Genomic DNA, 120,739 nt, shown 5'->3' with positions numbered 1-120,739 from the left:
CCTTGGGCGTTTTGGAACTCTATCTTGAAGTGAGGGACTGTGCCTGTCTTGGGCCCCTCTTTAACCCCAGTTGACACATTGTAGGTGATCTCAATAAATATTTGAGGAGTCAGTGAGTGAGCATCATAGTCTGTTTCTTTTTAAACAGTGCTTCTGAAAGGCTGTAGGTTAATCATTTTGAATCCATCTTTTTCTCTTTCTGAGGACTTAGGGTGAAATTATCACTCACCCTTTCTCCCCATTTCAGAATGCTTTTCACTTGGCATTAATCTCATTAAAAGAATCTGTTTTTCAGTGATCTTTCTTCTGCTCTGGAAATACACGCTTTAATAATTGGAGGAGATAGGCTAAAAGGCAAAGGCTTCTATTCAAAGAAATGCTTACTGCAAAATCATTTTATTAAAGCAAGACTCGACGTGTGAAAAATTGACCCTTGTATTTTTTGTCTAGTAATGTTAGATTTTTACCTGTTACAACTTCATAAAAGATATACACTGATATTTCCTTTGGGCACTCAGTAAATGTACTTGAAACATTTTCCTAAAAGAGGGAAAAACATGTATTTAGAGAAATTCCATTTTAGTTTCTCTCTTATTCTAAGCAAAAAAATCTGCATTTGCTACAGCTATACTTGACACTTTCCATTCATTATTTAACTAAAAATTCATTGGAAAATCTACCTTAAAATCCATCCATAGAAAAGAGGAAAGGATTTAATATTTCAGTGAAGCTGGGGACAGGGAATGGAAAGAATGTATAATGGGTTTGAATTCTTCGACTGCTTTTTTCCTGGGGGTGGGAGTTTGCGGGGGTGGGAGGCTTTTCTCTAAGAGTTATTGTGATAGGATCGTCTAACAAAGGCAGCTCTTTTCTACTGTTTTTCAGATGCCTTATGGGTTGGGATAAGGACTTATGGGGATGGAACCATAGAGACTAAACACATGAGCTGGGATTTTTTTATATTTCAAAGAAATTTCTGAAGAACATGAGATTCTTTAGCTTTGTGAAATGGTCTGAAAAACACTTTTCTAACTCTGTTTAGAAAATTTAGCAGTTTCTATCTTATTCCGGCCCTTAAAACAAGATTCTCTGTGTACTTAAGAATTACATTGGAGTTTGTAAAGAGTACACATTCAGTGGGTGTAGGGCTGAGCACAGGGAACGCATGTCTACCAGCAGGTTATGAAATTCTTATGAACAATAAACTATGCTTCAAGAAACACAATTTTTTTTTTTTTTTTTCCGGTACGCGGGCCTCTCACTGTTGTAGCCTCTCCCGTTGCGGAGCACAGGCTCCGGACGCGCAGGCTCAGCGGCCATGGCTCACGGGCCCAGCCGCTCCGCGGCATGTGGGATCTTCCCGGACCGGGGCACGAACCTGTGTCCCCTGCATCGGCAGGCGGACTCCCAACCACTGCGCCACCAGGGAAGCCCAAGAAACACAATTTTAAGATAAAAGTGGGCAACTGAGTTTCAACTGGGTTTCAACTCCACTTTTCCTGTTTTTCCTTCTCCATTTCCAATCAGACAGGGTCTCAGATTACCTTCCCACAGGTTCTCCATCTGCTTCTCATCAGGATCAGCCTACCAGGGAAGGTCCAGGATAGGATGTAGTCCCCAACTCCCAATCCATGTCCTCACCCCTCAGTCCCATGTTGCACTTCTTTTTGGAGCCCACTTGCTTATGATGGTCTCAGCATGGTTTTCTATCCCACTTCATTCCCTTGTGTTCACAGACTCACCATTAATATTTATCCAGGCATTTCGTTCTGGATCTCTATGAACCACAGTGATTACCTAAGAATGAATCAAGAGTGAGGTAACCATGGAAACCACAACCAGGAAGAACAATAATAGGAACTGGGGTGTTAAGCTTAGAGATTTAGATGTAATTTGATAGCTATCACTGAGGGAATGGTTGTCTTACAGAAGTTAGCTTAGACTCATACTGTGGAGTTCCACAGTCCTAAGTAAAAGTCCACTGAGTAAAAGTTACACAAGAGTAGATTTTTGGCTAAGCATAAAGAAAAACTTCCTAACAAAATTGTAGTCTTGCAAAGTTATAAAATTCCAGTCACTAGGAGTGTTCAATTTCGTAAAGGAAAATATTCTCTTATTTTCAGGTTCAGGATTTATTCATTTGTAGATGGTACCCCAAACAGAGGGGGTACAAAGAAAAAGACATGTTTTATGTTTTGGAGGAGCTCAAAGTCCAGCAGAGAATTGGACATGTGAGCAAATACACTGAAGAAGATCGTGTTGAGTGCAACAAGAGAAGAGTAGACAGTTGCAGCCCACAGCTGGCATCAATTACAGGCAGGTGAGTGAGCAAGCTTCAGAGATTCTAGATCTCGGACTTTGAGCTGACACCCCAGCTGACACTAAGAGGAGCAGTAACAAGCTTCCCCCAACCCTCAAGCTCTGTCCAAGCTACAGATTACATATATACACATATAGGTTGGTTTAAGCACTAAGTTTTAAGGTGATTTGTTATGAAGCAACAGATAACTAGAACAGGGATGAAATTAATCTGTATAAAGAACATAGAAAAAATGCCTAGCACATAGTAATTACTCAATAAATTCGAGTACTATGATTATTATTTTATTATCATTGTTATAAAAGTGATGTTATTTAAAAACCATTGGGGCCTTCTCTGGTGGCACAGTGGTTAAGAATCCGCCTGCCAATGCAGGGGACACGCGTTTGATCCCTGGTCCGGGAAGATCCCACATGCCGTGGAGCAACTAAACCCATGCGCCACAACTACTGAGCCTGTGCTCTAGAACCCGCAAGCCACAACTACTGAGCCCACGTGCCACAACTACTGAAACCCACGTGCCTAGAGCCTGAGCTCTGAAACAAGAGAAGCCACTGCAATGAGAAGCCGTGCACCACAACGAAGAGAAACCCCCGCTCACCGCAACTAGAGAAAGCCTGCGCAGCAACGAAGACCCAACAATGAAGACCCAACACAACCAAAAATAAATAACTAAATAAATTTATAGAAAATAAAAAGCATTGTATATCACGATCTAAGCCCATTTATTCAGCTTTATTGCTCCATGAACCATCTGCTCACATTGCCTGCCTTTTCCACATGCTTTTCCTCTTTCCCCATTGTCTTCCCCCACCGCATTGTCTGCATTGCTCATGGCCACGTGGAGCATGCCTGCAAGGAGCTAAGTATTTCACATTTGCAATATGCTCTTCCTCCCCTGGACTCTTGCAGTACTCTCCCTCCTGATCTAGCCACTTTCACATTGTTCCTTCTGATCCATTCTTTCATGCAGCGGCCAGAGAGATTTTTTTTAATTCAAATCTGACCATATCACTCTTCTATTTAAAATCGTTTGATGGTACCCCACTGTCCCTAGGACACAGCTTCCAGCTCTGTGACTGCAAGCCCTGTAGGTCTGCCCTCTTTTCACCGCCCCGGTTTTACCTCCTTAGCTCACTGTGCTCCAACTAGTCTGACCTGCCTGTACCTAGCCTCCTTTGGTCCTGGAACACACTGTTCACTCTGGCCCTTAGGCTCTTTAAAGAGCCTTTTTAATTGGTTTAGCTGCTCCCTGTCCTTGAGGGCAGACCTCAAGGTGATGCATCGCCTTAAGTTTTGCTTTCTCAGGGAAGACCCTATGCTCCATAGTTCTTCTTAATGTTAAATAAATGATAGTTTGCATAATTATTTGTTTGATGTCTGCCTCCACGAAGGCAGGGATGAATATTTCTTCAAAGATATATCTATCTTTATATATGTATATACACATATATATGTGTGTGTGTGTGTGTGTGTATATATATAGAGAGAGAGAGAGAGAGAGAGTTCCCATATATCGCCCTACCCCACACATGCATAGTTTCCCGAGCTACATTCCGGAGTGGTGCATTTGTCACAATTGATGAACCTACCGTGACACATCATAATCACTCAAATTCCATAGTTTGCATTAAGATCATTCTTGGTGTTATACATTCTGTGGGGTTCGACAAATATGTAAGGACATGTAATGATCATACATTATGCACTAGGGTAGTTTCACTGCCCTAAATATCCTCTGTGCTCTGCCTAGCCATGCCTCCCTCCTCTCAAACCCCTGGCAACCCCTGATCATTTTCCTGTCTCCATAGTTTTGCCTTTCTCAGAATGTTATACAGTTGGAATCATACAGTATATCAGGCTCCTAGTTTTAACTAACACTTATCTCCTCCTGGGACTTTATGCCAATTAACGTTTTTCAATGCTAAAAACACCATCCTTGCCTTCAAAGGATTCATCATTAAGTAGTGCGGGATTCAGAAGCAAAATAATAATAATAATAAGAGACAAAAAGTATGATAAGCACTCTGACAGAGTGCTTCAGCAAGGTAAAGTGTAGGTCAATCAAGAAATCCTCCCTTAGGGCTTCCCTGGTGGCGCAGTGGTTGAGAGTCCGCCTGCCGATGAAGGGGACACGGATTCGTGCCCCGGTCCGGGAAGGTCCCACATGTCGCGGAGCGGCTGGGCCCGTGAGCCATGGCCGCTGAGCCTGCGCGTCCGGAGCCTGTGCTCCGCAACGGGAGAGGCCACAACCGTGAGAGGCCCGCGTACCGCAGATTTATACAGTTGGTGATGTCTAGGGAAGATTTTCCAAACAAAAAAAACAACACAAGCAATTAAATGGATAGTAAAGAAAAATAAAAGATAATTTTTTTTAAAAAAAACCAGGAAACGCTGCATAGATTTTATTGCATTTAACTCTCACAAAATCTTGGCAGGAAGGTACTTTTAACTGAGGCACAGAGAAGTCACTACGCTCCTAAGGAGCAAGCTGGGATTTGAACCCAGTGACTCCAGGAGAGATGTGCTTGGCTTCTGCTCTATGAGCAGAACCTTTGGATTCTGCAGTAATCAGATAATGGCGGCTCGCCCTAGGACGTTGGTGATGGGTTAAGAGAAGTGAACAGATTTAAGCACCATTGAAGAAATAGGAGTAAAAGGACTTTGTGATTGACTGAAAGAGGTGAGAAAGAAGGAAAAAGGAGAGTACTAGTCAGGGTGCTTTGAGCCCAAGGAACAGAGGACTCAACTAAAAGTGATGTAAACCAATGGCAAGGCGGCTGGGGGAAGGTTTGGGGCTCCAAGGTATCACTGAGGACCATCCTCAGAAGGCACCTCCTCCAGTAATTGCCCTATTTTTCTCTTTTTCCAGAACAGCCAGACTTATCGTTGTCTACTTTTCTCTCTACATTTCTTTATTTCTCTTTCCATCTACTCTAGTCTGGCTTCTGTCATCATTCAACCTTAATGGCTGATGTCGCAAAATTCGATGTGCACATTTCAGCTTTTGAAAGAACAGCTTTAGCTCAAATACTCCTCCTCAGAGAGACTCATATCCAAAAACTTACTCACATGTCTATTTGGATATTCCATTGTTGCCCCAAACTCAGTATGTCCCAAACAGAACTCATCGTTCTCCATTTTGAGGAACTACCAATAATTACTCAGACGAGAAACACGAGGCAATGTCCTTTTATTTTTAAAACAGCTTTATTGAGGTATACTAGACATACTTCAATAAACTGAAAAGTGACAAAGCGAGAGAGAGGCATGGACATATATACACTACCAAACGTAAGGTAGATAGCTAGTGGGAAGCAGCCGCGTAGCACAGGGAGATCAGCTCGGTGCTTTGTGACCACCTAGAGGGGTGGGATAGAGAGGGTGGGAAGGAGGGAGACGCAAGAGGGAAGAGATATGGGAACCTATGTATATGTATAACTGATTCACTTTGTTATAAAGCAGAAACCAGCACACCATTGTAAAGCAATTATACTCCAATAAAGATGTAAAAAAAAAAAAATAAAAATAAACTGAAAATACCTACCTGCTTTTCTATCACTATAGTTTGCAATTTTTAGAATTTTGTATAAATAGAATCTTATAGCATGTACTCTTCTTTTACTCAGTGTAATTATTTTGAGATTCATTCATTCATTAAATACTTACTAAGCACCCACTCTATGTCAGGTGCTGTTCAAGGCACTGGACATACAGAAGTAAACAAATCAGGCATGGTCCCTGGCCTCAAGAAGCTTCTAGCCTACTACAGTGTGCTCCTTTACCCTCTATGGAGAATCCATACCTGCCTCCCTCCTTTAGCTTACCCAACATTGTTCTCTCTTCCAATTTGATTTGTTGTTAAACAATATTACATCATAAAAGGAATTTTTAAAGAAAAACATTTCGTCTAAAATAGCAAGGTCTACAGGAATTCCCTGGCAGTTCAGTGGTTAGGACTCCATGCTTTCATCACTGCCGTGGGCCTGTGTTCAATCCCTGGTTGGGGAGCTAAGGTCCTGCAAGCCGCATGGGGTGGCCAAAAGAAAATTTTTTTTAAATAGCTAGATCTTCTCATAATTATTTTGATTTTTCCATATGCTTTTCTAGTGTATGTTCATATATAAAAATTAGAAGCAATCTGAATGTCCATTTAATGGAGTCATTAAATTCATACAACCATTAAAAATGATGAAGTAGATCTGTAAATGTGTGCATAGCATAAGTGTATACTCAAAATTTGTTTAAGTCTTCTCAAACTTTAGCAGGCATCAGAACGACCTGCAGGGCTCTGCATAGTAATAAGAGTGGGAGAAAATCTGAGCTCTGATGGAAAGTAGGAGAGAGGAAAAAAGAGGTAGGGAAAAAACAGCTAGAGAGAAATGGCCAAAGGGACTTTGGAAATGACTAAAATATTCAATTTTAAGTTAAGTTTTTAATTTTTTTTTTTTTTTTTGCGGTATGTGGGCCTCTCACTGTTGTGGCCTCTCCCGTTGCGGAGCACAGGCTCCGGACGCGCAGGCTCAGCGGCCATGGCTCACGGGCCCAGCCGCTCCAAGGCATGTGGGACCTTCCCGGACCGGGGCACAAACCCTTGTCCCCTGCATCGGCAGGCGGACTCTCAACCACTGCGCCACCAGGGAAGCCCCAAGTTTTTAATTTTTTAAGTTAAAATTTAATTTTAAGTTTTGCTCTCCTGGGCTGCATTTGTCTCTAAACATTTTGATATTTGCTTTGGTCAACAGTATTTTGGGGAGCGGAGGGATCACATGTGTCCAGTATGGGGTGATGTGGCGTGGAAAAGGTACGGCACTTGCAGGAGGCAGGAACCAGGGCGAGGCTTGAGAACTCAGCAAAAGCAGGATTTCAGAATCAGAAGTAACTAGGAGAAATGGAAGTCCAAGAGTCTCTGGGGAGAAGGAGGGATGAAACGGTGCTCAGAGTCATTTTTAATTAAATATTATGAAGCGGTGTGCCCATAATGCTGGAGGACTTGGTGATACCATCAGCTGGGGAGTGATATTGAGCATAGACAACAAGGCCAGGTGTGACACTTGTATGTTTCAAATAATGGGGGCAGGGTCATGACTGTAGCAGAGGGTTGAGACAGAATATAATTAAGAGAATATACTTACTCTTAGAATAGCCTCCGCACCCCCCCCAAAAAAAAAAACTGTGGTAAGTTTAAGTTGTAAAATAGATTAAGTAGAAAATAACTCCCTCAATACCAGCAAGGATTTCTTACTCAGTAAATGTCTAATTCCATACAGTAAGGAACGTTAACCTTAGGTTGCAATCTGTACCTTAATGCCACATGGCATCAGTGGTGGCTAAACAGAACAGCAGTAAGGTAAGAAGTACCTATGGTAACAGTGTTCTTTCTTTGTGATAATAAATTAACACGGGCTCCAAAGTCAACAACCATTTAACATTCTGAAAAAGTATTGCTTCGTGATGTATAAAATTTACTTTTCCACCAGCAATACAATGACTTAGCCTTGTGTGGAAGAAAGAGTGTACGGAGTACCCCGCCAATGCCTCCTGCAGGGCTAGGTACTTGCACATGTGCTCCCAGGGCCCCCTGTGCTTAATTCAGTCACAGCATTTATTATATTTTAATGTCTGATTGTTTGTCTATTCTCTCCAGTAGACCATGAGCAGCTTAGTCACAGCTCAGGGACTGTGTCTTGCATTAGGCCCTAGCATGTTATACATGCTCCTTAAAGGAACTGTTTTTGTAATAAGTGCATCAAGGGTTGTATGTGTCTTATACCAGCCAAAGAAAACAACACTAGGTCACAAAGTCCTTCTCTATAAAATGACAGAATTAAAATGCACCCTTGACAAAATCTCCTCATGTTGAGGGCATCATTTTTCTCAGATACTTGATGTGTTGAAGTGATTTAGAACTTCCTGGAGTTTTCCCCCAAATCCACCCACTGTTGATTCAAGCATTTGATTCAAGCATTTCTTTAACAGAGGACAGAATCTGAAATCCTAGAGATCAGAGTCTCCCTTAAGCATTGGAAAATTCCAAGCATATCAGAGATGATGGGATGATGAGATGGTGATTCTTTGGGGATCTGCAGTTTCCTCTTCAATTATAAGTCACTGTAAGTGAAAGGAGCCAGCACAAAAGGTCACATATTATGTGATTCCATTTATTTAAAATATCCAGAATAGGTAAATCTATAGAGACAGAAACAGTTTAGCGGTTGCCGGGGGCTGTGGCGAAAGGTGAATAACTGCTAATGGGTATGGGCCTCCTTTGGGGGTGATAAAATGGTTTGTAACTAGATGGAAGTGATTCTTGCACAGAATTGTGACTGCATTAAATGCCACTGAATTGCACACTTTAAAATAGTTAATTTTATATTCTGTGAATTTCACTTCAATAAAAAGAATACGAGTCACTGATAACCTTGAGCTAGCTCAAGATATATATCTGGGCTTTCCTGGTGGCGCAGTGGTTGAGAGTCCGCCTGCCGATGCAGGGGACACGGGTTCGTGCCCTAGTCCGGGAAGATCCCACATGCCGCGGAGCAGCTGGGCCCGTGAGCCATGGCCGCTGAGCCTGCGCGTCCGGAGCCTGTGCTCCACAACAGGAGAGGCCACAACAGTGAGAGGCCTGCGTACCGCAAAAACAAAACAAAACAAAACAAAAAGATATACATCAAACTTCATTCTCTGAAGTTACAAAGAACATGGTGTTATCTAACTGCAGAAACTTAATGAGGGTCTACTTAAGTATCTTATTTATACTGGGTCTATAGTTCCAAAAAATCTCTTTGCCAATGGTCTTTAAAAATGATGATTCTAATAACTATAGGAGCTAACATTTATTGTGTGCTTTCTATGTTCTAGGTACTCTTCTAACCTCTCTGAGGACGTTAACTCATCTAATTCTCACAGTAACCCTATAAGATGGGTACTGTGATTATCCCAATTTTACACTTACCTGAATTTGGCCACCAGAGCAGTAAGTGGCAAAGCTGGACTCAAAACTCTGACCTGTCCCATTCAAAACCTATACCTGTTGTTAATGTCTCTGTACACAATTGATACAGCACACAGTGGTACATGCAACTGATCTAAAGAGACCTTGTGTGATAACCAAGCACCAAGCTCTCTATATGTTTTTCTAATAGCAAAAATATACCTGTCTAGTTTTCAAGTGAATGGATGCAATAATGGGGTCTAGTTGGTGAGCAACCCCCTTGAAAGAAGAGATGGCGAACAGACTTGACCCAATTAAAGGGGACAAAGCCAGAATGGGCCTTGTAAGTTCCCAGTCTCTCGGGAAATACCTTGAGAATTCTGCTGATGCCTTTTTCAGTCAGACTTTCTAATGGCACAGATGCTGTGCACCCAGGTCCCTGTGTTCCTTCCCAGAAGTCTTCATCTCTAGAAAGGACAGGTGATACACTCTCCACACAGATGTTCTCGGCCAGATCAGCTGTGTGAACACTGTCATGTTGAAGAACTCCTGGCTTATTCAGTAATTCTGGCAAAAAGAATACCTCATGAGAAAACATTGTGGGCCAAGTCTTTATTGATTCTTAAAACGTTGTGGCTGGGGCTTCCCTGGTGGCGCAGTGGTTGAGAGTCCGCTTGCCGATGCAGGGGACGCGGGTTCTTGCCCGGTCTGGGAAGATCCCACATGGCGCGGAGCGGCTAGGCCCGTGAGCCATGGCTGCTGAGCCTGCGCGTCCGGAGCCTGTGCTCCGCAATGGGAGAGGCCACAACAGTGAGAGGCCCGCGTACCGCAAAAAAAAAAAAAAAAAAATGTTGTGGCTGAGAAAAATCTTCCATGTTTGGATGCGTGGTTATTTATTAATTCTGTTAAATACTCTGAAGTACCCTGAGGCATATATCCTCAGCCTTCTAACTATGATGCAATCCTTGGACTTCAGTGTTCTGTAAATAATCTAGATCAACTGATGACAGGTGATGTGACCCTATGGCATAAGTTCTGGGCTTCCATCCAGCAGCATTTGAATAGTATGTGCTTTCAAGGTGGCCTTTCCACATCCATAATCCACGCTCCACAGCTTTAACTCTGTGACTCACCGCATCCTCTAAAAGTAGTTAATATGCCTGAAAATGATCTGCACACATTATGGAACATGCATTTCTTGTGTTCAGCTACTTCTATTGGCCAGAGTTTCTGCTTTATTTAAGGAGAGTATTTAAAGGAGCACAGTGTCTCACTAGTTGAGGCCCTTTGGAAATGTCAAATAGTAATTGCTCAAGGGGCACTATTGGAGGATTTGATGGTGAACACCATAAGCCTTAACATCTCAGTTAATACTCCCTTACATGTAGCATTGAGACAGAGAACAAATGTTTGCAAGATGGAGTGCAGTGCCCTTGTAGGAGGTGAATTCCATTTTTGAAATTCAAATCTCTATTGAATAACAGTGGTGGTAAGAAAAGTGTCTTAGTCAACATCACAGTAGATATCACCCCTCAATGTGCTCCAGACTTGCTTTACAACTACCTACTTGGCATGTCTACTTGATGTCTTAGGCAATCTCAAACTTAATATGTGCAAAACTGAACACTTCGTTTACTATCTTCCTCCCAGACTTTTCCAATCTTAGTAAATGGCTCCATTATTCACCCATGGTTCAGGCTGCAAAGCTAGAGGTGAACTTGAATCTTCCCTTTCCCTCACAACCCACATCCAAATCCTTCAGATCCTCTTATTTCTGTCTACAAAATATATCTCACACCCAAGAGCCCTCATCCTCTTACACTGGCTACTGTAAGAACCTTTCAACTTGCTCCCCTGCTTCCACCCCTACTCACCAATGTCCATTGTTTAACCAGAGGCCAGAGTGATCTTTCTAAACAAGTCAGATCTTCTCACTATCCTACTCAAATTCTTCCAGTGATTTCTCATCCCATTTACAATCCAGTCAAAGCTATTTATTATAGCCCAGCAGGCTCTGCAAACCTCTGTGACAGTGCTTCTTTCCTCCGGGGTCCATTCTAATCTAACTGGTTTTCTTGCCCTTCTTCAAGCTCACCAAGCTCATTTCCATCTCACGGCCATTGCATTTGCTGTTCTTTCTGTGTAGAATGTTCTTCCCCAGATGTTTCCATGGCTCATCCCCTTAATCCTTTCAGGGCTTTGCTTAAATGTCACTTTTTCAGTGAGGCCTTCCCTGACCATGCTATCTAAAATAGCCCTTCTACATTTTCTATTCCTTTACCAAACTTTAATTTTATTTATAGCATGTAGCACTTCTGACATATTTAAATATACATTGAATGCATGAATGAATGGTGTAGCACTCTTACCAAGAGTGCTAGGGAGTGAATTTTACCACCTAACATTGTCCAACTTTCTACAATATATAACGGCTATGAATGTTTTCCTCTGAATATAGTGCATATATTTCTCTCAGAACACATTTTCCTCTGGCAGTAGAAAGAATACCTTCATCCTTTCAAACCTATACCTTAATGCTTTTGAAACTGAGTCCAAACTAACCATACTAACATAAAATTTCAAGAACATAAAGGCACAAAAACACCAACCTAGATATCAGAAGGAATAAGAATTAATAGCACTGCGTCACAGATTCCCACTGCATGCAAACATCTTTCCCCTGCAGCAGTGGAATCGCAAGATGTTACACGAGACATACTTCGAAGGATGCCACAGGGTCATGGGTGGAGTAGGCAAAGAGTCAGGACTGAGTTACACCTTTGAAAGTGCTGCAATGCTATCAACTTCTAACCCACAGGCCCTGGCTTCAGTGAGCATAGGGATACTGGATGCTTTGGACTTAACGTGTCTCACTCAGTTCATTTCTGGGTCTAGCAACGTAGTAATGAGTCACACTCCAGAGCCAGGGCTGGCAGCTGTTTTAGGGCTGCATGCTTCCGAGTAGAGCATTTACAGGGTAAGAAAATAGGCAGAGAAGAAAAAACTAAAGGATGGAGAGCAGGGAAAGGGAGTGGCAGAATGGGAAAGAAGAGCAGGAGAGAAAGAGAGACTTGGTGAGCTGGGGTGGAGACGGGGGAAGGGTAGGTGTGTGTGGGATTCCATCAGACTCCCCTGGACCCCATTCAGGCTTGAGTTCTCAGGAAGCATCTCACTATAAGGAAAGTGTGGTCTCCTTAGATTCCTTTGCTTGCTGTATTCAAATTCAAGTTCTGCCACTTTCTAACTATACTGGATCTCATGTAAGCTACTTTATTTACTTATTTATTTTTTAAATATCTGTGTAGTGGCTTTTATATTATTTTATTTTTTGGCCCTGCAGCATGCGGGGTCTCAGTTCCCCGAGCAGGGATCAAACCCATGCCCCCTGCAGTGGAAGCACAGAGTCCTAACCACTGGACCACCAGGGAAGTCCCTCATGTAAGCTAATTTAGATATATATCTCAGTTTCCCCTCCTGAAAAAAAAAAAAAAAGACAATAATCCCTCCCTCAAGGATTGTTGTGACAATTAAATGAGATGCTTTCTGGAAGGGGCTCAGCACTGTTTCTGGCACGATCAACTTAAGCTATTGTTATTATTACTACTGAGCAAGGGGTCACTATGAACAGCCTTTGCAGACCTTTATTCTTGACTGCCAGGGACTGCGGTTCCTATTGTTTCTCTAAGCCTGTGAAATGCAGCTTGTTAGGGCTCTGCACAGCTGGGAATCTAGAGACTCCAAGGTCTCTAGATGAAAGAGAGGTGAAAGGCGGTGAAAGGCTGGCCTGTTACAAGTCAACATGAAGAAACAGGGCAGACAGCCAGAAGCAACAAGCCCAGGATTGCTACAGTTGTCTTCCTTAAGAGTTCTGCCATCTCAGGTTGTGGAAGGACTGGAGAAGGAGGCTGGGGTTTTATAAGCAGGTGAGACAACAAAAAAACACCTTGCCTGTGTAGTTTCTTGTTGACTCTGGTGTTGAGTCTTTGGGGATGAAATCACTACAGGGAAGTATTTCCTGTATCTCCAACACAATTTTGGAATTTTACATTGTTACCTTTTTTCTTCTCAGCCTTTATGGAATACCACCTTCTACCCACAGGCCAAGCTAATACAGGACCTAGACGGTCTGGCAAGGGAGTATTGATTTGATGTAATTGTCAACATGGAGATTTGGTTAAAGGGATAGAAATGATATTGGAGATCTTGTGGAGAAACCCTGTTGTGTTCTAGGGTCAGTGACAGGTGTCTGGACCTCCTGGGTCATGCCTCAGGCTGAGTGAAGCATACTCTGGGATCAGTCATGGGCCTCATCTCTCAGATTCCCCCAGTCTGCTTCTGGTTCCTCCCAAGCTCCCAGATCTCATTTATACAGGCCCCAGGGGAGGCGGGGCGGCGCAGTTATTTCTTCCTACCTCATTTCTAGAGAGTGGGCCAACATTCCATTGTACAATAGTCCTGAGAGCCTCTAGGTTACATGAATTAAAACTATGTCATATAGATGTCTATGCATGTAGATGCACGGAGACTAGAGAAAAAATCCTTCATCTGTTAAAAAGGTGAGGTGCTGAGTGATCTTTTTCTTTTTCATTTTGCTCTTATTGCTACGATATTATTTATGTGAAAACATTTAAAACTCAAGAAAAGGAAACACAAACAAATTCTCTCCTCCATAACATGTATTTCTTTTGATGGTATGTGGAGTGGGATTTTTTTCAGAGGCTTTATCTCTGCCAGCTTTAGTTATTTAACTAGCACTTCTTATTTTCCCTTCCAAGATTGGTGATACATGTCTTACTCAGTCAAGTTGGTGGAAGCCTTAGGAAAACTTGGTAACATACCAAGGTGAACAAGAGTTATGCATTCACAGATTGAGCTTCATAAATTCCTGTCTCCAAAAATCAAGCCCTGCTGATAAGGTGAGCTCCTGCTTGTTCAGAAAGGACATTCCAGAAAGAACCTAGGTTTGGGGAGCTGAGGATATGAGTCACTGATTTGAAAAACCTAGATAGCTTGTTAACAAAGGTTTTTAAAGTCAGGGGAAAAAACTCCACGTTGGGTTGAAGGAGATTTTTCAATTTCAGATTACACAGCACTTCCAAATGAAGGGGAAATGTCAGAGATTTATTGTTTTCACTATCATAAGAGAACATCCTCTAAAAAGATTGAGATTTGGAATAGTTCATGAACATAATCTGAAGGACATCATAATAAACCTGGGAGGTTATTTCCTGTTTTAACTGGCTTGGCTTGAAGACCTCACCACCATAAAAATGAATGTCATGTCTGATTTTTATTTGGCTCTCCGAGTCCCTTTCTGCAATAAATTCATTCCTTTTCAACTCGCTCTTACCTAAACTATTCATAAGGCAGTTTATAGTTGTTGCTCTTTCGCATGGTTGACCTTACCATCCACAAATTATTTTTGGGTGCTATCATCTTCTGTTTCTATTTTACTCACATGCAACCTGTATTTTTGCAAGAGCTAGGCGGGGTGGGGTGGGGGGCTGCCATTTAAACCTACCATTTAATTACCTCTCTTCCTTCTTTTGGTGAATGTCTGAGTCAGCTACAAAAGTAAGTTTATTCATTCATTCAACAAACATTGCTGAGTAACACTGTTTTCAAGGAGTGTACACTCAGAAAGGAAATAATTACATAAAAAATTATACACAGTACGCAGACAATTTAAGGCAGGATGTGGCACAACCAGCTAGAGGAATTTTGAGGAGGATCTTTTTCATCCAGGAAATGGAGGAAATGAGTGTCAAGATGGGAAGGGCATACAGAGTAGGAAGAACCACATGAGCAAAGTCAGGGAGGTAGGAAAGCACAGAATACATTCGGAGTGGGCAATGAGCCATTACTGAAGTTTTTAGGTTGGGTAAGGTGCAGGCTCAGAGGATGCATTTGGAATAGCAACGGTAAATATATACTGAGGGCTTCTACATTTTTAAGCACTGGGACTACCCAGCAGTGGACAAACCAAACAAACAAAATCCCTGACCTCATGGAGCTTATATTCTAGTAGAAAATGATAATCAATAAACAAACAAAACAAATAAAGTATGTAGCATTTTAGGTAGTGATAAGTACTATGGAAAAAGCTAGAAGGGGAAAGAGATTGTGTGCATGCCTGATATTGTAAAGAGGGTGATCAGGGAAGGCCTCAGTCGAAGCCTTTTAGCCTTCCAGCTAAGGCCTGAAGTGAGAGCTTGATCCCTGTGGGATAACTGGGACAAGAGTGGCAGCAGCAAAAACAAAGGCTCCCAGGTGGGAATATGTTTGGAATGTTAGGGGAACTGCAAGGTGCCCGTGTGCCTGGGGCTGGGTGAGTGAGGGTGAAGAGGAGGAAATGAGGTCAGAGGTGGGGCCTGATCATGGGGCCTCAGTCACCACTTTAAGGACTTTGAGATGGGAAGGTCCACTGCAGGGTTTAAAGAGTCGAGTGTCATGATCTGACTTAAGATCTTACAGCCACTGTGGGTGACTGGAATATTATTTGCTCGAGAGTCTAACTTCATTGGTTTAAGGAAGGGCCTGAGCATCTTCGTTTTAAAAGTGTCCCAGGTTGAGAACCACTCCTCTAGAGCTTGCAATATGTTCTCTCATTCATTCTCTTAACTTGAGTCTCTCAACAACTCTGTGCAATGTGTACATGAGGAAACTGAGGCTCAGATAGGCTTACGTGACTTTCAAGGACACATGGCCTGGAAGGGGTATAGCTAAGATTTAAACCCAAGTTGTTGACTCTTAGTCTAGCAGCGATCTTTCCAGCACACACTGATATTGTCAATGGGACCTTTTTTTCCTATCAGTTTGCCACTAATATTTAGGAATTTTGGTGGATTTATCTTATATGCTAAAAATATGCAGGTATTACCTCTAGTAATTTTTGGTTAATACTATCTTTATGCAGCTATGATTCCATGGTCTGTCACCTTAACTACCCTCTTGCCATTAGGTCATGTTACTCTCCTGCAAAAAAGTGAGATATACACTCAACTTCAGCTATGTTCTAGCCTTGTTATTTGGCCAAAATGTCAAATTCCCATTGGTGCAGCCACTATGGAAAACAGTATAAGGGTTCCTCAAAAAATTAAAAATAGAACTACCACACGATCCAGCAATCCCACTTCTGGGTATTTATTCGAAGGAAACAAAATCACTATCACAGAAAAGATAGCTATACCCCCGTTTGTTGCAGCATTATTTACAATAGACAAGATGTGGAAACAACCTAAGTGTTAATTGACAGATGAATGAATAAAGATGTGATATACATATATAGGAATATTATTCATTAAGAAAAGGTAATTCTGCCATTTGTGACAACATGGGTGGACCTTGAGGGCATTATGCTGAGTGAAATAAGTCAGTCAGATAAAGACAAATATAGTATGATCTCACTTATAAGTGGAATCTGAAAAAACGCCAACCTCATAGATACAGAGAACAGATTGGTGGTTGCCAGAGAAGGGAAGAGGAGGGTAGGCAAAATGGGTGAAGGTGGTGAAAAGGTACAAACTTCCAGGTATATGATTAAGTCTTTGGGATGTAATATACAGCATGTGACTACAGTTAACAATGCTGTGCTGTATATTTGAAAGTTGCTAAGAAAATAGATTTTAAAAGTTCTCATCACAAGAAAAAAAAATTATAACTCTGTGGTGATGGATGTTAACTGAACTTACCGTGGTAATCATTTTGTACGATATATCAATACATATATCGATCATTATGTTGTACACTTTTTTTTTTTTTGGCTGCATTGAGTCTTCATTGCAGTGCGCAGCCTTCTCATTGCGGTGGCTTCTCCTCTTGTGGCACGCAGGTCCTAGAGCATGCAGGCTTCAGTAGTTGCAGCACTGGGGCTCAGTAGTTGTGGCTTTCGGGCTGTAGAGCACAGGCTCAGTACTTGTGGTGCACGGGCTTAGTTGCTCTGTGCCATGTGGGGTCTTCCTGGACCAGGGATCGAACCCATGTCCCGGGCATTGGCAGGCAGATTCTTAACCACTGCACCACAAGGGAATTCCCTGTATACCTTAAACTAATAACATGTTATAGTAACATTCATCTCTACATGAAATTATCTTCTTTTCTTTTTTTAAAAAAATATGCTTATTGTCTGTCGCCCAGACTAAATAGTAAATTCCATGAGAGCAGGAACTTTGTCTTGTTCACTGTTGTATCCTTACTACCTAGACTAGTGCTTGGCACAGAACAGGTGCTCAAAAAATATTTGTTAAATAAATGAACATGTAAAATGATATTCATGCTGTTTGTTTTGACTGGGTCCCCAAAGGACAGTAGATAGATGCCAAATACCTGTATATCTAAAGTCAGATGTTGGTCCACCATGTAAGATATGCCAAGAAATGGTGGCTCAGTATTATTTGTCACTCATCTCCAGCACATAGAGGGGGTGTGAGTGAGGGGACTGATGACTCATGCAGAGTACTGCTTTGAAGATACTTGAAACCTACCCACACCTCCCACAGGGAAAAAAAGAGATGCTTCCCCTTACCTCAAGCTATGTGAGAGGAGCTTTCAGGGAAGCACTTGGAGAACTTGATATATGTTGTCTGGAGTCTGGGGGAGTACAGGGAACTGGGATCTGATACTTTCCTGAGAAAACCAAAGGCGATTAGAGACAGAGAATGCTGCAAACCAGCTGCACGTTCACCAACTGTGGATACGTGTGAGTCTTTCCCAGGAGAAAGTGTACTTATGTCAGCAACTTACTTTGTTATGCACCAAAAACAAGATGGATTAATGGGATGCTAGAGGGATGGATGGATGGATGGATGGATGTGTGATAAATCAAGTGCAGCAAAATGTTCCCAGGATTGGTGATAGAAGCCATTTTACCAGACTTTTTTTTTTTTTTTTTACGCGGGCCTCTCACTGTTGTAGCCTCTCCCGTTGCGGAGCACAGGCTCCGGACGCGCAGGCTCAGCGGCCACGGCTCACGGGCCCAGCCGCTCCGCGGTATGTGGGATCCTCCCAGACCGGGGCACGAACCCGTGTCTCCTGCCTCAGCAGGCGGACTCTCAACCACTGTACCACCAGGAAAGCCCTAGAAGCCATTTTAAAAGAGAGTCCAGCAAGAAGGCTGCTTGGCTGAGCGCCCAGAGGATCCAGCTGAGGGTTGAAACCTCAGAAACCCAAGGGCTGAAAGCTAGGATCATTAGTGACTGTCCGGAACTGACCATGCATGGCATACATCTGAGACATCTGAGAAGCTCTGTCACCTTCCCCTTCACAACCCAAACCTGGAGGAATCTAAAAGCTTGACCAGCAAGTAGTTAAGGAGGAGGAGGTGGAGATGTAAACATAGAAAACAAAATAAAAGTAGTCTGTGCCACTACCCCCATTGCAGGTTTCCAGCCTGAAGCAGGACTGAGCTTGGGGAAAGGAAAAGCTTTAACCGGGAATGAAGTTTGTTTGACCTTCATGAGATTTCATCCAGGGCAGAAAAAGAAGCAGCCCTCAGAGGATTTGCAAAGACAGTGAAGTAAAAAATAACAGAATTTTGTGCTCACACATTACTGAATCCTGATCATGTAATAAAACGCACAAGCCTAACAAAACCCAACCCTGGATGAAAGAATACTGATTTAATTAATATCATATCACATGTTCACTTATTCAACAAATATTTATTGAGCACCTGCTACGTGCCAGGCATTGATTTAGGTAGTGAGGATACAACAGTGAATAAGACAATCATTTGATATAAGTAGAGAAGATTTATTTGTTTATTTAATTTCTTTAAAAAAATTGAAGTACAGTTGATTTATAATATTGTATTAGTTTCAGGTATACAACATAGTAATTCAATACTTTATACATTATATTCCATTTAAACCTATTATGAAATTATGGCTACATTTCCCTGTGCTGTACAATATATCCTTGTTACTTGTTTATTTATTTTTATTTGTGTATGTATGTACGTATTTATTTATTTTTGGCTGAGTTGGGTCTTCATTGCTGCGAGCAGGCTTTCTCTAGTTATGGCGAGCAGGGGCTACTCTTCTTTGGGGTCCACGGGCTTCTCATTGCAGCGTCTTCGCTTGTTGCGGAGCACGGGCTCTAGGCACGTGGGCTTCAGTAGTTGTGGTGCGTGGGCTCAGTAGTTGTGGCTCGTGAGCTCTAGAGCGCAGGCTCAGTAGTTGTGGCACACAGGCTTAGTTGCTCGGCAGCATGTGGGAACTTCCCAGACCAGGGCTCCAACCCATGTCCCCTGCATTGGCAGGTGGATTCTTAACCACTGTGCCACCAGGGAAGGCCCTATTTATTTTATATGTAATAGTTTGTGTCTCCTAATCCTATACCCCTATCTTGCCCCTCCCCCTTCCCTCTCCCCACTGGTAAACACTACTTTGTTCTCATACCCATGAGTCTGTTTCTGTTTTGTTATACACATTCATTTGCTTTATTTTTTAGATTCCACATATAAGTGATAACATAAGAGTATTTGTCTTCTTCCTCTGTCTGACTTACTTCAGTAGGCATAATACTCTCTAGGTCCATCCGTGTTGTTGCAAATGGCAGAATTTCATTCTTTTTAATGGCTGAGTAATATTCCATTGTATATATGTACCACATCTTCTTTATCCATTCATCTGTTGATGGGTACTTGGGTTGCTTCCAAGTCTTGGCTATTGTAAATAACGCTGCTATGAACATTGGGGTGCATGTATCTTTTTGAATTAGTGTTTTTGGTTTTTTTGGATATATACCCAGCAGTGGCATTGTTGGATCATATGGTAGTTCTATCTTTTGTTTTTTGAGGAAACTCCATACTGTTTTCATAGTGGCTCCACCAATTTACATTCCCACTAACAGTTTACAGGGTTTCGTTTTTCCACATCCTCGCCAACATGTGTTATTTGTAGGCTTTTTGATGATAGTCATTCTGACAAGTGTGAAGTGACATCTCATTGTGGTTTTGATTTACATTTCTCTAATAATTAGTGATGTTGATAATCCTTTCATGTGCCTGCTACCCATCTGTATGTCTTCTTTGAAAAAAATGTCTATTCAGGTTCTTCTGCCCATTTTAAAAATCAGGTTGTTTGTTTTTTTTATATATAGTTATATGAGCCGTTTATATATGTTGGATATTAACTCCTTATTGACTATATCATTTGCAAATATTTTCTCCCATTCCGTAGGCTGTCTTTTCATTTTGTTGATTGTTTCCTTTACTGTACAAAAGCTTGTAAGTTTAATTAGATTGCAATTGTTTATTTTTGCTTTTATTTCTTTTGCTTTAGGAGACAGATCAAAAAAATATTGCTATGATTTATGTCAGAGTGTTCTGCTTATGTCCTCTTCTAGGAGTTTTATGTTTTCAGTTCTTACATTTAGGTCCATTTTGAGTTTATTTCTGTATATGGTATGAGGAAACGTTCTAATCTCATTCTTTAATATTTAGTTTTCCAGTTTCCCCAACAAAACTTATTGAACAGATTTTCTCTTCTCCATTGCATATTCTTGCCTCCATTGTCATAGATTAATTGACCATAACTGTGTGGGTTTATTTCTGGGCTCTCTATTCTGTTCCATTGATCTATATGTGTGTGTTTGTGCCAGTACCATGCTGTTTTGCTTACTGTAGCTTTGTAGTATAATCTGAAGTCAGGGAGCATGACATCTCCAGCTTTGTTCTTTTTTTTTTTTTTTTCATTTTTCCCGTGCCGTGTGGCTTGTGAGATTTTAGTTCACCAACCAGGGATTGAACTCAGGCCCTCAGCAGTGAGAGTGCAGAGTCCTAACCACAGGACTACCAGGGAATTCCCTCCAGCTTTGTTCTTTTTTTTAATTAAAAAAATTTTTTTTCATCTTTATTGGAGTATAATTGCTTTACAGTGTTGTGTTAGTTTCTGATGTACAACAAAGTGAATCAGCTATATGTATACATATATCCCCATATCTGCTCCCTCTTGAGCCTCCCTCCCACCCTCCCTATCCCATCCCTCTAGTGGTCACAAATCATCGGGCTGATCTCCCTGTGCTATGCAGCAGCTTCCCACTAGCCACCCATTTTACATTTGGTAGTTTATATATGTCAATGCTCCTCTCTCACTTCGTCCCAGCTTTCCCTTCCCCCTGTATCCTCAAGTCCGTTCTCTATGTCTGCATCTTTATTCCTGCCCTGCCACTAGGTTCATCGGTACCTTTTTCCTAGATTCCACATATATGTGTTAGCATACAGTATTTATTTTTCTCTTTCTGACTTACTTCACTCTGTATGACAGACTCTAGGTCCATCTACCTCATTACAAATAACTCACTTTTGTTCCCTTTTATGGCTGAGTAATATTCCATTGTATATATGTGTCACATCTTTTTTGTTTTGTTTTTGTTTTTTGCGGTACGCGGGCCTCTCACTGTTGTGGCCTCTCCCATTGTGGAGCACAGGCTCTGGACGTGCAGGCTCAGCGGCCATGGCTCACGGGCCCAGCTGCTCCAAGGCATGTGGGATCTTCCCGGACCAGGGCACGAACCCATGTCCCCTGCATCGGCAGGCGGACTCTCAACCACTGCACCACCAGGGAAGCCCGCCACATCTTCTTTATCCATCCATCTGTCGATGGACATTTAGGTTCTTCCATGTCCTCCAGCTTTGTTCTTTAACCTCAGGATTGCTTTGGCAATTCAGGGCCTTTTGTGGTTCTGTATAAATTTTAGGATTATTTGTTCTAGTTCTGTGAAAAAAGTCGTGGGTATTTTGATAGGGATTGCATTAAATCTTTAGATTGCTTAGGGTAGTATGGACAATTTAAAAATATTAATTCTTCCAATCCAAGAACATGGGATATCTTTCCACTTCTTTGTATAATTTTCAAATTCCTTCATTAATGATTTATAGTTTTGAGAGTATAGGTCTTTCACGTCCTTGGTTAAGTTTATTCCTAGGTACTTCATTCTTTCTGATGTGAATGTAAATGGGATTGTTTCCTTAACTTCTCTTCCTGATAGTTCAGTATTCGTGTATAGAAAAGCAACAGATTTCTGTATATTAATCTTGTATCCTGCACCTTTACTAAATTCATTTATTACTTCTAATAGTCTTTTGGTAGAGACTTTAGGGTTTTCTATATATAATATCATGTCATCTGTAAATAGTCACAGCTTTTCTTCTTTCCTTCCAATTTGGATGCCTTTTATTTCTTTTTCTTGTCTGATGTGGCTGATGTGGCTAGGAAAGTAGAGAAGTTTTAAAAGTCATTGAGTGTAATGGCAACCTTCTATATCTTGATAGAGATTTGGGTTACATAGGTACATGCATTTGTTAAAACTAGAGCTCAGTATTTATTTATAGTTTCTTTTCATGCAAAATTTACACATAATAACGTGCACAAGTCTAAATGGCTTGCTGAGTTTTGACAAGTGCATGATCATCACAGCTCTGCTTCCCCCCTCTGTCAGCAGATAACCTGCCTGCCATTTCAGTGAGAAAACAGAAGCCATTTGACAGGAATTCCCTCAACTTATAAATGTAGCTGTATCTATCCTTTCTTCCTTTCCTTTTGTCATTGTAAACAACATATCCCTACTCCCATCTGAGGTCAATTTCTTCCCCCGGTTTTTGCATCCTATCCCTCCCAATCTTCTCAGAGGCCTTGCTCTACTGAATTAACCCTCTCCTCCAGAACTCTCATTTCAAGGAGAGAGCTTGTTTAACTATTAATGCTGGATTCTCTCTATTACCTCAGAGTCCTCACACATGCCATTTCCTTTCCTTGGAACAACTTTCCTACTTCTTCCCCCTCACTTATCATAACCCCTACTCACCCTTCAGGTGTTTGCTTTGATGCTATTTACTTAGATATGACTTCCCTGACCTTCCATCCCACACTATGGTAGAACCTATTGAGCTTCCTGTTTCATGACACTCAGCTCACCTGTATTTACTTGTTCTATGTATGTCTTGCCCTCAAGACAAACATGGTCTCTGCCCTCAGTGTCTTATTAACTGCTGTACTTCCAGTACTTAGCATAGCACCTGGCACATTAAATATTTGTTGCTGAATGAAAGCATTAATTAAAATTCGATCACATCATCTGTAAATGTAATGTTTTAAAATGTCTTCTTTTTCTTCATAGGTTTAAATTTTTATTCTAATAGCTATTGCAATCTTTCCCAGGATTGTGTTAAGTTAGAAGGGCATTGTGACATTTTTGTTCTTATAATTGTGTTCTGAAAATTTAAATCAATGTCTTGTACATAGAAGATTCTCAGCAAGAACTATTTCATAGTCATAAAAATCCTACAGTGTGGAATGATCCTTAGAGATCCTATATTTCAATTTCCTCACAGGAATTCCCTGGTGGTCCAGTGGTTAGGACTCTGCACTTCCACTGCTGGGGGCACGGGTTCTATCCCTGGTCCGGGAACTAAGAACCCGCATGCAAGCAGCACAGCCAAAAAAAAAAAAAAAAGAAGAAGAAGAAAAAATTTCCTCAGGTCATCCTTTAAGGAAGAAAATCAAAGTACTATGGTATTTTTATGACTGTATTATTACTGCATTATTATTATCTTTTTACTCAGATGGGGGTATCTTATGGCTAGAGACCATAGGGGAACATCCTGAAAATTCAGAGTTCTTTTTATCTTTCAGTTGTGAAGGAGTATGATAATCTGTTAGTTTATAATTTGTATGTGTTTATTTATTTTTGGTTGCATGGCATGCGGGATCTTATATATATACACACACATGCACACATACAGGTAAAATTTGAGGAGGCAGCAGAGTTAAACCTAAATAAATGAGAGAGCTCTACATACAAATATAAATGTTTCTCCTTAGAAATGGTTTCCGCTGCCAGCCTTGATGTAAGTCTTATTAACCTACTATAGTTCCTTTCACCAGGTCAAAATATAGTATCAACTTAAGTACAGTTAGGGGCTCAACAGACCACCTCTTCTTGGAGTCCTAGTCAAATAAAACCAGACTACCGAGTCAGCCTAACTGAAAAGGCAATGCAAGTTTTTACTGATGTCTCTTGAAGCATAACAAAGCAAACTTCTTAAAATTCTTTCCCAGCTGTGAATCTCCGCACCACTCTCCCACACAGGAGCCACCTCTACTCTCTCCCTTCACTTAGTGTGAGTTAGCTTATGTAGCTTTTTATTTTTCTTCCTCACCCTGGAACTGACCAGCAAGCAATAACTTTCAGGGTTTGTGTTGGAGGGTGTGTTCGAGGAGATGCCCAGAGGCAATCCGCTATGCTTACCAAGTGTCCAATTTCATGGCAGTCTCTCTCCTCAAGGAACAGTTAATAGGCACACTGGAAAAAGCAACATACCAGAGTTGGGTATGTTACCTGTTGGGTGGTGGGATACAGACTCCGGGTAAAAATGAGGGGTTCTGACATAGGGCAAATCAGCCTGAAGGTGAGCCTAGAAGTGGACCTGGACCTTGACAGTGAATTACCAAATCAGTATTTGTGGAGCCTCCTGTCTCCATTTCTCAGTGGTGGCCGTTCTGGGGTGTTTTCCTTTACAGTCAAGACTCCCTTTAGCCGGATAACATAAGAAAGGATCACATGCACAGGCAGCTAAAAGCTCTTCCAGTATCACTAAGAGGTAGTTTGAGATAAGTAAGTGGTCTCTGAGGTCCCTGAAGCCTAAAAACCGGGTGTCCTGAGTCCCAAATGGTCCCACGCTCCTCTAGTTTAGCAGTCCAGAGGGGCAGTTAAGTCCCGCGTAAAGTGCAGAGTGGTTATGGGCACTTGCTCCTGAGAATCTCCACCTGGCCTCAGCATCCAAATCAGCCAGCTCTGGCTCGTTTACTGCCAGCTCACGCCGCCTGCGGTCACTCCGCCCACTGCCCCCCTCGGTCTCCTCCCCCTTCTTTCCCTTTTGCGCACCGCCATTTCCGCCTACGGCGTTCTCCTATTTGGGCCCTCCTCGGCTTCCGTTCCAGATGATCCCTCCGCGAGGCTGCCGCCGCCTCCTCCTCCCGAAGCTGGAGCCACCTCCTCGGCCAGTGGCGTAGCCGGACTCTGTGTCGGGGCCAGATAGATAGGGGCGGAGGTCTGGAGCCCGGTCTCGACCCGAGCGGGGGGCCATGGAGAAAGCGGCCCGAGGCGCTCTCGACACCGACTAACGCGGGCCCGTTGCGGCTGCAGGCGCCATGGACCGAGCCCCCGCAGACCAGGTACGCGGGTTTGGGCCGGGCTGGCCGGGCCGGGAGCTGGGGGTCGCTGCTTCCTCCCGGGCGGGCCCTGGTCTCCGAGCGTGGGCCCGAACGGCCGAAGCCTTCGGGTTTTTGCTGGCGCAGACCTCCTTTCCCCGGGAGCCTGGCGGCGCCCCACTCTCCTGCATTGTTCCAGCTGCTGTCTCGAGCTTGGGGGCTTTTCCAGCCCCGTTCCCCCCGGGCTGGGGACTCGCTTTTGCTCTTCCTCCCTGGCTTGGTGAAAGGGGCCAGAAGACTCCCAAGTTGTCCGTGCTCTCCCGAGAGAGGGTTTATAACTTCCAGAGAATACCACCTCCCCCCCTTCCCTTCCCTTCAGTTCTGGAATGTGTTTTCAAGGTGGAAAGGCTTTTGAAGGTTTCTCACTTAGAAAAACTGTCAGAGAATGTGTGATAACTACAGACGAAGGCGGGGGGAGGTTTATGGGCTTTTTTAAGATCTACGTTTCCTCGAGCGAAGCATTGTTTTTGCAGTGGTTTTAGGGAGGTCTTCCCTTTTAGATATGAAATACTACGGTTTCCCTTTGCCCTTCTAGCCAACTATTTCGCAAAAATAAGTGTTTTTAAAAAGTCGATGTTATATTTTAAAGGTGTAGGACCGAAGCGCGAATTCATTTCCGAGCCCGTTTTCATATTCACAAAGCAGTCCCATTAGTGTTTTCAGTTGCATCAAATTATTGATTATCGAAGCCAGTAGGTGCTGGGAGGCTGGGATGGTAGTAGTGTTAAAAAAATAATTTAAAATAATAGTTTTCTTCCCCCACAGAAGTTTCGGTATTTTCCATCCCGAGACCTGTGTGAAACGATTTAATTCGATGAAATCTAAGTTTACTCACTCTCCATTCCCCTCTTCAGTTGAAGGCCTTGCCCAGTGATGAACTAGGCAAATAGATGAAGGAAAAAGAGAGACTAGGGATTTGCCTAATTACTTTACAAATGGATAATTAACACCTGAATAATGAGACAAGATTTCCCAAATTCCTGTATCTGTAGCTAGTGAGAGCCAGTTCTGATTTTAAATCGGGCTCTTTTAGCAGGCAAAGAGCAGCCTCCTGGTTGTGTGTGTGTGTGTATTTTTATTTTTACAAAATCTTTATTTAAAAAAAAGCTTTATGTGAATATGCCTCTGAAAACACAAATGAGTTTTATGAAACAATGTGTATTTACCGAAGCAAAATTGATTGGGGCCCCTTGGCAAATACATACAGGCTTTCCTGTGACCCCGGGTATTTTATATACACCCTATATCCAATTTAATGAAAAACAATTTTTCAAGGTATCTATCAAAAGTGTCTGAGATTTGAAAGCCTGACAAGTGAATAGGAAATTTTCTTGATTTTTTTGTATGTGTGTCACTAATGAAAGGGTTAAACATTTTGGTCGTTCTCTGTGATGACAGAACTGTAACTAGTAATGCTGCCATATGTATACTTATGGTTCCCTTCATCCCAGAGGAAATGTAATGAACTATTTAGATGGTAACCCTTAGCATAGTTATTTGTGTGTGATTATCTTAACAGCAAGTGCTATGAGCAAATTATTTAGAGAGCCTCTTCATCTTTCATCCTGTATCTTTCCAAAGTCCACAACCTATTAAAATCTTGTAGAAATTTAAGGTTCAGAGAAAAATCATAAATGTAGGTTTTCCGTTGAAGAGTTTTTCTTTTTTTTTCCCTCCAATACCTCTTGCCTCTTCCCTTAGCCTAACCTTAAATGAGAGAATAATTTGAATCAATCCCCCTTTCCCCCCACATGCTCACAGGAAGCTGAGACCCCAGGAAGTGATGCCTGGTTCGTGCTGTAGGCAGTTAATTCAGGGATCCATGGATGACCTGGAAGGAGTCTTCTTCGTTTTAATTAGCACTTTTCTGGGGCAAGACTCCATTATTTTCATCATATGCTCATATTCATCATTGAAAAAAGGCACAGAATCATTCATTTCATGATAGATTAGGGGCTAGAACTGAGATTTGTCCACTTTGTGGGTGGAGTTCTTGATTGTTTTCACTATACCACTGAGTAATGCCATGGCTTTTCCAAGTTATTTGGAATGTACTTTTATATTTTTAATAACGAAGTGAATTTAATAGGTAAAAGTCATTAAAAACAGATGCCATATGTGCTGAATTCCCATTTTTTCTCACAAAACATTTTTTTTTTCATTTTAAACCATTGTTGGTTTATATTTAGAATTTCTGGGAATGTCTACAGCATTAAAACTTATTATATTGTAGTGGTTAGCAATTCACAGAAGTTTGATTTTTAAAAAATAGTACTAATACACACTTTCTGCATTTTGTCTTAATCTAAGCGAAATCCTTGTAGTATTGCACAAGTGTAACTTAAGAAAAAACTCGGCATGTTTTGCCTGAAGGCATTCATGTTGCTGTTGTTGAATTACCCCTTTTTAAAAAAAAATATAAAATCTTTGTATAAAAGGATAAATTGTGTGTGCGTTGATCGAGATTTTAAAAAATAAGTTACTGGGAATACATGCTAGCTGATAGTCTTAATTGTAGTAATGACTATTTGAAAGCATGTTATAACCAGAAGGGAGTCTCAGGAGTATTCTCTTTTACCAAGACTATATTAAATCAAAACAAGTAGCTTAATTTTAATTGCCAGAGTTAGTTCTAAGAACTACTTGGTATTGTGCCTTTTTGTTGTTTTTGTTCTTAAGGGAAAAAAAGCTGGTATAAAGGGATGTGAAGCATAAATCATGGAGTTCATTTTGTTTATAAAGTCTTAGTGTTTCTATTTTTAGTAAATTTAGGACAGTGTTTTGAGATTTTTTTTTTAATAAACAATAACCTTAGAAGTAACAGAACACTTCAGGTTTACTATCTCATTTGTATTATCAAATAATTTAAACATTGGCTTGATATTTAGTACATTAACGTTAGATAAGTTCTTTTAAAATAATTTACAAAATTATTGATCACTGATGTCTTTAATTCTTAGAAAAGCAAATGTGTAATAAATGCATATGGCTTCATGCAAAGTGCTGATTACCAATAAAGATATAAAATTATTCGGTTTATAATTTTTTTCTTTAAATAATTTATAAACTTCAAATAATATCAGCACTGCAAACTGAATATATTCTAGATAAGTTACTCTAAAATGTTTATTATTCAGCAGTACTTACAGTTAGCTTTTATAGATCTAAGTAAATGTCTTAACAAATTTTAAAAATAATATTTTTGTAATTAAAAAGAAGGTAAATAATGCTCATTTACTGAAAATACCATTTGGAAATTTTAAAAGGCATTTTTCCCTAAGCTTTTAAGTCAAAGAGGAAATATAAAGTAGAATTTTAGATTTTTGAAAAAGTAATAAAATATTACACATGACAATGTATGGGATGTGGCTGAAGCTTACTCTGAGGCAAATGCATAGTCATAAATGTTTTCATTATTCAACATTTTAAAAGGAAATTAAAAATTAAGCATCCAAGGCAAGAAGTTTGGGGGTAAACCCTTCAAAGAAAGAGAGTAAAAAAAAGGAAAAGCAGGAATTAATTAATTAGATATTCCAAAAACTAGTATTAAATTTAGAAAGTTGGATGTTAGAAAAGTACCACCAGACTTTAACAGGATTAAATGTGGTCTATTTTAAAAAAAGGGGGAAAATGTATGGATAGGAAGGCAAATGGTCAGAGTCTAAGGTAAACGGTTTTTTTGTTTTTTCACTATTTTCTAAAGTCTTGGCAGAACTCATATGTATAACTACTGTGATTTGTTTTGGCAAGTGGTTTACTTTCAGTATAAAACATTCCAACCAGAAAACAATAAAGCCAGCAGGTATCTCTGAAGCATTTTTTCCTTCAGAAGACATTTTATCTTTGGCCATGATATGTAAAATAATGTTTGATATATCATATTTACCTTAACATAGGAAGAATGTGGAGGGTTTCCATGGTCATATTTTTTCTCTAGGTGTGTAGTACATACTGACATTTCACTGTGGGAGCGTGCTGTATTATGTTCTACTTCAGTTTTGATTTCAAGTGAGTGTCTTTTTTCTGTTGCTTAATTTGGGAAAATTATTCGCACTCTTCTGAATGTTCTGTCTCAGAGGAGTTTAGTATGCATTTTCTGTTGATGTGTGCTTTGTAGTAATGTTTGCTCATTTTCCCTAAACCAGCCTCGTGTGGTTCTCTCTTCAGAACATGAACTCAATGCATGTTTGTTGAATTATATATAGGCTCTCAGTGATCTGAATGCGTTTGTTCAATAAACTTTTAAATAAGGTTTTTATAGTTTTTTGTTCTGATAAATTCTTGGGTTTTCTAGATTATTCACATCAAAGAAATTTTATTGATGTTTGTTTTACTATATGCAGAATTTTAAATGAATGTGAAACAGCTTGTTTTGTTTTTTCAAATACAGGTTTCTGGGATTATGATTTTTCATTAATTTGGAAAATTCTGAAATAATTTCTGAAAGAGAAAGATAATTTTATTGTGTAGTTTTTTTTGAACAGAGAAGTACAGGAATAGATTTTGTTCTGTGTTTAGACTTCTTTCATATTTATATTTTATTTAAGGAGACAAAAATTTGCTATAAAATTTTTGATTTCTAAAAACCAGATCATGGCAAAAGTAGAGAGACTAAACAGAAATTCAGACTGAGGCATATCATTGTATGAAGTAACTAGTCTAATTTTTCCATAACATTTTGTTGTCCACTATGTTAAAACATTTTTTCCTTTGATCTCTATGCTAATATAATTGAAATATTGCCAGAATTTGTTGCTTGCTTAACATATTGTCTCTATGGGCTTTATTATATGGAATTTAAAAAATAGTTTGGGATCTTTACATTACTTTTCAGGCCTGAGAACAACTGAGGCTGCATTTTGATGTATGACACTGAAGGCCCCAAAGTCACAATAAACAACTTATAAAACCATACGGAGTTGTAACTATAGGAGAAAGTTTGCCAGTCTGTTCCTACTAGTGACATCTTCTGTTTGTGCAGCTGTTGACTACAGCAGCTTCTCTTTTTTGCTAAAAACAAAGGATCGTTTCAGTGTTTGTGAGTTTTATTGTTGAATGCCAATATCTAGAATTGCACTTAGAATAGAAACCAATACAGACTTTAATTTTTAAGGACATATACTGTGTATATGTGCAGATATTAGTTATAAATTATGCATGACACTTTGAATAGTGGGTTGCCTAAATTCATAAAACATATAGAGTACAAATGAGACTAGGCATAAAAAATTTGTGGCACTCTCTCCCCTCCCCTCCGCGCCACCTGGCTTGCGGGATCTTTGTTCCCTGACCAGGGATGGAACCTGTGCCCCCTGCAGTGGAAGTGGAGTCCTAACCATTGGACTGCCAGGGAATTCCCTGCACCTTTTGACTTGGGCAAGAATTTGAATTTGTTGTTACCAAAGTAATTTATGAGTTGGTATTACTTGGGGGGATCAGGAAAAGTTATTTTTAAATTATTTCTTTATATTAGTATTATTCCTTTTTTTCATATTGGGCTGAGAATTTAATATAACTGCATACCTTGCATTAAAAAAAAATCCTGGTGTCTTCTAGTCCAGATTTATAAAACTGTTCAGGTTCTCATATGTTCAAAGGTTGATATTTTATACCTTATGTAAATAAGTTTTGAATCATGTTGACTATCACAGTGACAATCACTGACTTACACTGTTAACATTTGTTTTTGCCTCTTGTGTTGAAATTCAAGAAACCAACTCCAGTTCACAGATATTTGTGAGTTCAATGACGTTATCAACTTCAGATTTGGTTAGTAGTACAGAAGTAGGCTTCAAAGTTAAATCAGGTGGGGAGGAAGGATATTGAATTGATACTGCTATATAGTTCAGATTTCTTCCCCCAGACACATATTACTGAATATTTACAGTGGACTCTTTGGAGAACAGTTTTTCTGAAAAAGGCTCTATATTTAGCATATCAAGTCTTTTCTTTAGATTTTCTTGGATTTGCTACTGATTACTTTTGTGAGAAACATGCATGAAATTTATTCTGAGAAATATGCCTTGATGGGAGTTTCTACTGAATGCCACTCTGGTGGGGAAAAAGTTCTGGTTAGGGCTATTGCTTTCAGGTAGTTGATTTGAGTTGTTGAAAAATTGGATTGCATTCCACTTACTGGTTTTGCTAAGAAGTGTTTAATATCTTTTTAGATTGTAATGTTTGTGGTTTTTAACATTCTGCTTTTACAGAATGTGCCTATAGATTATTTCTTTGTATAATTAAATTTTAAAAATTTGTTGTTAAATATAACAAATATAGAAAGAAAACTGCATAAAACCAGTGTACAGCTAAATGAATTATTGGATGAATACCTCGTATCACCCAAGTTAGGATATAGAACTTTGCCAGGTACCCCAGAAACCGTACAGGTGCCTCTTCCCAATCACAGCTTCCTCTTTCCTAAGAGTAATTCCTATCCTAATTTTCATGGCTCTTATTTACTTTTCTTTATAGTTTTGTCACCAACTTGTGCATCCTTAGTATTGTAGTTTATTATGTCTGTTAAACCTCTATAGATTTATAAGGAGAGATACAAAATAAACTAAAATGGAGTACGTAGACTGGATTACTTTAGTTTACTCGGCTTGTCTTCTGGGAAGCTGAAGTACTCATTTTTTCCCCAGTTTAACTGTGAGGCAAAAGTTTTTCTCCCTTATTTTTTTTTTCATTTATTGTAGACATTTTCCTTCCTTTTAATTTAACCATACTAATCTAATTTCCTGAAGTGGACAGAAATAGACTATTTTTTAGACTATTCAAACAAATATAAAGTATCCTTCAGAACTCTGTTGAGTAATTTTTTTTCCCCTAACAAAATTAGTTAAAAACACATTGTTTTGTCTGAAGAGCTAGTTTGTTTTTTTTACTACCAGCTTTATTTTTGGACTGTGAGGTACAATTTCCTTGTATTCTTGATTGTTTTAACAGCTTTGGTTATGTAAGGAATGACTTCATTGAAATCTAGTAACCTTTGATAACTTTTCTCCTATTTGATGGCTTTGTTTAAATAACGTAATCATATTTAATTATTTTAATTTGACCTTGCTATTCCTTTGAATATCTTGTGACATTAGAGACCTAATTACTGTTTGTAAAGACTGTCTCTTTTATTGTTAAATTGTGAATTTGTATTATTTAAATTTTTGTTCGTTTGTTAGTAATGTGTTTCACTTTCTCTTTGAAGAATGTCAAGCTGTCAGCTGAGGTAGAACCATTTATTCCCCAGAAGAAGAATCCTGATACATTTATGATCCCTATGGCACTCCCAAATGATAACGGCAGTGTTTCTGGTGTAGAACCAACTCCAATTCCCAGCTACCTGATTACTTGTTATCCATTTGTTCAGGAAAACCAGTCCAATAGGTAATTTGTTTACTATTATTTTCTTTTGGTGGGGGAAGAAAGGGGTAGGGAAATATAGAAGTTGGCAAAGGATACTTCTTAATTTTTTCTTTTGTAACTTTTAAACATTAACCATTTCTCTGTTTTCTAAGAGGAGTAAATAAAACCAAATGATGTAGAAATTTAAAAATTGTTAACATGGATTATTGTTATTTTCTCATTCTTTCTAAGAGAAAATGGAGTTCTTTGTATGTGTCTCCTATGATAAGTCATTGAAATTTGTTTGAAATAAATTGACTCAAAGGGAGAAATGAATTATTCAGAAAGAGGGGTGAACAAAAATCCTTTTTTGAGGATAGGCATCTAATCATAATTGCCAAGACAGTCTGGCATAAGAAGAATATATCAAGGGGTAGCCCTTAACTTTGAAGCTTTTGTGTCTAGGTAGCATATATGTGTTTAGACTCTGATTGTAGTTTAAATTTAGCTTCTGTGCTGTAGTCACAGGGTGATGTAGCAAAATGCTTACAGTTTAGATAATGTGTGACCTAGTGTTTAGGGTGTACCTTGTGATAGTCATGATAGCCTTTCTAACCCTGCTTAGACTGTCTGAATGATTAGCATTTCATTGGTGTCGTTCATTTTATTGCTGTATAAAAGTACTTTCAGCCTCTTTCAAGTTATATCACACAAAAAATTGTACTTCTCCAGCACTCTGGGATAAATGGATGAGGGGACTAGGCTCTAGCCTTTGCCCAGCCACCCCTGAGGGCTAAGGCAATCAATATTTCTACACGTCTATAACCATTGTGGCACACTAGTGTGCCCAGGCACATTCTTTGAGAAATTCTGGTTGTATGAGATAACGGATCACTAAATTACTGTCTCAGATATTAAATATTCAAGTTAATAGTCTAAAACTCTTAATAGTTTTGGGCATTAGGCAAACAGTAGAAGCTAAAGGAGTCTTCTCAATTGAGTCAAGTTAACATTATATTAAAAATCTTTGACCTGTATTGGATTATGTTTGAAGTGATTTGTAAACTAGATTAAAAATACTATTCTGTATTTGACAAAGTGGCCAAGTGTACAGTATGATAAATTTAATTTTTCTTACCTTACCAAATAATCTTTGAGAATTCATGAGTAAGCCAGCCATCAGATTATTTGAAAATATTTTTAGAATTGTGGCAGGGAGTATTTTTCCCTTTTGCTTTGTCATGGAATAGTGAGGAAAAGCTCTGTACTCCAGCCCCCTATGACCCCTCATTTGTCAACAGCAACTGCCTGCAAGGAGAATTGCTGAGACAGGAAGGACTGGTGCTTTATAGGAAGGGATTGCACTAGGAGAACTCTAATGCTGGAGATAGATGGTAGTGAACAAGCTTGCCTTTTTCTTCTCTTCTTTCCCTTGGACCTGGTGCCTGCTTCCATTGCCAAGGAGGGGAGCCAGGGAAAGAGCTGGACTTGGCCAGGTGGTTAGGGGAGTATGGTAGAGGAGTAGGAGGCTGTGGGCCTGAGCTAAAGAATGGGAGGTGGAAGAATCAAACACCCGTTGTAAAGATCACCTTACACAATGATCACCTTACCCTGCTTTTTGCAGAAGACTGTCACAGTTGTTACCTTTGGATGGGAACTTTGGACTGCCTTTAGTGGCAGATTCAGCAACTAGGTGTTTTAACTTTTAAGCAGAAATACCTTGAGGAGGTTGAGGGGAGAGTTACAAATGAGAAAGGTCCGTACCAAAATTTTTAAATTTTGGAATGCAGTAAGCTATCAGGTTGAATTCCTTTTTACTGTCAATTAAATTGTTATTACATGTACATAAAAATCTCTAGTTATAGCAAGGAAATTTATAAAACGGTAATTTTATCTCTTTCAGAATTACTATGAGGCTACTATTTTGTACTGTTTTTTCTTTTATTAAAACACGTTGAGATTTTGTTTTAGCATTACTTTTAGACATACATGTCAATAGATTTTTTTCTTTTTTGATTTGATTTTACAGACAGTTTCCATTATATAACAATGATATACGATGGCAACAGCCTAATCCAAACCCTGCTGGACCATACCTTGCTTACCCCATTATATCTGCTCAGCCACCTGTTTCTACAGAGTATACATATTATCAGCTGATGCCAGCACCATGTGCCCAAGTTATGGGTTTCTATCATCCTTTTCCTGCACCTTACTCCAACACTTTTCAGGCTGCAAATACTGTCAATACTATAACTGCAGAATGCACTGAGCGTCCAAATCAGCTTGGACAGGTCTTCCCGTTATCTGGTCATCGAAACAGAAACAGTAATAGAGGACCAGTGGTACCAAAAGTAAGTGACTGAATTTGATTGGCTTTTGTGTTTGATATTTCTCTTGTTAGTAATAGTATAAGTAATTTGCTACTTGTATTGATTAGCCTTTAATCCTGAATTTACCTTTTAGAAAACAGTCAATGGTGTTAGCATTTATAAAATAATCTTTTTTCCATTAGTTTTGGTCCTCATTCTTAAATGGTGATATGATTTACAGTCATCTTCCACTTCCTTCAGAGAGTTTACATAAGCATAATGCACAGATATTTCCAAAGTATTTTAATTTAGTGATAAAAATTGCATAGTGACACCAGTTTTAATAAGTGATTAGTTTGGGTCCTTTGCTAGCAGTGTTGAGTGGATAATGCACATCAAGACATTTCAGTCTTCAGAAATAAGCAGGAGATATTATGGAAAAGAACATTTGTCTCTTCAACTTCATTGTTTCTGTTCTGTCAATTTTTAGTGGGAATAGCACTTTGTTATTCAAGGGATGCTTTATTATGTGAATACAAGGTCTCCCAGGGCTAAAGAAAATTAAAGATAAATGTGGGAAATGACCTTTTGTCAGCACCAGCCTTTGACTAAATTAAAAAAAAAAGACACAAAGGCCTTGAAATCACAGGAGGATTAATCTAGGTGACTGTTTCTTAACTAAAAGGTTACTTTTCTATTGAGGCCATGATATCAAAGCACATAAGAAGAAAAACCATGTTTCTTTTCAGCACTTTTGAGCTAATAGAAGGCAGAGGGATTAGATGCATTTTATGACTGTTATTGTCAAGGAGTTGATGCTTTCCTAGATTCCATTAGCCTAGCCTCTTTGGTGAAAAGTCTTTGCTATCTTCTGGCATACTTTTAACAGATTAAAATACAAACAAGCATTAGAAGTTGCTTTGAAAAGCATTTTAGTCTTTGTTCATGGAAACATTCTGGATCAAGGGAAATCCTTTTGGGACCTCTGAGAATGAAAAGAAGACAATAGTATATAACTTTCAGAGTTTGAAGTAACATGATTTCTCAGAGTGCATTTCCAGCACTTGAATCTAAGAAGTTAAATTTGGAATTGTATAAATTACTATTAAGTGATGAATACCCATATTTTTAAAAATGAAGGAAAGGATCAGCTTTTTAATATTTTCTTTTTAAACTCTCAAGCAGAAATTTCTTTTGTAATTCATTGCTAAAATTTCTCTTTTGGATAAATTACCATCCTTTTTATTACCCTTTTAAATAAAAATTTGCAACCCCTAATTTGACATGATTATACTCTTATTGTTTATTAGATATTGATTGAGAAAACTAAAAATGCAAATGACAAAATGAATTTATATTTTATTATAGTAATATTAATGGTTATTTGAAAGTAGTATATAAATGTGTGTATGATACATTATTTACCCTGTTATCATTGGCTGCAGATAATTTCATGAAATCCTAACACAGTAACCCTGTTTCCTCATGGGTTGGGAGTCACTAATTTGTAGCCTACATTTAAGTATCTTTTATAAAGGTTGTGTATTTTATAATGTTTAGTACATTGAATAAGATCTTAAGTTTTGTTTTTTTTTTTTTTACTTCAATCAGCAACAGCTTTTACAACAGCACATAAAAAGCAAAAGGCCACTGGTGAAAAATGTAGCTACTCAGAAAGAGACAAATGCAGCAGGTCCTGATAACCGATCAAAAATTGTGCTACTGGTAGACGCTTCACAACAAACTGGTAAGGCAAGATTTCTTACATATATACGTTATAGGTTTTAAAAAAAATTATTTTATTGAGGGAATTCCCTGGTGGTCCAGTGGTTAGGGTTCCACGCTTCCACTTCAGGGGGCATGGGTTTGATCCCTGGTTGGGGATCCCGCATGCTACATGGCAAGGCCAAAAAAAAAAAAAAATTATTTTACTGAAGTATAGTTGATTTACAATGTTGTGTTAATTTCTGCTGTGCAGCAAAGTGATTCAGTTATATATACATATACATCCTTTTTTGTTTTCTTTTCCATTATGGTTTATCGCAGGATACTGAATATAGTTTCTTGTGCTGTACAGTAGGACCTTGTTGTTTATCCATTCTATATATAATAGCTTGCATCTGCTAATCCCAAACTCTCCCCATCCATCCCTCCTGCATCCCCCTTTCCCCTTGGCAACCACAAGTCTGTTCTCTATGTCTGTATACATCACTGATTTTCATCTGTTGTCATGCATTGACTTTATAATTGTGGACTCTACCACTTTTTTTTTTTTGTATTTCGGCCATGCTGCAAAGCAAGCAGGATGGTTCCCCCACCAGGGATCGAACCCGGGCCTCCACAGTGAAAGCTCCAAATCCTAACCAGTAGGCCACAAGGGAACTCCATGGACTCTGCCACTTCTTAGGATTCTAGGCTTTCATCCGTTTATCCTGCCACTTTGTGAAATTCTCACAGTCCATGTCCTTAATGTTCTTTCAACTTGCATGCTGGCTTATATACAATTTTGGGCAGGGTTCGATGTTTCCTTATCCCCTTACAGTAGTGGAGCAGTTCAGAAGTCAGAGATGGAATTTTGTAGATATTATAGAAATTTGAGGGACTCATTTTGGTAGAAATCAGAATTGTACGTGTTTTATAACTAGATTAAAATCCTTTTTAGAACATCCTAACATCCTATAATATCTTTATAGAAGAAGTTTTCTGCACCGTATTTTAGTGTAGATCTGAACCACATGTATGAGTGATACCTATATATATCCTCAAATAAGTAAATATTTTGGACTAGTTGGATATCATTTTGTCAAAAGTGTTTTAGAGGACTGTATAAGCATTAAATTAAAAAGCTTTACCCTGGTAATAGATAGGAATTAATAAATAGTCTTAAAATATTCTTGCTATTTTCCAGTTTATATTGTGAAATTTCATTTTGTATCTCAGGTCTCAGCCTAATAGCTGTAGAGTAGATGGCCGTCTTCTACTCTACACCCATTGTGATTAAGGAAATCCTTATTAATGATCCAAGGCTAGGAATTAGATCTGTTCAAAGGCATATTTGCTTTTTACCCCCTATAGTTTTCACAAAAATGCTGTCTGGCTTAAAATGAATTAGGTGGCACATACATTCTTTCATTTGGACTGTACCTTTTCTGTTGGACGTCTATTCAGTTTCCTTTTACAATTGCTTAGGTCTGTTGGGGCAAGAAAGGATTTGGGAATCAGTTAAAAAACAATCTTGCTGATAGTGCAGTCATTGTGTGATTTGTAGGGCATAAAGCGATGAGATTAACAGACTGACAAATGGTTGGAGTGGCTATGGAAAAGAGTCACAAGGTAATATATGACAAAATTTTCTATGTTTTGGTTGTTCCTAGACATAGTGACCCATTTCTACATGCTTTGAACCCTGGAACTGCTTTAAAAATTTACCCTAACATCTTTGGTTTGCTCATTAAGTGTCCACAAAGACAGCCTTCTGAAGCACAAGAATTAGAAAGTGAAAAGATGAAGATATAATTTGAGTAGAAGATTATACCTTCTATCAGTATTCTTATTCTTTAGTTTGTTTTTAAGTTATCAGGATTAATTGGTATCAACTATAGGTAGAATGAAAATTTTAAAGGAATTTGTAACAATTTTTTACTCTTGAACACAAGCTCATATTATTTAAGAGTTTAGTAACATGGCTAGATATAAGATAATATACAAAAATTAATTCCATTTCAGTGTGCTGCCAACAAACAAAATTTAAGAAAAGATATTATTTACAGTAGCAACAAAAATACAGTTTCTGGCATAAACCTGACGAAAGATAATAAGACATTGTTGCAGAAAACTGTAACTTTATTATAGGACATTTAAAAAAATAAATAGCATGCTCATTCAGGACAATTTGATGTTGCAAATGGCATTTTTCCCCTAAGTTAGTCTATAGATTCAATGCAGTTCTAATCAAAATTCCTATGGTGGGCTTCCCTGCTGGTGCAGTGGTTAAGAATCCGCCTGCCAATGCAGGGGACACAGGTTCAAGCCCTGGTCCAGGAAGATCCCACATGCCACGGAGCAACTAAGCCCGTGTGCCACAACTACTGAGCCTGCGCTGTAGAGCCCGTGAGCCGCAACTACTGAGCCCTCGCGCCGCAACTGCTGAAGCCAGCGCGCCTAGGGCCCATGCTCTGCAATGAGAGAAGTCACCGCTGTGAGAAGCCCGTGCACTACAACGAAGAGCAGCCCCTGCTCACCACAACTAGAGAAAGCCTACACACAACAATGAAGACCCAATGCAGCCAAAAATAAAATAAATAAATTTACTAAAAAAAAAAAATTCCAGTGGGGAGTTTTTTGGAACTTGGCAAACTAATTCTAAAATAAAGGAGCACTGGCCAAGACATCCCTGGAAAATAACTTTTCCTCTAGATATCAAGACCTATTAAGCCATTTTATTTTTTATAGGCTTATACAAAAATATAGTAAAACTCAGTATGTGAAAATCAAACAGAACAGAGAGCCCAGAAACACATATAAGGAAAATGACAAAGATAGCATCACAGACCCCTAACATATACATCATGCAAATCTATTCCAGATGGATTAAGGGCTTAAATGGGAAAACCACATGTAGTAGAAAATATAGCACATATCTTTATGATTGCATGGAGAGAACTATTTCTAAAATTAAGAATTTCTGTTTATCAAGCGTGAGTGAAAGAACAAGGCACAATCTTGGAAAAGATTTTCACCATGCATGTAACTGACAAAGGATTAGTGTGAGGACATATAAAGAATTCATAGGAATCAATGAGAAAATGATCCCACCTTGTGCTCAGGGCCCCTGGAATGCAGTGCTGCCAAGGGGCTGAAACAGTTTGGTAGAGCTATAGGAATATTTGGACCCAGTTGTCCTACTCAGGTGAATGTATCCAAGTGGAATCTCCCCCTAGAAAGAAAAGGAACTGTTTGATTAAAGGTGTGTACACTGCAGCAGCACCAAAAAAAAAAACCACTGAAAACTTCTCAATGTCCAGTAACGGGCAACAAGTCAAAAGAAGTCTCCAGGACATCCACTCAGTGGAGTAATTTGGGGCCTTCATATATTATAATTAATGAAGAACATAATATTAAACAGTGCAACTCAAAAATTATATTGGTTCTGTATAAAAATTATATATGGAAAAAATTGTGTATGTGAAAAAAGTCTTGTGGAAAAAGGAATATTTGTGATAGGTTAGGAGATTGTAAGAGGTTTTTTAACGTCTTGTAATTACAATTTGTGAAATACAAAAATGAGAAACAGGCAACTTAGAAAAATAGGCAGAAGTCAAACAAACCAAAAGTAAAATTAACACGTATTTTACAGAAAGGAAAATGTGAGTGGCTAAAACCATGAGAAAAGATTCTCAATCTCGTTATTAAGCAGAAAAATGCAAATTAAAACCCACAATGAGCCATCTTTTTATACCCAACAATTGGCAAAAATTATAGCCTAGAGGACAGTGTCAAGTATTTGGTGAATATGTGCATCAGTGGGGATATATATATCCTGCTGTTAGAGTGTAAACTGTTTTAACCACCTTCGAAAATGATTTGGCATTACCAAGCAAAGTTGAATATTATGTGTATCCCCTAAGGCCTAGCAGTAATAATCTTAGAGAAACTTCACGTGCACACACACACACTTATATGTCTGTATAAGAATGTTTACAGCAGTATTGTTGTTAATAGCAAAACCCCAAAACAACCCAGGTGTCCCATCAGTGGTACAAAGGATAAATGCATTTTGGTATATTCATACACAGACAATTTAGATTCCAGTGACCTTAATGAATTACAGCCACATGCATCAGAATCTCAAAACCAGTCACTGTTTGGAGGAGGAGGTAGCAGCAGGGAGAAGCAAGTCATAGAAGAATATGGACAGTATGATTTCATTTTAATAAAGCTAAAACTGCAGAAGTATATGATTTATGTTTTTGGAATACAAAAATCCTTGGTAAATCTAGTTTAAAAAGTGAAGGAATGGTAAACACAATTCAGAATAGTGGCGACCTCTGAGGGAGAAAGAGAATGCAGTGGTGGAGCAGGCATGCAGTGGACTTCAAAGGATTGGCGATGTTCTATTTCTTAAAATAGGTAATGGTGGTTTGTTTTAATTATTCTGTAATATTAATTATGCAAATATTTTAGTTATACAAATATTCTCTTTTCATACTAAACACATTTTATAAACCAACTTCTCAGGAACAGCTTACCTTTTGATGATCTTTTCAAAAGTTTTCACCTGTTTTCTCTGTTTACGAAGTTAGGTATCTTTGTTTTCTTACAATTTTAATGATAACAAGAATTGATCAACTTGTCCTCAAAAAGAGTTGTCACACTTTCCTTGCCTTACAGATTTCCCATCAGACATCGCTAACAAATCTCTCTCAGAGAGCTCTGCCACGATGCTCTGGAAGGCCAAAGGCAGGAGGAGAAGAGCATCCCACCCTACTGCTGAATCCTCTAGTGAGCAGGGGGCTAGTGAAGCTGACATTGACAGTGATAGTGGCTACTGCAGTCCCAAACACAGCAACAACCAACCTGCAGCTGGGGCTTTGAGAAATCCTGATTCTAGCACCATCAGTGTATGTGGCATTACTTTGATTTCCTCATCAGTCATCTGTGTCAGTATTATCTTTGTGTCCTCTGCTAAAGCTGAAGTATCTATTTTCATGAACAATTCCTATAATAATAGGATGGTTAAAAATGTATTTTGTATGTTTTATTATTAATATAAGAATACTCATTTATGCAGAAGTATTTTTTCGAAGATTATAATAAGCATGCTTCACACTAGATGGAATTATGAAATGTTTTGCAAGGTATATGGTGTTTACTCTTAAGCGGAAAATAATTGTCTTTTTTGTTTCTATTTTTAGCATGTGGAATCATCTATATGTGCAGGTACTTACTTTCTGCATAGTGTTTTTGCTATACTTTCTTCTTTGTCCATGTCACAGCTTTGTTTTTAAGCATGAAGCTTGCTGATGCTGCAGAAAATTAGAAATCTTCCAAGGAAATTCAAGTTAATTTGAAAGTATAGTTTTGTTGATGAAATTGAGAAAATTCTAGCTAGAGGTATTCTGAAAGATGACAACTTGTATTACTAAGAACTGGAATACCACTTAAAGTTTATGGAAAAATTTTCAGTATTACATTTATAGTGACTGAGTTTCAGTATGTGAAGTTAGGGGGCCCTTTAGGTTTTGACATCTTTATATTTTAAAATCTCATTTATTACAGGTGGTGTAAATTGGTCCAGTGTAACTTGCCAGGCAACTCAGAAAAAACCTTGGATGGAAAAAAATCAGACATTTTCTAGAGGTGGAAGGCAGGCTGAACAAAGAAATAATTCACAGGTAATTTGGATTAGGTTGGAGAAATTTGAGTAGTGTGAGATGCATTATTATAAATGGTATAGTGGTTTTGAAGGGCAGTGTCCTTAATTTTTGGTGATACATATTGTGGTGTTTAAAATAACATGATATCTGTAACTTTTAAATGGCTTAGCCAATAAAATTATTATTTAAATAATGAAACAAAATGGCAAGATGTTGAATGTAGGTGGGATGTATATTGTACCATTTTCTACTTTTCTATATTTAAGAAATATATTTGTATATTTTATAATTTTAAAAAAGAATATTCTCCAGTCCTGCTTCATTTTCTGTGACTGTTTCTTATCCATATAAAAAATTTAAAGCATTTTAATACCTTAAATACTGATTCTTTGAACTTTAGGACTGTAGCCTTGTCCACGTGTCTTCAGTTGACTATAAACACCACAAGCCATACTCGGTGCTTGTTGCAGTACCATAGTGATGGCTGCCTCTGCCATAATGTGGCCAGACGGGGCAGCTTCCTGGTCTTGGGGAGCAAGACCTAGCTGCAGTACAGCAGAGCGAGTTATATACTGCTACGAACTTCCAATAATTGTCTTCCTGTGTTGGTTGTCTGTGAAATCAGGGAGGTGTTGATTGGTCAGTATTTTTCCTTTTTAATTTTTAGATAGAGTTCCTGGATTCCTTAAATCTAGTTAAGGAATTAAAGTTACCATATGAATAGATCTGGATGAACTGAAGTAAGAGTAAGTGACTAATGGATTGAGGAAACCGAATACTTGCTGGTATGCCTTTGCTTCCCTGAAATGAAGTACTTCAGACGTACCCTAATGTTAATTAGGCTGTCGGGAAAGCAAGTAGAATAATGCCCTCTTCCCTAGGGTTATTGCAAAAATGAGTCATTGTTGTTTGTGGCAGGCTTGTGAGGCAGTCTAGCTTTATTTGATTAAAAACAAAAGAGCTAAAACAAGACTTGTTCGTATAGATTAGATAAACAAAATCTACGGAATGTTTGGTTAAGGACTGAAATTTTATATTGAAATCGTAACTGCTAGACCTGCCAAGTTTGCAGTCTCATTATTGGTACTTTTGGTATCAGTAGCCCACTAGAGAGGAAATAATACTGATACAGAAAAACATTTTATCTCTGCCTCAAAACTGATGCGGAATGGTGAAAAAACACAAAACTTTCAATTATAGAAACGCATAAACGTTTGTTTATTTTGTCTCCTTTCATTCCAAAAGAACTGGAGCCAGATGTTGAACAATGTATGTGTTTTCTTTTCTACTTCTGAGGCTTTGTTATACTTTTCTTAAGTGTGTAGCTTGATTTTTGATATGCAGAACCTTTTTTTTCTTTTAAGTCAAAATATTTTCCCCCTTTGCAATTTCTGATTGTTTTTAGGCTTAAAAAGTCTTTTAGAAATCTAGTAAATATTCACTTGTATTTTCTGCTTCTTTTTTATAGGGTAATGTTTTCAAAACTTTTTTATCTGAGGTTTTTTTTTGATGCATGGTACAACATAATGAGGTCGATTTTCACAGTAAACCAGTTGTCTTAACATTGTAATCCATTATTTTTTCTGATTTGTGCTGCCCTTTTAGTCATTTGCTAATTTCTTATGTCTTGGGTCCTGTTTCTGGGCTTTTTTGTTCCATTTTTCAGATTTTTGCACCTGTACCATGCTGCTTTAACTACTGTACAATGCAGTGATTTTAATGTTTTTACCAGTGTTTCAACATTTGAAACAGCAGATTTTTTCTATACTGTGATGTACCCTTAATTGTAAATGAGGGACAGAATGTAAAAACGGCTTTATTTTGTGAATAGGTTGAAAAATAAAGTATATGAAAAAGGTTATACAATGAACAATCTCATTTTTACCGTCTCCACTTGTCTTCTTCTCTTCCCTATATCTGTGTATTTTCCCAGAGTTTTTTTTTTTTAACAACTCCTAATGTTGTATGGATATATCCTTGTTAATTTCTGAAGTCCTGTCGTTGGACACTTGAATTATTTGTAAACTACTGCTGTTAATAGATGTGCTGCAGTATTAATTAGAAATCTGTGTGTATAGCAATAGAATAAATTCCTAGATAAGGTATTGCTGAGTGAAAAGATAAAGTCATTTCTGTTATTTGGTAAATAACACCAGATTGTACCATTTTGCATTCTCACCGATAATGTGGAGGGTGCTTATTTCCAAGTAGCCTCAGTAATCATGTGTTTTCAAGATTTTGGATTTGTGCCAGTGAGGGAGGAATAGTGTATTAAAGTAGTTGAGTATCTTTCCATATGTTTAAGGGCCGTCTGTACTTTTCTGTGAACTTGTCATACTCTTTGACCATGTTTAGTATCTTGATCTATTTCTCTGTTTTTGTACATTAAAAAATTTTTTTTAATTTAGAAATTTTTATTTTTCTTGGGCCGTGTGCCTTGTGGGAGTCTCGTTCCCTGACCAGGAATTGAAGACAAGCCCCCTGCAGTGGAAGTGCGAGTCCTAACCACTGGGCCGCCAGAGAATTCCCTGTGTACATTTTTAAATCAATTTGATCAAGCTCTTATCAAATTTTTTTAATTTCTGGGAGCCGGTAGTCTGTAATATGAGTTGAAAATATTTTGCTAGATTTTCATTTTTGACTTTGCTTATTATTATTGCCATATACAAGTTTCTTTTAAATAGCATTAAGAAGTTTATTTTTATAAAGGATTTTGCCTGTTTTCCTCCAATGTGTTTATGCTCTTGTGTTTTTTTTACATTTAAATCTTTATTCCATTTAGAGTTTGTCTTGGTGGGTGTTGTGAGATATGGGTCCTATTTTGTATTTTTCAAGTGGCTACCTAAATCTCCCAGCACCATCTATTGACAAGTCCATTACTTCACCTATTTGAGATAACTACCGTTATCACCTATTAAATTTCCATATATATTGAAATCTGTTTCCAGATTTTCTGTTTTGTTCCATTGGTTTTTAAACTAATCTATCAACTTAGGGAGAATGGATTGCCTTTATGATATGGCATCTTTCTAGAAAAAAAAAGTCTTCCTGCTTTTTTTTTTTTTCTTTAATTTTTTGGCCGTGCAGTGCGTCATGCAGGATCTTAGTTCCCAGACCAGGGATTGAACCCAGGGCCCTTGCATTGGAAGCGAGGAGTCTTAACCACTGGACCGCCAGGGAAGTCCCCTGTCTTCTTATTTTTGAGTTACCTTTTTGTGTTCTTCAGAAGTATTGTATAATTTTCTGAAAATAAATTTGTACATATTCCTCATTTGTCAGTTCCTAGTATTTTTCTTTTTTGTTATGTAAGTGGAATATAAACACCTGAATCTTTAGATACTGATTTTGTGCTAGTCATTTAAGAATCTTAATATGTAGTTGTAGCTGTAGTTTCTGCTTTGTTCCCTGTGCCCACTTTCTAGCAACAAAACTCTTTTTTCTTAGAAGAATTTTTTTTAAAAGGGGGAGTTATTAGTTCATTCCAGGAGGTAATTGAAATACTTGCATATTTGGTCCTCATGAACTTTGTTGGGACCATTAGCTTGGGGGTTTTAACTTAATCCTGGAACTTTATGTGTCCAAGTACAAGAATCAAGTTGCATTTATTTTTTTAAAAAATTGTTTTTATGTTTGTAACAACATTAATGCATATATACTAAGGCTGGTTTACAACAGGGCTTACATTTTTTTCTTTTCTTTTCTTTTTTTTTTTTTTTTTGCGGTACGCGGGCCTCTCACTGTTGTGGCCTCTCCCGTTGCGGAGCACAGGCTCCGGACGCGCAGGCCCAGCGGCCATGGCCCACGGTCCCAGCCGCTCCGCAGCATGCGGGACCCTCCCGGACCGGGGCACAAACCCGTGTCCCCTGCATCGGCAGGCGGACTCCCAACCACTGCGCCACCAGGGAAGCCCAGGGCTTACATTTTGATATAATTATAATGCTGTTTGGAGGGCAGGTTTACATTTACTTGTTCGTGATAGTGACTGTACAAAGAAATGAAGAGTTCTACTCAAGAATTATTCTCTTGCTTCTATTCATCCCAATATTGGGGCTTGATTATTGGTTTTCATTTCAGTGTTAATAATTTATGTGAATTCAGTTGTTTCTTTAGTACCTAGACATTGTAAATTGCATTTGTTTTAGCATCCTTGTATGAGCTGCTTTTTATGAGCCAATTTAAAAAATATTTTATTATGAAAAATTTTAAACAGACCTTAAAGTTGAAGCAATTTTATAGAGACCATTCATATAGCTACTAGCTTGATGCTATCGAAGATTTTACAGAAATTTGCTTCATCACATATGTATTCCTCTGTCTCTCTCTCTATCCATGTTCATGCGTTTATTTTAAAATGAGGTAAATATTTAAAACCACGGAACTGTTGGGTACCTGACAAATTATCAAGTTTCTTAACAGATACTTATAGGTTATAGGAAGTAGCCCCATTGTGCATATTCTAAGGAAGATTACATTTGCTATATGACTATCTTCTGGCCTATAGTTCTGCCATACAGCCTACTTCCCAAGAAAGTATAAAAATTCTGTTTCTTAAAAAAAAAATTATGTTTCTTATCAGCAAGTCTTTTTAGACCAGTTGCTTAGCATGGGAATTGCTAGGTGCTTCTAGGTCTTTGTGTGCATATTTTTGATTTAATAATCCAAAGTCTATACAACAGCACCTTCAGTCCAGGTCTGCTTCAAGTTCTGTATATTGTTAGAATTCTTGGGTAACTGGTAAAGAGGATCATACTTTTCACATCTTATCTAGGTGTCGTGGTTCAGAGGCATTTCACCTAAGTTGCGTTAGGTACTTAAGAGAGGGAACTTGATTGTCTTAAGATTCTTAAAGTGCTTAATGTGTTTTTTTCTTGCTTTTATGACAGTTGAACATTTTGCAAATGGGTCAATAGAATAATAATAATTTATGTGATTGAATGACAATTTTATTCTTTTAAATCTGTTTTCTTATAAACAAGATTTAAAATGTTTAATATTTCCTAGGAATTAAAAAACAATAAAACTACAGATATTAAAAGACCTACGATAGTTTTATAAAAAGGTAATACTCAGTTTCTCCCAATGGTAATAACATCTTGCAACTATAGTGCAGTATCACAACCCTGATATTGACATCAATATAGTCGATTCAAAACAGATCCATTACTGCAAGGATCCCTCATGTTGCCCTTTTATAGCCAAACTCCCCCTTCCCTTCCCCACCAGCCTCTCCTTAACCCCTAGAATCCACTAATCTGTTCCCCCTTTTTATGGTTTTGTCATTTCAAGAATGTTGTATAAATGAACTCATACAGTCTTTTCAGGATTGGCTTTTTTTCACTTGCATCGTTTTCTGGAGATTCATACAGATTATTGGGTATTTCAGTAGTTTGTTCCTTTTCGTGACTGACTGCTGTTTTATAGGATGCATATACTACAGTGAGTTTACTCTACCAATGAAGGATATCTGGGTTTCCAGTTTTTGGCGTTACAAATAAAGTTGATATAAACGTTCATGCACAAGGGAAAAAAGTAACATGCACTAATTATCACATTTTTATATTTTCATTATAATGAGCTTATTTGTCAAAAGTTTTAACCTTTTGTAATAAGGTATGCACTTTATGAAAATTCATTGTGCTGTATACTTTGGGGTACATTTCTGTATGTCATACTTCAATAAAACATTTTACTTAAAAGTAACATATTCCCCCCCGCCCCGGGGTTTATTTAGGTTGGATTCAGATGCCGAGGACATAGTACTTCCTCAGAAAGAAGACAGAATTTGCAAAAGAGACAAGATAATAAGCAGTTAAACCCCAGTCAATGTCATAGAGGCGACCCAAATTCCGAGTCTTTATATTTTGAGGTATTTTTTCAAACTGTATATTGGTATAGTACAATTATTGCCATTAAGAAATTAATTAATTTTTCTTACATTATGATAAGTACTTTTTATGTCTTAACATGTGACTGCAAGTAGATTGTAAGTTACTTAGATGTATTTGTCTTATCATTTTTGTCTTGGTTATATATAGTTAGTCTAACATTAACTTTATTAATGTTTATTTTCATAAATTTTTGTCGTGAGTATTCATTTTGAGGTAACATATGGAGGTAGAACTTAGTTTTATGTGGACTTCACCTAGTTTGAAACTTTCTTCCTAACTTTTATTATGTTTGTTGAATCTATTTGTTAAGTTTTCAAATTTGAACAGTTCAATCTAGTCAATTTGTGCTGCTAGCCGGGGGAGTCTTGAAGAAGGAAGATAAAAGGCTATTTTACTTTTTCTAATAGACAGTTTATATTCTAATTGCAATGTTTCTATTATTCATCTAACTGGTGCTCATTGGAGGCCTGTTGTATGTTTAAAGTAAGGTGCTCTGCATGATACATTAAGGTGAATAAACACACTACCCTTAGGGAGGATGCTGTGTAATAGAGGAATGTAGACATGTACACACCTGATACTTCTTGGGTGTGGTTGAAGTTGAAAGGAGAAATAAGTCCCTTTGGGTTTGAGGCAGGATAGGGATAACATTTGGAATAGGTTTTAAAGAATGAGTAGAATTTGATTGCGTCAAGATGGTGAACAAACATCCCAGGCAACTCATTTTTGTTATATAGTTTCTATAAAATGAGTTAATAGATGGAGTTTAAATATGCTTGAGGCCAGAGGCTTCAGATGAATAATATGTTAGATAAGCTTAGTAATTGACCTAAAGGACTTGAGGCTTCAGTTCAAGTAGTGTATCAAGAACAGTACATGTGGCAGATTTTTTCTTTGCACTTAATCATATGATTGGTTCCATACTTATATTTAGTTAAAAATAATAGATATAAATTTCAGTGTAAAGGAGGATATTGGTTAAGAAATTACTTTGAATAGGGAATTTATTTTTTCACTTTTAATGTTATTGACTGGTGTATGTAGTAATGGGACAGGGAATATATTAATGAAATTCATACTAAGCCATTTGTTTAAAATCTTCTCAAAATTATGTGAAATGTGATAAAATCCTTTTTGAATTTCTTTTCATTTACTTACCCACCTTAGGGTAGAATTATTAATAAAAATGGAATAGTAGATGCAGAAATCTAAAGGATGGACACGTGTGGATGTATCCCCATCCTTGAATAATTAAATTAGCTATGTTTTAGCATGTGAGAAATGAGATTTCCTTTTTAAGACTGACTTTAAATAGTTTAATATTGAGTTAAAAAATTACTTCCCTGTCATTTCATTACTCTTAAGCATTATAAATGTTGTTCTTAAGAGTTTATTGCTTTGAACTCTGTTTTTACTTAAAACGTGGAACTATTTCAGGATGAAGATGGATTTCGAGAACTAAATGAGAATGGAAGTGCTAAAGATGAGAATATTCAACAGAAACTTTCTTCAAAAGTAGTAAGTGACTCTTTTAAAAAAAATAAGCAAAATATTTGAACATCTTTTGAGCTATGGCAATGTTGAAAAGAAATATTACAGCTAAGTATAAAGACTTGTAGGGCAGCATGGTATAGAAGAAGCGCTGTATTTAGTACTGATCTTTAGTATTTCTTCTCAGCATAGCCAGAACAGAGACACTGTCCTTTGAAATCCATAGTTCCATTACAGACAAGGAAATACCATTAATTAAATGACATCATAAACCATATAGTCCATGCTAAAATTTCCCCAGTTGTTGCAAAACTTTACCTTGGAGTTATTTTGCTTTCAGTCCAGGATCCAGTCAGTTATCACCTGTTGCATTTTGCTGTTTTGTCTCTATTATTTTCCAGTCTGCCTGTCTAGAATGATCCCACCATCTCACTCTGTTCTTTATGTAATTGAATCTTCCGAAGAGTCTAGTCCAGTTATACTGTAGAACATCTCACATTCTAGATTGTCTTTCCTTATGATTAGACTTTTATGGAATCACTGACAAATGTTTTTCTCTGGTTATCGTAGTTGGATGATTTACCTGAGAACTCACCAATCAATATAGTTCAGACACCAATTCCCATTACAACCTCAGTTCCTAAACGTGCAAAAAGTCAAAAGAAGAAAGCTTTAGCAGCAGCCCTTGCCACAGCTCAAGAATATTCAGAAATAAGTATGGAGCAAAAAAAACTACAGGTATGTATTCATTTTTATGAACAAATATGATAGTTTATTTGGTAGGTTTTGGGGGATGGATGGAAGACTGACAAATATAATTATCTTAAATTGTCACATTTTCATACTAAAATGAAAAATGTTTTCATGTTTACCTTGCAGGAAGCTTTATCAAAGGCAGCTGGGAAAAAGAATAAAACACCTGTACAACTAGATTTGGGGGACATGTTAGCAGCTCTGGAAAAACAACAGCAAGCCATGAAAGCACGGCAAATTACTAATACCAGACCTCTGTCATATACAGGTGATATCATTAATCCTGGCAATTTGCTATTTGGCTTTTGGAAACTGTTAATCTTAATTATATATACCTACAAAAATCCAGAGTCTGATTACTCAGCAGCTTCTCTCCTGCCACTAGTAGCCTCCTAACTACTACCTACCTTTCATTCCCCCAACCCCCAGTCTGTCTTAAAAGGAGCGCTCTTTTTCAAATATAAGTTCAAAATCCTCTAGTAGCTCGTCATCTCACTTGGAGCGAAGCCAGGGTCCTAAGTCATATCTTAGCTGCTCCTGTTAACCTTTCTGCCCTCATCACCATTCTCCCCGGCACTCACTGCTCTAGCCACGTTAGCCCCCTTGCTGTTCCACAGACACATCCAACGTGCTCCAAGCTCAGTGTCCTTGTGCTTGCTCTTTCCTTTACCTGGAACTCTCTTTCCTCAGGCATCAGTATAGTTTGTTCCATCAGGTCCTCCAGGTCTCTGTTCAAATGTCGGTTGGTATATGTTATGAACCAACCAAATTTTTCTTCTTCAAAGGCGTCAATAAGAATCACAAGTAATTTGGCTCTATAACTGTTAAATTATCCAATTTAAAACCAAATGGAAAACATAGGAGTGTTAATCAGATTTTGTGTGTATGTGTGAGAGAGAGAGAGAGAGAAAGGGAGACAGGGAGGGAGAGAGAGGGAGAGAAGTGGGGGGAGGGAGGACGAGGAGGGGAGGGAGGGAGAGAGAAAATGAGCTGGCTTTCTGCTGAAACAGTAATTTATATTTTAACAAACCTCGTCAGAGTTACAGCTCAGCACCTTTGACATGCTCCCTCATTTCTTTTCATAGTCTTTGTATTTAGAGGATGAGGAATAAGATAAAGGAAAGGGAAAGGCACCAACAAAAAGCACTGATGTTGAGGGGAAGAATGGAATTTTCTTTCCTCGGTTCCTATGTAAAGGGTCTACTGTTTTTAAACAAAAATATAAGTAACAGTTTATAACTTTAATCGTGTGTGCAAAATGTTTAAACCTATAGCTAGTTACCATCCGGTATGAACCTTAGCTTTGAGTAACTGTTAGTAAAAATAATACTGAGTGCATACTGAGCTTTAGAGTTGCATGCTGTTGAGATGAGGGACGTGGCAGTAACATCTCACTAAGAGTAAAGGACTCTAGGGGATGGAACTGAGTTAGTGTTCCAGAGGCAGTGTGGTCTAGTGGCTGCATGCAGGGGCTTTGGAGTTGAGCTGTGTCTTGAATCCTGTTCTTCCATGTTTTTCCTTGGCAAGTTATTTAATCTTCCTGTGCTTCACTTTCCTTACATTAAAATGGAGATAATACAGTACCTGCTTCCGGATTGTTTTGAGGATTGAATGAGATGATACATGTAAAGTGCTTAGAAGAGCGTCTGGGTTATAATCATTCAATAAAGTTTAGCCAGTTATTTTGGGAAAGAGATTGTTAGGCTGTGATAACTTCAAGTGGCTTATTATTACAACTTTGGTTTGTTTAGCACATTAATGTATACAAATGTAGGTATCTACATGCAAAGTGTGGTGTCAAGAACTGTGGAATTACAGATAGGATTAAGATATACCTGTGGTCAAGGAGTTTATAATCTAGTCTGAGAGAAAGACGTACCCACATAACTAATAAAAAGCAGTGCCTTAGGAAAGATACCAGCAAAGTTTTATGAACTTATAGAAGAAAGAGTGATTTATGTCAACAGGGATGTATGTTACAAATGCCTTCATATATGATAGCATTTGGACTGGGCTTTAAAGGGGGAGTAAGATTCTTGACAGATGGAAGTGAGATTAATCTCTAATCTATCACCAGTGTTTAAATTGGGAAGTGCTGATTACAAAGAAAGCAGCTTTCTTGGGAAGTCCAAAAGAAGGACGGGACTATGGCAGAGATGTAAAAGGATTTTAATGAACTAATAGGGTTTTTTAATTGATGGAATGTGGAAACAGGTCAAAGATGACTCCAAACTCTCTGACTTGGAGGACTGTGGTGGGGGTTAGGTATATGACGATACGAAACAGGATAAGGATCACGGAAGAAGAATTTTCTTGGGAAGAACAGACTCTGGCCCTGTTGTATTTGAAATGCTGGTTAGGGAGGTCCTGGTGGTTCCTATTTAACTTATAGTTAGGTATGTGCAGTTCAGGTTAGAAGTCAGTGAATTTCAAATAGAGATGATTGTTGTAGCTGTGGAAATATATAAGATTGTCAGGGGAAAGAAAAATTAGGAAAAAGATGTTCAGGGATAAAGCCTTGTAGAATGCTCAGAGTTAAAAGACAGAAGGAAGAAGAACCAGAAAAACAGGTTTGAGAAAGAGTGAGAAAAATAGAATGTAATGTCACAAAAGGTGAGGATAGAATTTTGAGGAAGAGGATGTGGTCTTTGGTAACAAATGCTGCTTTGCTCTAGAATAGAGCAAAGAATCAGAGTTAGATTTGGCAGTTGCAAGGTTTTATGTGATCTTGGCAATAGCAGTTTCAAGAGAGTGGGTAGGGCGGAGGCCAGATTATAATGATTTGGGAAGTAATGAGGAAGAAAGGGGAGTGATGGTATCTTAGAAGCCTGTTAGTGGAGAGGTTTTGTTAGTTTGCCTGTTTTTTCTTCCTTTTATATAGAGGAGATTTTTAACTTCTTTTGGGGAGTTAGGGAAAAGAGTCAGGGGTCAAGTCAAGGAGAAACTTGAAAGATGCAAGGGGAAAGTAATAGAGCAAAATCCTTGAGGAATTAATCTTGAGATGGAATTATGAGAAGAGGTGGTTGGTAAGCCTTCGGTGGGAGTAAGGATGCCTGCTGCCTCCTCTCAGGTGGCCTAGAAGTTTATATTGGAAAGCATCTTAGGGAAGTAGCAGGAAAGCTTTTCTGCTAGAGTGAGAGAATTGAGATTAGAGGCTAGGTCTGCTGAAGGATGGGTGGTATCCACGGGAGAATGAGGGTAACAATCAATGAGGCGTAAAGGAATTGCTGAATAGTACTGAGAGTGCAGCTAAGAGGGGAAAATCATCATTCTTTACTGACAGGCTGAAATGAGGAGAGGAGTGATAGACTACTTATCTTATGTAAGGGTCATTGTTAGATTCATTAGGAATAAGGAGAGGTACAGAGTTTTGAAATTTCAGAGGTAGAATGGTTCTTTGGAGCTGTATCTGAGGGATACTGCACGGCCATATACTGCTCCTGCTGTTATGATGTCTGTTTTCCACAAGAAGAGGATGTTGTTGTTCTTATAGGTTTATTATTAGAAATTTTGAAAATATGTGGAGTTGGCCATAATAGTAAAACTAATGCTCTTGTTTGTTTTTAGTGGTCACTGCAGCTTCTTTTCACACTAAAGACTCTACTAACAGAAAACCCTTAACCAAAGGTCAGCCCTGTTTGACATCCTTTAATTCTTTGGACATTACTTCCTCTAAAGCGAAAAAAGGAAAAGAAAAGGAAATTGCAAAACTAAAACGGCCCACAGCACTTAAAAAGGTAAAACAAAACCTGGGGTTATTTATTTTACAGTATAAAAAAGGGTTTAAATCGTTTTGCAAAAGTAGTTGTGGCGTTTTGGCCAACTGATTATTGTGAAAAGTTCTTAGACATGCATCTTTATGATGACTAATTAATTTAAGGTTGGGGATCTCAGCATCATGACTATCTTTCTGTGTTGACCAAGGCCCTGGGGAACGAGTTCTGTCTATAAGTTTAAAAGAAAAAGTTAAACATTTAGGTATCCAAAAACTTGAGACCCTAGGTATCAGAAGCCTGGGATTCTAGTACTAACTTCAGTACTTATTGTGTAGTTTTAGCAAACCTTTCTTATCCTCATCTTCTTTATCTATAAGTTGGGTATAATATCTGCTCTGTTTAACTCAGTACTGTTATTAGGAGGAGTGAATGAGACGATCTATGACCAAGTAAATCTAACGTAACTATGTGACCTGGTTTCCAAAGGTTTTATTTTATCCATTTTGGGGGAAACCCTAGTTTGTCTACTAGGATTTAAAGAATGAAGCAAATGTAGTTTGATAGCTGTAGTATTATATTGCCTTCCTTTATTTTGGATATAGTACTTCCTTCAACTGCAGTGCCTAAAATTACATTTACCTTTTTGCCAGTCAGTTTCTACATAGCCAACCAAAATCCTTACATCCATTTTTTAAGTGAACACTACTATTCCTGTGTAATAGTGACCATTTTAATCATTCAGTACATACTTAAAGAGTAATTAGTAATTAAAGACTGGTAATGACTTTTAGGTTATTTTGAAAGAAAGAGAGGAAAAGAAGGGCCGTTTAACTGTGGACCACAATCTTTTGGGATCTGAGGAACCAATAGAAATGCACTTAGATTTTATTGATGATTTGCCGCAGGAGATTGTTTCCCAAGAAGGTAAGATCACCTCTTTCCCCCTTCTTCTTATAAAATGGTCTGAAGTATTTTAATTAGTAGGTAACAACATATCACTAGTTATTCTCCTAAATATGCTCCATATTTTATCTAAATTTTTTAATCTTTGAGAGTGGTTTCTTTTGAAGATGCTTCTATAGGGAGATACTTAAAGGGCAGGGAGGCAGGTGTTACATAGTAGGTCTATGGCATTTTTGAAGCTTAAATCCTGAATTTGTTGTAAACCCTCATAACTATGATCTTACTAATGCATCCTCTGTAACTGTCACAGTTTCTTTCATCTTGCCTTCTTTTATATCTAGAACACAATTGACTTTCTTTGCAGGACTACAGTTGACCCTTGAACAACGCAGGTTTGAACTGCACAGGTACACTTGTACACAGATGTTTTTCAATAGTAAATACTGCAGTACTACTCAGCCATGATTGGTTGAATCCACAGATGATAGAGGAACTATGATACAGAGGGCGGACTATAAATTATATGAGGTTTAAATCCCCGTATTGTACAAGGGTCACCTGTATATTTTATTGAATTGCTTTTGTTGATTTTCTTCCTTGCTTTTGTGAAATTAATACATATGCCACAATGAGTAGAGAATTGCAAAGCTTGTTGTAGTGTAGAGTCCAGTTGGTCAGTAAGATTCAGTCCCATACAATGGGTAGCCAGCACATGATTTCAGATGGGACCTCAGCAAAACTGCAGATGCCTTCTAAAATTTATACTACTGTGGAAGAAAGATTTTAAGAGAAACCTGACTAGGTCCCTATTTCTCCTGGTATTTATTCTTCAACTTTTGGCAAAACATTTAAATCTGATTTACATATAGATTTAGTAGCAGTGTTCCCTTGTGTTTAGAAAATAAGTTTACTACTTCTAAGAATTGTTCGGTTAGGGTTCTCCTTTACTCTCAATTAAGTATCATTGCCTTTGTATTCAGGTGTATCTGTTTATGCATTCCTTTAACAAATGTGTGTTGAACATCTATCATATGTACTTCAGTAAGTGGGGTAGGGATGGGAAGGTCAGGAAATGTCATAAAGATATATAGTGGACTGGCCCTGTTACAGAAAGTTTACAATCCAGTAGAGAGATAAGATATATGTGTAACTTTGCAGATTAATGGACTGGACAAATACTAACTCATTTCCTGAGTTTTAGAGCTGTTTAGAAAAGAAGCAGTAACTAAAGGTGGCAGTTGAGTCAAGAGGTGGCATCTGCAAACGTGGCTGCCTGAGCACAGGAGCAAAGACCAAATGAAAGAGAAACTGGGGTGGTGCCTGGAGAACTGGGAGTGGTGTGGGGAGAATGAGTGAGGTAGAATTCATCATTGCCGGCAGCAATGGGAATTTTTAGACAGTTAAAAAAAATTATTTCTAAGAAATAGATAGAAAACTAGAGATGAAGGAGATGGGTAATATGATCTGGAAAGAGTGCAGGAGCGGATACATACGTCTTTTGTTCTTCAATTTAGATCCCCTGGGAATACATGTTTTAGATAACTTGGCCTTCTTGCATCTCTTCTGTGGAGACTTGTAGGATATGCTTGATGTTTTTCAGAGTATATTTTAAGACATAATAGGAAAATTTGATTTTTGTAGTATATGAGAAATGTTTGTGATACGAACAATGCCCAACTTGGTAGCTTCTGGAGAATTTGGAAGTGATAACAAAAGGTAACTGCCATTCTAAATTATGTTGAAGAGTATAGAGCTTTTCAGCATTCAGAATTTCTAAATTCTTTCCCCTCACCCCACGTCTCCACAGATGCTGGACTGAGCATGCCCAGTGATGCATCCCTCTCTCCAGCAAGTCAGAACTCTCCGTACTGTATGACACCTGTGTCACAAGGCTCTCCGGCTAGTTCTGGGATAGGCAGTCCAATGGCATCTTCGACAATAACCAAAATCCACAGCAAAAGATTTAGAGAGTAAGTTTTAGTCTCATTATTGAGGTTGAATAGCTTAGGTATCTTGACTGTAGTTCTGAATATAATACTGTCATTCTTTCTTGGTGGGTTGAACAGATAGAATACCAAAGATCTTTAAGTTCTTTCAGATTCTGTTTAACAACGGGTTTTATTATATGGAAAGTATTTGCCTTCCGTCAGCTGTCAGTGTTCACGTAAAAGTGATTTGACAGTAAATACATTCTTTTTATATCAGCTAGTGTTTATACCCATGAAATTTTACCTCTTACAGCTTATGTATTATATAAAATGTCATACTGTGACATTTTTCCTCTCCAAATGCTTTTGCTTTTTTGTTTATATTATTGGCCCTTCAAAAAAAACCTCTCTAACCAATTAATAACAAGTTTCTAAGATCCTCCTACATGTAGGGAACCTGTTACATAAACCTATTTGTTTTTGTTGTTGTTCTTTTTTTTTTTTTTCTTTTTTGCGGTACGCGGGCCTCTCACTGTTGTGGCCTCTCCCGTTGCGGAGCACAGGCTCCGGACACGCAGGCTCAGTGGCCATGGCTCACGGGCCCAGCTGCTCCGTGGCATGTGGGATCTTCCCAGACTGGGACATGAACCCATGTCCCCTGCATCGGCAGGCGGACTCTCAACCACTGCGCCACCAGGGAAGCCCTAAACCTATTTGTTTTTAAGCATATATTTCTAAGTTTGAAAATGCCCATCTTTGAAATTAAGTTTACCTATGAAAGAATCCCAGGGTGAAGGTAAAATGTGTGTGAATCCAAACCACATTGGTTTGTTCTGTTCCTTTATTGTTTTTGAGCAAATACTTATTGCCTAGGTTTGGGAAGTTAATTAAATATCACAGATGTGTGACAAAGGAAATACTTGGAGAATAAAATCTTACATATGTGTGAAATAAACAGCTTGGAAGAAAAGCAGAGTGAAGAAAATTGCGTTTTTGATGTTTTATTCTTCAATTGCATTCTTTAATTTTGTATACTTTATGATAAGCTTTCCTCAGCCTGTCCAGTTATATCTTCTGTTCTGAAGTAATGTCATACTTGCATTTATTTAAACACTTTTCACATAAACATTAACAAAATTTCCAAAGCAGAACATTTTTTTTCACTAAAGAAAGGCAGACCTAGATTTTCCCACCATATAATGTATCAGTAATTTAGAACTGGTAATTTGCTGGCCCGGAATTCCTAGATTAGAAATTTTACCAATTTTCCTTGTTAAGTACCTGCTTATGGTAGAGATAGATTATGGATGAAAACTAGCAAAGTGGAATAGGTAAGTTTACTTAAACTAGAATGAATGACTTCCTTATCCTTGAAATTAAGTACTATAGTGGCCTCACACTACTTGCTTTCTGGTTTTTGCATTGTAGCCATATATGATCTCACAAAGAGCCTCATTCAGTTACTTTGCCTGATATAAAGCCATATGACTTTTACCTCAAGACCTCTTTGGTTTTGGCTTCAGTTTAACTACTGAATTCATCCGCTGTAACCATAGATTTTCAGAGGTAGAGGGACGATTGAGACTGTCATCCGTAACTCCTTATTTTTATGGTTGAGGAAGCCAGTGCTGGAGACTGATTTATCCAAGTGTGGAGGATGAATGGTTGGTATTAGGGCATTCAATTAGCATTTATGAAATTAATTTGTTTCTTATTAGAAGCATCTTTAGTATTCATTGGAATGAAATAACTTTATACATTATCTCCTTACCAAAAACATTATACCTGTTTATCTAATAGCAAGTTAACATTTGATTTATATCTTTAGGAATTTAATAATTGGGTGTTTGATTAGTACTTCCCCGAGGTTAATCTATCCTTTGCATAAAAGCTGATCTGTTGTAATTCAGGAAAACTCTTCTGTTTCTCTAATTGACTGAAGGATTTAGGAGATTTTTCAAGACTTGATTTTTTAATGAAAAACTTCACTGGATGTATTTTTTTCCTAAAATAATTTTATAATTACCTACTTTTGGGTTCCTTTACAGGTACTGTAATCAGGTTCTTTGTAAAGAGATTGATGAATGTGTGACTCTTCTTCTTCAAGAGCTTGTCAGCTTCCAGGAACGCATCTACCAAAAGGATCCTGTAAGAGCAAAAGCGAGGAGACGGCTGGTCATGGGTCTAAGAGAGGTTACGAAACATATGAAGTTAAACAAGATCAAATGTGTTATAATTTCTCCAAATTGTGAAAAAATCCAGTCCAAAGGTATGAACATTTTACTTTCGAAGTGTTTTGATATTTATGTAGTATAATTGTAGAATATGCAGTGAATTTTAAAGTGGAAGCCATATGTCTTCTTTAGCAGAGTTTAGGTATAAAACATAATACTGAACATGAAGAAAGAAAATGAAATGTTTCAGCACTGGAGGTAGAGTAATAAAATTGAGATCAGATTGTAAAGAAGATCCCCATTTATGAACATTAGTGAAGGATTTAGTTGGGGCCAACCAAGTGTCCGCTGTCTTGTGATCAGAGTGGGAACTACTAAGTAGGCATTTCTTTACCTCCGCAAATATATTCTACTTTATTTTTTTTAACATCTTTATTGGAGTATAATTGCTTTACAATGATGTGTTAGTTTCTGCTTTATAACAGAGTGAATCAGCTATACATATATATATATCCCCATATCTCCTCCCTCTTTTGTCTCCCTCCCACCCCTCTAGGTGGTCACAAAGCACTGAGCTGATCTCCCTGTGCTGTGCGGCTGCTTCCCACTAGCTATCTGTTTTATATTTGGTAGTATATATAAGTCCATGCCACTCTCCCACTTCGTCCCAGCTTACCCTTCCCCATCCCCATGTCCTCAAGTCCATTCTCTACGTCTGCGTCTTTATTCCTCTCCTGCCCCTGTTCTTCATAAAAATTTTTTGTTTTTTTGTTTTTTTTTTTTTGGATTCCATACATATATGTGGTAGCATACAGTATTTGTTTTTGTCTTTCTGACTTACTTCACTCTGTATGACAGACTCTAGGGCCATCCACCTCACTACAAATAACTCAATTTCGTTTCTTTTTATGGCTGAGTAATATTCCGTTGTATATATGAGCCACATCTTCATTGTCCATTCATCTGTCGACGGACACTTAGGTTGCTTCCATGCTGACTATTGTAAATAGAGCTGCAGTGAACATTGTGGTACATGACTCTTTTTGAATTATGGTTTTCTCAGGGTATATGCCCAGAAGTGGGAAAGCAGGGTTGTATGGTAGTTCTATTTTTAGTTTTTTAAGGCCTCCATACTGTTCTGCATAATGGCTGTATCAATTTACATTCCCACCAACAGTGCAAGAGGGTTCCCTTTTCTCCACACCCTCTCCAGCGTTTATTGTTTGTAGATTTTTTGATGATGGCCATTCTGACTGGTATGACGTGATACCTCATTGTAGTTTTGATTTGCATTTCTCTAATGATTAGTGATGTTGAGCATCCTTTCATGTGTTTGTTGGCAACCTGTATATCTTTGGAGAAATGTCTATTTAGGTCTTCTGCCCATTTTTGTATTGAGTTGTTTGTTTTTTTGATATTGAGCTGCATGAGCTGCTTGTAATTTTGGAGATTAATCCTTTGTCAGTTGCTTCGTTTGCAAATATTTTCTCCCATTCTGAGGGTTGTCTTTTCATCTTGTTTATGGTTTCCTTTGCTGTGCAAAAGCTTTGAAGTTTCATTAGGTCCCATTTGTTTATTTTTGTTTTTACTTCCATTACTCTAGATGGTGGGTCAAAAAGGATCTTACTGTGATGTATATCATAGAGTGTTCTGCCTATGTTTTCCTCTAAGAGTTTTATAGTGTCTGACCTTACATTTAGGTCTTTAATCCATTTGGAGTTTATTTTTGTGTATGGTGTTAGGGAATGTTCTAATTTCTTTCTTTTACGTGTAGCTAGCTGTCCAGTTTTCCCAGCACCACTTATTGAAGAGGCTGTCGTTTCTCCATTGTATATTCTTGCCTCCTTTATCAAAGATAAAGTGACCATATGTGCATGGGTTTATCGCTGGGCTTTCTGTCCTGTTCCATTGATCTATCTTTCTGTTTTTGTGCCAGTACAATACTGTCTTGATTACTGTAGCTTTGTAGTGTAGTCTGAAGTCAGGGAGCCTGATTCCTCCAGCTCCGTTTTTCTATCTCAAGATTGCTTTGGCTATTTGAGGTCTTTTGTGTTTCCATACAAATTGTGAAATTTTTTCTTCTAGCTCTGTGAAAAATGCCAGTGGTAGTTTGATAGGGATTGCACTGAATCCGTAGATTGCTTTCGGTCGTATAGTCATTTTGACAGTGTTGATTCTTCCAATCCGAGAATGTGGCATATCTCTCCATCTGTTTGTGTCATCTTTAATTTCTTTCATCAGTGTTTTATAGTTTTCTGCATACAGGTCTTTTGTCTCCTTAGGTAGGTTTATTCCTAGGTGTTTTATTCTTTTTGTTGCAGTGGTAAATGGGAGTGTTTCCTTAATTTCTCTCTCAGATTTTTCATCATTAGTGTATGGGAATGCAAGAGATTTCTCTGCATTAATTTTGTATCCTGCTACTTTACCAAATTCATTGATTAGCTCTAGTTGTTTTCTGGTAGTATCTTTAGGATTCTCTATGTATAGTATCATGTCATCTGCAGACAGTGACAGTTTTACTTCTTTTTCAATTTGGATACCTTTTATTTCTTTTTCTTCTCTGATTGTTGTGGTTAAAACTTCCAAAACTCTGTTGAATAATAATGGTGATAGTGGGCAACCTTGTCTTGTTCCTGGACTTTGAGGAAATGGTTTCAGTTTTTCACCATTGAGAGTGATGTTGGCCTTGGGTTTGTCATATATGTTGAGGTAAGTTTCCTCTATGCCTACTTTCTGGAGGGTTTTTATCATAAATGGTTGTTGAATTTTGTCAGAAGCTTTTTCTGCATCTATTGAGATGATCATATGGTTTTTCTCCTTCAATTTGTTAATATGGTGTATCACATTAATTGATTTGCATATACTGAAGAATCCTTGCATTCCTGGGATAAACCCCACATGATTGTGATGTATGATCCTTTTAATGTGCTGTTGGATTCTGTTTGCTAGTATTTTGTTGAGGATTTTTTCATCTATATTTATGGGTGGTATTGGCCTGTAATTTTCTTTCTTTGTGACATCTTTGTCTGGTTTTGGTATCAGGTTGATGGTGGCCTTGTAGAATGAGTTTGGGAGTGTTCCTCCCTCTGCTATATTTTGGAAGACTTGGAGAAGCATAGGTGTTAGCTCTTCTCTAAATGTTTGATAGAATTCACCTGTGAAGCCCTCTGGTCCTGGGCTTTTGTTTGTTGGAAGATTTTGAATCACAGTTTCAATTTCAGTGCTTGTGATTGGTCTGTTCATATTTTCTATTTTTTCCTGGTGCAGTCTCAGAAGGTTGTGTTTTTCTAAGAATTTGTCCATTTCTTCCAGGTTGTCCATTTTATTGGCATAGAGTTGCTTGTAGTAATCTCTCAAGATCCTTTGTATTTCTGCAGTGTAAGTTGTTACTTCTCCTTTTTCATTTCTAATTCTATTGATCTGAGTCTTCTCCCTTTTTTTTTTTTTTGATGAATCTGGCTAATGGTTTATCAATTTGGTTTATCTTCTCAAAGATCAGCTTTTAGTTTTATTGATCTTTGCTGTTGTTTCCTTCATTTCTTTTTCATTTATTTCTGATCTGATCTTTATGATTTCTTTCCTTCTGCTAACTTTGGGAGTGTTTTGTTCTTCTTTCTCTAATTGTTTTAGGTGTAAGGTTAGGTTGTTTATTTGAGATGTTTCTTGTTTCTTGAGGTACGATTGTATTGCTATAAACTTCCCTCTTAGAACTGCTTTTGCTGCATCCCATAGGTTTTGGGTCGTCATGTTTTCATTGTCATTTGTTTCTAGGTGTTTTTTGATTTCCTCTTTGATTTCTTCAGTGATCTCTTGGTTATTAAGTAGTGTATTATTTAACCTCCATGTGTTTGTATTTTTTTTACAGATTTTTTCCTGTAATTGATATCTAGTCTCATAGCGTTGTGGTCGGAAAAGATACCTGATACGATTTCAGTTTTCTTAAATTTGTCAAGCCTTCATTTGTGGCCCAAGATATGATCTATCCTGGAGCATGTTCCATGAGCACTTGAGAAGAAAGTTTATTCTCTTGTTTTTGGAGGGAATGTCCTATAGATATCAATTAAGTCTGTCTTGTTTAATGTATCCTTTAAAGCTTGTGTTTCCTTATTTATTTTCATTTTGGATGATCTGTCCATTGGTGAAATTGGGGTGTTAAAGTCCCCTACTGTGATTGTGTTACTGTAGATTTCCCCTTTTATGGCTGTTAGCATTTGCCTTATGTATTGAGGTGCCCCTATGTTGGGTGCATAAATATTTACAATTGTTATAGCTTCTTCTTGGATTGATCCCTTGAACGTTATGGGGTGTCCTTCTTTGTCTCTTGTAATAGTCTTTATTTTAAAGTCTATTTTGTCTGATATGAGAATCACTACTCCAGCGTTCTTCTGATTTCCATTTGCATGGAATATCTTTTTTCCATCCCCTCACTTTCGGTCTGTATGTGTCCCTAGGTCTGAAGTGGGTCTATTGTAGACAGCATGTATACGGGTCTTGGTTTTTTTTCCATTCAGCCATTCTTTGTCTTTTGGTTGGAGCATTTGACTGGAGCATTTAATCCATTTACATTTAAGTAAATGGTTGGAGCATTTAATCCATTTACATTTAAGGTAGTTATTGATATGTATGTTCCTGTTACCATTTTCTTAATTTTTTGGGTTTGTTATTGTAAGTGTTTTCCTTCTCTTGCGTTTCCTGCCTAGAGAAGTTCCTTTAGCACTTTCTTATAAAGCTGGTTTGGTGGTGCTTTACCAAAGCAAAGAATTTGGTGAATTCTCTTAGCTTGTGCTTGTCTGTAAAGGTTTTAATTTTTCTGTCAAATCTGAATGAGATCCTTGCTGGGTAGAGTAATCTTGGTTGTAGGTTTTTTCCTTTCATCACCTTAAATATGTCCTGCCACTCCCTCTGGCTTGCAGAGTTTCTGCTGAAGGATTAGCTGTTAACGTTATGGGGATTCCCTTGTATGTTATTTGTTGCTTTTCCTTTGCTGCTTTCAATATTTTTTCTTTGTATTTAATTTTTGATAGTTTGATATGTTTCTTGGTGTGTTTCTCTTTAGATTTATCCTGTATAGGACTCTTGGCGCTTCCTGGACTTGATTAACTATTTCCTTTCCTATATTTGGGAAGTTTTCATGTATGATCTCTTCAAATATTTTCTCAGTCCCTTTCTTTTTCTCTTCTTTTTCTGAGACCCCTATAATTTGAATGTTGGTGTGTTTAATGTTGTCCCAGTGATCTCTGAGACTGTTGTCAATTCGTTTCATTCTTTATTGTGCTCTGTGGTAGTTATTTCCACTCTTTTATTCTCCAGGTCACTTACCCATTCTTCTGCCTTAGTTATTCTGCTATTGATTCCTTCTGGAGAATTTTTAATTTCATTTATTGTGTTGTTCGTGATTGTTTGTTTGCTCTTTAGTTCTTCTAGGTCCTTGTTAAGCGTTTCCTGTATTTTCTCCATTCTGTTTCCAAGATTTTGGATTATCTTTACTATCATTACTCTGAATTCTTTTTCAGGTAGACCGCCTATTTCCTCTTCATTTGTTTGGTCTGGTGGGTTTTTACTTTGCTCCTTCATCTCCTGTGTGTTTTTCTGTCTTCCCATTTTGCTTAACTTACTGTGTTTGGGGTCTCCTTTTCGCAGGCTGCAGGTTCGTAGTTCCCATTGTTTTTGGTGTCTGCCCCCAGTGGCTAAGGTTGGTTCAGTGGGTAGTGTAGGCTTCCTGGTGGAGGGGACTAGTGCCTGTGTTCTAGTGGATGAGGCTAGATCTTGTCTTTCGGTGGGCAGTACCCTGTCTGATGGTGTGTTTTGGGGTGTCTGTGACCTTATTATGATTTTAGGCAGCCTCTTTGTTAATGGGTGGGGTTGTGTTTCTTTCTTGCTAGTTGTTGGGCATAGGGTGTCCAGCACCGTAGCTTGCTGGTTGTTGAGTGGAGCTGGGTCTTAGCCTTGAGATGGAGATCTCTGGGAGAGCTGCTTTTTTTTTTTTTTTTTTTTTGTGGTACGTGGGCCTCTCACTGTTGTGGCCTCTCCCGTTGTGGAGCACAGGCTCCGGACACGCAGGCTCAGCGGCCATGGCTCACGGGCCCAGGTGCTCCGCGGCATGCGGGATCCTCTTGGACCGGGTCACGAACCCGCATCCCCTGCATCGGCAGGTGGACCCTCAACCACTGCGCCACCAGGGAAGCCCTCTGGGAGAGCTTTTGGTGTGTGATATTACGTGGAGCCAGGAGGTCTGTGGTGGAGCAATGTCCTGAACTTGGCTCTCCCACCTCAGAGGCACAGGCCTGACACCTGGCTGGAGCACCAAGACCCTGTCTGCCACACAACTCAGAAGAAAAGTGAGAAAAAAAGAAAGAAAAAAAGAAAGTAAATTTATTAAAATAAGTGCTAAAAATAAGAAAAATTAAAAAGTAATTAAAAAGAAGAGAACGGGCGAAGAGAGCAACCAAATGAAAATACACATCCACCAGTGATAACAAGCACTACAAACTATATTTAAAAAAAAAAAAATGAAAAGAACAGACAAAACACTAGGACACATGGTAAAAGCAAAGCTATACAGACCAAATCACACGAAGAAGCATATACGTACACACTCACAAAAAGAGAAAAATGAAAAAAATATATATATTTTTGCTCCCAAAGTCTACCAACAAAATTTCGGGATGATTCATTGTCTATTCATGTATTCCAGAGATGCAGGGTACATCAAGTTGATTGTGGAGATTTAATCCACTGCTCATGAGGCTGCTGGGAGAGATTTCCCTTTCTCTTCTTTGTTCGCACAGCTCCCGGGGTTCAGCTTTGGATTTGGCCCCACCTCTGAGTGTAGGTCCCCTGAGGATGTCTCTTCCTGCCCAGACAGTACAGGGTTAAAGTAGCAGCTGATTAGGGGGCTCTGCCTCACTGAGGCCCGGGGTGCGGAGGGGTACGGAATGCAGGGTGAGCCTGTGAAGGCAGAGGCTGACGTGCCATTGCAACAGCATGAGGCGCGCTGTGTGTTCTCCTGGGGAAGTTGTCCCTGGATCACGGGACCCTGGCAGTGGTGGGCTGCCCAGGCTCCTGGGAGGGGAGGTGTGGATAGTGACCAGTGCTTGCACACAGGCTTATTGGTGGCTGCAGCAGCAGCCTTAGCATCTCATGCCCATCTCTGGTGTCTGTGCTGATAGCCGTGGCTCACACCCGTTTCTGAAGCTCCTTTAGGTGGTGCTCTGAATCCCCTCTCCTTGCACACCCTGAAATAATGGTCTGTTGACTCTTAGGCAGTTCCACACTTTTTCCTGGACACACTCCCAGCTAGCTGTGGCACACTAGCCCCCTTCAGGCTGTGTTTACACAGCCAACCCCAGTCCTCTCCCTGTGATCTGACCTCCAAAGCCCGAGTCTCAGCTCCCAGCCCCTGCCCGCCCCGGCGGGTGAGCAGACAAGCCTCTTGGGCTGGTGAGTGCTGGTCGGCAGCGATCCTCTGTGTGGGAGTCTCTCCACTTTGCCCTCTGCACCCCTGTTGCTGCGCTCTCCTCCGTGGCTCCAAAAGTTCTCCCCCTCCACCCCCCGTCTCTGCCAGTGAAGGGGCTTCCTAGTGTGTGGAAATTTCTCCTCCTTCACAGCTCCCTCCCAGTGGTGCAGGTCCGGTCCCTATTCTTTTGTCTCTGTTTTTTGTTCTTTTTTCTTTTGCCCTACCCAGGTTCGTGGGGAGTTTCTTGCCTTTTGGGAGGTCTGAGGTCTTCTGCCCGTGTTCAGTAGGTGTTCTGTAGGAGTTGTTTCCCATGTAGGTGTATTTCTGATGTATCTATGGGGAGGAAGGTGATCTCCACATCTCACTTCTCCGCCATCTTGAAGGTCTCCTCTGGTGCACCCTCCCCCACAGCTCTTCAGGCAGGCCTGGAGCAGGGGCACTAGCCCCACAAAGGAACAAGTGAAAAACCCAGCACTGGCGACCTGGCAGCTGGTTCCCGGAGGTGCTACCGTGTAGCTGGATGGCTCATTTCTGGCCTATTCTACTTTAAAATTTTTGTATTACCCTCCTTTGATGGCTCTTTTCTCTAAAAAAATTAGGAAAAAGGTACAGTTCTCCTTCTTGGTCTTTGACTGTGGACAGGAGTCAAGTGTAGGCCAAAACGTATGTCTCATTATAGACCCTAGGTTATGTAGGCCCATACAAACATAGTACAGTGCTTTGATTCTGAAGCCAAGGTCATTACGAGTGGTCTTTTAAAGGTCCAGTTAATAGTTTCCACTGTCGATAAAAAGGATAGACTCCGCTAACCAACTTTTTTTGAATGTGTTCCTTAATGATCATGCTACTTTTGAATAAGCTGAATGCCTTCCCTGCTTCTCTAGATAAATGAGAGATAAATATTTTCTTTTATGAAGAGGATATGGATTTATGTGATCATGGTCTGTGGCATTCTTAACAATAAATGGCCCTACTTTCTAATCATCCTAGAAAGTTTACAAATCAATTATTCTAGAAATAAAGAAATTATTTTGATAAACATTTCTGTCTTCTAATTGATGTATGGTTGACCTTTCCAAATCATAATTATTTTGAATGAACCTGAAAACATTTGGGCTATGTGACTTTATGATATCAATCAAAATTTTATTAAAAAATGTTTCTATTTTAGGAAGAAATACAATCTAATTTTGAAGGTCTGCTTTCCATTGTCCCCTTATAACTATTTATTTGCCACTATATTTAAAACAATTTCAAAATCAGTTTCCTGTCCTGAACACTTGGGTACTGAATTGGTCATTAGAGGGGTATATTTTAAATATATTAAACAACATAATTAATGCTCCTCAAAGAAACACTTTCAAATATTTTTCCTTTTACTATTGGGGCATTCTGATCTTGCCAGAGAGACAAAAATAATTACGTCCATTGTATGAAAGAGAGAAGTTGAAAGACTTTCTCAAACTATGTAGTAATTAATAACAATACCTAAACATCTCCTGTAAATCCCAAATTCCAGATCAGTTCTTACATAATGGTTATGATATATGCATTTTTAACCATAGTTCATTGAGTTTTTCCAATTGGGAAGTCAAACTCTCCTGTCTTTTATTTAATATAAGCCAACATGATGGTAGAAACAATATGACATCAGTGACTGATGTCAGAAATGAAAATGGGCTCTCTAGACAGTTATCCTACCCTATTTCAGAAAAAAATATATAATTTGTAATTTTTGTATCCTAAAATTAGTGTTCAGGATAGAACATGATGATTGTATGATGCAGCAATATTTTATATTCCACTAAGAAAGAAAAATTCTATCAATCCAAAGATTCCATTGATTGTAAAATGCTACCCTAGTTCAGAGTTGTTAGTATGTGGAAAAAATTTTGCATCTTAAAATCAGTTAAATACAATATTAAAAAAAAAAGATACATGTCTCTGCCTCTGTTTATGGTGGAGATTTGTCTCTGAGAAACCAGCAGTAACAGAGGCTTTTGTACTATGTCGTGCACCGTTATTTGTCGTTTTTCATGGAGGAGCCATTTCAGGTGATTGGAGTAGACAGAGGCATCAAGCAGCAGTAGCAGGCAGAGGGGAAAAATACCAGTAAAAACAGTAATGTATAATCGGTCTTATTGCATGTGATAGGTTGCTTACTTGAGCTGAGAGATTAGATAAAGGAATCAGCCACTATTAACAATTTTAATTAATTTAAAAAAACGGAAAATGTTTATTATATTGAAATTTGACTCCTGCTATACTAGTCCCTGTGGAGAAACAAAAATACTCGTATTAAAGGAATATAGTATTTAACTGGGAGAAAGAAAATATGTACGTAATATCCAAATATAGTACAAATTCAGATAGGAAGTACAAATTCAGATAGGAAAATGTGGTGAACAGCCTAAGTGCCACAAGCATTCATGGACTCCTTTGCTGCTGTGTTTTATGCTGTCGGGTGCTAAAATAGCTCCATTTAGGAAATAACTAAAAACTTCTATACATGTTGATTTCTCAGGTGGCCTGGATGAGGCTCTCTATAATGTTATAGCCATGGCACGGGAACAAGAAATTCCTTTTGTGTTTGCCCTTGGAAGAAAAGCTCTAGGACGCTGTGTGAACAAGCTGGTTCCTGTTAGTGTGGTGGGAATCTTCAACTACTTTGGTGCTGAGGTAAGACTTAGAAGATGCAGTCCCTCACTGCCCACCCGCCATAGTACATCTTTGGACACGTGCCATTGTTATGTTTGAGCATTTGGAGAAGTGATATGATGACTCTCCTGGAATGAGTGGAAAATTCTTGAGTATTACATTTCCTTTTTTCGTGTTGAAAACATTTGCATAAGTCAATCCTATAGCATTGTGAAAAGATTTTAGCTCGTATTTCTGCCACAGTGATTTTTTTTTTCCTGGGTTCAGATATGTACTCCTTGACAATATATGTAACTGCTGGGTAAAGGTATCCAGTATTGTACAAAGTAAAACAAATTTCTTCAGTCTGTATGTTGGGTATATTTTGTGCTGCTAGGAGTCAAGAGAGAAAAGAATCCTTTATTTGGAGAGGATTTTCCTTTGAAAATGAAATTCCTAAACCAATTGAGAGAATAATTCTACACCCATGATATTTGTCTTCCTCTCATAGTCGACTAATACAAACTTTGCCCATAGGAGCTGATAAATGATAAAGTAAATGTTATTTATTTAGAGTAATGCTTATTAACTGATAACATTTTAAGATTGGTGGGGTTTTTTGAATGTGTGGGGTTCTTTTTAGAACATCATTTGACCTGTGGCTTTTACATTGAAACATTTTCAGTTGTACTTGTTTTAAATTGTATACAATCTGTGCATACAATAACGTTTTTATGATGTTGATTCTAAAGTATTTTGTGACACAACTGATGGACCATTTTCCCTCTTCTCAGCCATACTATTTGTGTATATTTAAGTGTCTATCTTTCCTATCCAGTCACCATATTGAATACCCCCATTCGCTATCCATTCAGTTTCTCTCCCACTACCCATTAAATTATCTGTCTACCCACCTACTCTTTACGATCATGTAATTGATATTAGTCCTGCCATTAGAAGCCCATGCTTTCCTCAGTTATAGATATCACACTGCTTTGTCATAGTTAATGTGTTTCTTCATGTAAGTGTGAATTCCTCAAGGGTAGGACCCTTGTCTTTTTTTTTTTTTTTGACATCTTTATTGCAGTATAATTAATTTACAGTGGCGTGTTAGTTTCTGTTTTATAACAAAGGGAATCAGTTTTTATCTCCTCCCTCTTGCGTCTCCCTCCCACCCACCCTATCCCACCCCTCTAGGTGGTCACAAAGCACTGAGCTGATCTCCCTGTGCTATGCAGCTGCTTCCCACTAGCTATCTATTTTACATTTGGTAGAATATATAAGTACATGCCACTCTCTCACTTCATTCCAGCTTACCCTTCACCCTCCCCGTGTCCTCAAGTCTATTCTCTACATCTGCATCTTTATTCCTGTCCTGCCCCTAGGTTCTTCATAAACATTTTTTGTTTTTTAGATTCCATATATATGTGTTCACATACTGTATTTATATTTCTCTTTCTTATTTCACTCTGTATGACAGACTCTAGGTCCATCCACCTCACTACAAATAACTCAATTTCGTTTCTTTTTATGGCTGAGTAATATTCCATTGTATATATCTGCCACATCATCTTTATCCGTTCATCTATCGATGGACACTTAGGTTGCTTCCATGTCCTGGCTATTGTAAATAGAGCTGCAGTGAACATTGTGGTACATGACTCTTTGAATTATGGTTTTCTCAGGGTATATGCCCAGTAATGGATTACTGGGTCATATGGTAATTATATTTTTAGTTTTTTAAGGACCCTCCATACTGTCTCCATAATGGCTCTGTCAATTTACATTCCCACCAACAGTGCAAGAGGGTTCCCTTTTCTCCACACCCTCTCCAGCATTTATTGTTTGTAGATTTTTTGATGATGGCCATTCTGACTGGTGTGAGGTGATACCTCATTGTAGTTTTGATTTGCATTTCTCTAATGATTAGTGATGTTGAGCATCCTTTCATTTATTTGTTGGCAATCTGTATATCTTCTTTGGAGAAATGTCTATTTAGGTCTTCTGCCCATTTTTGCATTGGGTTGTTTGTTTTTTTGATATTGAACTGCATGAGCTGCTTGTAAATTTTGGAGATGAATCCTTTTCAATTGCTTCATTTGCAAATATTTTCTCCCATTCTGAGGGTTGTCTTTTCTTCTTGTTTATATGGTTTCCTTTGCTGTGGAAAAGCTTTTAAGTTTCATTAGGTCCCATTTGTTTATTTTTGTTTTTATTTCCATTTCTCTAGGAGGTGGGTCAAAAAGGATCTTGCTGTGATGTATGTCATAGAGTGTTCTGCCTGTGTTTTCCTCTAAGAGTTTTATAGTGTCTGGCCTTACATTTAGCTCTTTAATCTATTTTGAGTTTATTTTTGTGTATGGTGTTAGGGAGTGTTCTAATTTCTTTCTCTTACATGTAGCTAGCTGTCCAGTTTTCCCAGCACCACTTATTGAAGAGGCTGTCTTTTCTCCATTGTATATTCTTGCCTCCCTTATCAAAAATAAGGTGACCATATGTGCGTGGGTTTATGTCTGGGCTTTCTATCCTGTTCATTGATCTATCTTTCTGTTTTTGTGCCAGTACCATACTGTCTTGATTACTGTAGCTTTGTAGTATAGTCTGAAGTCAGGGAGCCTGATTCCTCCAGCTCCGTTTTTCTTTCTCAAGATTGCTTTGGCTCTTCGGGGTCTTTTGTGTTTCCATACAAATTGTGAAATTTTATGTTCTAGTTCTGTGAAAAGTGTCATTGGAAGTTTGATAGGGATTGCATTGAATCTGTAGATTGCTTTGGGTAGTATAGTCATTTTCAGAATGTTGATTCTTCCAATCCAAGAACATGGTATATCTCTCCATCTGTTTGTGTCATCTTTAATTTCTTTCATCAGTGTCTTATAGTTTTCTGCATACAGGTCTTTTGTCTGCTTAGGTAGGTTTATTCCTAGGTGTTTTATTCTTTTTGTTGCAATGGTAAATAGGAGTGTTTCCTTAATTTCTCTTTCAGATTTTTCATCATTAGTGTATAGGAATGCCAGAGATTTCTGTGCATTAATTTTGTATCCTGCTGCTTTACCAAATTCATTGATTAGCTCTAGTAGTTTTCTGGTAGCATCTTTAGGGTTCTCTATGTACAGTATCATGTCATCTGCAAACAGTGACAGCTTTACTTCTTCTTTTCCAATTTGGATACCTTTTATTTCTTTTTCTTCTCTGATTGTTATGGCTAAAACTTACAACAGTATGTTGAATAATAGTGGAGAGAGTGGACAACCTTGTCTTGTTCCTGATCTTAGTGGAAATGGTTTCAGTTTTTCACCATTGAGAGTAATGTTGGCTGTGGGTTTGTCATATATGGCCTTTATTATGTTGAGGTAAGTTCCCTTTATGCTTACTTTCTGGAGGGTTTTTTATCACAAATGGGTGTTGATTATTGTCAAAAGCTTTTTCTGCATCTATTGAGATGATCATATGGTTTTTCTCCTTCAATTTGTTAATATTGTTTATCACATTGATTGATTTGCATATATTGAAGAATCCTTGCATTGCTGGGATAAACCGCACATGATTGTGATGTATGATGCTTTTAATATGCTGTTGGATTCTGTTTGCTAGAATTTTGTTGAGGATTTTTGCATCTGTGTTCATCAGTGATATTGGCCTGTAGTTTTCTTTCTTTGTGACATCTTTGTCTGTTTTGGTATCAGGGTGATGGTGGCCTTGTAGAATGAGTTTGGGAGTGTTCCTCTGCTATACCTTGGAAGAGTTTGCGAAGGATAGGTGTTCGCTTTTCTCTAAATGTTTGATAGAATTCGCCTGTGAAGCCATCTGGTCCTGGGCTTTTGTTTGTTGGAAGATTTTGAATCACAGTTTCAATTTCAGTGCTTGTGATTGGTCTGTTTATATTTTCTATTTCTTCCTGGTCAGTCTCAGAAGGTTGTGCTTTTCTAAAAATTTGTCCATTTCTTCCAGATTGTTCATTTTATTGGCATAGAGTTGCTTGTAGTAATCTCTCAAGATCCTTTGTATTTCTGCAGTGTCAGTTGTTACTTCTCTTTTCAGTTCTAATTCCATTGATTTGAGTCTTCTCCCTTTTTTTTTTTTTGATGAATCTGGCTAATGGTTTATCAATTTTGTTTATCTTCTCAAAGAACCAGCTTTTAGTTTTATTGATCTTTGCTATTGTTTCCTTCTTTTGTTTTTTCATTTATTTCTGATCTGATCTTTATGATTTCTTTCCTTTTGCTGTCTTTGGGGGTTTTATTGTTCTTCTTTCTCTAGTTGCTTTAGAGGTAAGGTTAGGTTGTTTATTTGAAATGTTTCTTGTTTCTTGAGGTAGAATTGTATTTCTATAAACTTCTCTCTTAGAACTGCTTTTGCTGCATCCCATAGGTTTTGGGTCGTCGTGTTTTCATTGTCATTTGTTTCTAGGTATCTTTTGATTTCCTCTTTGATTTCCCTTGTCTTTATATCCCTGAAAACCTTTTACATTACTCGAGGATGAGCAGGTAATAAATGTTTCTTTAATTAATTGTATGGTTGATGTATATCTGCCTGTTACGTTAAACTTCATGTGAGAATTTAGGTGCTAAGTAGCTCTGTGATAAAGACACATAATAACAATGTACTCTTTTGTTCATTATTAGAGTTTATGGAATAGGAATGGGATCAGGGTCAGGAAAAGGGGATGTGTTTGTTTTTAATTGTATTGACTTCTTACTGAACTGTGTATGTTAGGTTATATGTATGATATATTATAAAATGTTTGGCAGTTTTGTTGTACATTGCTTTTCTTGCCTTCTCCATTTTGAGGTAGTAAGTTATTGTTTAAACCAAAACACATTCATAAAATGGAGGTAAAGGAAGTACTGCTATATTGTCCAGAGTGTCTACTCATAGTAATGTAGTGCACCTACCCTATATTTACCATGTAATAATGCTAACCTTTGCATTAAGCTTTCTGTCCTTACCCTGATATTCAAAGCTTTTATTCCCTAATAGCTTTTCTCTTCAATTTTATTTTCTCTTCTTCTTGTGTATTGTTTTATTCCCAACAGTTTCTGTGTTTTATTTATATTGTAAAACCAATGTTAATCTCAAAATTGCATATCCATAAGCCTGTTTTCTTTTTGTTGGCTGCACTTAAGTGCATGGTTTATTGCAAACAAATATTTATGAAGTCTCTTACTTGTAACTCATGGGGGCTTTTTTTTATCAGAATCCATCCTCCTTTTTAAAAATAAGTAAAAATAAGTAAATCCTGAATATAGTTTTGATACTACTAGCACCCACCCCTTTTCAAAAATCAATACAGTTAGCAGCAGTGTTTATTGTACCTGTATTGTACTTTAAACTGCAGCCGGGTAAAGCACATTACTTATGCTTTTCCTGCTTAAGTTTAGTTTTTAGAGATACATTATTCCATCGTAATATGACACGTTTGCCATGCATTCATGTTGTTATGGTTTATATTTAAATGACAGTGCCTTGTTAAGAAAAAAAAAATGTGCTGTACTTTTTCTCCATTGTCTGAAAACGTAATTTTATATATATAATTAAACATACTCTTCCAGGTGGCCAGGTCATATTTACCATCTAAAATGTTTTACTTAGTGTGTGGGTATGTTGCATTCTGATACTAAATCAAGACATTAAACAGGAGTAGAATGTTGTTGAATTGTGTTGAATTGTGATGTAAGAATCACTAAAAGTCATTTGATGTAAGAATCACTAAAAGTCATTCTTTGGTTGTCTTTCTGGTGACTGTGAAAACTTCAGTTTTCTTTAGACATCGCTAGGTGTCATAGTTATTGAAGTACAGCTTTAATGCCTAACGAATTTTGCCATTTATTAACACAAATGTGCTCTGTCATTTACAGTTTCATTGGGGTTATTAATTCCATTCATGTTCATTCTCTTTTGCTGATGGAAGAACTTCTGGTTAACTCCACATTCTATTTCCAGATTCTTTATTCTATTTTTATAATTAGCCTTTCATCATTTTCAAGGCCGCAGCTAGCCATACCATCACTTCTTTTTGGTCTTATTGTAAAGAGTTCTTTCAGCAAGCAAACATGATAGGGAACTTTTCATTCCTGTGGAGACTGCCATCTGCTTCTGCATCCTTCGATATCACCCTGCATACATACACTCATTCCCTTATATTCGAACCCATATAAGATTCTTCACTGCTCCTCAAACAAGCCTGAACTTTATTAAGTCTGTACCTTGGTTTATGGTTTTGCATGCTTGGCTAAGAATGTACTGTCTCCACTCCTCAAAACTATACCAGATTTTCAAGGCCTACATCAGGTGTCATATTCCTTTATGAATTCTTCACTGATGCCCAGCAGTTAGATGTTTCCTCCCAAAGCTAAAGCACTTTGTACATGTCAAGGCATTTAAGGTATTGTCCCCTGAATCATCGTCTCCTGTCCTCTCCTTTCAGCCATATGGAAGGTTCCTTGAGAGCAGAGGGGTGGTTCCAGTAGTCTTGCTACCCACTGTAGTGCCACATGCTAAAGGGTGCAGTTGTTGAATTGATAAACTCTGTAAGAACTTTAATATAGCATATTTAGTGGCTAGTACTGAATCAAGAAGTTGCCTCAGACTTGTGAGAATTAACTAAACAATATATGTAAGTTACAGAGTATTTTGTAAGGTTCTGTGGTTTGCATACCATTTGGATTTTGTGCTAATAGAAAGTGTATCCAGTCCTGAAACAGTAGAGGTATTTATTGCTAATGGTAGTAATAAAGAGTATACCAAAAAATGGACTGGGCAAAATGTCTTTCTTTTTAGAGCCTGTTTAATAAGTTAGTAGAACTCACTGAAGAAGCCAGGAAAGCATATAAAGATATGGTTGCAGCAATGGAACAGGAGCAAGCCGAGGAAGCCTTGAAGAACGTGAAAAAGGTGCCACACCACATGGGGCATTCTCGGAATCCCTCTGCAGCCAGCGCCATTTCTTTCTGCAGTGTTATTTCTGAACCCATCTCTGAAGTCAATGAAAAGGAATATGGTAAGTTATTACATACCATTTTAAATGACTGAAATTTTGAAATAATTTAATGATTACTGTCATTTTAAAAATGACTCTCCATGCTACCTTTTGTTTTTATCTTCTTGATTATTCAAATTTTGCTCACATTTTTGGTTTAAAAATTGTATTACACATGTCCATTGAAAGTTAGGAGAATATTTGGGGCTGAGAGTTTCTGTGAGACCCTGAAATTAGTCACATTTCCAAAATCTTAAAAAGAAAATCCCAAAGGGATTTAAAAAGCCAAATGTACCATTCTTCTGACCTATCACTAAGTAAATAAATAAATTCTAGGAAGTTTTATTCTAATACTTTATACTTGATTATTAAAATTTTGTATTTACTGTGTAAACAAAAGACCTGAATATTCAGTCTAAACTTATCAAACGTAGACTTGTGACATTTGTCTTGAGTTAAATCTGATGGTAGTGAAAAGGACTTATAGACTAAAAACAGTATTTATGTGTAAGGTTTAAAGTAACAATAGTTACTGTACTCTGCATTTTAGTAGTTTCCTTGCAATGTTTCTATAATACTTTGAACGCTAGTACTAGAATACTAGATTACTTTCTTGATCTAGTTTCTGTTTCATTTCCCCTGTTCTTTTTTAAAAATAGTGCAGCCACCTTCTTCACCTTGGCTTCTTGTTTTTCTTTTCTCTTTTTAGTCGTATCTGAAAGTTTATCAAATAGCTTGTTGCCACCTAAAATGTAACATGTAAAAAACTGAGTCATCGTTTTCTTCCTTTCTTCCCACACTTCTCTTTCCTGCTCTCCTTGTCTGTGATTGTAGTTAAATGTTTGGAATGCTTTTGACAAAGCTGCAGACCAGAGGCAACTAACAAGTTATTGTGCACCTTTCAGAAACTGTTGGTCAGGCAAAGGTGATTCTGGCTTAGAGGCAGAGATGTTTCTTTGGTTAAAGTGATACTAGTTGAAAGTAAAGAAGATAAAGGGCCAACTTTGTAAATGAAATCATTTCTCTATATAGTGATTAGTGACATGCCAGATCTCAAAGGTAAACTGCAAGATAAATTCCTAAAGCTGTGGATTTGGGGAAATGACTGTGATCTTCATTTGGGCACATAAAAAGAAAAGTTATAAAAAGAACCTCTCAAAGACTTAGAAGATGTTTTCAAAACACCAGATTTAAAGTGTTCAAAGATTGAAGCCTTGGCTTTTCCACAGTCTGCCTAGGGTATTTAGGCCTAATTGATTAATTTCTGAGCCTCAGATTTGTCTTCAGTAAAGTGAGAAGGGTTTGTCTAGATCATGTATAACGTTTCATTCAGAGCGAAAGTTTTGTGAGCTAATGGCTGAATTCTAAGAAGGGATTTAGACAGAACCTTAAAGTTTCTGGCCTATGATCTGATTTATGAGGACGCCAACAAAATAAGTGGAAATAATCATAAATAATTTGCTTTGAGAGTAAAGCACAAAGTTACTCTGTCAGTATCAGATGTATTCAGCAACAGACATAAAACCCACTAATGGGGCTTCCCTGGTGGTGCAGTGGTTGAGGGTCCGCCTGCCAGTGCAGGGGACGTGGGTTCGTGCCCCGGTCCGGGAAGATCCCACATGCTGCGGAGCGGCTGGGCCCGTGAGCCATGGCCGCTGAGCCTGCACGTCCGGAGCCTGTGCTCCACAACGGGAGAGGCCACGACAGTGAGAGCCCTGCGTACCGCAGAAACAAACAAAAAAAAACAACCCACTAATGTGGCCTGAGAAATTAGGATATTTAATTATTTCACAATGTTGTCAATGTCCCTAGTTCTTTCCTTTTTTCTATTCTTCCATTTTCAGTCTGTGGCTTCTTATTCTTGTGCTGATCATCTCATGTTCATAAATGGCTGCAGTGGCCCTGGGCATCACAACAGTTCAGGCAGGAGGTTCAAGCAGTATGCTCTTTTTATCAGTGAAGGAAACAATTTTCAGAAGACTTTGCCTTTTGTTTCATTTGGCCAGAGCCGACCATGTGACTGCTTTTAGCTGCAAGGGAGATGTGGGCAAGAGAATATCTGGCAAAGGGGAATGGGATAGTCATGATAGTCTAAGAACTATTTTAATTCCTCCCATGGAACTGTGTTCAAGTCCATCTCAGGTTTGGGGGTTCTGTTAGCCAGGAAGAAAATGGGGAATGACTCTTGGGTAGACAACAAATAGTGTCTCCCATGCCATTCTGGTGCAAGATTTCTAAAATGTTTTCTTGTGATTTCCACAGTCTAAAGAGAAAACAAAGCTGGGAAAGGGATGCTAAACATTGGTAGAATAGAAAGGTTCCTATGATAGTTCAGTCTTACTGTTCTTTGTGTACACCGTAATTGTTTTCTTTGCTTATGTTTTCCTTCCACCGGAGCTGAGTCTCAATTTTGTCATACTTACGTGAAACAGATAGTTTCAAACATAAATCCCAACTGAGCAGTACATTCTTTGAGATAGAAACCTGACACCTAATGGGCACTTGACATATAATAATAATAGCTCACTTACTGAATTCTTACTAGGCACTTTTATTAAGACATTTAATCCTCTGAGCAGTCCTAGGAGATAAGAAATATTGTACTGCATTTTACAGATGAGAGAACTAAAATGAAGTGAGGTAAATCACTTGCCAGTGTCACAGAGCTGCTAAGTTTGACTCTAGAATTCTTAGCCAGTGTGATGTGAATTCCTTGTGTGTTGAATGAATTTCCAGTAGGACCATACAGTAGGTTTTCAGTAACCCCTTGTGAGGGGAGGACTACCTCTATCTATCTTGAGTTTCCGGCTCATTCTCTGCCACCACACCTTCTTCTGTAGGGTCTTGAACTCATCTCTGTGTTCCTCTACTATATACAACTATCTAAAGATGGACAGCTTCCCTCTGTGTACTGACTGATGGGAGAAATACACACACCTCATCCTCTGACAAACCAACTAGTGTCAAAGTTGAAAAGGTAGTTTCACAAAGAACCAACTAACAAAACAGGAAAGCATAGAGGGGTTAATAAGCAGCTTTATTGACTAAATTCTGCTAAAGTAAACAATTCAGAATCAGGGTAGGTTTGGATCAGTAACATTTCCAGGTTTGTTGAGATCTTTGACCCTGCCTTTACATTGCTTCCTAATCCCTTCTTCAGAAGTGGGCTTCTCGATGTGCTATTCTGGCTTTAGACTCCTGTATTCAGCCCAACCCCCTCCCATCCCCTGCCCGCTCCTCCAGCCAAAGACGGCATTTTCATACTCGCTTTGTTTCTCCCCATCACAGTTATGTGTTTGTGTGCTCATTAGTTGTTGATCAAGCTTCACCTATTACTTTAAGGTGGAACCCTGGACCCTCCCCGTGGATATGTGACCTCAGTGGCTCTTTGATCATAGTGACAGGTCTCTTGATGGCTAATCACAGAGTCCCTTGTCTCTGCTTCCAAGGTCATATCTCCCTTTCCTTTCCAAAGGACCTGTCTGGCTTTCAGCTCACCTACCTAGTAGCTGAATGCCCAAGACAGAGCCTGGAGAGAGATCAGCCCTGCTCAGTCTTCTGACCACCTTTCTTTTTCCTGTTCCTTTGACTCACTGTTAAGGGAGAGGTGGGACTTTTTCTAAGACCCCACATGAATTCTTATAATACTTTTGAAAGAGGAAAAAAACTGTCGGAAGGAAATAAGTGTACCTAAATTTTGTAAATTGTATGGCTTTTGAAAGTTATTTTCTGCATAATTACATATATGGGTGAAAATTTCCATTTACTGTAAAGGCTTATTTTCCCAGCACATACTGTATGCCAGCCACAGGAACACAGAGATGAGTGGGAATGAGGAGGGAGGAGGCAGTAGAACAGAAAACAAAAAACAAATGCTTTTGAACCAAATATGCAGAAAGTGCTGTGGGAGTTCAGGTTAGTGATGGTCTTAGGAAAATCAGGAAAGGCTTCACAAAGGAACTGGCATTAAAAGTTGTCAAGAATGAGTAGGAGTGTGAAGGGTAAATGAGGAAAACACATCTCATACAGAAAGAACAGCTTATGCAAAGCAAAGAATTGTAAACAGAAAGGGGATGACTTCTGTGAGCAGTGAGAATTCAAAGTGACCTTGAGCATGGAATGCATGGCTGGGGGTTAAAATGAATGGGACCAGAAGGATAGATTATGAAGGGCTTGGTTACTAAACTAAGGAGTTTGGATTACTAGGGTAATAAAAAGCCAGTTAGACAGTGATGTGGTCAATTCACAAAACCAATTAGAAAGGTATAGTAGATGTACAGCAAGATAAAGGAGGCTTGAGCTAAGGCAGTAGTGACCAAATTTAATAGTTTTGGGGCTAGAAGTGACATGGTATAGTTATGAGTTCAGTGGAATGAAGGGATATATATAGTAAGGGAGAAAGATAGGATTAAGGATTACTATAAGGTTTCTTCTGCTTTGAGACTGAAAAGGATGTTATTAACTGAGAAAGAATAAAGGGAGGAGGACTAGATTTTTTTGTCATGTGGTAGGAATGCAAGTGGAAAGACCTGTTCTACATTAGAAGTAGCTGCAGGAAAGGAAGGTTTTTTTCCCCAAACCATGCGCCCTGACTCCAGGTGGCCAAAATATGGTCTGTAGCAATATATGATTGATGGGGGGCGATCAAGTTAAGTATATTTGTATGAATAGGCTTGCTTTATCACTACAGCTTGATCATTATGCCTGTAAAATGCAAATAGCAGCTACAATGCAAATAGAAGGGGATTTTTATTTTTTAAGAAAAGGCAAAAATAAGTGGGACTACACCAAATCAGACAGCTTCTGTACAGCAAAGGAAACCATCAACAAAATGAAAAGGCAGCCTACTGAATGGGAGAAAATATATTTGCAAATCATGTATCTGATGAGGGATTAATAACCAAAATATATAAATAACGCATACAACTCAATAGCAAAAAAAAAAAAAAATCCGATTTAAAATTGGGCAGAGGATCTGAATAGACATTTTTCCAAAGAAAGACACACAGATGACCAACAGGTACATGAAAAGATGCTCAACATCACCAGTCATCAGAGAAATGCCAATCAAATCCACAGTGAAATATCAGCTCACAACCTGTTAGTTGGCTGTTATCAAAAAGACAAAAAATAACAGATGTTTGCAAGGATGTGGAGCAAAGGGAACCCTTGTGCACTGCTCATGGGAATGTAAGTTGGTGCAGCCACTAAGGAAAACAATATGGAGGTTCCTCAAAATATTAAGATGAGAACTACTGTATGATCGAGCAATTCCACTTCTGTGTATTTATCTGAAGAAAATAAAAACACTAGCTCAAAAAAGAGGTATTCACCCCCCATGTTTATTGCAGCATTATTTACAATAACCCAGATACGGAAACAACTTAATGTCCATTGATGGATAAATTGGTAAAGAAGATCAGTGGATAAAGAAGATGTGTGTGTGTGTGTGTGTGTGTGTGTGTGTGTGTATACACACACACACACACACACCGTGGAATATTACTCAGCTATTAAAAAGAATGAAATCTTGCCATTTGTGATAATAAGGATGAGCCTCGAGGGCATTATGCTAAGTGAAATAAGTCAGACAAAGAAAAACACTGTATCATCTCATTTATATGTGGAATCTTAAAAACAAAACAAAAAATAAACAAAAAAACCCCAAGAAAATCCCCCAAGCTCATAGATACAGAGAACAGATTGGTGGTTGCCAGAGGCAGGGGGTGCTGGGGGTGGGCGAAATGGGTGAAGGGGGTAAAAAGTTACCACCTTCCAGTTATAAAATAAATATGGCTTGGAGATCTAATGTACAGCATGGTGACTACAATTAATATTATTGTGTATTTGAAAGTTGCTAAGAGGGTAGATCTTAAAAAAAATTGTAATTATTAATGGGGATGGATGTTAACTAGACTTCTTGTAGTGATCATTTCTCAGTATATGCAGATACTGAATCATTATGTTGTACACCTGAAACTATAATAATATAATGTTTTATGTCAGTTATACCTCAGTGATAAAAAAATTAAATGGAAAATAAAATAAAACGTACAAAAAAACAGGTGGGAGAGTTGTTCTTCATCTCCTGATTCCTAGTACATTTTTTGCTATAAACTGACTACCTGTTGTTAAAAATAATTTAGATTATCACCACTGTATTATATAATAACACTTCATTATTTTTTGGCTTCAAAGTCACTTGGTAAGCCAGGCAACATACATATGTTATAAAACACATTTTCACAAATATTAGAAGTACATGCATGGCATCTTTGCTTATAAATGGAAACACAAGTTCCATTACAGGCCAAAAGACAGCTCTGAGTTGCTAAAGGAGCACAATATAAGCCTGTTAAATCAGAACTATTTCTTTCTCTTTTTTTTTCTGATGGACATCTTGGCTCTGCCATCTGTGACTTGTGGATCCTTGGGCCCAGGACACTTCAGGGCCAAAAAATGTTAGGCAATTCATTGGTTTTTATGAATACGTGGATTTTATATATTAGAGTGAGTGAGCTCCTGTTAGTATTAGATCTTTTACATTCTGAAGCATTAATGTACTTATTTTGGCCTCTTTGTTTCTTTATGTTAAATATGCTGGGGTTTTTTGAGAACTGTTTTCCATTTATAACATTCCAGTCAGTTGGTGAGCCAACAGATTTCTATAGTTTGTTCTCTCTTGTAAGAGTTGCATGATTCTGAAGCAGTGTTCTGGTTTTTAAGAAATCTGTTTGATATTTGCAGAAACAAATTGGAGAAACATGGTGGAAACTTCGGATGCATTGGAAACATCAGAAAATGAGAGAGAAGTTTCTTGTAAGCACAGCACATCTGAAAAACCCAGTAAACTTGCATTTGACACAGCCCCTGTTGGTAAGCAGCCATCTTCAGTGGCTGCAGGCAGTACTACCTCAGCTACAAACCCTGGAAAACCAACAGTGAGTGATAAAGAGGACGTGAAGCCAGATGACCTGGAATGGGCCTCACAGCAGAGTACAGAGACCGGCTCTTTGGATGGCAGTGGCCGGGATCTTTTGAATTCCTCCATCACCAGCACCACCAGCACTCTTGTACCTGGCATGCTGGAAGAAGAGGATGATGAAGACGAGGAGGAGGAGGAAGATTATACTCATGAACCCATATCTGTAGAAGTGCAGCTCAATAGTAGAATTGAGTCTTGGGTCTCTGAGACTCAGAGAACGATGGAAACTCTTCAGCTTGGAAAAACCCTTAATGGTTCTGAGGAAGACAATGCAGAGCAAAGTGGGGAAGAGGAAGCAGAGGCTGCTGAGGTGCTAGAGCCAGGGGTGGATAGCGAGGCCTGGACTACTGACCATCAAGCAAGTCAGGAACAGCAGAAGCCCAGCAACTGCAGCTCGCTGAGCAAGGAGCACTCTGATTCTAATTATACGCCCCCAAGTCTATAACTCAGGAAATGTCAGCTATCTATCTCCAACTATGTAAGGGTTGCAGCCATTATATTTCATGCTTCATCTCAACATTTTGCACTGTCCAGTATTTAATATATGTACTTAATTCCTGACAGATATTTTTGTAGCTGTCTTTCACTTGTTATGATCCATAGCTTAGCTTTTAATTAGCATCTAAGTGTCTTTCTAAGAACTGTACGGAAAATTCAGAATTGTTTCAGCTTATTTTATTATGGAAAATAACGATTTAAAAAGAAGACCAGATTTTAAAGAAAGTAAATTTAAAATGCCTGTTTAGTCATTTTGAAGGTTAAAGGCTAAGCTTCTAAGAAAAGGAGCAGTTACCAGTGTTTGCTTCAAGACTATACATCCTATACTCTAATTTGTCTGACCAAAAAGTTGTTTGGGCTTCTTTAGAGAAGAACTGGAGGTAGAGTTAGAAAACTAAAAAAATGGCTGAGGGTAACTAAGTTCGCAAAGTGTTTTGTATTAAAAATGGATGCACCTTTTATTTAGTCCACAAATGCTTATTTCAGAAGTCACTGATCATGGTAATTGATTAAAGTTGGGATGGGCTAAGACAGAGCCTCCAATACTTAGGCTAGCAAAGGAGCCACCATGGTAGGTTAGAGCTGGCCTTATTTGTGGAAAGTTAGATATGTTTGTCTTTGATAGTGAGAAGTCACCCATGATAGGACATTCTGGGTTCTGTTTCACATTTGCTTCTTACTTACCTCAGGAATGCTCTTGTACATAGTCGTATTTGCATAAAATTAGGCAAATTTTGACAGGTGAATAATTGTAACCGTTTGTATGACTGCAGCACTTAATTGTAAACTGTCCAGAAGCAGAGTCTTATACTGGTGTGTTCTCTTGCATGCTTCTGATTTGGGATTCTCTGGACTTAAAATATGGATCTGATTGAGTATTCATACTTTGTCCTGAGTGAAAAACCGTTGCACCTTTTAAGAAGAATATTTTGTCCCTAACCTTGAGCACCTGCCAGGTAACACTGACCACAGTTACTGACGGGAGCCAGGGAAAGGAACTTTATGCAATTGTAACATGTATCCTGATAATCAAGATTTGGAAGAGGAAGTTTTGAAGAAAAGAGAAAGTTCTACTTGTGCTGAAACTATTAGATGATTTTAGAGTGTGGAGATAGGCACAGGTATTAATTCTTGATCACTGTTAGTTATCTCTACCCTTCTCCTGGAATGTTTATACCTCCTTGGGTGAAGTTAAAGTTACTCAGCTAAATGTTTTGCTAGTCAGTCACCACCTGGTAGTGACCTCTGCAAGTGTATAACGGTGGGAGAATTACAAATTACCTATTTTTCTGTCTTCCCTTCAACCACCCACCACCTCCAGTTAACCAACACACGTGTCTGCGTGTACACACACACACACACACACACACACACACACACACACACGCATGCCAGCGTTACACTTCCAACTCCGATAAGCAGGCACAGAACTGAAGAGGGAGGGGTATTTTCCCTGCCCAGGTTTTATGGGGCAGAGCTTTGCCTCACAGAGGTGAGAGGGAAGAATTGGGCAGATTCTTTACTGAATGCATTGGGACTACTGTTCTAGTATTGATGTATTTATTGATAATCCCAACATTAATTACTGGAGAGACCAGATTCTTGGTTGATGACTTAGTTATTTGTGAATTGTGAAAGTTTAGGAGCATTGCTGTGTAGGAAATGTCAAGTCTATCAACTTTATTAGCGTGCTAAAAGGGGACGTTATTGTACTGTCCTGCCTAAACTGTTCTTCAGTATAGACTTCTTAGGCACAAAGTATCCAGTACTTAAAGGTGTGTAGCATGTAAGGAATGAAGCCTCTGAAATAGTAATCATGGATTTATATGTGGCAGATCCTACTGGCTCTGTACCTTTGGAAGTGTTAGTTGGTTTAAAGAAATGATAGAGGTTTTGAACTACTGACAATCTTAAAAGTATATTGAAAAATTTTGCATACTTTTTAATGGTGTAAATTTCCTTTGCCTGGTGTCAGTGATTCAAATAACTCTTGATCTTAAGGTAATGAGTGGCTTTTCAAAGGTTTCTTATATTTTATATCTCTACTGAATGAGAATTGTCATTTTAGATTTTTTGACATTTGTATCAAAAGGGAAGTTGAAGAAATCTTCAGAACACCAGTAACTTTGAATTTTGCTATAGACTTCAGAAGTGTTCAGTTATGTGTTTGATAAACGCTCTTGCACGTGCAGTATCTTCTGTCAGCAAACCCAAGGGACCATGGCCTTTTTTATATGAGACAGGTCACCTCTAGAGGACAACCCAAAATTTACTAAAGGAAATGCTACTGTGTAGAACGTAGCATTGGTAATGTACTAATGGTAGTATTGGTAATGTCTTTATAATTCGTTTCCTTTTGATAAATTCTGGAATTTGTGTAAATTATGTGCAGGCAGAGGTGTGAAAATTAGGAAAGTGTTTTTTGGATCTGGGGTGAGTAGCTCTTTGGAGATTTAGAGAGATCTAATGCTAAGAATAAAGGTTCGTCATCACAAGAAATAAAAACCATAGTGATTTTTTTTCTTCATGTGTAGAGGTGGTTTTAGTGGCAATAATTAATATTAGATTTCTATTTCAATACATAAATATATTAATTAAAATATGAATTGCACTCCCAAAACTAGATTTCTGCTTCAGTAGGTTTGTTTGCTGTGAAGATTACTTCTCAAAAGACAATGTTCATATTAGCTTAACTTTTGGTTTAAATATGTTTGTAAATGTTGTAATATATTTCTTTTGACTAAACGTTGGAAAAAATGTGTTATACATTGAAAAGTTTTTAAAGGCTCTGAATGGATGTCATTTTTGCAGAGATGGTATTTTATATGCTTCCAGTATTTGGAAAAGAATTAGTCAAAAGGAATTCACATAGTTCAAATATTGAGAAATTAATATCCAAATAATGTAATTGTCTGATTTCTTAATAAGCTGGGGGAGGTGGGTGGGATGGGAATTACAGTGTGCAAATGAGTAGTGAGCTCCACATTCATTTTTCAACTCTTTAGCACAAAACTGTTCAATCCTAACACATTGTTACTTTAATATATATATATATATAAAGAAGTATTACTGTTTGTAAAGCTGCTGTTTGCTTAAAAAGAAAAAGACCTGTCATTTAAGTATTTTATGTATGTTGTGTCAACAAAGTAGAACATTAACTTATCCATTTAAACACTTTATCTTTTTTTGACTTAAATTTTTTTTGTGAAATAATATATCTTCTTCCTCCCTTGTTCCTTCCAACCTTTACACACATCACAGAATCAGCCAGACTGTTTGCCTAATCTGAAATCTGAATTCTAATTAATGATAAAAATTTAAACTTTGTTGGCACATCACACCTTAAGAGGATTTGTATTATTTTGTAATTTAATTTCTAAGTATACCACATGAATTTATAATTTACTGTCTTAATCATAATGCTCTAATTAAAAACTAGCAAAGTTAGTGTGAATTATAACATGAAGGGATTTTCATCTTGATAGGTCTTTTGCTGTATGAAGGATGATTGCTATATCACATTATAGGGGTAATAACAGCTTTTTTGCACTATGTAAATACTAGTGGAAATTCTTCTGTAACTAATAAAATGATTATTGAAATGTAGCCTATCATTTCAGAATAGGTGCTTGAGGAATTCCTGACTTGCCCAACATGTAGGATAGAGAAAAGAAGAGTCCAGCTTGTGGTATCCCTTAGTGCTCTCATGGGTTTGCCCAAAGAAGGTATAATCTGCAGGAAGGAGTAACTAGTAAAAATCTCTGTGGTTGGTGTGATCTGTGGCATGGGTCTAACCATCTCACCAGAGACCATCTTAGTGTTAGGAAAAGGCTCCTACCAATTCCTTCTCCTTTTTATGCTAGTTACTCTGTGCCAGACATTGTTCTAAGCCGTTTCCCAATATTAACTTACTTAATCCTCACAGCAGCCCTATGAGGAAATACTATTACAATTTCTCACTTTTTAGATGATGAAATAATCATGGAAATGTTAAGTAACTTGCCCAAGCTCCACAGCTGGTAAATTAGCAGATCTGGGATTCAGACTCAGTCCTGTGGTCAAGTCTATGCTTTTATTCACTATGTCTTCTATGTTATGTCAGCACAAAATGCTCAATGTGTGCAAACTAAGCAGGGCTTCCCCTCATCTTCATGTGTCTTCTGCAGTGTGAGATCTGCCGGGACTGAACTGATTGCCTCAGAGACTGGATTTACTGAGCCTCACCTGATCACCCTTTGCCTGGAGTTGTCTCAGACCTTGTCACTGTATCACAATGAAGTGGAGGAAATCTGAAAACTCATCTGTTAGAAAATAGTAGGTTCACTAATTTTCATAATGAAAAATTAAGTTTTGATGATCACAAAGAGAAAGGAGGGATGCCTCTCAGTTGTTATCAGGACAGTTCCCTTTCTTGGACCAAAATTTGTACTACTGCTGACAGAGTTCCTTCCCTAACAGTGATCAGGTTTTCTTAGAAGTGACCAGAAGAGGGTGTGCATGGCCCCTGAAAACAGTCAAAGGCTACCATGTAATATTAATAACTTTTTTTTTAAGTGAGGAGAGAGGGAAGAGAAGTATCCTGAACTATGGGCCTGACCATGAAAGGTGTTTAGTTCTGAGTCTAAGCTCAGAACTTGGGAGCCATACACATAAGTATTTCATTTTAGAAAGAGAACACCATCAAAAGACATTTAGATCACACGTTAAGTAGTTCAGTTATTTGAAATGTCTAAGTTATCTTAGCAATTCAGTATTTTAGCTTAACATGGGTTCTTCTGACACGTATGAAATATGACACCTGGCTTATTACATTATAGGTAATAATGGCAGCCTTGTGGATCACAGGGCCAAAGCATGTTTCGCCGGAGCTCCCACAATGCAGAGTTTGGAAAAGGGGGAGATGTTTCTATTTTGGACCCTGTCTCAATCTCTTTTATTTCCCCTCACCCTGCTCCTCCCATCTCTCTGACACTTTGAGTGATTATTTGGCAACCCTCTGGTAAGGAAAGAGATTTATTCTTGCAGAAATGCGTTGGGTAACTGTGTGGCTATAACCTGGCTGCCTGTATTCAAGGTACAGAGGGTTAGAGCAAATAAGATACTGAATTGCATGAAGTTTGGAGCTCCTAGCTGAGCAACCAGAGAATGCAATTGTGACTTAGCTGTGGTTTGGGGCCTGGAGTAGTACAGGTTTCTGTGGAAGGAATGAGTGCTTTGTCTTCTCAGAAGCATCAGGCTTGGTCATAGCCTTGAATTACTAGAGGGCACAGGTAATAACCACAGCCTTCCTATGGTGGGATTCTGATTTAAGGCAGTGTTGGTTGCACCCTTATCTATTAGAGGAAGAGTGATGTGAGTAAAAGTGGTACCTGCTTAGGTGTACAGATTCCCCAGATTATCTTTGCTTCTTTGTTTACCTGAGTTGGAGCATTTTCATTGCTTTGTAAACCCTCTGCTTGAGAATAGGATAATGATTGAAATTTAAGCAGTTAATTTTGTGTGTTAGCTCTGGTTAAGGAGGAATAAGAGAAAGTTTGAAAATTATTGGTTTCTCAATCATAGGAGAAATATTAGAGGTGATTATCCCTGTCATTGTACTTTTTCCTTGCTTTCCCCTTCCTAAAACCTGTCTTGTAAGGCAAATGGTGATTTCTCATAAATGCTCTAATATTTGTAATTAGGAAGGTAAGAAAGATCTGTGTTCCTACTTTACAAATATTCAAACACAATGATGGCCAAGAAAAAGGATTCAACTGGTCAATTTTTACTTGTTCCTTAGTACTCAAGGTGCACCATTTAAACTATTTCATAACCTTTTAGTTAAGGGGATCAGCAAACTGCATGCAGCCTGTGAGCCAAGTCAGCCAGCAGCCTTTTGTTTGTTTGTTTGTTTTGTTTGTACCGGGTCTTAGTTGCGACAGTCGGGCTCCTTAGTTGTGGCATGCGAACTCTTAGTTGTGCCATGCATGTGGGATCTAGTTACCTGACCAGGGATCGAACCTGGGCCCCCGGCATTGGGGGCGTGGAGTCTTAACCACTGCGCCACCAGGGGAGTCCCGCCAGCGGCCTGTTTTTATAAATAACGTTTTCTTGGAACATAGCCTCACCCATTCATTTACATATCGTCCATGACTGCTTTTGTGCTACATTGACAGAGTTGAATAGTTGTGACAGAGACCATCTGGCCCTCAAAGCCTAAAATATTTGCTATCTGGTCCTTCACAGAAAGTTTGCCAGCCTCTCAAATTGATGATGATGTCCAACAGCACTTGATACTTGTGTGGTTTTTCCCCAGTTCTTCCCTTTATTTCTAGGGATGATACATCTGTCATGGATGTACTAGAAATAGTATAAAGTTCTACCCAGTGGTAGAAGGCATGTGGCTGCCTGGGAGGAGCATCATTGGAAACAAGCCCTGCTGCTTTGTCCGTACAGGGCTTTGGGAGGCCTGGGCTCATGTTTCTCATTCTCTACTCCCTCTGGACCATCGGCCAAGTCCCTTGATTCTCTGGTTCACCTTTATCAACGAGGGATGTGCCGGTTGAGTCAGTTATCCTCCTTGGGGAAACAGCAAGTCCATTCCTTGGTCAGGGGTGGTCCTGAGTTGGACCAGGCTGGGCACTTTCCAAGGCCACCATAGCCAAAGGCTGCCAGTACCCCTCAAAGCAGCTTGGTACCCAGAATGGGCCATGGTAGTTAAGTCAATCACCCTAGTTTCCTCAAAAATTTGAACTGAAGGCCACAGGAAGTGAATGGAGTGGGTGTGCCAAGACAGTAGAGAGGCTCCTGATGCCGAAAACTTGGCCTCTGTGCACCAGTGCCAAATCAAATCCCAGAGACGGAGTTTTAGGTAAAGTAGAAAAGAACAACGTTGTTGCTTTGGCAGGCAAAGGGGGACACAGTGGAGTCGTGCCCTGAAAAACTGTGTGTCCCAACCCAGGAGGATTTGGTGAGTTTTTTTTTTTGCGGTACGCGGGTCTCTCACTGTTGTGGCCTCTCCTGTTGCGGAGCACAGGCTCCGGACGCACAGGCTCAGCGGCCATGGCTCACGGGCCCAGCCGCTCCGCGGCACGTGGGATCTTCCCAGACCGGGGCACAAACCCGTGTCCCCTGCATCGGCAGGCGGACTCTCAACCACTGTGCCACCAGGGAAGCCCCTGGTGAGGAGTTTTATAGCAAGGGTTCAAGGGCAGGCTTGCTGATAAGGATCAGGGTGTGTGCAGGGTCTTCACTCCTGTAATCTGGTCTCAGGTGGTCTGATAAGCTTCTCAAGGTTATCAAACTGTCATCTTCTCTGGAGTGAAGAATGCTGACATCTTCCATTTGTTGGGGGTTTTAGTTCTGTAAAGAGCTCAAAGAGATTGTTCTGTGTATCCCTTGAGGCAGAACCAGGACCTGCCCCAAGGCTGCACTATTGTTTCTTGCCTGCTCCTGCCTTGTCTCTGCATCCCCTCCCTTCCCTGATTGGCAACTGTTCGAATCTGTCTTGTGGAACTCAGGGAAGGTCATGGAGGCTGGAGGCTGTTCCCTACAAAGGAGAAACAGGGGACACAGAAAGGCTTTTGTGCCCAGGAGCCCCTCAGGGTTCTGCTCAGTTTCACCAGGAGAGCAACAGAACAAGGATCTGCCTTCTATGCTGACAGCTTTGCCTTTTTAGCCCGTTCCTAGGCCTTTGATCACTACTGTTTTTTCTTAATTGTAGAGAGCTTGTCTGTTTTTAACAACCAACAGAGTCTTCCATAGGTGATCTTTAAGGTTCCTTCAAACCCAAATGGTCTATGATTCTGTGAAGAGAGGCGTTCACCATAAATGCTTTGAGAACTTTCCACCTTTGTGGTTACATGTGGCAAGAACCAGCATTGTGTCAGGGTGGGTGGCTGGGGGCATAAAGAGTGGTACCAGGGCTGCAGCGGGGACGCAAGAGCACCTGGAGGGTGCTCTCTCCAGGCAGAGCTGTAGGTGTGGAAGCCTTTCAGTCTCTCCAACCACCACCACCTCCATTACACTCAGATAGGGTGTCCAGAACCAACTAGCCCAAATCCTTGAGCCCTCTTCTTCCCACACGTCCAGTCCGTCAGGAAATTCTGTTAGTTTCATACCAAAATATAACCAGAATTCAATGACTTTTCACTCCTTCCTGGCTTCACCATCTCTCACATGGATTCTTGCAACCATCTCTCCCCTGGTCATACTGTTTTCACTCTTGTGCTCCTGTGGTCTATTCTCAACACAGCAGCCATAACAATCCTATTACAAACGTAAGAGATCATGTCACTCCTCTGTTCTAAGCCTTCCCATGGCTCCATCTCACCCGGAGAAGAAGACGACTTCTTCCTTATCTACAGTGGTCCACATGCCTGTGCACTCACACAGAGACCTCCTCTGACCTCCTCTTCTGCCACACCTTTCCGCCCACCCTCGCTCACTCTACTGGCCTCCTTGCTAGGTCTGGAACATGGCAAGCATACCACTGCCTCAAGGCCTTTGCACTCTCTGTTCCCTCTGCTGGAAAGTCCATTCATCCCGCACCTTCTTTGGGTCTTTGCTCAAGTGCACCTTTACAGTGAGGCCTCAGGGGAGTCAGGGGCTACCCTATCTGAAATGGAACACTCCTTTGTCATTTTATTGCCCAAACCTGCTCTTCCCCTCCGCCACCCATCTGTACTTACCAAGCTCTAACTTCCTCTAGATTTTATTCATCTTGTCTCTCCTCCCCTGCTAAACCCTGTGCAGGCAATGACTTAGGACTGTTTTGTTTCTGCTTACCCTCAGTGCCTAGTACAATGCCTGGCACAAAATAGGCACTCAATAAATCTTTCGAATTAATGAATGAAAGAAGGCTAAAGCAAGGAAATCAGCATTTGCAGTGCAGCCGTGCTCTGTGCAGCCACTCCTACTCTCTGACTTCCTGACAACCCCTACTTCCCCTTTTGTTCATGGTCTGGGATTGGAAGAAAAACTAACCTAAATCTCAAAGGGAAAAAGCCTTACCCTAGAATAGGGGGGCTCCTAGAGTTACTCTGTATTTAATGGTCCTGTGTTGCTTATAACTCAAAACATACGGTAGGTTTAGTACCTAATGATTCCTGTATACGCGGAGGTGACACATATGTGAGACATTTCTATGAGGTTAAATGGGGAGGGGGCAAGAATGCACAAGCAACTTCCAGTGTATCTGTAACGTTTCATTTTTAAGCTGTATGATCAGTACATAAGAGTGTGGTATATTATTCTTTATATACTTTTTACATGCTTGAGATATTTAATTAGAATAACCAAAAGGAACAGGCCAACTAAAATGCAACCACTTTCTATTCTGTAACTGACTTCCCACACTTTGTACTGAGTCTGCCTTCAGTACATTGACAAAGAAGATTAGTGGTAGAAATGGAACTAGAAGTCAGGATTAAATCCCTATCTTGATTGATTTAGCAAATAGTTACAATTTGTTAAGAGCCAATAGCTACAAATTTTATCTTCTTCCCCATGAACCAGAAACTGTCTCACTTCATCCATCACCTGGCCTAACCCTCCCCCAGGTAAGGAGAAATATGGCTCACACCTATGACTTTCCCATCTGCTCTCCAGCTGGAACAAGGTGCTTTAATCTTCATGGAAAGATTGAAGACTGTGTTGGCAACCCACTTATCTGGTTTCCTTAGCAACGAGAACACAGTATTTAAAGTGATGGCTTCCCTTGCTCAGAATAGAAATTAAGTAAGCCTGATCCTGGTGCCCTGGGTCTGCTCAGGGCTGCTTTACCTCTTCAAAGACTCTTTCACACCTGTTCAGGTAGCAAAACTCTAAAGGGACAACCACTTAGAGTATAATCATAGCAAACACTCTGGACCTGTGTCCATAGCCAACTCACCCTTGCCAGTTATAGTGGCCCCCATCTACAATCCCTGGAAATATTGACCAAATTCTCTTTTTAATTCAAGAATTGAAGAAAATTTTTCCATGTCCTCGCAACTTCTGCAGCAATTTAGGTAGGCTGCCACCAGTTTCCATGAAATCTGAGCAAGAATCAAGATGATGAAGCTGCCCAAACATTTAGGAAAAGCACAAAGGAAAAAAGAAAAGAACTTTTAGAGGAAATTGCTATTAAAGGACTGTGGCCAAGCATCTACTGTCTTGTCAAACAGAGTTGAACAGGTTTCCTTACTATCAGACTTTTTATAGCCTCTAATATCCTAATGCATTTTGACTCTCCATGAGGGGAAAGATTTATTATATGTCAGGCAGCAGTTCCTCAACATGTTGGACCATGGAACATGTGATGATTTACTTGGCCATAGAGAGCTTTCTCTGTGGAAAAACTATGAACATCCTGGAGGCTGGTAATTAATGCTAACTTTGAGGCCAGTGGGGCATCAGTCCACAAACTAGATGCTGTGCTTGGTCTTGATGGTGGCAGTGGCAGCATTGACATCTTCGGAAACCATGTCGCCACGGTACAACAGGCAGCAAGCCAGCCATGTATTTACTATGGCAAGGGTCGCATTTCACCATCTGGTTGGCTGGCTCAGAGCAAGCATTGGTGAGATCTGCTTCAGAGTTCCTAGTTTTCAGATTTCCTGGGGAACTAGCTTTTCATGTAATGTGCATAAAAGCATGTTGCTTAAGCTATGAAGGTCCAGGAAGATGGGACACACAGGGACTCCTGGACTGCTCTAACTCAGAGGTTCTCAACCAGGGGTGATTATCTCCCCAGGGGACATTTGGCAATGTCTGGAATGTTCTTTATTATCACAACTGGAGAGAGTGCTACTGGTATCTAGTGGGTTAAGACCAGAAAAGCTGCTAAGTATCTTACAATGTACTGGACAGTGCCCCCCAAATGTCAACAATACAGAGGTTGAAAAACTGAACTAACAATGTCAGGATGCTTGATTCGTCCTGAGTGGGTTCAGGGCCCCCAGTAGACTCACACTGTGCAATCCGTGCTCTTGACTTGTGTTTCTGGCACATGTTTAGACATTCTCTAATGTTCCAGAGTGAACTTAACCAGACACATCCAGATCCTCTGGATAAAACAGGCCCTTCTCTCCCACGTACCCTGGGGAAGAGGATGAGGAGAGTTCACCCAGAGCTTCTGATCACATGCCAGTGCCCCCTCCCACGCCTCCTATTTATTTTCTCCCATCACATGGGGAGGCATGTGAGGAGCGAAAGGGCAGGGAGGCACGTCTGGTAAGGGCTGCTCAGTGAATGCTCCAAGAAAAGCATGAGTCAGATGCTCACGGAAGGCCTAGGGTATGAGCTGGTCTGGCCCTGACCGCACAATGGACTCAAGCACGAGTGGTGAGGACAACACCACAAAGTGGAATCCAGTCGCCTGCCCTGGTGAGCAGTGTCCCTGGGGCAGAGGCCTTAAAGCCTCTGCTTGTTACTCTAAACTCCTTCTCAGGGAACGGCTGCCCAGGCCACGCCCCTCAGGAGGATCCCTGGACAGGGGCTTGGAAATGCGTGAGCAGCCTCCATATTCCCGGAGAGGAGAATAGAGCGCAAAACCCCTGCTTACAGAAGACTCGCTCTTTTTGTTGTTGTTGTTGTTGTTGTACGCGGGCCTTTCACTGTTGTGGCCTCTCCCGTTGCGGAGCACAGGCTCTGGACACGCAGGCTCAGCGGCCATGGCTCACGGGCCCAGCCGCTCCGCGGTATGTGGGATCTTCCCAGACCAGGGCACGAACCCGTGTCTCCTGCATCGGCAGGCGGACTCTCAACCACTGCGCCACCAGGGAAGCCCCTCGCTCTTTTCTTTAAGTCATATTTTGGTTTTCCCTGGAGTGAGGAGATCCCCGGATGTGGGACTTAATTTTAAAACCGAGACCGTCCTGGCTAATCTAGGGAGAGTTGGTCACCCTACTGTTCCTAGACATAGGGAGACTTATTAAGTCACGAAAAGAGGACCCTTTATTATATTGATATTTTAATTGGATTAGTGGAGTATTGATGATTATGTGCCCGTGATTGAGTTAGGTGCCTTGGTGGAGTCGAGAGGAGCACAGTAGTCCTGACCCACACATGGTTGTGTGCTGAGAGTGTGTAGACAGTTTGCTTGGAACTCAGAACATCTTCCCAAAGAAACCACACTAAAGTGCTGGTTATACTTCCAAGCTAAACCCCAGAAGCCCTAAAATATAACTCAGAGTTGAAATGATAGGAACCTCACCCCCTTCCACCACCACCACAACTACAGGAAGCAAAGCGGTTGGAAATGCAGTGTTTCAGCTACCTGGGTTGAAATTGCTGCTGTGATTTCCCCTTGTTTCTAGGAGAAAGTGCCTATCACTCAGGATGATAGGTGCACAGTCACAATTTCCTGGCCCCTCCTCCTAACACATGCAAGTGAATACACATGTGTGTGTACACATACACAAGTATGTACGAGCTCTGTTTCTCTTATTCTTTTTTAGTGAAACCTAAATTAATGAGCTTTTATTATAGGAGAAGATTGTCAGTTGTGTGAACATCAGTACTCTACCCATTCCTTTAAAAATATTTTGAGCAATAATAGATTACAAAATTTTCAGTAAAGATAATGGTCAGTAACTTTATTAGTTAATTAATTTAATTAATTTTTTGAAGTAGAGTTGAATGCTTAAAAATATTTACAATGTTTGTGTTAATTTCTGCTGTACATCAGTTATACACATATATACATTCTTTTTTGTGTTCTTTTCCATTATGGTTTATCCCAGGAGATTGGATATAGTTCCTTGTGCTATACAGTAGCACCTTGTTGTTGATCCATTCTAACTGTGATACAGTAGCTTGCATGTACTAACCCCAAACTTCTAGTCCATCCCTCCCCTTTCCCCACAACCACCCGCCCTGGCAACCACAAGTCTCTTCTCTGTGTCTGTGAGTCTGTTTCTGTTTTGTAGATAGGTTCAATTGTGCTATATTTTAGATTCCACATATAAGTGATATCATATGGTATTTGTCTTTCTCTTTCTGACTTATTTCACTTAGTATGATAATCTCTAGTTTCATCCATGTTGCTACAGATGGGATTATTTTGTTCTTTTTTATGGCTGAGTAGTATTCCATTGTATATATGTACCACATCTTCTTTATTCATTCATCTGTCAGTGGACATTTAGATTGTTTCCATGTCTTGGCTATTGTGAACAGTGCTGCTATGAGCGTAGGGGTGCATGTGTCTTTTTTATTATAGTTTTGTCCAGATATATGCCCCCAGGAGTGGGATTGCTGGATCATGTATGTGGTCTGTTTCTTACCCAAACTCTCACCCCAGTGTGACAGTGTGAGAATCAAGATTTCCTGGTGTGATGTCAAGCCAGTGGCACTTTCCTCTGCTGGGGTGTTCACGTCTCAGGGAGGCCTATCTGTGGCCTCCAGATGCTGATGACTGGGATGGGGAAACCCAGCAGACGCCCTAGAGACTGTCAGAGAGAGACACAGGGCTGGCAGCATGTGGGTGAGGACATCGCGAGCAGAGCCCAAGGCAGAGTTTCCAGGACATAGGATCTTTGGTATGGAGAGAACCAAAGAGATGATTCAGTTCAAGTCCCTCATATACAGATGGGGAAACTGAGGCCCAGGGAAGTGAAGGGACCTGCCCAAGGTCACAGACTTTTGGAGGCATATTAAAAGAACCCAGATTTCCAAATCCCCAGGCTCTTGCCACTCTACCCTTTGCCTCAGAAACTAGGAAATCCCCTAGTTTATTTATTTTGGGCTGCCTTGGGTCTTCATTGCTGCACGCGGGCTTTCTCTACGTGTGGCGAGCGGGGGCTACTCTTCGTTGTGATGCACGGACTGTAGGTGCGAGGGCTTCAGTAGCTGTGGCACGTGAGCTCAGTAGTTGTGGCTCGCGGGTTCTAGAGTGCAGGCTCAGTAGCTGTGGCACACAGGCTTCGTTGCTTCGCGGCATGTGGGATCTTCCCGGACCAGGGATCAAACCCATGTCCCTTGCATTGGCAGGCGGATTCTTAACTACTGTGCCACCAGGGAAGCCCCCAGTTCTACTTTTGAAAATAAATTCTCTAAGGAAAGCTTTGTTTTCTGGCCAAAATAGTTGTGCTTGCTGAGCTGGGGGTGATAGAACTCCTGAGGAAGAGGTTGCCAAACTTTACTATCCCATGACATTGCAGACCTTACAGCTTCCCTGCACCTGGAATCTTCTCTAGCCAAGCAGAAAATAGCAACAGGGCAGCACCACCAACCACCAACAGCTTCTACCATCATCACTGTATTTACCTCCACCAGTTGCAGAGGGGCTGCCTTTCTCCTGGCCATTTTCTTACCTCTGTATATGTCCTTAAGCCCCAAGAGCAGTGAGACCACTTCCTGTGGGTGTGCGATGGTGTTAGAAGGGGAAATATAAGCGCTTTGCTGAGAGATTTCATTCTGGTGTTTCATGCTGCTCTAGCCGCAGATGTCTGCTGGACTCTTCAAATCTCTTTTCTAACCTGGAAATGCCATTTATCCCCCTCAAGGCCATGCTGCTTTTTGCAAGGGCCTCAGGTGTCCAGAGTGGGTGGACGTGCTCTGGATGTTCAACTATGATGTTAGTAATGTGTGGGATATGCAGGGTGGTTCGCGCCTTACAAAATGCTTTTGGGCAGGTGATCTTGTTTGACCCTGTGAGGAAGGTAGGGCAGTTATTCCTGTACCCATTTAATGGATGAAGAAACTGAAAATAAATCTGATTATTATTCAGATTTATCCAGTGGCAGAGATGAGGTTAGAACCAGGGTCTCCTGGATTCAGTATCTTTTCCATCAAAAATAGAGCAGTCTTTTAAGATATTTTAATTGTTTTTAACTAGAAAATACTTAGACATCATTCAAAATTCGAAAGGTACAAAAAGGTGTACAGTGAAAAGTAAGTCTTCTCCCTGCTTATCAGCTCTTCCTACCCCCAAAATGCAACTTCCTAGAGACACAGCTTCCAGAGCTAAACTAGACACATACCAGCAATATATATGGCTACATGTTAATAAACACATATATTTGTGTGTATAAACATAAAGGAGGGACTGCTTTTATTCACTTAAACAAATGTATTTTCCACTTCTGCATGTGAAGCTGCCTTCCCTAAGGATCAGTATCGCTCCTGTGGTTGGGGGGAGTTAAATACATGCCCTCTGGAATCAGGCAGATCTAGGGCAGAGCTGACACTGATCACGTTCATGTAACATAACCTTTCTCATCTGACAAATGGATGTAATAACTCCTAACACAGGGACTTCCCTGGTGGTCCAGTGGTTAAGACTCCAAGCTCTCAATCCAGGGGGCCTGGGTTCAATCCCTGGTTGGGGAACTAGATCCCACATGCTGCAACGAAGATCTCTCACGTGGCAATGAAGGTCCCGCGTGCCGCACCTAAGACCTGGCGTGGCCAAATAAATAAATGAATATTGAAACCAAAACAGATAAACTCCTAACACATAAGTGAGGCAGCATCTGTAATGTGTTCAGAACATAATACATGTGCTCAGTGAATGTTGGCTGTTTCCTATGTGCCTACTGTGTGGCAGACCCTGTGCTGGTACAGGAGAAAGGAGATTAATAAAACGAGGTGTTGGCCCTTAAAATGCTTATCATTTAAAATAGGGGAAGGAGATCTAATAAACAAACAAATTATAGTACAGCAGAATGACCAGAAGCACTCAATCGATTAGAGGATAAGAGTACAGACTCTGGATTCAGACATTCTGGGGTTCAAATCCCATCTTGGACAAGTTACCTCACCCTGAGCTTTTTTGTCTACAAAACAGGAGTTGTGAGGATTAAGTGAAATAACTCACAGCACTTAAAACAGTGCCTGGCGCGTGATAGACATTCAATAAAGAGTGATTTTTATAGTATCTAATTCCACATATGAATAAATGCCACAGTAGGAATACGTACCAGGTGTCAAGGTAGCAGGGGGAGAAGGGGAGCATTACAATGACACGAGAAACATGGCTGTAGCCCTTCCATTGGGATTCCCGCCTGCCGGGCCCTGTTGCTGGCATTTCACCTGGGTCCTCTCACTTAATGCTCGCAGCCTCGCTGTGAGGATGGCATTACTCCCTTTTCACAGAAGGAAACCAAGGCTTCGAGAACTTCTGCCAAGGCAGAGGCAGAAATGGCAACTTCCTTTTCATCCTCCTCTTGCCACCTGGCTCCCCAAAGAAGAGAGTCACTAAGACCAGGACGTCGGGGACCCAGGCTGCTTCCTGGGTGGATCTCTCCTTGCTCTCCAGTGTGTACCAAGTCCTGCTGTGGCTCTGGGCCTGGGCCAGAGCAGGAACAAGGTGGCCGCTCCAGCAACCTCTGGGGACCCTCAGCGTGCACCCATGGCCACTCACAGTTGTGATAGACAATGAAGACATGCCAGACCCCGGACCCACGCGGTTCAGGAGGATTGGGGTTCTATCTGTACCTGCTCTCGCCTTACCAACATCTAAGTTCTGGGGGGAGGCTGGAGGGAAGTGAGGCAGAGACAAGGAGTAGGGGAGGGAGTAATTGGGCACGTTATTGAAGGAGGGGGAGGATGGGCCCTTTTGGCCTGGCAATCTCGGGGGGTCCTTTTGAGGGGCTCCTGGTGCCACTGCTGTGATGAGCTCCGGCCTCAAGCAGCACCGGCAGGGCTCACACAGAGGCAGCCCAGGCCGCTGTTGAGTTGGCAAAGTGCCAGAGGGTAGCTTCTGCTGCTGTCATCCCTGCTGTCGATGTTACCGTTTGCATCGTTTATATGGTACCTTCTAGTTTCCCCAGCACTTTTATACCCACCATTTCACTTTATTTCATAATTGATTACAAGGTTTATGTACAGTTGGGATGTGTTGGTGTGGGGAGACTGGGAATGGGTCTCCAATGTTCTACCTTCTGCAGTAGATTAAGTAGGTATTCTTAGCCCCATTTTAGCACTAAGGACACTCAGAATGTGAACACTTAAGTGTCTTGCCCGAGGTCACAGAGCTTATATGTGGCCAAGCCAGGGGTTTGATCGGCAGGGTTCTCGTGCTAACATGCTGTGATGCTACGTGTTGATCCCTTGTGGGACCCTGCACAGCTTCCGCCCTGTACCAAAGGGCCTCTGGGTTCTACGTTCTTTACCAGCTGGGACTAGCCTGTGTCCCACAGCCTGAAGGAATAAGGTTCTCATTGGCAGATCTGGAATTTTCTCCTTTCCGTGTTCTAGGGACACTCCCCTCACCCAACCTTTGGCTCCTGTTGTGGACTGAATTGTGTTCCCCCCAAAATTCACATATTACAGCCCTAACCCTCAGTGTGACTATATTTGGAGATGGGCCTTTAAAGAGGCAATAAAGGTTTAACGAGGACATAAGGGCGGGGCCCTAATCGGATAGGATAGGTGTCCTTATAAGAAGAGGAAGAGACACCAGCATGCTGTCTCTCCGTGCATGCACAAAAGAAAGGCCACGTGAGGACACAGTGAGAAGGCAGCTATCTGAAAGCCAGGAAGAGAGGCCTCACCAGAAACCAACCCTGCCAGCACCTTGATTTTGGGCTTCTAGTCTCCAGAACAGTAAGAAAATAAAGTGGTGTGTAAGCCACCGGTCTGTGATATTCTGTTATGGCAGCCTGAGCACACTAATATAGCTCCCATGACCAAATCTCCACCCTCCATCTTCACCATGAGGCTTGGAGTCCCTGTGATTTACACAAGTGATCGCCTAGCACTTTCCCCATTACTGTGTAAACTCTTTTGTCTCTTTTTTCTCACCTTCTAAGCTCAAATCCTTCACCTTCAAGTTAGTTGGACTAACTTAGCTGCCCTCTGTTATTCTGTTTCTTATCAGCTTTTCTCTGGCCCGCTAGATATTATCCTTATAAGACACTAGGTCTCTTTTCTTCTTTGATTCTCTTACAGTTGCCCATGACTTATTCCGTGTTGGTGGAACCATAGGTACAGATGTGGAAACATATGATTTGGAGTCTCGGCTCTACCATCTTCTAACAGAGGGCCTTGATCAAGGCTCAGGATTGCTGGAGTGAATGGATTAGTGTACTCGAATGGGGTGTGCCAGTTGTGAAGTGCTAGTCAGTGGCGCAGTGCTATCGTAGTGGGTGGTGTGGGCGAAGGTGGTTTAAGTGAGCTGCTTGGAAGAGCGCCCTCACTGATTTGTGCATGGACATTAGGCCATCACTGAGGAGCATTATGAAAAACATCCCTGTGGAACTCTTGAAGAACATTGCTGATGTTCACAAAAGGGCTGTGTTTATTTAAACAAAAACTTTCAAGAGAAATTTGTAGAGAAATAGCTTGTGATCCTGAGATGCAGGTTTGTTTTCATCAGTGAACACCAGGAATCGTGGAAATGATCATGTTTCCCTCTTTGTCTTAGCTGCTTGGGAGCCAGGAATTAAATTGACAGCCTATTTCTAGCAAGTGTACTTGCCCTTCTGTCAAACACTTCATATACTATCACCACTGCTGTCACCTTAATTTCCTTGTTTGTTATCTTCACTTGGTTCTTCAGTGTGTTTATTTCACAAGTTAATGGATGAATACATTCTTGTTGTAAAGATAAAAAGAACTCAGAATTATACAGAGCACGACTTGAAAGTATTCATTTATTATTTGTGGTGTGGTACTGTGTATATTTGTGTAAGCAGCCTCAAATTCATCTGGAACAATATTAGGAATAATCAGGTTTTAAAAAACAAATGAAGAAAAAACTTTATTTGAAAGCTTACTACCATGCTAGGTACATTTGCATATACTTTCTCTTTTAATTCCAACAGCAACTCTATAAGGTAGATATCATATGCCCACTTTATAGATGAGGCAGTTAGTTGAATGAGGTTAAGTTAGTTGTCCAAAGTCTTAGACAGTAAGTGGCAAGGCTAGGAATGAAACTCAGTCTGAGATTCACAGTTTGTGTGTCAGCTCGTTTGTTTGTTTGTTGTTGTTGTTTTAAGTATCTCACCTCTCTAGAGCAAAAGTAAAATTACAAAATTTAGGTACAACTAGAGTGTGTGTGTGTGTGTGTGTGTGTGTGTGTGTGTGTGTGGCGGGGGGATGGCGTTGGGAGTGGCTTATGAATTGCTCTTCATTACACCCACTCCTCACTCTGCTTCAAGCCACTGAAATTATTTAGGAATTCAGCTAAGAACCTTTTTTCCTCCTTAAGTGCCAACAAAGACCTGGCCCACGATGGCTGATCTTGTGCCAACTCCAGGTGAAAACTCAGCAAAGGTCAGGTGTAAGAGCAAGTAGCCTTTAACCTTCCACCATTGACCTTCCCCTGCTGATCAATGGGCGGCAACTGTCAGGCCAGGATACAGGGGTGGCCTCTCTCTTTTGGGAAGAGGCAGTGGCAGCATCTGTATTGCCAATAGCTGGTTAGGGTCTGTTGGAAAGGAATCTGCTCATCTCCCACTCCTGTCCTCAACACCCCAACAAGGGCAAATTCTTATTGCTCTGTAACATGTTTGCCTGGGCCCCTCCAGGGCCACTGGTTCAAGTAATTTGTACTGGCTTCCCTCCTCCTCATTGGCCCTGGCCAGAGGATGCAGCTATTGACATAAACACTGACCCCTGTCCCAGCTAGCAGGCAAGCTCATTGCTATTTTCATCTGAATTCCCAGCATCTTGGAGAAAGAGCTTGACCATTCTTATCATCGGATCCCTGAGGAGGGAGGTGAGCCTGCGGGCTCCTTCTGTACCCTTCCTTCGACTTGGACTCAGAAGACAAAGGTGAACTTGAGTGCTGTTGGGGACACAGCTTCCCTTTATGCTGCCGCCAGGCCCCGGGGGCTGCCTTCTCTCCAGCACTGAGGCCCTTTTGTCCTGCGGGGCACCCACGGCCTGACTGCCCACACTGTTAAAGCGCAGTTTCGTATCCCTCCCCCCCTCCCCCGTGAGTCGCTGGGCCTGGAGAAGGGCTTTTGAGTTTCGCGAGCGCACACTGGCCCTTTTCTTCTCCGGGCGCCTGCAGCTTAGATGCGGAGCGCCTGGCAGCCTGGCGCTCAGCTGCTCTTTTTCAGGGAGGCCGTGCGAAAGCGCACACAGGGCGCTCTTGCGGCCCCGGGTTTCCCGGGACTGGTGCTCAGCCCCCGGCCTCCGGCAGCGCGGGACGAGCCCACCCGTGCCAGAGATCATCCGGGAAGCTGGTCGTCCAGCTCTCATTCCAGAACTTGTAAACAGGCATCCTCGTTGACCCAACTCATTCTGTATACGAGGATATTAAATGTTTTCCACCATAATCCTATTATTAGAAGTTTCAAACATGCAGAAAAGTTGAAAGAATGATAAAGTGGATACTCATATACCCATTATCTAGAGTCTGCAATTAGCATGTTTTGTATGGAAGGGTTAGCTATAAGAGCTAGCATGGCCTATGGGGTGTGTGTGTGTGTGTGTGTGTGTGTGTGTGTGTGTGTGTGTAGAAATCCAAACACCCCCTCCCACCCCGTTTGTTAAATTATGGCACATTTGCACAGTGTACCGCATAGCAATTAAAATAACATGGTACATTTAGTGACGTGGAAAAATGTGGGTTTTCTGCTAACAGAGAAAAAAAGGTAGAAAACTGTATGCACAATATTATGTTATTTTTGTTTGAAAAAATGTTCATGACTAAGGAAAAAAAACCACCCTGAGGTTATATATTATAATATTAACAGGATTGTGTCTAAATTAGCATATTAGTGAATTTGATTTTCATCTCTGGCTTGTTTTTATTTCTTTCAATGAAGTATTTCTTTGTAAGGTGAAAACATGGATTTAAAACATGTATGGAAAAATGGATTTAAAACAAGAGGCCGACATGGCTCTCTGGGATTTTCCAGCACCATTTACTGTGACAGGAGTCCTGGGCTGTTCCGTCTCCTATGCAAACATTACTGCATCGCTGGTCCTGGCCATTTAGGGCTCCACCAACCTGACACAGGTTCCCAAGTACGAGCACCAGGCTCTCCTTTCCTTCATTGTCCCTGCTCTCCTGCAGCAAACTGGATTTATCCCTCTCATCACTGACTCGTAGGCAGAGAGGTTCTTAGCCACTAGAGAGTGAGAGTCCTATCATGCTATTCACTTGGCCCCCTGGAAGTAAAAGTCCTGGGGGATGAAATTGCTCTTCTTCAAGAGAAGGCCAGGGCCTACCCAGGGGCTGTATGCTGCCTGTGGGCCCCTGAGTTCTTTCTCTGTGAGAAGCCTGGCCCCAGGTAGACTCCCAGGAGAAGCTCTGCTTTAGTTTGGGTTCCTCAGGAAACTTTAGGACCACCTGGATAATATTTTCATCACCATACAAAAAATGGCGGTTTCAGAGACAACAGCAATAAGAGTCACTCTATACACATATTTTTAGCTCACAAAGTAAATTCATACATTCTCTTACAGTGGTTCCCAGAGCAGTATCAAAAGTCATTTGGAGATGGACATAGGGTTGCCAAGTTTATTTTGCCACGTAAAATCATTTAAAATCTACTATTTATGATTACAATTACTTCATAACAGAAAAGACATTTTACCACATATACAAAATAAAAAGAATAATCTCGAAAAAACAAACAAACAAAAACCCCCAGCATTTAAATTTAACTTTATAAAATTCTAACTATATAAAGTATACCTCTCCGTCTATGTACTTTTTTTTTTTAACATCTTTATTGGGGTATAATTGCTTTACAATGGTGTGTTAGTTTCTGCTTTATAACAAAGTGAATCAGTTATACATATACATATGTTCCCATATCTCTTCCCTCTTGCATCTCCCTCCCTCCCACCCTCCCCATCCCACCCCTCCAGGCGGTCACAAAGCACCGAGCTGATCTCCCTGTGCTATGCGGCTGCTTCCCACTAGCTATCTACCTTATGTTTGGTAGTGTATATATGTCCATGCCTCTCTCTTGCTTTGTCACAGCTCACCCTTCCCCCTCCCCATATCCTCAAGTCCGTTCTCTAGTAGGTCTGTGTCTTTATTCCTGTCTTACCCCTAGGTTCTTCATGACATTGTTTTTCCTTAAATTCCATATATATGTGTTAGCATACAGTATTTGTCTTTCTCTTTCTGACTTACTTCACTCTGTATGACAGACTCTAGGTCTATCCACCTCATTCCAAATAGCTCAATTTCGTTTCTTTTTATGGCTGAGTAATATTCCATTGTATATATGTGCCACATCTTCTTTATCCATATCTCCGATGATGGGCACTTAGGTTGTTTCCATCTCTGGGCTATTGTAAATAGATCTGCAATGAACATTTTGGTACATGACTCTTTTTGAATTATCGTTTTCTTAGGGTATATGCCCAAGTGGGATTGCTGGGTCATATGGTAGTTCTATTTGTAGTTTTTTAAGGAACCTCCATACTGTTCTCCATAGTGGCTGTACCAATTTACATTCCCACCAGCAGTGCAAGAGTGTTCCCTTTTCTCCACACCCTCTCCAGTATTTACTCTTTCTAGATTTTTTGATGATGGCCATTCTGACTGGTGTGAGATGATATCTCATTGTAGTTTTGATTTGCATTTCTCTAATGATTAATGATATTGAGCATTCTTTCATGTGTTTGTTGGCAATCTGTATATCTTCCTTGGAGAAATGTCTATTTAGGTTTTTTGCCCATTTTTGGATTGGGTTGTTTGTTTTTTGTTATTTAGCTGCATGAGCTGCTTGTAAATTTTGGAAATTAATCCTTTGTCAGTTGCTTCATTTGCAAATATTTTCTCCCATTCTGAGGGTTGTCTTTTCGTCTTGTTTATGGTTTCCTTTGCTGTGCAAAAGCTTTGAAGTTTCATTAGGTCCCATTTGTTTATTTTTGTTTTTATTTCCATTTCTCTAGGAGGTGGGTCAAAAAGGATCTTGCTGTGATTTATGTCATAGAGTGTTCTGCCTATGTTTTCCTCTAAGAGTTTGATAGTGTCTGGCCTTACATTTAGGTCTTTAATCCATTTTGAGCTTATTTTTGTGTATGGTGTTAGGGAGTGATCTGATGTCATACTTTTACATGTATCTGTCCAGTTTTCCCAGCACCACTTATTGAAGAGGCTGTCCTTTCTCCACTGTACATTCCTGCCTCCTTTATCATCAAAGATAAGGTGACCATATGTGCGTGGATTTATCTCTGGGCTTTCTATTCTGTTCCATTGATCTATCTTTCTGTTTTTGTGCCAGTACCATACTGTCTTGATTACTGTAGCTTTGTAGTGTAGTCTTAAGTCAGAGCCTGATTCCTCCAGCTCCGTTTTTCGTTCTCAAGATTGTTTTGGCTATTCGGGGTCTTTTGTGTTTCCATACAAATTGTGAACTTTTTTGTCCTAGGTCTGTGAAAAATGCCAGTGGTAGTTTGCTAGGGATTGCATTGAATCTGTAGATTGCTTTGGGTAGTATAGTCATTTTCACAATGTTGATTCTTCCAATCCAAGAACATGGTATATCTCTCCATCTATTTGTATCATCTTTAATTTCTTTCATCAGTGTCTTATAATTTTTTTCCATACAGGTCTTTTGTCTCCTTAGGTAGGTTTATTCCTAGATATTTTATTCTTTTTGTTGCAATGGTAAGTGGGAGTGTTTTCTGATTTCACTTTCAGATTTTTCATCATTAGTGTATAGGAATGCCAGAGATTTCTGCGCATTAATTTTGTATCATGCTACTTTACCAAATTCATTGATTAGCTCTAGTAGTTTTCTGGTAGCATCTTTAGGATTCTCTATGTATAGTATCATGTCATCTGCAAACCAGTGACAGCTTTACTTCTTCTTTCCGATTTGGATTCCTTTTATTTCCTTTTCTTCTCTGATTGCTGTGGCTAAAACTTCCAAAACTATGTTGAATAAGAGTGGTGAGAGTGGGCAACCTTGTCTTGTTCCTGATCTTAGTGGAAATGCTTTCAGTTTTTCACCATTGAGGATGATGTTGGCTGTGGGTTTGTCATATATGGCCTTTATTATGTTGAGGAAAGTTCCCTCTATGCCTACTTTCTGCAGGGTTTTTATCATAAATGGGTGTTGAATTTTGTCGAAAGCTTTCTCTGCATCTATTGAGATGATCATATGGTTTTTCTCCTTCAATTTGTTAATATGGTGTATCACATTGATTGATTTGTGTATATTGAAGAATCCTTGCATTCCTGGAATAAACCCCACTTGATCATGGTGTATGATCCTTTTAATGTGCTGTTGGATTCTGTGTGCTGGTATTTTGTTGAGGATTTTTGCATCTATGTTCATCAGTGATATTGGCCTGTAGTTTTCTTTCTTTGTGACATCCTTGTCTGGTTTTGGTATCAAGGTGATGGTGGCCTCGTAGAATGGATTTGGGTGTGTTCCTCCATCTGCTATATTTTGGAAGAGTTTGCGAAGGATAGGTGTTAGCTCTTCTCTAAATGTCTGATAGAATTCGCCTGTGAAGCCCTCTAGTCCTGGGCTTTTGTTTGTTGGAAGATTTTTAATCACAGTTTCAGTTTCAGTGCTTGTGATTGCTCTGTTCATATTTTCTGTTTCTTCCTGATTCAGGCTTGGCAGGTTGTGCATTTCTAAGAATTTGTCCATTTCTTCCAGATTGTCCATTTTATTGGCATAGAGTTGCTTGTAGTAATCTCTCATGATCTTTTGTATTTCGGCAGTGTCAGTTGTTACTTCTCCTTTTTCATTTCTAATTCTATCGATTTGAGTCTTCTCCCTTTTTTTCTTGATGAGTCTGGCTAAAGGTTTATCTATTTTGTTTATCTTCTCACGTCTATGTACTTTTGATATTATTACTATTTCTCTATAAATTGGCAAAAACTTTTTTAAAGACAAGCACTGGTTTGGGAACCAACATTTGGGAACCATTTCTCCATCGTTTTTGATACGTACAATCACCCACTTGTAAGTGAGAAAACTGAGTTTCAGAGATCATCAGCTCATAAGTGGTTGCACTAGGATTCAAATTCAAGTCTGTCTGCTCCAGAACAAGTGATTTTCTCCTGTTCCAGATTGTGTCTGTGTAACCAGGCTGCTTTGTGGTTCTTCCAGGAAATAGTTGACAGAAAACAGGCCTGATTTGCTTTTCAAAGTCTTGGCTAGACTTGGGTCACCAGAGTAAGCCCAGTGGATCTAATTTTGTCTTTGATCCAAAAATCACTGAGCTCATCAGATGGTATTAGCCTTTGAGAAGTTCCTCCCTAATTTCATTATCTGCTTTACCAGCAAAACTATCCTTACAGTTGGTTTCAAGGGCAGGAACACATATTAGAATTCTAATCTACCCGTATACATCTACTGACTGATGCCTGAAGTTCCTCCAGTTCAATCATCTCCATTGATGTATTTGAAAAAGAATATCATTAAAAACTTGGGAATAAAGTAAAAAAAAAAAGTGAATAGTATATCCTTTCAATGTTATGGTGAAGCATTGTTTAATAGACTCAACCAAGAATTCTTTAATTATCCAGGGAATGTAGTTGTGTCTCACTTTGCTTTTTACTATTAATTAAGGGCTCAGGCTCTGAAGTTACATGTTAACTTGTAGACTTTGTCTAGAATAGAGGCAAATTATTTTTGTCCAGTAGAAAAGATAACCCCAAAGGTTATGGTTTTATGGCCCTGTAGAACATTAACCAGTTTTGTCCCTAGGTTGGCAGACTTATTTCATTACACCTTTCCTGGTAGACTATATAAATCCCTGTTCCTCCAATTCCCATTTGAAACAGCTTTACCATACTGCTGGTTTCATCCCTCTTTGATGAGCTGAATAAAATCTATTTAAAGGCAGTTACCACCTATACCACTTTAAAATATTATCAATTATTTGCCTCTGTGAATGAAGAATCTGAGAACACATTTTGAGAAGTTGAAAGATACAGTATTTGGGATGTGAGGAAGATGAGGGAGAGGGTGCATTGGGGGGAGGGGAGATTAGCTAAACTTCTCAGGACAGTTGTACGAGAATACCTTCACATAGTTCCTTTTTTCACATAGTTCCTTTGTCCTTGAGCAGTGGCCAGTAAGCATGCCTTGCGAGAAACAGGATTTACAAAGAATAATGACTGGAGAAGAGGTTGAAAAGCTAGTTGGGGTTAGCCATGGTGAGAGATTGGAGTTGTACCCTGTAAATCATAGGAATTATTAAAGGTTTTAATCCAAGAACTGATAGGATCGTAGTTTTGAATTAGAAAGAAAGATAATTTTGATAACAGTATATTGGATGGGTGGAGGGAGAATCTCAGTGAGAGATGACCAGGGTTTGACTTGTATGTGAACATACATGAATGGAAAGTTGAGTATAAAATCAAATGGCAGTTCCAAGGCAGAACAGACAGATTTGGTGAGTGATGAGATGTAGAAAATGAAGAGAGGAGAGAGTCTGAGATGACAGTTGGATGGATGGGAGGATGGTGATGTTGATCAAAGCCTGTATTTTTGACCTGCTGAGTTTGAAGATTGCCAGAAATTTGAACTTAAGAGTTTGGACTAGAAAGAAAATGAAGTTTAGCAGTTCACTGGTTATGAATCGAAGCCATGGACATGCATATGAGTGTTGAAGAAAAACGTATCATTGGGAAACCTCTCCACTACTTCACTGGCTAGGGAACAATTGCATCGTTCACCAGAGGGCATCCTCTTCAATTATAGTACGCTACTGCCATGAACAGAGCTGCGCAACGAACAGTGAATAGTCCATGGCTTTTCAGAGCCATGAAGAGTTCACTGTCCACCACCTTGGCAAAAAATATGCATTTCCCACAGCCATTTTACTTTGTGGAATTGGAGGCTTAGGAAGACAAAGCACATTCTTAAATGTATGTTGCAGGAATGGAAGATCAGACTAGAAACACTTCCTAGGGGTAATGCTGCAGTCCTGGCAAGCACAGGTGATCTGACCCAAACTTTACACCCCTCATGCCTTCCTGTCTATTGACAAGCCTGATAAGAGCAGAGCTGAGTATGGGACAATTTGTCTACCTTATTTTTGTCCCTCCCCAGCTCTGCTTTCTGCAGTGCTTTCTCTTGACCTCCATGCCCCACCTGTAGGATCAACATGATTCCAGGCTGCAAAAGTAGAGAGCAAAGTGTAATTAATTCCCATGTATCCATCATCCAGCTTTAATAATTATCAGCACACAACCATTTTGCTTCATTTGTGCCCCATTCCCCCTACTTTTCTCCCCTGCTAGATTATTTTAAAGTAAATTTCAATGATCATATCATTACATCACTAAATACTTTCATATGTACCTCTAAAAGATAAGGACTTTTGAAGGGGACATAATTTAGGGAAAATTTTAAGATGTTCTAGATTAGAGTGTATAGGCTCAGTATCCATTCAGCCTTGCTGTTGTTCAGCTCTGCTTCTCCCTTGGACCTTTGCTCTGATAATAATGGCTCTCATAACAATGGCCTGCTATATGTCACTCACACCCATTTAGCCCTTACAGTAATGCTACGTATATGACAGACATTATCTTTTTTATACAGATGAAGAGAAACTGGGGCTCAGAGAGGTGAAGTAACTTGCCAAAATGACATAGATGGTATAAAGGGAAGACTAGAGACCAAAGCATTTTTTGGTCAAAAGAAAAACTTGTTTACCTTGTTAAGGAGGTTCTGTAAGGGAGCCCAGGCTTTTGAAAGCTTAGCTCACACACACACAAAAAGTTTCTGTTCAGTTTTAGCCCCAGTTTCTCTTTATGTATAAGAAAAATAATGTTGGGACTTCCCTGGTGGCGCAGTGGTTAAGAATCCACCTGCCAATGCAGGGGATAGGGGTTCGAGCCCTGGTCCGGGAAGATCCCACATGCTGCGGAGCAACTCAGCCCGTGGGCCACAACTACTGAGCCTACATGCCACAACTACTGAAGCCCACGTGCTCTAGGGCCCATGCTCCGCAACGAGAGAAGCCACCACAATGAAAAGCCTGTGCATGGCAATGAAGAGTAGCCCCCGCTCTCTGCAACTAGAGAAAGCCCACGTGCAGCAATGAAGACTCAAGGCAGCCAAAAATGAATAAATAGATAGATAGATAAATGTCTACTATGCAGCATTACTGTAAGGACTAAGTGGGTGTGTGACACAGAGTAGGCCATCATTATGAGCTAGCCATTATTATTAGAACAGAGGCCAGAGGGAGGAGAAGAACTGAACGCTACCAAGGCTGAACAGGTATTTAAGGGGAAATTTAAATCGATATTTAAAGAGAATAACACAAAATTACCAAGGTTACCAGGTTTGCACTTAGTCCACTCATGGTGGAAGAACACCGATTTTCTCTTGTGATTATCACATCTGCAGAAGCCATCACATATCTTCACTCATCAGTATTGCAAAAGCAGTTTGGGTAGGGAGTGTGTAAGTTACAGGAAAGGCTCACGATACCATCTAATTCTGATATCAGAATTAGATGGGGCAAACTTTTTTTTACCATTTATTTATTTACTTATTTATTCAGGTTATTGTTGTTGTTGATTTTTTAATCTCTGTGTGCAAAATGCTTCTTCCCCCCTGATTCTTAGTACTAAGTGTCTGTATTTGTTTCTATTGTTGCCATAAAAAAATTGCCACAGATTTAGCAGCTTAAATGACACAAATGTATTATTTTAACTTCCCACAGGTAAGTGTATTTCTGGCCACCAAAGTCCACATCTGTCCCACGTGCAAAATATACTCACCTCATCCCAAATTCCCCCAGTCTCAACTTATTACAGCATCAACTAAAAGTCCAAAATCTCATCAGCTCAAAAGGTTTAAATCTCATCATCAGCTCAGGTATGGGTGAAGCTCTCGGAGTGATCCATTCTGGGGCACAATTTCTTTCTACCTGTGGACCTGTGAAATTAAAGAAACAAGTTACCTGCTTTCAAAATATAATGGTGGGACAGGCATAGGATAACAGTTATAGGTATTTCAGTTCAAAAAGGGAGAAAGTGGAAAGCAAAAAAGAGTCATTTGTCTCAAGTATTTCTAAATCCAGCTAAACAAATTCCATTAGGTTTCAAGGTCTGAGAATAATCCTTTGTGGCCTGTGGCTCTGTCCCCTAGACTCATGGCTCTGCCTTCTGTCATCTTTCCTTTTTCATGAAGGGTAGCATGGGTTTGCAGCTGGGAGTAGTTTTATCAGCCTGTTTCCTACCTATAGAATTTTTGGAGTTTGACAACCTCAACTAGAAGGTTTGACAACCTTCTTTAATTTTGGACTTTCTCTGTCCATTTCAGTTCAACCTGGAAGGGTTTCTGCTGGCATGACATTCTCAAGAACCTTGTGGGTCTCCCATGTATGTAATGGGGATTTACTCCCTTAGACAAGAGGCTCATTCACAAACCTTTCCTAGGTAATCCCATTCTATTTTTGGCTTTTGTTTATATGGCTGAGAGAACAGACCTTAAACTCTCTAGTGTGATTGAGGGTGTGTATGAGGCACATCCTTAATCCAAGGGCCTTTTGTGACTTTATTCTCTGACCTTTTGATCTTTCCAATATGTCACACCTTTTCTGTAGAGTGCACATTTCCAACAGTGAATCTTTTAATTTTAGCACCTTGCCATCCAGATACTCTGAGAGTTTTCAAAATGATAAAAATCCTGGTTCTTCTTTGTTTAACAGTTCTTCCCTCAATTTATCTCTTTCCTCTTACATTTTACTAAACCAGCAAGAAGAAACTAGAACTCACTTTCAACACTTTGCTTGGAAATCTCCTCTGCTAAATGTCCAATTTTAGTTTTTACAAATCCTGCTTTCCACAGAACTGCAAGACACAATTCCACTAAACTTTTCTTTTTAAAAAAATTTTATTTATTTATTTATTTATGGCTGTGTTGGGTCTTCGTTGCTGTGTGCGGGCTTTCTCTAGTTGCGGCGAGCAGGGGCTACTGTTCATTGTGGTGTGCGGGCTTCTCATTGTGGTGGCTTCTCTTGTGGAGCACGGGCTCTAGGCACGTGGGCTTCAGTTGTTGTGGCACATGGACTCAGTAGTTGTGGCTCACAGGCTTATTTGCTCTGTGGCATATGGAATCTTCCCGGACCAGGGCTTGAACCCATCTCCCCTGCATTGGCAGGCAGATTCTTAACCGCTGGGCCACCAGGGAAGTCCACCACTAAACTTTCTGCCACTGTATAACAAGGATTCTCTTTCCTTCAGTTTCTAAGGGCTTGTTTTTTAGTTTCTTCTGAGACCTCATAGGCAGTATCTTTAAAGTCCATATTTCTAATAGTAATCCACTCAAAAGAAATCTAGACTCATTCTTCCAGCCATTGCCTGTTGCCCAGTCTGAAAGCCACTCCATTTTTGGTATTTGCTACAGTGGCACTCCACACCTGGTATCAAAATCTGTATTAGTTTTCTATTGCTGCCACAACAGATTACCACCAACTTATCTTCAACAACGTAAATTTACTAACTTACTACTCTGCACGTTAGAGATCTGCCATGGGTCTTACCAGGCTAAAATCAAAGTGTTGGGAATGACATATATACACTATTATGTATAAAATAGATAACTAATAAGAACCTGCTATATAAAAAATAAATAAATTAAATTTTAAAAAAAGTGTTGGCACAGCTGCATTCCTCTCTCAACAAAACTCTCTTTGAGAGTTTTGTTTATTTGTTTTTTGTTTTTGCTCATTTGGGTTGTTAGAATTCAGTTCTTTGCAGCTGTAAGTCTAATATCCCTGTTTCTTTGTTGGTTGTCAACTGAGGGCCCTTCCTAGCTTCCTTGACTCATGGTCAGCCTTCTCCTTCTTAAAAGCCAATAACGGCAGGTTGAGTCCTTCTCAGGTTTCAAATCTCTCCTCCTTTTTCTGTCTTAAATCTCCCAGCTCTTTCCACAGCTGGGAAGGGTTCTTTGCTTTGAAAGCATCATGTGATTAGATTGGGCCCACCCAGATAATTCCCCCATCTCAAGATCTGTAATCTTAATCACATTCTGTGATATTGTGATTTATAGTAAGAAATATATATTTGGTCTAAAACCTATAAAATTTCCCAAGTGATGAGAGCATCAAAGTTGTCTCTTGTCATATTGACGAAGTGAGTTTTGGAAAGCACGTAAGAATGGGAGCTGGTTGCCAAGGGAGCCGAGCATGTCATTACAGGGTTGGAAGTTTTAGTTCTAGCCCTCAGCCTCTGGGGAGGGGAGAGGGCTGGTGGTTGAATAGACTGCCAGTGGCCAGCAATTTAATCAATCATGCCTATGTAATGAAGCCTCCATAAGAACCCAAAAGTATGGTGTTCTGAGAGCTTCCAGATTGGTGAACACCTGGAGATTCAGAGAGCGTTGTACACTCAGAGAGAGCACGGAAGCTCCATGCCCTTTCCGCACACCTTGCCCTATGCATCTCTTTGAGCTGGCTGTTCCTGAGCTATATCCTTTCATCATAAACCAGTTATCTAATAAGTAAAATGTTTTCTCTGAGTTATGTGAGCTGCTGTAGCAAATTAATCGAACCCAAGGAGGGGGTTGTTGAGACCTCCAATCTATAGCCTGTCGGTCAGAAGCACAAGTAACAACCTGGGCTTGGGATTGGCATCTGAAGTGGAGGGCAGTCTTGTGGAACTGAGCCCATAACATGTGGAATCTGATGTGATCTCTGGATAGAAAGTGCCAGAACTGAGTTGAATTGTAGGACACCTAGTGGTGTGGGGGAAACACCCCCTCCCCACCGCACACATTGGAATCTGGTGATTAGACCACCTTTTACATTTGCAAAGTTTCTTTTACCATGTTTCTGATATTAGGACATGGATGTCTTTGGGAGTCTTTAGTCTGCCTACCATACTGTCAGCACCCATATCTGAACCCAGGTTAGTCTGACTATGTTTGGACTTTTTTCACCAGACTCCATAGTTATTTCCTAATTGCCCAGAGGCTCTGATCATCTTGTACCCCTGTTCTTGCCACTGTGTTTGTATCAGATAATAATGCTTTGGGCCATAAGTAACAGGTACCAGATAACCAAGAGCTGCTTGAGCTGCTTAAACCAGTAAAGGTTTATTTTTCTCATATAACAATGTATCTAGGGATGATTGCTGGTCTCGTTGCAGTGATTCAAGGATTTCAAGACCATTGGCTTGATAACTTGGTTGGTCTTTCTTTCATGATTGCAGTATGACTGCCACAGCTCCAGATAGCACATTCACATTCAGGATAGGAAGACGAGGGAAAAGGGAGGGGAGGCTCCAGTTTTCTCTGCCCCTTTTGTCAGGAAAGGAGGTGTTTTCTCAGAAGCCCCCATGAAACTTTCATTACATCTCATAGACCAGAACTGTGTCACATGCCCTGACACCCTGCAGTCGCAAGGAAGCCTGAGAAAGTGGGTATTCAGCTTTTCCCAGTAGAGGTGGGCAAAGGAAAAGAGGATTGGAAATGAAGTTTGGATTAGCCAACTCATAATGCCAGAGTTTCAATGGGTCCAGGACCCTGTCTTTGCCTTCTTCTCTTGCCGATCCACAGTTAGAATTGGAATCCTGCTCCTGGGTCAGACACCTCGTGATGACTGTGCTCTGACCACCTGTCCAACACCCACACACTCTTTGTAAGATATCCCTAACCCCAGTTAACCACTTAGAATGCCATCTGCAGGGATCTGGATGCACTTCCTGTCACTGTCTGCTGCTGGCCCTGGAAGCACCTGGCCACCTTTCAGAGGCCTAGAGACTCCACCAGTCCCTTTGGCTATGTACAAATAAGCTTCTGTTCTGACAGCACCTGTTTTTAAATGGGTCATTTTAAAGCTTTGTGTGTGTGTGTGTGTGTGTGTGTGTGTGTGTGTGTGTGTGTGTGTGCAACATGGTGCATGTGCATACAGAAAAAAGGGGAAATAGGCCACGTTGACCAAAGACGTTTTTATTCTATGCTAGCTTTAAATTCTATTTAGGTAGAAGTTCTTCTGAAAATATTACTATGGCAGAGATACTATTTTCTATCACAATATCCATTCTCCTCTCCTTCCTCAGTAACAGACTATGATTTTATGTGCAGCAGCCATGCACCCAGACAAAAGACTTCTTCATTCTCAGATAAAGAAGACTTCATTTTCTCTTACAGCTAGTTGCAGCCATGTGACTAAACTCCGGCTAATGTGATGTAAGTGGAACATTGTGTTGGGCTTCTAGGAGGTTTCTTTAAAGAGAGTGGGCATGTCCTTCTTTGTCCTTTCATCCATTTTGCTGCCTGGAGTGGAGATGAAATAGCTGGAGCTCTATCTGCCATTTTGGACCATGAGGAAAAGAGATATACTTTAAGGTTGGCCAAGAGCTGACACTCTCCTTGGACTTCCCACCTCCAGGGAAATAAATTTTTTGTTCAAGCCACTCTTCTTTAGAATTTTTGTGTTATTTTCAACTGAACCTGACCCTAAGTAACTCATCTATTTTTCGTCTGCATGATATCTAACTCTACGTAGCACTTTCAGGTACATTATCTCATTTTCAACAGATGGGAAAATATCCATTTTCCTGTGCTGTTTCTAGCTGGCCCTGGTTCCATGAGAGCCAGTGAGGGCCAACAGCAACCATCAGAGAGCTATTTACCTACCAAAGTTGAAAACTGTGGGAAAACTGGAAACATTTGGTTCAGGAGGCAAAAAGAAGATGTTGCTTTCAGAGTTAATGACAACTCTGGGGAAAACTCTGCCTCCGTTTTTCAAAGCTAGGCCGTGACTCTCGGAGACTCAACCCTTGTTCGCTATCTCACTACCCCATGTTTAAAAGGGTATTGGTCTGGGGCTTCCCTGGTGGTGCAGTGGTTAAGAATCTACCTGCCAATGCAGGGCACGTGGGAAGATCCTGCCAATGCAGGGCACATGGGCACATGGGAAGATCCCACATACCACGGAGCAACTAAGCCCGTGCACCACAACAACTGAGCCCTCATGCTGCAACTACTGAAGCCTGCATGCCTAGAGCCTGTGCTCCACAACAAGAGAAGCCACCACAATGAGAAGCCATTGCAATGAGAAGCCCGCGCACTGCAACAAAGAGTAGCCCCCACTTGCTGCAACTAGAGAAAGCCCGTGCGCAGTAATGAAGACCCAAGGCAGCCAAAAATAAATTTTTTAAAAAAAGGGTATTTGGTCTCTGCCAAGAGCTTTTTATGAATATTGTCTTGTGGAAAATTCTTCCTGAAACAGAGCTTCAGCAGTGTTTTCACTCCTCACTGATAGGCAGTTGGACTCATCCTCAGTGGAAATTCTTCAGGAGTAGGTATTGCCCAATGACTGTTCTTCAGGAGTGGGTCTGCTTTGTGATGGACATGGTATCCGTGGCTGGAGTAGGAGTCCTAGCCTCTGATGCCACCTGCTCCGCTTTGTTCCAAAGTAGCAATTGGTCCACCACCTCCCAGAGTTATTTTTGTCTTGTTCTATCTCCACCCCCCTATACTCTCTAGCACACCCTTCCTCCACCCCAAATCCCACACTGGGTTCTCTTCCAAAGCTGGGCAGGCATCTTTGCCCAGGTCCCCTTCTCCTCCACTCCTCTAAGAAATCCTAGCAGGACCTGGCTAATTCTATCATGGCCCAGCCTGACCCAGCACTTTCTTGAAACTGCCGGTTCCACCCAAGTAGCCCAGCCAGGGCAGGCTGTCCCTTAAACTGACACTTTGATTCACAACAGGCTCCCTTGGAGGGGGGCAGTGTGCCTCAAAGCAGAGGAGGCATACACAGTGGTCTAAGCAGAACCCTGCTTTCCAAGGGCAGTGACGAGAGGGGTTAATGTACTCTGATGGTTTAATGACAATAATGGTTTTTCTTATGTATTATTCATATTTTTATTCCTAACAGTCCTGTGAGGTATTTCAGGCAAATTTTATAGGTATGATCTCCAAAGAGGAGAGGGGAGCAAAAGCTGACATTTAGTGAGCACCAAGTATGAGTAGTTAGGTTCTTACCGCACACTGGCTGTCACCCTTCCCAGCAGGGAAGGGTACGTGCCTGAGGTGAGCCAGCACTCAGTTCTACACGAGACCCACCGTGGGGCTCGCACAAGCCAGGAAACAGGAGTGGCTTACTATAAACTCGGCACCTTGACTGTGTCTCCTGTAGTGTGGAGATGACAGGCCTGGGATCTAGACTTGAGCTCTCTGGTGTCCTGGGTGGCAGCAGAGGACAGTGGCTACCAGCACAGGCTCTGCAGCACGGGCTCTGCAGCCAGGCGGAGCTGCTGGAGGGCTCCTGGCCTCATGTTCAACAGCCAGGGGACCTTGCCCAAGTCACTGACCTTGCTCTGAGCCCGTATTCCACATCAGTAAGGCGGTGATGAAAATTGTGCCGGCCTCCGACATCTGTTACAATGATTGAATGTGAGTGCAGGTAAACTGTCTTTTGTTCCATCATTAGTAGCTCTTGTTAATAGTATTCTCATCATTACTAACTGAAGAGGACGTTCTGACATCCTGGGAGAAAGGAAGCCATCGGCCTTGCCCACCCACCCACCCACCTGGAATGGAAATCTTACTCAGTTAACGAGCCTGCTCTGGGGCTGTTGGGGTAGTTTTTCAGCTTCCGTCTTTGGGCTGAGAGCTGCCCAGCCGGCCTGGCTGGGCCTCTGAGGCTGTTCCCCACTCCCCAGTTGCAGATCTGGTTTCTCTCACCCTCATAAAAGGCCCCGGCAGAGATGCCTACCAGAGCCAAGATCTCCAGGGTCCCTAGGGACAGAGAAGCAGCCCACGGTGGCCATGGCTGCTTTCTTATCTTCCCTGGTCCCACTTGGTTTCCCTCCCTCTCCTCCCCAGCCCTTCTAGGATTCATTCCTCCTGAGGGACGGGGGCTGGTCTGAGCCCCTGGAGTGTGGCCGGCACAGTGCCTGCCTGGGTGAGCAGGCCCCCTGGGCACCCCGTCCTCCAGGCATGAAGACCTCAGCCAGGACTCACACAAGCCAGGCGGGCTCCTGTTTATCCTTCCTTCTCCAGGCCCACACGAGTGTTAGGAAATTGTTTCTCTGAACAGTGTTGGCTTTCTCAGCTTCTCCTACTTTGTGCTAATTTTTCTTTTTAGCTGCCTTGGATGGTATAGGCTCTACTCTGTAGGGGGTAAGAGTGCCAGCTTCAGGGGCAGGCAGCCCGAGTTCCAATGGCCTTTCTTTACACTGCCAGCCATGTGCTTGGTGAGGCATGCCCCATGTGTGGGGCACGGTGCCAAGTGCCTTACAGGGATTAGGATTAGCTCATGAGCCCTTATAACATCTCCATTAGATGATGGCTGCTCCTAACAGGTGAGGGCGTTCAGGCACAGAGAGGTAAACCATCTTTCTCAAGGCAGCATAGCATGGGGTCTGTGACACCAAGGAAGGGACCCTTGTGAGAGAAGGAGAGAGGTGGAGAGGAAAGAAAATGAGGAAGGTTACTTCACAGTCCTGCCCAGAGCCTGTCTCCTCAGCCCCAGGGATGTGGAGTCCAGCTGGCTTAGCCACTCTTCAGTTTTGCCAGGAGGAGGTGTGAGGGCAGAGAGGGAAGGTCAGTGAGCATTGACGGGAAGATTTATGAAGATGCACAAAAGGCCTTCCCAGGGAAAAACCATCCTAACAGTTTTGGGAGGTGGGATGTGAAAAGGTGAAGAATTTCTGTGGGGGAGGAGGAAGCCAGCAAGGATGCCTTTTCAGCTGCTTACAAGGAACCGTTTAATTCAGAACCTGTGTTTGGATCTCAAGGGAACTCAGGCCACCAAAGTCATAAAAACACATGAGCCTAATGCAGCCTTGTGGGCAATAAGACAGTGAAGGTGGCATCCCTGATTCCCGTGGCTGCCGGTTTGTTTTGATTTTTGGATTAATGTTCAGTTTCAGATGCAAGAGCCTTGGCCCACCAAGAAATGTAACCTTCAGCCGAGATTTTCTTGTCTCTTCTGATATGTGATTTCACATCCTCTCAGTGCTTCAGCAGTTTCCTCTTCTCCATTCCTAAAAGAACCTGCATTTCCCTTTCTCAG

General features: G+C 39.8%; 1 protein-coding gene across 1 annotated transcript; it reads left to right on the top strand.

Annotated features, from left to right (window-relative positions):
- The first annotated feature begins 25,205 nt into the window (after positions 1–25,205).
- On the top strand, positions 25,206–87,508 carry SECISBP2L (SECIS binding protein 2 like). Its single transcript, XM_019929168.2, has 18 exons — positions 25,206–25,432; positions 32,673–32,851; positions 34,839–35,163; positions 36,733–36,868; positions 41,512–41,741; positions 42,036–42,060; positions 42,400–42,515; positions 48,229–48,363; positions 49,823–49,903; positions 50,447–50,614; positions 50,756–50,897; positions 54,197–54,366; positions 55,137–55,269; positions 57,056–57,218; positions 59,225–59,445; positions 69,331–69,485; positions 76,221–76,440; positions 83,167–87,508. The coding sequence occupies exons 1-18, from the start codon at positions 25,409–25,411 to the stop codon at positions 83,847–83,849; spliced, it is 3,306 nt and encodes a 1,101-aa protein (XP_019784727.1). The 5' UTR covers positions 25,206–25,408; the 3' UTR covers positions 83,850–87,508.
- Positions 87,509–120,739: the final 33,231 nt, after the last annotated feature.

The sequence above is a fragment of the Tursiops truncatus genome, chromosome 2 (genome assembly GCF_011762595.2).
Source record: "Tursiops truncatus isolate mTurTru1 chromosome 2, mTurTru1.mat.Y, whole genome shotgun sequence".
In the NCBI taxonomy this organism is placed as follows: Eukaryota; Metazoa; Chordata; class Mammalia; order Artiodactyla; family Delphinidae; genus Tursiops; species Tursiops truncatus.
Note: the sequence above shows the minus strand (reverse complement) of the source record. Positions and strands in the feature narration are given on the sequence as shown.

Coding starts and splice junctions, on each gene's coding strand:
- SECISBP2L (XM_019929168.2), top strand. CDS start 25,409: ATGGACCGAGCCCCCGCAGACCAG. Junction 59,446..69,330: donor TGAAAAAATCCAGTCCAAAG/GTATGAACATTT, acceptor TTGATTTCTCAG/GTGGCCTGGATGAGGCTCTC. Junction 69,486..76,220: donor TCAACTACTTTGGTGCTGAG/GTAAGACTTAGA, acceptor CTTTCTTTTTAG/AGCCTGTTTAATAAGTTAGT.